The sequence below is a fragment of the Meleagris gallopavo genome, chromosome 1 (genome assembly GCF_905368555.1).
Source record: "Meleagris gallopavo chromosome 1, MGAL_WU_HG_1.1, whole genome shotgun sequence".
NCBI classification, from domain to species: Eukaryota; Metazoa; Chordata; class Aves; order Galliformes; family Phasianidae; genus Meleagris; species Meleagris gallopavo.
In genome coordinates, this window is record NC_139404.1 from 54688562 (window position 1) to 54821966 (window position 133405).

General features: G+C 36.7%; 4 protein-coding genes across 8 annotated transcripts; 3 read left to right on the forward strand and 1 right to left on the reverse strand.

Annotated features, from left to right (window-relative positions):
* Nucleotides 1-26175: 26175 nt before the first annotated feature.
* Nucleotides 26176-27280, forward strand: PMCH (pro-melanin concentrating hormone). Its single transcript, XM_085228172.1, has 2 exons — nt 26176-26415; nt 26757-27280. The coding sequence occupies exons 1-2, from the start codon at nt 26176-26178 to the stop codon at nt 27000-27002; spliced, it is 486 nt and encodes a 161-aa protein (XP_085084298.1). The 3' UTR covers nt 27003-27280.
* Nucleotides 27281-27285: 5 nt separating this feature from the next.
* PARPBP (PARP1 binding protein) lies at nt 27286-75355 on the reverse strand. Of its 2 annotated transcripts, none has more exons than XM_085228155.1 (11): nt 75206-75355; nt 73797-73949; nt 69820-70050; nt 66995-67099; nt 65125-65295; nt 62097-62251; nt 47009-47192; nt 42940-43118; nt 38416-38497; nt 28611-28746; nt 27286-27960 (listed from the first exon to the last, which is right to left on the reverse strand). In XM_085228155.1, exons 2-11 carry the CDS (start codon nt 73944-73946, stop codon nt 27626-27628), a joined length of 1728 nt encoding a protein of 575 aa, XP_085084281.1. In that variant the 5' UTR covers nt 73947-73949; nt 75206-75355; the 3' UTR covers nt 27286-27625. The 2 variants fall into 2 exon arrangements, with proteins under 2 accessions (XP_085084281.1, XP_010711786.2); XM_010713484.4 differs by having other exon boundaries at nt 28596-28746.
* On the forward strand, nt 75257-98871 carry NUP37 (nucleoporin 37). Of its 2 annotated transcripts, none has more exons than XM_010713141.3 (10): nt 75257-75406; nt 77236-77455; nt 78002-78126; nt 79065-79137; nt 84308-84402; nt 94953-95043; nt 96505-96686; nt 97179-97229; nt 97572-97665; nt 98513-98871. In XM_010713141.3, exons 2-10 carry the CDS (start codon nt 77300-77302, stop codon nt 98624-98626), a joined length of 981 nt encoding a protein of 326 aa, XP_010711443.2. In that variant the 5' UTR covers nt 75257-75406; nt 77236-77299; the 3' UTR covers nt 98627-98871. The 2 variants fall into 2 exon arrangements, with proteins under 2 accessions (XP_010711443.2, XP_085084294.1); XM_085228168.1 differs by having other exon boundaries at nt 75348-75482.
* Nucleotides 98872-106536: 7665 nt separating this feature from the next.
* Nucleotides 106537-121634, forward strand: WASHC3 (WASH complex subunit 3). Of its 3 annotated transcripts, none has more exons than XM_010713122.3 (7): nt 106537-106693; nt 107681-107779; nt 109987-110052; nt 110593-110721; nt 111572-111682; nt 116550-116614; nt 119914-121634. In XM_010713122.3, exons 1-7 carry the CDS (start codon nt 106643-106645, stop codon nt 119996-119998), a joined length of 606 nt encoding a protein of 201 aa, XP_010711424.2. In that variant the 5' UTR covers nt 106537-106642; the 3' UTR covers nt 119999-121634. The 3 variants fall into 3 exon arrangements, with proteins under 3 accessions (XP_010711424.2, XP_010711430.2, XP_085084314.1); XM_010713128.3 differs by having other exon boundaries at nt 111575-111682; XM_085228188.1 differs by lacking the exon at nt 119914-121634 and adding an exon at nt 119265-119313.
* The last annotated feature ends 11771 nt before the right edge of the window (nt 121635-133405 follow it).

Here is a 133405-nt window from a genome sequence, read left to right on the forward strand (position 1 = left end):
CCATAACAGAACCAAGAGCTGCACTAAAGAATTCCAACTGCTAAAAATAAGTATCTTGCAACATGCATTCTATTACTCTAGACTTGAAAAATGAAGTCTGAAACATGGGATAGCTCTGATGAGAAAACTACTGAAATCAATAGGAATTAATGTCAAGGCCTTTGAAGTGTTTATGACATCCCTTTCCAATTATAAATAGATTATTAGTCTTTCTGTATCATGAGATAATGAAAATTTATATATTTAGATTGGCTGCCTGTTTATGTTAATATATATATATATATATATATATAACTTCATAAACTTCATCTGTTCATGTGTGCATATGAACTTTTTGATAGTTCATAGCCACTGCTTCAAATTTTTTGGCAATAAAGAATTTAACATGTGTACCAAAATAGACAGTTAACCCAGACTTCTCAGAGTAACTCCAAAGAAAAATTAAGCCATAGCATTAATTTGACAAGTGTTATTTACACACATAATATGTTTATATATATATAAAAATATATAAATTAAATATATTTATATAGGAAATATATGTATGTTACTTCTAAAATGCCATCATAAAATTTAGGCATGAAGTCTCAGACATCAGTATCTATGAGATGCAGAAGGCAATAAACTGCTGTTCTGACATTAACTTAGAAGTCATACTGAAAACACCAGACAGTATGGTCTTCAGCTGTGACAGATTTCTAAAATGTTCTATAAACAAAAACAAACAGGCTTTTATCAACAGATAAACATTTACATTCTGCAGTCGGGACTATATATGTCCCCTGAACAGGTCCCCTGAACCTGTTCACTTTTGTTATTCTTCTGCCAAAACATAGCCTCATTGGTCTCCTGAAAAAAGGGTATTCAGCAACCATGAGATGGTGGAGGGTTTCAGTATCTCAATTTAATAATCTCTTGAGAAATCAACAGCTAGGTGGAATGAAATCAAGAACCTACAGCACATAAGCAGCCAAATTATATCGAATCAGAAGAAAAGGCAACTACCCCATATCTCTCAACAGTCATTCAGAGTTGCTATGATCAGGAAAGAAGAACAGTGATAGTAGGGAGAAAGCATATATGCAATGTGCAGTAGGTGACAGCAGCTCAGAATATTTCAAATGTACGCTACTTCTATTAGAACACTAAAAATAGCTCAACTATAAACCTGCAACAGAGCTGTGCAAAATCTACTATGATCAGTGAGAACCTCTCTTTTGATACTAATGAAAGTAAAGAATGTTCATATGTTGACTGGAGTTCAGTTTTGTTTTATTAGGACAGAAAGTACGACTATTCTGCCAAGCAACCATTTTTGCAGCCCTCTTAACATCATCCTCTTAATAGAGAAGTATAACCACAAATGTGGGAAAAATTCTCTTCAATAATTCTGAATGTATCCACATAATTCAGTTCCGAGTGTAAATTAAACATTTCAATTCTGGTGTCTTAATCTATTAAAAAGTTTCAAAACAAGTTATTGCTCTGAGTAGATTATCAACTAGAGGTTTATCTTCTCCGTGCAACAACTGATCAAGGTACTTGTTAAAAGAAAAATCCTGAGTCTGTGCAAAACAATGAACTGGAAACCCTTCCTGACACGGAAAACACACTCATGATATGGCACTGAGTTTTAGAGATCCATTCCAAAGTTCATGCACCAGGCAACGCTTGTGCGCAGCCAATTTTATGTGCCTTGAAGGAAATGGGAACCTGGAAAGGAGAATGAGTAGAAAAAAATAAAAAAAGAATACTATGCTTATTTTATGAAAACATGAATTTCTTTGTTATGAGCAAAACTGAAGGCCAAATTCTGCAGGTCTTAAATTAAGCAAAATTTAAACTAGTCATGAAATTTACTAATTAGAAATCACAGAATTTGACTCAGTGTGGTTGAAGGAAGACAGATCTGAGGTATTATCTTGTTGAGTAAAAAAATATATATATATGATTAACATGATTATCATATTCTCTTTATTAACAGAGCTCAAAAATATATTTGTTAAAGTAGTATTTAAAATTAAATATGAAGATGAACATCAGATGGCAGAAAACAAGAATTTTGATTGAAAAACACCACTACCACCATAGCTAGATCCTTTTCATTTAAGGTTATATTTCTTGTCACTTACTGACCTTGGCCTGTTGAATTACAGTACAGAGAGAAGAGCAGTTAAATGCTGCAAGTTTGCATTCCTAATATAATGAGGGAACATTTATCCTGAGAAGTTACAAATAATTCAGGGACCAGCAATTTTGAAGAAAAAAAGGCTAGTTAGAAATATAATACAGCATTATTGAAAATTGAAATTAGGGAAAAAAAATGTGTAGATCTTGTCAGTGATTTTGCCGGAATTTTAAAGCACTTAAATAAAAGAGCATTTCCATATCATACACTAGCCAACAGCAACGAATTAAAAGGGCTAAGAACTAGAGGTGATGTACTCACAGTCTTTTAATAAGAACCGGGAGTTCAATTCCTAGGGCTGTTCCAAATAGCCCTTGCTCTCGTCATCTACTGGACACCTTCAGTTCTCTGTATTCAACTGACCTTAAGCCATTTGAGTTTACAGAGATTAGGCTGATAACATGGAAAGGCTAGCTTGATGATTTTAATATTATTGTATTTAAGTCAAGCGGATTTGCTGGAAAAAGTGAAAGCAAAGACTGCTTTTAGGCCATTTTAAGGAAAGGAAGAGTATGTGATCAACGAAAAGGAAATGGTTGCGTGAACAGAGTGAGCCACAAACAATAAAGAATTATTAAATATTAAAGGAAAACCAAGCACATCCCATTCCTACTGTACAAAAAAAAAAAAAAGATGGTGGACGGGTAAAAAAAATGCACTGAGTAAGACAAGGTTTACAAGTGCTGATTATTTTGAAGAACCACTTTCACCTCCTAGATGCACTCATCAAAAGCAGAGTAGAAAATAAATAAACAAATATTCCACAATATTATTTCAATCACAAGACCTTAAATGCAGGCACATACTATAAACTCTCAATTTTTCAAACCACAATGAGAAATATTTGATAGTTAGATGTTTCTTTTCACGCTGAAGAGTGATTCAGCAAACATATGAGATACTTCATGCACGGGGAAATTGGAAGAATGTGATGTTGTTAAGATCAGGCATTCCATAACTGTTATAAAATTAAGAATTAGAAATATATCAATAAGGGAGTTAGGGAAAAAAATATTCCAAAAACTATTAGAAATGGTTTCCTCAATTATTTAGTAATTTCCATTCTCTGACATATGAACAGAGGTTGAATCAGGACTGTTCATTCTCCAGAACAAAAGTACAAGGGAGATTTCATCAAAGTGTATGAATACCAGATGCAAAGCAGGCAGTAAAGACTAAAGAGTCTCTCTTTGGTGGTATCTAGATAAAGGAAAAAAGACAAGCTGTACAACGTGGGGAAAAAAGAAAAAAAGGAATTTCCACTCCAAGGTAACAAAGATCACTTTACAGTTAGGGTAGTAAAACACTGGAACAGTGTTTACATGGTATGACTTCCTTCCAGGGAAGAAGTGAAGGCTTCACCCTTGGAGATAATCAAACCCAACTGGATGCAATCCTCAGCAAAGCGTGTATACGTGCTATAGTAGTTGGTCCCTTTCAACTCAGTGTTCCAAACAACCATAAAATGACAGAACATACTGAGTTGGAAGAGTCCTGCAAGGACCACTGAGTCCAACTTCTGGCTCTATACAGGAATGCAAAGAATTCAAGTCATGTGTCTGAGAGCACTGTCCAAACAGTTCTTAAACTTCCCAGTTTCTAACAGGATCATGACATCTATTACATGAACTGGATATCTTTGTCTTGAAATGCATGTAGGATGGAGTAATCATGACTGTAGGCTTATGTGCTGAAATTTCCCAAATGTCACTACTCTTTCTGAAACATGATTTTTATGCACTCACATTATAACAGCAAAGTTTTCTATGTGCTGGGTTTACACTGAGTCACAAGCAATGTGAACAATTCAGCAGAATTTCAGGTCCCTTCACCAGACACTTCTGTTTGCCTTCATCTCTTGCACAAACACCAGCGTTGAGACTGAAGCTGCATGGAAGACTTACCACAAGGGATAGCAGAGGGATTTGGGGTTCTGTGTGGGTACACACAGTGCCTTGTGCTGCATGCCTTCAGATAGAGCACAGCAGCATTGGTGCTGTCTAGCACAATGAGTTCTGGCCACATGCCTTGGCCTGCATCAGTACCTATTATGAGACCCTATGTCCAGGAGGTTGCCTTTGTCTGTGACAAAGGGGCAGCACGGTGACACGCTGCGATTCTGTTGGGATAACGGAGCCATACTGGATCCACTGAGGGTTGTACCTTATTGAGAAACAATTTTATCACCCTTCCGGTAGGTTGTGATGTGCCTAGTTTTGACAGGGGCATGGTGATGAGATCATCGTAGTACTTTATATACCACAGTGCCTGCGCCACCATTTCTTAAATTTAATCATTTTGGGCCTTCTGTTTCCTAAAGTTATGCTGAATCATAACTCAGAAGAAGTAGGGTAGCTACCTCTTCATGTTATGTTGGTTATTTACTGTAAAGAATGAATCTCATTTTATTACATGAGAAAAGTAAAAGACACTCCTATAGCATGACACCTTCTAAACTTAAACGTCCACTTTCTTGCTTTCAGTGCCACATTTCATACAAGTAAAATGCAGGCTGGTGGCTATCAGTTAAGTCCAATTTACCCATTTTTAATGTTGCTGACAGATTAGAGGCAGCTAGAATGACCCCAGATCCCTCTTTCAAGACTTCTTTTTGTGTTAAAAATGTAAAATCCAGGAGGTAAGTGCATTAAATGCAGGTGCTTTGTGTCAGACATGGACATTTAAAGGGACAAAACAGCAAAATAAAAGGAAATCACAAAGACAACAATCAAAACTATCAAAATAACAAAGAATCACAAAAATTATGAGAAGAATATCCTTCCTTTAAATATGTTTCATATTTTATCAACACATTCCCATGGTGGGCAAGCCTTCTCCAATATTTTTAATATCTTAATTGACCTACATTTGAAAACAAAACTGAAATACTCTATTTTTGTGATTTAAAATTAATAAATTCTCCTAGAAGTTTCTAGCTCAACGTCCTTGAAAGCACTTTGATAGTGAAGAAAGCAGTAACCAGCTGCTGCTTCACAGATGCTGAAAAAGCATGGAACAAATGATACTGATTGTAATGATATGTTTCAAAAGCAATAGCAGTGGAGCACTTCTGTTGAAGACAGCCTTCCTGTTAAACAGAAGACCAAGCAGAGACTCTTCCTCTTATTCTGTATAATATGACTAGTACAAATTGCAAATCTCTTTAAATGCCTACAGGGTTCCTGATATTGAAAAGAAATTAGAAGAAATCCATCTAAGGGCCAAACAATTTGAGTTGAGATTCATGCGTTATTGGAAATTACATAAAGCTTTCAGTTAACTAGTAGGAAATTGGAATTGCAATGAGACAACATTTAAGTGCAAATTTAAGTCAGTTTAGTAAATTTACTTTATTTCCTTAATATCTGCTTCTTGAGACAAACTTCCAGAGACAGCTAAGATCTCACTTTTAAATTAAAAGACCACTTTTTCAACATAGTCACTATCATTAGCTATCTATTTTCACTAGCAAAGAAGAATCTCCATGCCGCACTCAAAAATCTGCACCAGCAGAGATGACCCACTGTTTCACAGCTGCTATGACATTGTTGCTAGAAAGAAGTTAGCCACACAGTCCATCTTTCATCAGCTTAAACAGATAAAAGTCAGAAGGTGCCAGATCTCAACTATAGAGTAGGTGTGGTAGGACAGCCAGTCAATTCTGATAATGCACTCCACAGTCTTTCAAGCTGGTAATGCACCTGATACTACTGTGTTGCAAAACAGAAATTGTCATCTTCTCAGGCCCAACTCTTGAAATTGTCACCTTCAGCCTCATACTGGTCCAATACATCCTGATGAACTTGCATACGGTGCTCTGATTCTGTATGAGCATTTTTGATACTTGTCTGATACACACATGGAATATTCAAACATTGGAGCAATCATTTCCAATTCAAAACCAATATTCAGCTACATACACAGTAATTAGGTTATGACACCAATTTGCACATATGAGATGATCAAGATGCTCTTCACCTCATGGTATGACAGCTGTTCATGGCTATCTGGAAGATGGTTTGTTATTCAGATTGTTGTCAAAACAGCTGAGACACATCACCCACTGCCTCATTTCATTCACATCCACTGTTTGGTCTCCATAAACTTTCAGTAAGCATCAGTGAATGTTATCAGGTGCCATTTTTTCCACACGGAGAAATTCAATTCCACACCTTTGCTTTAAATGCACTTCCATATCAGATGCCATTTTGTCAGACTGCCTTACTACTGCCATCTGTCACACTGCAACATGTAATTTCAACAGGAAGATTCAGTCTCTAGTGCCATACCACCAACATCCACCTCCGACATCATGGAACAACATTATATAAAATAGGAGGCATTACTTGTAAAGCAGTCTTCATGTATACAGTGTTTGTAAACTGGATATTCCATGTAGCATAGTCTACTTCAGCATCAAAACAGATAACCAGTCAATAACTAGTCACGAATTCCTTTTTCCACTGGAGAAAAGAAAGCATTCTCTCCACAAGTGCCTGCTGGCCCTGACTAGAAATGTCATACTGCATGAACTTTTACTAATCTTGGAGAAATGGAAAATGTTGAGCCATCTAGGAGAAATAACTAATTCTGGGACTGAATCTTAGAGTCAAATTTTATCTGTATGGAAATCCTGACAGTGTTAGTAACACTTTTTTTTTTGGGGGGGGGGGGGGGGGGCGGGGGGAGGGTGAGAGGAAAGGAGTTTTAATGAATTAAACTGTCATATTGTCTCAAAATTATTTGCATCTGTATAATAATGATAACACGCAGATAGGTATTCATGCTGCTTTCTTTATGTTACAGTCCTCTGAAGAAATCTAGAACTTGTAAACTCAGTAAGATGAGGTGTTCACAAGCACAGTTAGAACAAAATAGAATTTTTCATTTTCATATATTTAACCTAATTAATATATAAATATTAGCTTATATTTAAGCTAATATTACTCAGAACTGACGTGATAAGCAGCATTACTAAACAATTTCATCACTTAGTGTAAAATTCTTAAGCAGAATCAAGCAGGCAAAAATGGAAAGGCAAGAGTTTTCCAACATTGTCAAAAATAACTGTTTGGAAGTTACTGATAATCTGAAAACAGACAGTCTTTAAAGCTTATTAAAGACCAAGAAGCAACAACTGTATTGTGTAATTGAGCCAAATAGCACATCTGTGCTGTGTGTGTCTGGTTTCTCATAGGTAGTATTACACAAGTTTCCCAAAATAAGATCATTTTTGCTGGGTCTGCAGGTATCCTTCCATTATCTCCAAGGTCAAAGGCACTGCCAGCCTTCATGCGAATTCTGCTAGACACAGGCAGATTTAAGGTCTTCATTTCACCTCTTGGTTGTAAGGACTGTACTTGATCATCAATTTATGCTAGAGTGCCTTTGATAGCACACTTGACCTTAAGTTCCAGTTCTCCTTACAATCTTTTTTTTCCCCGTCTGCTTGATGATATAAGAAACACAGTAAAACTTCAGTAATGTTACTGCACTCAAAAATTCTGTCTCAGTAATTAGAGATAGCAGCAGCTAAAGAGTTTCAAAGCATAACATCTCTTGCTAACTATCCTTCTACACTACCCAAGAAGTTGGCTACTTCCTGAGGTCCAAAAGTGAGATGCTGGCTAGCAGTTAAACCCAAATTTTTAAACCCTTCACCTGCTTTCTTTCCTCTACTTAGCTTCTCCATAGTATTCTTCCTTAAATGTAGTAAGAGTGAATAATTTGCCTTCCTCTTGCCCCATAACTCTCTACATGCCCCCAGACAAAACCAGATCACGTAGAAGCAGCTAGATAACTCTCAGCAGAAATACTGGGAAAAAAAACAAACATGATGTGATGCTGACAGTGTTCTACACAACAACTCTGGAAGTAAAATCAGTCAGACAGCTTTTCTGTCATGATGCTCTGCTTAAAAATGCTTTGAAGTGTTTCCCTATGTTTATTACCACATTTTCATAAGAGTCAAAACTTACATAGAAGACATTGATTCAAAACTCACTCTTACCATGTCAAGAATTGTTTATGCTTTAGATGATTTTTATGCTTTTAATGATTAGGAAAAGTGCTTAGTAAAGGTTATTATGTGACAGACAAGAGGTTAGACTTCTAGTGTATGCACTGTAAAACTAAATGAAGTGGCACATAATGTATCAGAATGATGAAATAATGCAAGAATCAGAGCTAGTTGTTGGTTCATGTTCTAAAATCTGTTATTCTAATCATTTTAAGCATGAAATATGACTAAATATATTATTTATTACTGAATTTCCAGACCTATACATTCATCCAGAAAAGATATCTCTTTTTCAAAAAAATTTAAGATTGTGGGATTAAAGCCTTATTTTCTTGATGAAATATCATGCAAAAATAAGATATGTTCATGTATATAACAATGAGAGATTGCTACTGACAGCAATTCTGTAGCCTTCCCTTTTCATCTTCCCCAGAAGATTACACTCAGAGATAAATCCAGAAAATACCAAAAACCCAACAAGGTTATCCTACTAACTCTAAAATAGCCAGACAGTTTATGCTTCTAATTGCCATGAGTTTAACAAACAAGACCCAAGACGTTTTTCTGCTATAATTATACACTCTTTAAGCAGGTTAGGAGCCCAATTTAGATCCAGTCTAAATTTGTTTAAGCCTTCAAATGTACACTGATTTAGTAAGGATTGAATTTTTTGTGGGTTTTGTGGATTTGCTTGCCTTTGGTGTTTCAAGCAATCAGAAATAATGTTTGGTTTCATTTAAAAATAAGTTCAAGTTTTTTTTTTTTTTTAACTTTCATTGAAGTGTTTATGCAAGTACAGCTTTTCCAGGTGATCAGATACTGCAGAAGTACATGCAGCAATCTTGTCATCTCCTTTTGGAATATGAACCAGTTGACCTTATGAGTTCTCATTTCTGAGCCTATGTGTTAGGTGTTACAATTTGTCTTCTACACATGTGCACACTCTGGCAAAAAAGATAAAGCCATCCAAATGTATGTTCTCCCTCCAAAAATGCTTGTAATCTTAGTTATGAAAATACATTAGTATTTTACACTGATAATTGACTAAGTAACATCATTAAAATTAGAACACTTGTACCACATGTTTATAAAAATAAAACAGCACCAACCAATATGTAGTCTCAACCATGTTAACACCACCAAATCTACAAAATCCAAACTACAGTGTTAGTTTCAGTAGACAAGGCCTCCCAGCATCAGCTGTTTATAGCAGCCTTTCCAATTGCTGTGTCTGTTCAAGGACAGAGAGGAATCATTTCAGTTTTCTTAGTCAGTACTTTTACTAAAATCACATTCTGAAAAACAAAACATAAAAATGCAATTTAAGTCCCTGATCATAATATACTAATTCAGATGCAACACGCTGAGCAAAATGGTACACATTTTTTTCTTTCCAGCTCTATGCCACTAAGCTTTTGGTGACTCACTCCACCCTGTTGTACCAACAATGCTCTCAAAAATGCAGATTGCTAATGACTTCTCTTAGATCAATATAAATCTGGTAGATGTTGCATTGAATTGCACGCATTTCCAGGAGTACCGTAAACATTCTTCCACATAAGGTTAAAATAATGGCAATCAAAGTTTTATTTCATGCCTAAAGCTACTCTCATACTGAATAGATATGATGTAACAGTTGGAAAATAGTTGTACTCTTGCATATGGTACAACTTCACAAAGTTAACATACTTTTAATGCTTTTGAATGAGTGTCAATAGAACAGTAAAGACTTTCTCCCTTCTTTCGTAGTACATTTTCAATTATTTTTTAAGACTTTACTGTTTCATAATACTTAACTATGAGCAACAGCAAGGTAATAATATGGAAGGTTGAAGCAAGGACAAATAGTCTGGGAGAACTACAAGGAAACTGTTCAAATGTGCACAGAGTTAAGAAAACCAAAGCCCTGCTGGAACTGAATTCGATGAGGTATGTCAAAACAACTAGAAAGAGCCTCTAGAGGTATTAAAGTTGCAGAAGTAAGACCAGGAAAAACATAACTGCTGAATGGAGCAGGTGCCCAGGTGACAAGATACAGAATAGGTTCCCTCAAAATACACAGAAATGTTCTTTAGTACGAACAACCATTTATCCCCAGGCAATCTATTCACAAAGATCCAACAGTTTGTTTGGCATCTGATAGATCTGTCACCCTGTTCCAGAACAACTCTTGTCTACAGAAAAACAGGAACACTCTCTCTCTCTCTCTCTCCTCTAACCCATACTTCCCTTCCCAAATTCAAATAAAAAGGAGTCTCTTGCTAAGACTAATGGCTATTAATTGTTCCAGCTGCAGGCTAGAGACTTCTTCCCAAGCCTTTTTTATTCCCTAAGAGCCAATTAATGCTTGTTTCTTTGCATGGTCTTTGCTCTCATTAAATAACTTTTATAACTCCTTAATTTTAATGGATCTTGGTATATTCAAGAAGGTCTACAGGAAAGAAAACATAGGCTGTAGTGGAGAAAAATCCTTGGGCCTGGGCAGCCCTGAACCCAACATAGGAACACACTCAATGTGTGAAATTTAATTTCCATGACAGGATTGAATCTCTACCTGTCAGCTGGGATAGAATGATTTTCTCCAGAGTGCCTGATATGACTCTGTTTTAGGTCTAGGAGAAAAAACAACATTGATAATACAAGAATATTTATAGTTAATTGCTAAGCAGTGTTTTATAGAGCCAAGACCATACACAGCAAAGGACCCAAGGATCTGGCACAGAACAAAATTAGAACAGCTGACTTAACTGGCCAAAGAGATATTCCATACCATATGATATCAAGCGAAGGGAGTTCTGAAGGAAGTGGAAATTCATCTGTTGCTATTCCGCTGCTTACAGGGCTAGCTAAGCATCAGCTGGGGAATGGTGAGCATTTGCTTGTGCATCACTTGTTATGTACATTCATACATAGGGAAAAGAAAAACAGTCATGATCATATTTTCACAAATAGTTTTATCTCAACCCTCAAGTTTTTTTTTTATTATTATTTATGCCACTAGGAGGAGAGAGACTGAGCAAACAGCTTTGTGGTGCTGAGCCATGTGCCAGATTAAGCCATGACAATCAGACACTACCTCACGGTCATTTTTTCCTAAACTCTGCTGCTTCAACTGGTACTCATTTTCTATTGGAACAAATGACATGTAGTTTGCTTCTAACTTATATCACTATAATGGTTTCAAGTTAAAGCTTTTCCTGTAGGTAGACCATCCAAATTCATTCCCTGCAGTTGGAATAAATCTGAACTCCTACAAAAACTTGTCATTCAGATGACAAACTTAGTGGGTCTCTTATTCTTGCAACTTACTTGATGAAACTGATGGGAAGTTTTTATCTGTAACATCTCTACCTCTTCTCTATTCTCCAAATAAATTCCATTGAAATTAGCAGGGGAGCAGAAACCAACAACACTTGCAAAATTTCACAAAGATATTTCTAAACAATCAGGTGTTCAGTAGAAATTTTAACATTTCATTTTTGGGTCAGCAGACAGTGAATTACTTGTGAAATATAGTTCTTATGCTCAGACAAGCCCAATTTTTTTTTTCACTTGGTGAAAACTAAATGATATTGTCAATAACAAGCTGCACACAAGTAATCAGATTATTGGCCATAGAGTAGAAGACTAGCATCATGATCTGTTAATTCCCTCTACAAACACTTGTTTCTTGATCAGACAGGGTGAGACAACAAATTCAGCTTCTATTCAGATGCACAAGTGTATTTCTCAGGGAATAATCTGCAAGAAGAAAGATTACTTAAGTCTTGAGAAACACACGCAAGTTGCATAGGTCAAACAGCCTTGCTTTCCATCAGTTCCTGGAACCAGTTAGATATAAAACTGAATGGTATGATGCATGTCAGAGCGAAGTACTTACTCCCCAGAATGATGTTAAAGAATTCATTTTCTCCTCTTCCCCCTCACACCCTAATTCAGTGTAGGTTTATATCACAGTTTTCTCATATAGAGTAAAATTTAATGCCAAAAATGAGAGTTGATACCATCATCTAGCAAATTTCTCTGATAACACATGATTTCATCTAACTGGAACTGAGAAAGAGCTGTTGTAATGTTACTGGTATTCCAACTATAGTGCGCTACCTGCCCAGTTGTACCTGCCCAGCAGTCACTGAACAGATGTAGTACATTTAAGCACTGTAGAAACACTGAAGGAGATAAAACAGTGTAACTATAACACAAGGATAGCCTTGCAAAATGCAAGTTTCCTGAGTTAATCACATCAAAATCCTTGGAGTTTGAAGGGACCTTTAGAGGTCATCTATTCCAAGTCCCCTGCAATGAACAGAGACATGCAGAGATCAGGTTGTCCAGGGCCTGGAAAAGCCTCACCTTGAAAGTCTCCAGGGAGGGAACATCCACCACATTTCCGGGCAACCTGTTTCAGTGCCTCACCACCCTCACTGTTAAAATTAGAAGTGAGGCTAAGTGCTATGATCATATCAATCCACTTTTTATTTTCTAGAAGTGTAGTTATTTACCAATTCTCACTTGCAACAGGGCTTTGTCACACCTTCCATGAATAGTGTTCCTGCTACCAGTAGTCTCACACTTTCAGAAGCACTTAGCAAAAATATACTTCCACAGAATAAATTCATAACAAAGTATTTTTTATAACTGTATGTGTTCCATGGGAGAGTCACACTTCAGGAACTACTCTAGTTTAAAATGTGGTAACTGTACACCAGTGAAAACATCAGACAGGCCTTATTCCAATGCTTGTATTATACGCCTGACTAAAGTTTCAGAAGAGAAAGTGATGATTGAAACCCATGAATAAATTACATAAATTCTGGTTATGTTGTTTACCTCACCCAGACACCAAATTGCCATTATACATCAGGTAAACTATGCTTAAAAGGATGAGGCTATAAGATTCTGCTCAAAGCTTGGCTGAAGTTCATCTAGTTCATAGAAGACTCAGGAAGGGCTGATCTTACCATTTTGTAACTGCCTAATGATCATTCAAAAAAACCATATATATCATACGGTCACATCGTATATGACCATAGTTCATGGTTTGCCTGATCTTCCCTGACACAGCTTAGGCCCTGCCGCTGTCACACAGAGCAGAGCTCAGCGCTGCCCTCCGCTCCCTGTGAGGAGCTGCAGCCGCCATCTGGCCTCCTCTCAGCTCCTCTGCTCTGCACTGAGCAAACCAGGACCCTGAGCTGCTCCTCTCAGTTTAGTGTTATCTGCAAACATAATACCTTCAAGTCCTGCATACAAGTAGTTTATGAAAACACTAAAAAGAACGGGCCCTAAAATGGAGTCCTACAGAACCTCACTAGTAGCTGGCCACCAGCCTGATATAACTCTATTTACTATAACTCTGAGTCCAGTGCCTCTGCCAGTTGTTCACCCATCACAATAAGGCTTTGCCAAGGTTTTCCATAGAACATTTTATATGGAAGAATACTGTGAGAAACAGCATCAAAAGCTTTACTGAAATCCAAAATGATTACAGTAAATGGCTTCCCTTGGTTAACTAATTGGAAAAACACGTCAAACATGCTTGATTTTAATATCCAGGCTGAACAAACATCTTAAGAGACAATTTAAAAATCAAATACATTTAAAGGAAGAGATTACAGGAAAACAAATGAAGTTTCCTGAAAGTGAAGAAAAGAGTTTTTTTTTCAACTGCAAGGATAGTGTAAGGATATCAAAGGTGCATTTTAACTGGCTAAGAAAAGAAAAATTCCCTTTCTCCAGCATTCAAGTGTGACATCGAGAAAGGACCATTAACCACAAATGAACATAAAAATTCAGTAGTAATGAAAGTAATTGCACACAGTCATACAAGCACAACATATAAGCAGTCTTCTCCAAGATATATCATATGATAAGCTTAAAAGGGCAAAAACTACCTTTAGCTCACTTACCTTAGCATAACCTTTTCTCATCAGCAAGACCTACAAACATCTCTAGATTGCAGGCCAGTTTTATAGTCTATTGACTTGACACTTTCCATCTTTGCCAGCTGGCTGTAGTGATCTTCTAGGCTTTTTCCTTGAAAGCCTCCAAGGACCTACTGCACAGTGTAGCATATATATCCTTTTGCTCTTCTACAAAGGAGAGTGCTTACAGTTAGTATTAATATTTACATCTATACCTGGCTCTCTTTTTTTTTTTTTTTTATATAAAAGTGGTTGTCTCCAAGCTAGAATATCACCCGATACTTAAAAGTGATTTCATATAACAATATTTATCACTGACTTCTGACTGTATTACCTGCCTTTTGTCACACTCTCACCAAGACTAAAGTTGCTAGGATTTCTGGATTTCAACAAGCTGCCTTTCATTTTTACTCTTATTAGTATTATAAACAATTTGACAGAGAAACCTTTACATTTCTCCATGAGACTTTCCCCCCAGAACACCAAATACTCAGACATAAAGCTGAGTTTTATTCAGTCTAATGCCAACATTTTCCTTTTTTTCTTTTTTCCAACTTGTGACATTTTAACATGTAAGATCAGATACTTCATTGTCTGGCCAAGCTAGAAATATTCAGCCATTGCAAAATTCTCTATGAAACCCATTTCCTAGTCCCAAAATGCTCCAAACTTTTGTTTGCATATATGCTTACATACTTGTTCATTAATAAAAAGCTTTTGCTAATCAATAGAAGTAGTATTTTGCATTTATAGTTTTTCTACTCTATGAAGAACTCCAGACTTATAGCAGCTAGAAGTTCTGGCATTTAGGGAGGCAGGAAGAAACGCAGAAGTTTCCATTCACACTTTTTAATTCTTAAAAGAATCATACTGTAGTAGGTGGTATACCCACAGTATATTCAGCTACACCACTTAAAAATGCCATTTGGCTCACAAATGTAATTTCCATGCAACAGAAATGCATTATGTTGCATATTTAGACATACACAGGGGTAACATAACATTTTCATTTGCAAGTCAAACCCAATATCTAATTCTTTGCAAATAACTAATGAAATGCATTATCAATATGAAGTGCTTGGTCTGTATTTAAAACTTTATATCAAAAGTAATTTTGAAGTATAAACAATCCATTTCCATTTTATTTTCAATGTTAAAGTTCATTACCTGGTGGCCAAATTCTGCTACTTCCTAAAATAGGTGCAAGTCTAAGACCAATTACAATTGTACTTCAGAAACCTCCTTAGGTTGATATATAAGTATCTCTTGATAATTAAAATGAATTTTTCATTAAGCAGTACAGCTCTTACAGAAATACATAACACTAATGACAATACCTAGCACAGCTTGACTTTTTCCAATTAAAATAAATATTTAAAGAACTGCAATTAAGTACGTCATCAGAAGCAGGATTTTGCACAATCATCATGTGGCAAATATTGCAAGGACAGTCTTATTCAATATAATCCATGTCATATGTAACTATTTAGCTTTTGTAGCCATTTTAGTGCACTGATGATAAACAATTTCCTTACCATTCTAGAAGCATTTGCCTGTTTATGAAAAGGAAATTCAACAACAGGAAAACATCCAGATGACTGTAATTGATACGTTTTTCTAACATCAAAACACTGTCAAGTTTTAAGATTATCTATGACTTCATCTACAAAAATATTCAAGAGATTATGCAATCAGAAACAATGCAGTTAAAAGAGAGCCAAAGAGAGGCGAAATCACCAATGCTTTTAAGCATTAGTTTACTATAAATATACGTAAGGAGGCAACCAGACATCTTACCATACAGTTCTTCACACATTAAACTATGTTTCCTGTTGTATAAACAGAGCTTGGGGCCCGTGTTACATATTACGCATCAATCAGAAATTCAGTCAGATTCAGAAGTCACATACCACAGAACTATACCACAAGTTGACTTCCCTGCATTTCCTCTCACTTCTGTTTTTCTCTGGATGTTGTTTTTTTTTTTACTGGATGTTGTGTTGAGGGACATGGTTTAGTAGGAGCTATTGGTAATAGGTGAACGGTTGGACTGGATGATCTTTTAGGTCTTTTCCAACCTTGGTGATCCTATGATTCTTACGATTCTCTCTTAGCTTAATGATTCTACAGAATGTACAGAATGTGTAATTGTTGCTCGTTCATTAGACATAAGAGAAATCACTCTCCATCACATATGTATTACACACCTCCAATAAGCATAAAGTAAGCTTTCATGTTTATACACCTAGCAATACATTCCCTGGAACTCTCTATAACCTCATATAAAGTAGAATACACCCATGTAGGTTCATTTTAAAATTAAGCATCACAATAAATATGTATGAAGTAGGCAACACAAATAGCAATGCTTAGAAAACTTGTTAACCATTAATAGTTGTTCTTGCAAAACAAAACAAAAACAGTGATACTGCACAAATATTTTTGACTTGCAAGACAAAGAGAACAAGCTCATCACTTCAGGTTAAAAATACTTATGCTATGTTAAATTCAGACATTCATTAAGCTAATGAACAAGACAATAAGTCTATTTGAAAAAAAAAAAAAAAAAATCAGAAAGAAAACAGCTTGCTACTTACTGTTGGTCCATGGAAGCAAGGATATTGCTTCTCATAAACTCTCTGTAATATCAGGGGAAGCATTGTCAGGAATATCAATAATCACATACTGGAAAAAAAATGACCCATCCAAGTGGTAATACAGTCACTAACTATGGAACACTCCTCCTCCAGAAGCAACCTTCATCCTGGAGACATTCTTCCTCTGGAGGCTAGCCCTTAAATTAGCCCAGGGAGGGGTGGACCTTCCAGTCAGGCAGGGAACACAGGTTAATTGCTTGCACCTGTGCTTTTTGGGCCAGCCACCCCCTTCACCAGGTGCTCAGTTATCAGTTCAGGCTGTGACATAATAGTTCCCATACACTACTATTACTTAAAGGCCACACTATTAAAATTGTTTTTACTCATTTTTATATTCTGAAGAAAGCATTTTTGTTGAATATTCCAGATTTTTTGTTAGCCAATCTAATAATTCAGATAGACAATTCAAGTTGGAGTTGGATAAATGAATTAATGCTGAAGAAGATGTAAATTTAGCAACCATAAGATTACACTGAGATGTAAAAATGAATTGGGAATTGCAAATCACAAAATGGTTGAGGTTGGATGGGACCTCAGGCAGTCTTTTAGTCCAGCCCTCATCAAAGCAGGATCAGCTGCGGCCCATTGCTCAGGGTTTTGTCCTTTCAGACGTGAATACCTCCAAGACTGGAGATTCCACCATCTCTTTGTCCAAGCTATTCCAACAGTTAGTCACCACTCTTACATTATTTTTTTGTCTTATGCTTAAGTGCAATTTCTAGTGCACTACCCTGTGCCCCTTGACTCCTTTCAATTCACTGAAAAGCGAAAAGAGTCTAGCTCTGTCTTATTTACTACCTACTATTTCAAAATCACTGCAGCCAAGATCACCTCGACCTTCAGATGCAATTCTTCATTAGCAGCACTATGTCCACCACAGTGCTTCCCCTCCTCAGCTCATCAGGCACCTATCAAGAAGTTATTGCCAGTGCACTCCGAATATCTCCTGGACATATATTGCTGTGCTGTATTGGCCATCCAGTTGGCAGAAATTTATAGATTTTGCAATCTAATTCTACCTTAAAATCTGACTGTTCCTTGTCAGGAATTGCTTATTATCTTTCTGTCAAATTAAGGTTAGTAATTACAGGCAGTATCCCCGAATGGACAGGTAGTGATAACCAATTCTTGCTCATGACTGTGTATTTTTTATATCTTAGAAACTGCAAATCATCTTCCAGTTGAACTAACTCCTATTTTAGCAGTTCAGAAAAATATTGCATGGCTAGAAGTTTACTAAAAGTTAACTTGTAAACACGAAGACTGTTAAATGATTTGTGATTTTAGATTGTAACAATTTCTACCAGAATTGGTATGTGTATATGGTATTTCAGAAGACGAAATAATTTCCAGTTTATCTACTTTATTATCAAATATGTATGGTGGCTTATTCAAAATCAGAAGTGTTACATTCTATGTAATGATAACAATACTATATTAATTTAAAAAACATTCAGGAAGATTTTCTCCAAATTAAAAATTCAGTCAAGTGTAGATGAACAGGAAAACTTTTAAAAAATTATTGACATGTGACAAATGTGTGACTTATCGTAGGGAACCTGCTTTAGCAAGAGGTTGGACTTGATCTCAAGAGATCCCTTCCAACCACATAGTTCTGTGGTTCCGTGTAATTATGTGATAGAATAAAGCACACCAAAGCTATATATTCAAGAAAAGAAACACATTACTTTAGAAGCTGTATTTACACATAAATCCTCAAATTTAATGGTTTTCTCTTCTCTTCTAACATTACCAATTGAATAGCAGAACTTTTGGTCAACTTGCCTTTATCAGGCAGCTGCTGAACTTATTAACTGTAGGAATTCACAGTAATTTTGATAAGGCTAGAAAAAGGACTCTTCCTTTATGCACAAAAAGCAAGATACGGAAAAAACACTCAATCACATTACTGACAAGAGTCAGTAATTTAGACCGAATATTTAGTTTCAGGCCTTTCTCACCAGCTCATCTTGGTTTACTTTATATAAAGTAATGCTTCCTATTTATTTCCATGGAAACTATAACACATACAAAGGATGATATAACACTATTTGATAGAGCAAATTCTCAGCTACAAAACACTATTTTGCAACACAGACACCACCATTAGCTGTGCATTTTTTTTTTTGCCAGAGATGAACAAGAGCATTATTTATATTATAAACATGGAATGTTTATAATAATATGTATCACTGTCTAGAAAGTGGCTTGGCTTTCATGTTGCCGTCACCACTGCTGAAATGCATTACTGACAATCTCACCATGTTTACATCCTCTGTTTGGCCTCCATAAATGTTCAGCAAGCATCAATGAATGTCACTGGGTGCCATTTCTTTTTGCATGAAGGAATTCGATTCCACACATTCTCTTCATACACACTTCCGTGTCACATGCCATTTTATCAGAAAGCTCTACTGCTGCCATCTGTCACATAGCAACAAAATGTAATAAAATGTTTGTGAGAAGCTTCAACTCTACTGCCATACCACCAACATCCACTTCTGATGTTGCAGGCCAACATCATAAAATGGGAGGCAGCAGCCTTTGCATATTTTTTATGTATGTGATTTTATAGTTTTTGTAATAGAAAGCTTGTTTTGAAGGTTAAGCTGGTTTAAAGTGCAATGCAGTAAACAAATGATTCAACAGGCTGCATAAAGTACAACCTATCACTGAGTTCAGATCCCAAATGGAAGAACACTTGCAAATCATTATATATCCAGTAAGAATCACTGTACAGGTGAAGCAGCACCAAGACTTCCAGCCGAAGCTGTAATCTATGCCAGTTCTATTCTTTGTGCCTCATGTATAGTATAAAGAGCATGGAACCCTTGCTCCCTTCAGTGTCACTTACAATTCAGTGTCCATGGCAGGCAATGCCAGCAAAAAAATAAAAGAAAACAGAGTATGCTGTAGGGTGCACATTGATAACATCTCAGAGAATCAAATGTAACATCAGCGAGTAATTATTTGAATGTGAAACAATGCAGATTCAACTATGAATGGCTGACTGCATCTCCCAAAATAGTGAAACAGAGTAGATTCAGTTGCAAACCATACTTTTATCCAAAATTCAGGATCAAGTTGAAATAGTAATGTTTAGCAAAGATAATTGCAACAGTACATTTCCCTAAGACAGCTGATGTCACTTGCCTTTGGACAAAATGACCCTTAGAGTTCAAACAAACACTTAACGCAGAGATGTATTGAGATAACTATATTTATTTCTTGCAGGAAAATTAACCAGGTCTTATAAAATATAACTCTAGCTGAGGAAAATCTTCCACAGTTCTTCATCAATATTTTTATATTTCAATGACAACAATTCCAAATTCCATGAAAAAAACCCTTGATTGAAACAGCAGTAGTTCATAACTAGAAGAATATAATTTAAAAATAGGTTGGTTTCACTTTTGTTTAATTAAAGCTTTGTGCAATTCCTTATCTTGTGTCAGGAATCTTTGCAAACCTTGATGCTCACCTGTCCCATTAATGGAATGATGCTGCACTTAACAATCCAGCACTAGTGTTTATGGACTTGTTCAAAGCTTGGTGATAGCACTGGATAACATCAATCCACTCACCTGTATCGTCAATAATAAGGGAGCAGACATCTGCCAGAGTAATTTGGCTGACTCCGAAAGGCCCACATTTATGGGAATTACAAGGCATGCTGGCATGGAGGCACCTAATATGGACAGAAACTTGTGATTTCTCCTGGACTGATTCCAGTGGAATCTCCAGTGTGTCTGCCATTCTATGCAGTAACTCTTGGAAACTTCTATTTGGCTCTACTTTTGAGTATCAGTGTTAGTACAGTCTCATCTGCAGACGAAGGTAATAAGGTGTAGAAACTACGTGACTGAGAGACTGTGAGACATGCTTCAATCAGTGTTCATGTTTGGGATGAAAAGGGCCTGACTGTAATTGAGATAACAGAAACTGGTACGATTTGATCCTGTCTGGAGCAATTCCTAGATCATAAAGTGAATCCTAGATTTTGGATAGTAGTCATTAACAGTGGAATAATAACCTACTGCAGTAATGAGGACGTTACAAGTATTGTAAGGTTCTGGTTACAGTAGAGCTAGTAGCACATGAATGGATAAGGAATAAACATTTCTATCATTAGTATACTGGACTGGAATGGAAAACAGCAGACAGAAAACCAAGTGGGACCTTTGTAGGTTTTGAATTTCACTTCACAATAACAACACGAAAAGATATCTGATTCCTAATATCAGGACCCATCAGGAGACTCCCAAAAGCATGCCTTAAGTATGTGACTCAGCCTAACACATGAAAATTTTGAATGCATTTCCATGATCTTTTTAGGCATCACAACTTCTTGTAAACACCTCTGACCTTTGTCAGGAATTACTTACAAAATAGCACATCTCAAGAATGTACCTTGCATCCAAAGCACTGTAAAAATACTTTGTGGACTTGTAATGTTATTGCTTCACAAGCACCAAGATTCTTAAAACCTCTGCTGTTAGAAAAAAAAGTATTATTTGAAAAAAACATTCAGACAAAAATGGAATTCTCTTTTAAAGGGGAATAAAATTAATAAACTTACAAAAAAATATATTTTATCAATAATTATCACAATTGATAAAATTTTCAGATAACGAACAGCCAAGTGTTTGGATTTATTTATTTTTTTAAATAAAGTGCTGATTTACTACATGCCTGGTCTGTGAAAAGGGATTGTGGCAGAACTGGACTCACTCATCTTATAGCACCCACATGAGCAGTATGTCATCTCTCATCATGCAAACAGACTCAGAAGATTCTTTCAGCTCTCTGAATCACATGCATGGAACATAAATATGCCTTTACTAAAATTTACGGATAAGTAGAAGACCTGTGATGATATCAGTAGTAAAATTCTTTTACCTTAACTAGATTGCTTTCATACAAAGTTGGAAATAGAGGAACTGCTGCTGCTCTCAAATCCAAGCTATGGTCAGTCCTAGGATCACTGTATATCTATAGTACTTGCCACCCTTTATAGGACTTGATCCACTAATGGTGGATCAGCATTTTCATGAGGAAAAACTTCTAAAGAAATTCTCCTGCCTCAGTGATAGTTACACAAAACAAATGACTCACTTCAGCACTGTCAATACTCCATCAATGACGAAGAGTAGAAATTGCAGGAATTCTATTAAACTTAAATAGAATGGCAGCCTCTTGGCGTCTCCAAGACTCCATATATTCAAAGGTGGTTCAGAATCTCAGTTGCATCTCCTCTTTTTTGTGGTTTTCCTTACCTAAAATCTATTCACCTCTGTAAAGAAAAGGGGCTCGGTCTTCTTTAGACTTTTTATTATGCTTATAAGGAAGCTCCTTCTGTTGGTTGCTCATCCGCAATAAATTTGTGCACCAGGGACTTCTATCAGAAATATGGATACCCTCCATCAAAAAAGACCACTTCAAACATTTTAATAAAATAAGAATGTAAGTGCAAACATGGATATATGATTTTGCTTTATGAGGTACAGTTGGCCAAAGAGAAAACAAATAGTTTAAAAGGCATGCACAAAGCATGTGACCTTTTGAAAAAAATAAAAAGCAGAATTTTGTTTTTTATTTCCATGTGTACTTTGTGCTAAAGGTTTAAGTAAATTATGTAAGAAGTAATAGAACTCTAGATGCTTCTGATTATAATGAAAGGCATATTGGTCATTGTGTCTTTTCTTCCAAATTTCAGGATGTGGAAACCACCACTGCGCACACTCTTGTCCTGGTGTACCTCTAAACAAATTTTAATTGAAAAAAATACTCATTCTCATAGTAAAGGTTTGTGAGAAAACCTAAAAATATACACACAGCATTGACTCCTAGTGGCACACCTGCTAAGTCCAGCAGAATGACTTTGAAAAGCCGAAGTTTGGTCATTGGACTCACTGAGACACAATTTAGGGGTTAAAATTGAAGTTATTTGCTATCATCAAATAAAATCATAGAATCATAGAATGGTTTGGGGTGGAAGGGACCTTTAAATCATGTAGTTCCAATCCCTCTGCTATAGGGAGGGACACATCCCTCTTGACCAGGTTGTCAAAGCCCCATCCAGCCTGGCTATGAATGCTTCCAGGGAGGGGCCATCCACTGCCAATCTGGGCAACCTGTTCCAGTGTCTCACCACCTGCACAGTAAAGAATTTTTTCCTGATATCTAGTCTAATAAATAAATAATAATAATAATAATAATAATAATAATAATAATTTAAAAAAGAAGAATCACAAACCTGAAGAATTTTGTACGATATATCAACTTAAACTTTAGTCATGGAGAGGCTGTATTTTACATCACTTTACTAAGATTGAAAGTTAAAAAACTCAAATCCATATCTTCTTGCTAAGGTAAAGATCACAGGATCAAATAGACTATAGCTAACATTTAGAAGATCAGAGCAACTGGAATTAGTTACGGGGAAAAAGCAACACAGAAAGCAGTCCTTTCTGCTGAAAGAAATTCTGAATAAAGTAAGCACCTATACAAAAACATGCTGATGAGCAATAGTTCATGTCGATTTGTCAACAAGTTGTCAACAACTCTGACATGCATATATGTTGTGAACATAGAAAAATAGGAGATACAATTCTTGATGTATGTGTTCATGTTGTTTCTTACAATATGGAACATAAAATAGCTAGTAAGTAATGGTTCATATGATCACTAGCAGCAACTCTGTGCATAGATATATCACTGCCAAAACAGGCATTTAATTTAAAATGTCACAGATACCAATTTGGTGTTGATTTTTTTTTAATTGTGTTTTGTTTTGTTTTGTTGTGGTTTATTTTATGGGCTTGTCTGGTTTTAAATCTAAAATATTTAGTTACTTATCATGATAAGAAAATTATTATGTTACTCAGAACTACCCAAATATTTCAATTACCTTAATTGGTCACATGAATATAAATACAAGTTTTGTCTTTGTTTTGTTTTTTTGTGGTTTCTTTCTTCTCCACTTCTGGAGGATCACACAAATGAACAAGTGCATTATGAAGGGTTTATGTTTTTAAACTCTCAGTTAAAATGATAGATATTTTCTAAATGCACTCAAAAGGGCTGCAAAACAACTAATTTTTTATTTTTTATTTTTTATTTTTCTGGTCTAAAATAAACATTACAAAGTCCAAATTAAAATAGAAAGCCACCTTTTAAACCGAAAGTAGTATCTTACTGGGCAAATCAACACTGACCTTGTATTTTTGTGCTATTCTAAAATTCAGTAAAATTATTTTTTAAGATTGTTTAAATACTATCTTGCATTACGAAGCTTTTCAGTTCTGATACTAGTTTAAAAAAAAAGAGATCTGACTTTATACCTATTATTTATTGCTCAATATTTAATACTAAGTATTAGGCTCAAAAGCTCAAACGTGACAATTATTCACATATGAGTATGGGACAAATTCCTTCTGATGACTCTTCATACACAAATCTTGCAAAAATGTGCTAGTTAGATGCTAGGTTAGTCTTCAGACCTTTAGTATTCAGTTAATTATCTTTGTATAAAAGGCTGATATTGCTTAATTCACTTTTTTTTTTTTTTAAATCCATTCACATAGTTCTTTCTATTCCATACTCCCTTATCGCTTCTTTTACTTGCAACAATGGAAAAAAGTTTCATGCAGACTTTGGTTTTAAGACATTAACAGGCAGGATTACTTAAGGGTAATCACAAAAAGCTAAAGGTTGGACAGAACTTCTGGAAGTCACTTATCTAACCTCCCTGCTCAAGTTACATTAGGCTGCCTTGGGCTCATTCAGGCAGTTTTGACAGTAAATAAGTGCTTCCTAATATTCAGATGGAACATCCTATGTTCTAGTTTGTGCCTCTGTCTCTTGTCCTGGCTCTGTCATCATTGCAACTCTCATTTCAGGTATTGATGCACAGTCCTTAGTCTTCTCCTCTCTAGGCCGAAGTGTCTCAGCTCTCTCAGCCTCTCCTCACAGGACAGGTGCATCAGTAACCTCATCTTGGTGGCCATTTGTTGGACCTTTTTCCAGTATGTCTATGTCTCTCTGGTACTTGTGGGAAGAGGTGGGGGGAGAACTGGGCACAGAACTTCAGATGCAGCCTTACAAATGCTGAGCAGAGCAGAAGGATAATCTCTTCTGACCTTCTGGCAATGCTCTCTAGCTGGGTGGCGTCCCAGCATGTATCAGTGCTTAGAGTTGCTCTAAACCTTGCAGGATTCTACACCCTTTTGACCTTCATGACACTCAACTTAGCCTACCTCCACAGGTCCCTCTAGGTAGCAGCAGGTGAGTCAGCCACTATCCCAGCCACAAATTTACCAAGTGCACTTCACCCATCATCCAGATCATTAAACAGGACTGCACCCATTATTGATCCTTGGGGTACTCCAGTCACTACCAGCCTCCAACTGGGAGACTTAGCACCAACTCTAACCCTAACCTTCTCATTTTTTTTTATCAATTTCCTATTAGTTTGCTTTACTTAGGATGATATTTGGTTCTATGCCCCACCCTAAAGGTTAAAATAAGCATGAATTTATGGGATGGCACATAGTCATTGAATAGATCTTTTCTGTCATTGACATTAAGAGATTACTTAAATCCACATTTGCTTTCCAGATGAAGTAAAAAATATTATACACAAATTCCTGCCTTTTTTTCCACAGAATAGTAGACAGACCTCAAATATATGTATTTGTTAATTTAAAAATGAAATTTCACTTTCTTTCTACTTTCCTAGCAAGTGTATCTGACTATTTTGTATTTGTTTGGGAAATGTTCATTTTCAAAAAGAAAATACAGAAAATCACTTAAGTATTAAAAATTATTTCTTACCTGAGTTCTTTGACTGATTAAAGATAACAGACAAATTAGTTACTTCAACATAAACACAGTAGCAGTCTAAGATATTGTTAAATTTCAAGTTTTTCAACTCTCTCGTAAGTCGCTTTTGATTAAAGACTATGATAAGTCACACCATCACAAAAGTCCTGCTTATTATGTAAATTAGTTCCTTTTCACAAGTCGCCTTAAATGAATGTGAAGCTTATTAAACACCACAAATGGACATCACTGTTTTGTTTGAGCTTTGCTATAATGATGCTCCAAAGGAGCTATCTTGCTGTTCTAAAAAGATTGAAAGAAAAAAATTATCCAAGCTAAAGAAATGTTTAAGTAGTTCTAAACAATAGATGGGATTAGAAGGCTTATACAAAGCCTTATCCTTAATGTGACTCATTTAAAAGACTGAACTCATCACTCACTGAAGTAGTTTCCATTCAGTCTGTAAAATATATAAAGTGGCACAGATAGAGAACATGTTAATTTACACCTGAAAAGCTTAGAGTTTGAAAACTGCTTACCTTACACGAAAGCATTAAGTAATTAAGAATGTGTTTCTCATCATATATGTTAATACTTTCTCTTTTTTCTCAAGGTTTTCTAATCTCAGTTTCAAAATCTCTGCAAAAAGCAGAAGATGAAGATATGTTGCTAACTGCATTCAACTTAGGAAAAACCCTTCGAAATGGAGATAGAACTGAAAAGAGAGGATCAATGCCTTTGCTGAAACGTTATAAGATTGAGGAAAGCTTCTTGGATGAAGACGATGACAGAAAATTAAAGTTTTTTGTGAGTTTTCAGTTTTGCATTTTTTTAATTGCTGAAGTGTTAAATTGAAATTCTTTTTATAGCCGTTTAGAAGACAAGGAATTTAAAGTAATGACTTGTTGGGTACAGGAAAAAAATCAGTTTAGGATTGAATGAAATTTTCTACCATAATTTCCTCTTTGAATTTTCTAATTTCCAGTTTTTAAATGTTTAATCTGGGCAGTTAAATTAAAAGAAAAAATGAAAAATAAAAAATAATTTAAATAGAAACAAAAATTGTGGGGGAAGAGCCTATGTTTCAGCATGTCTCTTGTTTTTTTTTTAAAGGTAAACTGATAGTCCTGTTTTTCTTCTTAAAACAGGACACTGATTCCAGACATGATTTCTTAAATCATGGTGTACCTATCAGTGCAGGCAGAAAGCAACTACCTTATCTTGCACTGAAGGGAGCCATTGCTTTTCCAGCTGACACTGAAATTCAGAATATTGAATCAGTACAGGAAAGAGAGACAGTGGAAGAAGAAAATTCAGCTAAATTCCCCATAGGAAGAAGAGATTTTGACAGTAAGTACATTTTATTTTTTTCTCTCTTCATTTTTTTAGATTAATTCTGATAAGGTATACTTCAGTGTCTCTGAAACTATTTCTTAAAAGCACAGTTAGAAACTCCAATATCTGGGATTTGTTAGTGCTATTTAAATCCTGCATTTCCAACTTGCCTCTACTGTAAACAGTCTGGGGGCTGGGGGTGTAGGCATTTGTAGGCCATACAGAATTCTAGTTCTTTGCTATTTTAAACTTGTGCTTTATATTCCTGTAGTGCTCAGATGCATGCTGGGAAGAGTCTATCGACCTTGTTGGCAAGTCTGAAAACTACTGGCTCACAGCACCTTCTTTGAAAAAGATTAAACATTTTATTATGAGTAATATGATTGGAAGATATTTGTGTCTTAGTATTGCTATACATATGCATCTAACATTATTTTCACATTGCAATGTTGAGAGAAGCATAATTCATTACCAAAACAGAGCATAGTTGTAAATACTGATGTATTCTTATCAAAAATAAAAGATACCTGCATAATCAGACTTGTAAGTATTTGTCTAATTATACACACAAGCTATTTTCATTTATTTGAGTATGAAGAAAAGCAAATCATGAATTTCACCTTTTTCTCACAAAATCTTACTTCTGAAGTACTCAACAGACAATGCAGGTAAAAATAAAAAGTTACAGTTTAAAAAATTGAGTTAATTTTGCCTGACCAACAATCAATTTATTCTTGCTTGCAGTTCTGTTGTTCTTTCTTTTTCCATCAATTTTGCTGTCCAATTCCTTCTGAAGGTTGTTTGAAGTCTTACGTTTCTTAGCATTTTTTGGCAAAGATGTTTCACTTTCCTCATCATAGATAACTTTGTCATTATTCAAATCCATCTGTTCATTCTTGGAGTTCTTGTTTCTTGGCTGACAACTCAATTTCCCCATTTCTCCATAATTTCTATTCTGATGAACATTTTCAGAAATAGTTCCAAGCACTGGTATGTCAAGACATGAATTCATACCTTCTGTCATGTGAGAATATCAAAAACATATGTGAAGAAATAGAAGTTACCTGGGTTTATTCATCTGTTTTCTATCAGGACTATCATGTGAATTTTTATCAAAACACTTGCTTTATAAAGCAGAACAAAACTATTCTGGTCACTGCATTTGCTACATATTAAGTATGCTGATATTTTAAAATTACATTGCTCAAAAATAAGTTAAGGAAACTAAATTAGGGAAATGAATTTAAAGCTTTGAAATATTAGAAAATATGCATAAAGGATTTAGAATATATATATATATGACATAGCTTATGGAGGAATAACCCAAACGATTATTTTCTTAATGATAAAGATATGAATTTCAGTTAGCTTGCTTATGTCAAATAAGAAGTAACATTACACAAAATTAATCACTTTTTTTTTTACCTTAAAATAACATCTATACATGTGTTTCAAACAAATTTGAGTTTTTAAAATATTAGCATTAAAATTTCAATGCAAAGGCATTTAGCTGGTCACAGTATATATAAAGCAATGAGACATCTATTTTTTTCATGAAAATGTATCTATACATGAATTTTACTAAAGCTTTCTTTGATAACACTTGAAAAATTAGATATCACATTCACATATTCAATTCTACTGTGGCTTACCTGTGAAATATTTACCTTGTAAATGTTGCTTTGGTGCAGGATGTATGCAGGCTGGCATTTGGCTACTGCTGAGGAAGTACTGATCCCTTATTTTACTCAGCTCATTTTTGTATGTACATGCAAACTGAGATTTGATTGAAGATTGCTCCATCTACCAATAATAATTTGTGTTAGCTTTACTTACAGAAGTAAAATACAACACCTGCAAGGCTAGTAAAATATTAAGTTTCCATTCTGTTATCTCAAAAGTTTTACTAAAAAATGAGAATACTCACATAAAAAAATTGATATGAAGTATTCAAAATATACAAAAGTATACAAAATATACAAGTTTTCAAGAATACTTACAGCAATAATAGCGAAACACTGAAAAAGTAATATAGTCTTCAACATATTTATGTCTATAACTTCTATATAAAATATTATTTCAGATCTCTCTATGTTAACCTTCAGATTTTGCAATTAATCTCAAAATATAGGCATACTGAACACTGATGTCAAGAGCCACATTTGTCAAAACATGCATAGCCTCCATTGCCAAAAAGCTACAATGGTGAAGAACACTACTGTATCTGGTTCTCTATGTTCATCGCCCTCTCCTAGTTTTGGAAGGAGATAATGTAGTCTTATAGCACAGACAAATCAAAATATGTAGTTCAACTACAAAAATTATGTGAAAATTTTAATATAGTCAATATAATTATATTTACTGGAGTTGGTGATTCCAGGTCAAGCTTCTTCAGTTTACCCTTAGGCTACAGTTTCTCTGACTATCACTTATTCTAATTCCAGGGTCAAACTTCATACGTGCTGACCAATTCATCAGAAATGGTATGGAGTCTGCAAGACAATTTGTGCCCTCACATCCTTTTGAAAGTCTATTAAATTATTTAAAATATATTGAAAGGTATAGCAGGGGTTGGGATTTCCTGCTAATAAATCTGTTAAAATGTCACAGGTGAATTCTAATAAATATGAGCTGAATGAGAAATGCTGTGCAAACATAAGCAAAAAGAAAATACAATAAACATTGTCACAAAATAAATACTGTTTTTTTTTTGTTTGTTTGTTTGTTTGTTTTAGTTGGTTTTGTTGAGTAAGAGGTTTGCAGACACTTTTAGGATTTAAAAGTTTGCATTATACTTTCTTTCTATGCACAAGCAAGTTTAAATATTATATTTCCAGGATTTCACTTCTATAGATTATTTTGTTCCAATTCAAACTTTCAAATTCAAACAGAATAACAGAAAAGAATACATGGCTGGAAACCTCATTTCACAGGGGTTGCAAAATTCAGTCACAGTTTATACCACTTTCATCACACGCTGCTTTCATCCACATAAACTAATACACTCCAGCTTTTAGAGGTAGCCTAAGTATCTGCATGATATTGCAATTGATCAGGTGAATATATTTGCTATCTTTTATTTACATAAACATGGGTAATTCTTACTTAATGTGCCCATATCCATATAGTCTCACTTAAAGATTCATTATAGTCTTCTCCATGTGCTACAGGGGAATTTCTGCTCCAGCATCCAGAGCACCTCATACCCCTCTTCACTGACTTTGGTGTTTGCAGAGATGTTTCTCTCATTTTTCTCATTCACTTCTTACAGCTACCACACTTATCCTTTCTTAAATATGTTACCACAGAACTATCACCAGCATCACTGATGAGGTCAGTATTGACCAGTGTTGGTCTCTTTTAGAATTGACTCTGCCCAGCATGCGGGCAGCTCCTGATCTCTTCTCATAGAGGTTACCTGTAGCCCAGCTGCTACACAAAACTTGCCATACAAACCCAGTAGAGAAGGATGAAACTATAGCCAAAGACTCAGAATAAGTATTTGAAACTGCAGAAAATGCATGACTAATCTTGTTTAACTAAATGTAACATCCTATTTATATAATGTTCAGAACATACATGGCTTAATTTTTTTTAGTTTAGTATTACTGTATTATTATGCTTCCTGGTTTTGATGTTTTTGCAATGCTTCATCATAGTCCTTTAAAATTCACTTGATCCTCAACTTTTTATTGATATGATACACATTATGCTGCAATAACCTGCACACAAAATGCTATCACATTCATATTGCAAGAGGCGAATAAGATGCATTTTGTACTGAGCTAATGAAGATATAATAAATACAGCACCAAAAAAGCCCATCAAGCAGTCAAGAAAGCTTGATAGTTAACATTCTATAAACAATGAATTATTTTTTGGACATTAGGGTTTTTTTTTTACCACACCCGCAAGACATTTAATGAACCTAATTTTGAGGGATAGAATATGCGGAATCAAAGGACCAAATACTGAAAAAAATTCACAAATTCATCTGTCTGTATTTCAACTGCACTGAAGCATTAAATATGCCTTAAAATTTTGTGCCACATCACATGCTACTTAGCCATTTAAAAGCAGTACATAAAACTCTACCAAATAGAACTGTTTCAGTTGATCCTATTACTAAGCTAGAAGGTATATATGAATCAAGATTGCAAAACTAGACTTCTTGAAGTAAACTTCCCCGCTTGTGTAGGAATATAAACTTGCTAGTACAACAACTGTACTACACTGAGTTAGCAACAAGAAAATTTTAATAACCCAAAGGCAGAACAAAACAGTGAGTTTACAGTTGAATCAAAAAGAAAAGGTCTTCCGGAATGTTCCTTTAAAAAAAAAGACTAATTTCAAATTTGATTGAGTAACACATAATAAAGGCTTCAACAAATGGAATACTCTTCGAAATGAGCGGTTTTGTACATTAAATTCCCCAAACTCCGCTGCTTTGAGGGAATCCACATCACCAATCCAATAACCAACCACTCTCTGAAAGCGAAAAGACGTTGGGAATTCAACTTCCTAAGCAAGTATCTGCGCATAAGTAGTGTGAAATGAATTCAGGCTTGCTGTCCCTGTTCCTCTTCACAAGCAAGAGGGATATTGCTGTTACGCCTATACGTAGAAAAAAATTCTGCTGAATTTCAGATATAGGGGTTTACTGTTACTATTGTTTAGCTGGAAGAAACTACAACAGCATATAAGACATCCCGTATTTAGCACATGTAGATCAGATAGTACAAACAGAATATGTAGAATATTCTCCCACCTTAACTTCTGTACTTAAAGATTTTCAGTTCATTGAGATGCCAATATAAAACATTCACAGTTATGCAAAAAATTAATGGTGCGTGGTCTATTTATTTCTAAAAGTTAGTTGATAATCTATTCCAGACCTCCTTCCACCATATGCAGTCAGTACTGCCAATACTTAGTCAGTAAGAATGTTGAGATTTGGGTTTTATACGCTGGAATAGCTTAATAGAATTTGAAAACCTACATCAGTAACAACAAACATATGTTTTTATTTTCCAGCCAAACAATTAGAATACTATTTGGAAAAGGAAGAGAGAGATAAAAAGTAGAGAAAAATGTATTCTCTGCATCTTTACTTGTTTTCTTTCAGAAAATGTAGTAAAGGTAAGTTGAAAGAAAGGAAGTGTTAAGGGAAGAGAAAGAAAATATTAAAAAAAAACAGTAAACACCATCATCAAAATAAGGCATCATGTTATTCAACCACAAAAAAACCATCTTGACTAATAGCTCAGGTAACAGCAAGCGTTTATTTTACCAAATCTGACCATTTTTTTTTAGCATGACATTGTACCAATCTTTGCTACCCTAAATTAACTTACGACTATTTTGAAGATATTCAGCTACAAATTATCACATAATGATTTCAAGAGTGCTCATAATTCACAGCTAGGGATCCTCATAAAGTTTTTCAGGGGTCTTGTAGTAATTATAATGGTATTTCCCCCAGAAGTATAGTTTATCAAGTATCTGATTAAGAAAAATAGCCTGTCTTTAGATCTTTTATTGGACATAATCTATATCTCCCCTTCCTTTTTCTCCTTCAGGTATTCATTTTTTAACACATTTCATAACCTAAACTACTAATCAATTTACATTCCATAATTACATTCCAGTCAGAAATTTTATTTTTACAATAGATAATACGTCTGCCTGAGGTGGATTATTTTCTCTATTGCTATGCCTTTTCTACCCATAGTTACAATGGGCATGCAGAAAACTCTTGATAACTTCCTGTTGACAGTTTTCCAAGTTACAATTTATTTGTACTGGAATCACAAACAGGCAAAACAATTTTCTCAAGTAACAGCATTTAGGGAACTAAGCAGTGAAAAATAACATTAGTGCTTGAATCTAAAAATTAAATCACTTTGTATAGGCATGAACAAATCACATGAGAAAGGCAGCCTGGAATTGTTTGCTTTGTAGAGTTTTTTTCCTTGGGAGGATTTCTATACACAGTGAAATTACAATGAATATCAAACATGCCAACATTTGTTAGAGTTTTATTCAGCCACAGATTGTTTTAAAACTAAAACTACAGTTATGTTCCCAATTGGAGGAAAACAGCGTTTCAGATAGGAAAGGTTCTCTCCTGTTACATTAAAAAAAAAAAAATAAGATGCCAAACTACTGAAAGTTCTTGCAGCTGTCATGGAGTAAATGTGTTAAAAATGTAGCAGGATTTTTAACACAATGCATTAAAGGCTGAAACAATCTTTACTTTCCAAAATAATATAAAAATATGCTACTCTTTCACATACTGTATGCTTATGGCCTAATAACTTTTGTTCCTTCCTTCATAATTGCTAATGTTCACACCCAAAGTCATTAGTTCCATCCAGTAAAATGTTTTACTTACAACTTGAAACATCAGTTTATCTTTTGAGGTGCAGAGGAAAAATTAAATCTTTATTATGCAATCTGTTTATTACCCTAAATAGATCTTTAACCTAATCAAAGGAGGTGATCACTACAATCACTCCATTCCTCTCACACAAAAGTAATTACTACTTAAATAATCCCATTGCATTCAACAAAATTAATTGTTAAATAGTGGGATTTAAAATTAATGTAAGTATAATCCAAAGTACCAGACATAAGGTTGGAATAACTTGTTTTAGATAAAGTAACTCTCTCTTGTCTAGTTAAATGGTCTATTTTCTTTTATGAAGCAGAAACTGAATGAAAGAAAAACTGGCTGCAAGAGACATAATTGAATAGATATTCTGTGGACCTTTCTGAATTAAGGATTTTTTCCATAAAATACCACTTGCCATTAAGATACTTCCCTTTAACATTGGATAGAAAATTTGAAACACAGCTCATTTCTTAATCACCGCCCATTGGAAGATGAAATTGAATTTCTCATTATTATTATGACTTGTTTCTGCTGGAGAGAACGAAAAGGTGCAACATACTAGATCTCCAAACTTCTTCCTCTTCAAGGAACTGAGCACTAGCATTGCTTTCTAACAAATGCCTTAATAGTTAGGGAATATTTTTGCATCTATTCTAGTATCTAATGAGGATTGCAAGAGAAAATATTTCCTCTTCACTGTTGCCAGGAACTGATTTTGGGAAAACGGAAATACTCATTGAGTTACCTTATTTTTAAACATATTACAATTCATAGCTACCTGCTTACTTTTCCCACTTTCTTTATTCTTAGATACAAAACACATGTGCATCACATTGTGCTCCAGGTTTAAATACTGATCTGTTGTTCTTTGCAATTCTGCAGATACAAAAAGTCAATTCCTATTATGGAAGGAGGGGATATCATTTTTATTTTTATTGTTGCTACTTTTAATTTAGTGAAATGTCCCTTTTTCCCATTGCTTACTGGATTTTCCCAAAATTCCTTATTCAACATACAATTAATGATGGGGCTCAGCATATAACTAAGCTACTCGTCACTTTCCCTCTCAAATATCACAGTAAAGAAAACTTTTATTGCAAACTATTACAAATCCAAATGGCTGATGGTGAGTTAACACTGCAGGTTAACAATCTAACCATGTCAAAAGAGGCAGTGTGAAACAGAGCCCTCACGACAATTTTATGGAAATAATGCTACCATCACATATGAAATTTCTCAGAAGAATCAGTGACATTGAAAAGGACCATCGTATTTCTACTGTATAATTCAGAATATATGCACATTATTTCTTGTGAGTCAATTTTGAAATCTGTGCATTATGCATAGCAAAATTTACAAGTACAGATTTTAGAGGCAACCTGTAAATTATTATTTCATATGACAATTTTGTAATGTGAAAACTGATATTCAGTATAAGAAGGTGATAAACACTAATACAGCACTTGAGATCTATGGTCAGGGACAAGGAATTCATTGTACTATATGTTGCACAGTAAGGACAGAACAAAAAATATTTCTATCAAGGGACATTACAATCTGAGACAAGAAATATATGGATTCATAGGGAAAGGAATCCAAATTAGTCATTGTAATGGGCATCCACCTCAATACATAAAAATGCTAAATTTTGAGGAGAGATTGATTTAAAGGTACTGAAAAAGCTTTTAAAAAAGGATAACGAGTTCTGCAGATACCCATAGGAAATATCTTCAGCTATAAGAAATAGTATAAAGCAAAAAAATTGAAAGAACTAGACTGAAAATTAGCAAAACAACAATGAAAATTGGTATTGTAGGCTGAATGTAACTAAGAACGTGTATCTCAGAGCAGTAAATTAGAAATAATCAATGTGGCTAAACATAGGTTAAAACAAGTAGTTTGTATCTACTACAACTTCAAGGAGTAGATTGATATGCAAACAGAAGAATGGCATTTACCTTCTAAACGCTTTGCTGTTCAATAGCTGTCAGTCTCGGTGAAGATAGGCTAAATCTGCATATATATCATCTACCAAGTCCATGAAAAATATACCACTGTGATCGAAAAGCAAGCTGAATCTTTCAAGATTTATAGTCAAGTTGACATACGGCTAAAGAAGAATATATTCTACAGTTGCTATGATGCAAAAAAGTAGCAGATAGTGTACTATCCTTAAAGGTAAATATATTAAGACAGACAGACATATACTTAAAAGAAGTTTCTTATAGAAGAAGTTACAAAAATTGCTAGTTTTGACAAAAGAGATACTTAGGTTACATATAGATTTATAAATTATTCATACATGGCTGATAGCTGAACTTGTTTGTAGATGTATTCCTCCACAAAGAAGGTACAGAAAAAGAAGGAAAGATACGATCCCAAATGTCTTCTAAGTACGAAAAGAAAGGGGGGAAAAAACACAAAAGAAACACTGTAGAAATTGTAAGAAAGGCTACCGAGAACAGACAAAAGAAGAATAAAAAAGAAAATCTAGATCTTCTGTGAGAGAATGAAGATCAAAGATGAAGGTTGAAGAATTATCTCTGAGTTTCAGTTGGAAAAGTCATTAGCTGTTTTGGCAACAGCAATTTTGCTTAACTGAAGGGAGAAGCAAGACTAAAGTAAGCATAGGGGTATCAAAAGAAGAATTTCAGACTTTACAAGCATATGGTATAGTTTGGATGGTAAATGGCTAATACACAGAAAACAGAATTGCAAGCAATGTGAAACATTCGGGCAATGTAAAACACTCTGAGTAAGAAGACTCTGTACTGATACATATTTGCAGTCCATTTACATTTTGAACACTATTATTTTGTATTTATGCTTTTTCAATATGGAAAAACATCTTGAGATAGTTGGTCTCTGTTCCACGCAGTGCTTTTTTCTCGCTGATACGATAGGATACACTGGAAGAAAGCTGTGAAGAAGGCTGTTTATGATTACAAAAGACAGTTCAGCAGCCCCAGTATTCCTTTAAGACATGAGCTGTGTGTTCCAAGTGGGCTTTTAGTTAAAAATTAATCACATTCAACTTAGCATCCATTCTGCTGAAGTAGAAGTGAGTCAAATTTTACTGGTTTAATCTACAAAACACTATAAGTAATCTTTACAATTGAATGTTGTACTAAGGAACATGGTGGGTAAGTATTGGTGGTAGATGGATGGTTGGATTAGATGATCTCAGAGATCTTTTCCAACCTTGGTGATTCTATGATTGTTCTATGATTGCTCTAAGGATAAACCACAGACTTTATACCTGTTGTTTGTTCCTCTTGTATTTTGATTTTCTTAAGATAAAAGGTAATTTACATTTCAACATAGTCATCCTCATTTATAATGAGGGCACACTGTGAGTGTCAGTATCTTTCAGTAGACTGAAAGACTGGCTAAAAATAATAGATATTTCATTTATTTTGCTACAGACACATTCTCTGTCATCAATCACAGTGAAAAGAAGGCTGAGACAAAAGTTACAGAGAAATAGTCACTCCTTGTACTGTATTAACAGGGGATATAGGAATCACAATATCCTTCTTAGGCAATATGGAATCAACTCAGGAAGCTGTCATGAGCTGTCATGATACCTTTGGTGAGAACTACAATTTACATAGAAATTCTCAATAGTAGCTAATCTCATTTTTTGATTAGCAAAAAAACTATTTTCAAAAAAAAACAAAAAACAAAAAAACAAAAAAAAGAGAATGATTAATTATTTCTTAACAGGAATCAATCTCAGGTTTCATATTTTTGATAGTTTCTGTGAGAAACTTTGCATGTTCCTGGTAGAGATCCAAAATCTGACAGGCAATTAATTTTAGAATTTCTTTTGTACTTTAACACTGAACATAACTTCATGAACCCAATTACAAAACCTCGGATTAGTCAGAAAACTGTCTATTTCAATGTATTATGTAAACGGTATATTACATTTTTGCTATTTGATGAATAAAGCTGCAATTTAAATACGTTTTTTATACTAAAATTATCATGAAGATCATTTATCAGCTTCAATCTTTTCAAATGTTTTCCCATAAGTTTCAAGGAAGATTTCACCTTAATTAGTGCATGCATCTAAAACAACACCCTCACTCCTCAGCTTCTCTATAAAGCATACTCTGCGTGGAATCAAAGTATATTTAAAGCACTTGTTGGAAATACTGACAGTAATTTTCATTCTAATTCCTTTCAATAACTTTCTATTTCTCATACATGTAATATGTGAAAATTCCCTTCATCTTCACTGGCAGAGGTATATTTTCCATTGTGCTCTACCAAAACTAATTCTGATGGCCTATAAAAACTTCTGTTTCCTTTTTCACATGCTAATTATATTTATGTTTTCATCTGTTGTCATAGCTAAGTTTGTAAAAAATAGTCAATACTTTCATTTAATTCTCTGTTGAAATGCCATGGAAGATACATAGTCTGTCTCTGTCCATAGTCCCAACACTAAAATTTGACAATTTTGAGAAAAACAGACGATGTAAAATGCAATTTTACAAAGGTTGTAATTTTCAGAAACACTGAAGTTGTTCTATTAAACAGAGCTGCTTACAATACCAGTATATTGTAATGTTTGATTTCCTCTACAAAATAGCAAGCATTACTGCACTTACTGTATGCATTTTAATGTATACAATAAGAGAAACGTCGATGAAATGTTACAAATAAAAAGCACTCTGAAAAAAAACAACTAACCATTATTATTTTAGAATTGAAATCTGGTCCCTCTTTTCAATGTTATTTTTGCTTTCACATAACTTCAGATTTAATCCTATAGTCCTGGGATGCACAGAGAGCTAAACTAGGAGATATAGATTTATGCAATATATTTTCATTATGAGATCTTCACTAGTATTCAAAAGTATTTTTAGTAAGCTTAAAGACTTTTCTGGAGTGTTGCATGTTCTCATTCAATACGGTTTGAGTTAGGTCATTAAGCACATGGTAACTAATTGTTTAAGTATGGAATACCCTTCAGACAAATATTTGAAAATTGTATCACTATTATTTTCATTTTAGCATTACTATATCAGTAGTATATGCATCCATGGATAGCACATCCTGTACAGTACCTTACTTCTTTTTTCACCCACAGATTTCTGAATACGCCGTCTAAGAGGTTTTGGAGAAGATTCTTTGGACTGTGCTGGAGATCTATGTTCAAAAGAGATATGAAGTATTCAGAACAAATAAATTCAATCAGTTACGAAAAATAATTATCATATGCTGTACCTCGAAACAGGAAACCAAACATTTTCTCTTTCCAAATCTTACTTTGTTTCTACCTTTCTTAAGTATCTACATGTATTGTGAGTACTGAAGGCGCCATAATGAAATCAGACTTAAAGTTTCAATTTCTACTCTCCTTTTACAGTGTATTTACAGTATTGCAGCTCTGTATTTCTACCTTTTTGAATGTGATTGACATCCAGAAAAAATTTTCCTCCTCCTTACATAGTTTTCATTAGAAGAACTCAATCAAAATGCTTCCACTATGTGAACACTTACATAAATGAATGACAAATTTAGATGTTTAAAATGCATAAATAAATAAATAAATAAATAAATTCTCTGTATCAAAGAGAGGTATTTTTGCACTTGATCAGAAAATTATAACAATTAATCTGTTCATATGTTAATAATTACTTCTCAGCTTATGTACATGATAGGCCTATGCATGGAAAGACAGTTGTTTATTTCCAAAAGAACTCATGCTTTATTTCATTTATTTTGCTCATTCTATTCAATGACTCTCTTATTTAATTATTCCATAAATAAAATTTATTTTATTTAGCTCATTTTTTCTTTTAGTTCCATTTTTATGCGGCACTAAATTTCTGCCTGCCTTTTCAATGTATTTAAATTGCCAAAATACATAGTTTCTACATGCTCCCATCTACTCCATTTTTACGGCTCATGTGTTCTCCTTGTAACCCATAGTGACGAAATCCTCAGTGTCCCACTTTTCCAACACCAGGTGCTTCCTCAGGATAAGCAATCAGTTAAATCATTACTGCCTCTCCACTGTATGGATATATTATCTTATTTTTCCAACAAAAATTGCTTTGAAAGAGATTTATTGCTTTGTGGATCACATCAACTTGCATATACTTCATACATGTTTAACATTTAAATAAAAAAAAAAAAAAAGAAAAAGAAATTAGCAAGGAGTAAATCACAGAACTGCAAGGATTTGAAGAGATCTCAAGAGATCATGGAGTCCAAACCTCCCGCTTTTAAAGCAGATACCCTATAATAGGATGCACAGGTGGGCATCCTGACACATCTTGAATATCTCTGTAAAGGAGACTTCTCAACCTCACTGGGCAACCTGTTCCAGTGCTCTGTCACACATACTTTAAAGAAAGACTTCTGTTAGCAGTAATGTGATAGGAAGATGACAGGCATTACATGAAAAACAACAGCAAATATAAAATTGCCGTTAACCATATAGACTTGGTGAACCAGCAGAACCAGAAAAACAAAGAAACAAACCAAAAACTTCATTGTGAAGAGTTATGAAAATACTCAATTCATATTTACGCAAAATTCAATTTTGAATGTAAACAATATAATAAATTGCATCAGAATCACCTTACCTCGATTTCAATATGATCACTACATTCTTGTTTAATTACAAGTTTTAGTAATTCTGAGAGGAAATCAGCACGCTTGCATTGTATAAAGGTTCAAAATAAAATTTAAAACTGAAGAAAATTAGAAAGAAGTACGGGAACTTTATTCACTCTTCTATAATGCATATTCAAAAGGATGATTCTCAAGAAAACTAAAATGAGGTTCTTACGGATGGAAAATATTTGAGGTGCATACTGAAGGTCCCATTAAACTGAGAAAAACTTCAGCTTGTTTTGGATGTTCAAAAATAATGAGACTATATCATCACTGCTTACATTTTCTGTCTGAAAATATGTATGCATTTTACAAGTTACAGAAATATAATTTTAAATTAAAGAAAACTAACAAAAATTTGAACATCACACAATAACTGCTTTTCAGCAGCAGCTTTCTTACAGGATTTCAAAGGTGACAGATAAATATAGCCAATTAATTTAATCTCAAAGTTTATTAAAACACGAATAAATCAAAGAAAGTAAAATTCCAAGAATGCTGAAATTATGAAAAGGAGATGCTTTCATTTATCTTCAGCATTCAACTGAAAAGTAACAGTGCTCTTTTAACATTATTAGATCCTAGACAAATACACCCAAAAGTTTTAAACATATCTTGGGATTATTCAGTAGTAAAATCACTAGAGATTACAAAAAATATTGTGAAAATCCTCAAAATAAAAACTACCATTTGATCTAAAACCATAAAGTTACCATATGAGATGACAACCTGTTACATAGAATCAGATTAGCAAAAATAATTTTCACTACAGTGAAGTTTACTGTCAAACCTACTGCCATTTATTCTGTAAATTATTTCAGACTTACTTTTAACTACATGGATCAGCAAAAGACTGTAAACACTGTTGATCAAATGTTTGAGAAGTGTTAACAAAAAAGGCTTGTACTGTATAGGTGCCTGTATGTTGATGAAATACAGATACCTTAGTTACTATCCTAGGTGATATTGAAATGTTCAGCATTTGCAAGGCAATTGGAGGATTACAGTATAAATTGTTATAGAAAGGTAGAACACGAAGATTTAAATAAAAATTGAGAACAGGCGCTGTTTGCAAGTTCACATATTTCTTCTTAGGCTTTGCAAAGTTTTGTACTCCTGAATCAATTATTTAAGATTAATTCAATATTTTGTGTGCTTTCACAGTTATTTTTATTTAAATGTTATGTAAAAAATAGGATCTTAAATTTGATATAATGAAAAATAAAATCTAAAACAAGATCATCATCAGAAAATATTAAAAAAAACCACAAGAATTTTGTGTAGATTACCATATACATTTCTAAATAGCAGCACCTCCTTGCACCTACAAGGAGAAGATTTCAAGTCAAATGAATGCTTTACATCTTTACTCAGTGGACACTTATCCAGAAATAAGAGGTTTTTATTCCATTTTAAAAGAGTTGCTTAAGAAAGGAAATAAAGATTTCTAGCTATGAATACAGCAATGCTTAATTCAGAAAACTTCAGTTGAGCTTTGATGACATTCACATTGAGCACTAATCTAAGTCTGATTAAGCTCCTATTCATTTTAACAAAACGCATCCTGACTGATGTTTATTAATTTAACGAAACAATTTTAAAAGCAACATGCATTAATTTGCCTGAATCAAAAATAATGGAAAAATATTTTTTTCTGAACTTTATTGGAATGTGATAGTTTGGTTGGTTTCATAAAAGAGGTTGAACTATAAATCTGGAGGAACCACCAAATTCTCCTTATTTTATGTCTATCTCCTTATGTCTTCCAGTTTAGGACTCAAAGAAGGTGAGGAAGTTCTTACACTAAAAATCAATAAATAAAGTCAGTAACCAACAGCTTCACAGTATTATAGGCGCCTTTGTCTCCTGTATTGCTATGGAACACATATCTGAAACTGAGATTTCTACTCACATCCCTGCATCCTTTTCTCCAGGTTTTTATCTTGTTCTTTTCCTATTCTGTTATTCTCGGAGTCTTGCACCAATACGCTCTGACAATGTTGTACTGGTGGGTTCCCATGTAAAACAACTGCCACCAGCATAAGAAACATCTCTAATTCCCCACTTTTCACAGTCTTTCATTGTAGCTCTCCTTTTATATTTGAGAACCCAAAAATGTGCAGGCAAAAACCTTAAGAAACAACTAGCCATGCAGTCCTGGCCTTAATGAACAGATGTTCAAACCACCTCTACTGGCATCAAAAAAGCAAGGACAACCAGCAGTGGGTTTTAGCAGGTCCTTATGAAAACACTATAGTTATCATGGGAATAATATTATTGTGGAACTGATTGCTGTACTGCAGATGATGCGTGTCTGGAAACCCAGGCTGCTTTACTTCCCAGCTGAGCACTGAGAAATTTTTCTATTTCCTTTCCTCTTCTTCTTTCTCTCAATTTCACCATCAGAGTCAGTGTATGCCATGAACTACAGACACTACCAATAAATATTCATACACATGAATTTGTTTCAACATCCTCTGTATAATACCGATTGGTGTATCACAATATGAAAATCTATTTAACCATTTAGAAAAGTCTTTACAAAATAATTACAACGTAGGAAGAAAACAGATTGTCATCCCCAAATATTTTATACTAAATTTAGATGAAGGAGGAATTTTCAAACTGAATATAAATGCAGTCAGCTACTGAATACACATTATTTGAACTTAAGAATATAGAAGAGTATTTGGAAGACTAGTTGCAAAGGATACTCTCTTCGTAGGTCTCATGCAGCCCAGAAATACACTAGCCCAGAAAGTCTGTCTTCCAAAAGCATGTTGAAAATAACAGTAAATGAAGATGAGGAGGTAGAATACTTTTGAGAACTTGGCACTGTCCTAAGAATGCTTTCCTTTTACACCTATGCTCCCAATAGGCTGCAAATTTAGCGTACAAAGTATCAGTGCTTTAAATCAGTTAGTATAAAATCTTTATAAACGAACAAAAACTTTTTTAGTACTCACCTGAAGAGTGTCAAAACAGAGGTGCTTCCAAACATAATTAAGTTTACATCATCATATAATAATTCCGCTTTGTTCTGGGTAGGAGCACTGACTGCTTCTTCATCAAGAAGAACTAGTAAGACCTTTATGGTATCTCTGCCACAATATGCAGTGCCATGGTTTATTGAATGCAATTTTGGCTGAAAGCAAATAAAAATTAAAGAGAACATACTGCAGGAAAGGTCAAAAAGTGAAATCAATAGCTCACCTCCAAAAGCAACTAATAACAGCAAAAGATGCAAGAACCCCCTCCTCTCCTTTCCCAGTAAGCATCTATCAAGTAACATGAGTACGTGGAAGATTCCTTTTCATACCAAAGAATGAGGAGAATTTAGATCATTGCCAACTAGAGGCATACACTGAAAAGCAAGTCACACAAATATTCAAATCTGTGATGAAACCACATTAGCTGCTGAAACTAACATTATTTCCTTACAACCTGCTTGAGTGCCACACAAACATTCTAATGAAGTCCAACTCCTGTAACCAAATCTGCAAAAGCAGCTGACTAAGAGAGATTTTTTCCACCAAGATATGGCAAGAGGTACAATCCCCTCTTGTTTGTAACACGATAAATTCCTCAGTTTTCCACAAGAATTAAAAAGTACTTAAAGAAAATAACAATTCACATCTGGAAGAGTTCAATGCTATAGCCAGCAGATGAAGAATTTCATAGGATTGCTAGAGTAGCAAGTTTATAGCATTTCTCTGTAAAGTTCTAGGGGTTTTCTAAACAAATGTAGTGCTACATACACAGTATTAAGGTTTAAAAACTACAGTCTTTCTTATTTACTGATACAGAGAAACATACAATAGCCTAACTTTGTTTAGAACAGGGCAGGCAACAAACTGCATTTCTTTAATCAGTTAACAGTTTTCAACACAGCCTTGAAAAGATCAAATTCTATTTCTCTCCCTATTTGATTATATCAATTAGTGTATACAGCTTTCAAGAAGCCATAGCAACACGTCAGTCAGTTGCTATAAGTTATAATCAATAGCTAGAAATAGCAATTACAGAAATGGTTGTTATACTTGATTTTACAAAATTGGTCTATTTCAGTAACATCTAATTTCCTCAAAATTTATTCTGGACTTCTTCAGTCATTACATCACCACATCACCCACATCATGGAATTTTATAAAACGCCATGTGGGTCACGGTAAATTTATCTTAATGAAAAAAGTACGAGTTTGACAACAGCTTGACTGATTATATACAAAGAAAATGTAATAATAATAACGTGTAGAATATAGCATAACTTCCTAGCTGCCAAAAGATGACCTTCAGAAATCTCACGTACTACTACAACAGTAGCTTGGTGTACTAAATACTATTGTCCAAAAAACAATAGGAACTTCAGGCAAGATAAAAATCCCTGCCACAAAAATCTTGTTCATTATTAAAATAATGACTCTAAATATTTTTTCAAGTAAACTATTTATTAATCTTTCAAGGGAAGTAACCATTAACTACTCCAGGCTATTCAAGCCAGTTCCAGAAATGCCAACTGTATTCAATTTACAGCAGTAAATTTCTAAGGAAGAAATTAATCACAATTGCTATTATTCACTCATGAAGTCTTCAGTGAAAAGTTGTGCTTCCTTCTGTATAAAATATTGATTTTTTATACAGCTTTAGACTTTAATAAAACAGATATTTACAGGAAAACTAAGCAAAGATGTAAGAAAACTAATACGAAAAAAAGCGAATATTTTTCCAACAAAATGTCTCTTTTCAGGTATATTCTATACAACCTGAAGAGAAACCAAAGTATATTTTATGTAGTGCCAGTTTTTCTAAGAGCTGCTGGAGGCATCCTTTTCAGATCTACAGTTAATTTCAGATTTACAATTTGTACTTAAAGTAACAAGTCAATTACTTCCATGTGAAAAGCCATACCATACCATCAAAGGCAGAACTTACTTTGAATACAGATCTTTTTTTCTGAAAAATTACAGCATTATTTAAAAAAAAATAAAAAATACAGCATTCTTTTTAAAGAAAACAAAACAAAATGAGATATATGTGAAACTCAGCAGAGATTTAACCTTTGCTGTTCTAAGATCTTAATGGAGCAATACAGACACTCCAATTTTTCTTCACAGTTCAAATTCATTTGGAAAATGCATGGAAATCTTTCATTATCAAAATCCATAATCAAAACCTGCCCGTCTATGTGTGTTTAGTATAATGTCTTTCTACTGAAAGCTCCACTGAAATCTGCAGTATCACTGCTTAACATTTGCCCATGCTTTCTTAGTGAGCACTAGATTTCTCAAGCCAACCAGCATATCAGCCACATTCACACCACAGTCATCCCTCATGGCTGTTAGCTATATCTGTACCTATACTATGCATATGGATGTCCTGTGGTGCGTATGGTGAAAAGGATTAGCTTAAAACCCATCATTCTCTGACATATACTCAAGTTTTCTCACAAAGAAACTATAATAGAATCTTCCCACTCAAAAGCAGATTGGTTCTTCCAACAGAGAGATTAAATTCAAAAGCGTAATTGGGAAAACCTTCAACATAGAACCACTGACTCACAGTAATATAGTTAAGCAGATAAGCTGCCCACAGATGCCCATTTTAACAAAACTTCATGCTGTTCTTAACAGAATTAAGTACTTCCATGTTTCTTGACAATCATCCCACTATCTTCTCCCTCAACAAGAAAACTAGAAAACGTTTCTATAGACTGTTAGACTACAGTCTCAACCTATAGAAAACAATAAGAAACATAAGCTACGTTAGAAAAGCATTGCTTGGTAAATCAGAAGAATCTTACCTACCTGATAAAAAATCTAAGACTTTAAATTTATTTTTTTTTAGGAATCCAGGTAGCCAGATAAAGACAGAAATAATAGGGCTGCTAACTTTTCAGATGGAGCAGAGAAAGAAAAAACAAAGACAAGAAAGGGAAACGGAAATACAAAGTAATGGAAGCCTCAGGAGATGCAGTAAAATGAGGATGCTAATCCATGGAAACATGTATTTAAATCAGTTTGCCCACTAAGATCTAGAGGATCCTACTTCTTATTGAAAAGCAAAAGGACATTGGAAGTTTTATAAAAATCTGATAGAAATCTTGTTACTATGGGCTAATTCCAGAGATTTGGCAATACCAAGCACTCTAAGAATAGACACAAAAAGTGGTCAGCAGTTTTTAGACGTTTCCTAGACAAAAACACATGATATAAGACATTGTTTTATATATGTCAACAATGTAAAATAAGGTTGGTTGATGTTTTCATTAGAAAAATATCATAATAGAAAACTGTGTAGATTCAAAGTACAGAAATCACAAATAAAAACATGTATTCAGGTTACTCTCCACATCTATCTTTTTAAACATTAAATGTTTTGAATCCCTCCAAGAAAAAAACCACACACACACACACACAAAAAGCATTAGTAACTGTGTTAGTGTCTTGAAACACTGAAAGAGAAAAACATACACAGAGTATTTGGGTTTTCATTCGTTATTCCTGCCAAGGTTTCACCATATTCCGGATTTCTTTCATATTCAGCCATATTTTGAGCTTCTTACCCTTAATAATACTTGACTCAGAGCTAATTAAAATTTGTGTTCTTTAATCAAAAAGCAGATATATGTTCTCAAATCTTAACTCCACTTTCAACAGGGTTTTTTTCTGCTTGGAAATGTTATAGGTCTACTGCTTTGAAATTACTGGCAATCTAACAGTTACAAGTATTTACATTTAGAACTGTTGCAAGAACAAAATAAATTTTGAAGAGCATTTAATTCACTATTTCAAGTAAGAAGTTTAAATAAAACATCTTTTTGAAATCCACACTGTAATCCTAAAGTATAAGTCTTTCAGCAAGTTTAAAACCACAGTGTAGAGGAAATGACACTGCTCTATTAGTAGGAAAAGATTATACTCTATATAAAAGTCTTTAGAAAAAACAAAACCAAACCACAGAACAACAACAAAACCAGAAGGACATTTACTTTCTTGTAAAGCTAAATAGTAAAAAGAACAAAAGAAGTCCCATTACCCGTGTTGGACTGACTCCAGTGGTGCTAACAGTCAAGACTTCATGTTGTGAATCGATAATATTTTTAATCCTCAAATCCAAATCTTGTACAACTTCCTCTACTGCCTGATAGAAAGGATCCCCATTGCTTCGGCCTTTCATCAAATGCATCTTCACTGTTGACAGAATTTGCCCCCCTGCAACTCTGAAAATAGGCAGAGGGTCATCTCCACATTAATCTTGGCAGCACTTTAGTATACCTATTAGTGTTGAACATAGCTAGTCTTCACAGTTAATCAAAACTCTTCAGAGAACAGCTTTGATCTTTCAAATCAAAGAGCAGTGTGGAAGCATTGTCCAACATAATAGCCTGCTTAAGAAAAACAGAGATTATAAGAAAAGGTAATGAATTCAGCATTTAGTACTACTCTGACCTGCAACACAAAACTAACTTTTCCATAAAGTTCAAAGAAAAGCACTTTCTTTAAACCAGTAGTTACTGTTTCGCTTGTAAGCTGCTAAGTGAACAAACATGGATCCTAATTTAACATCCGATTCAGATTTTGAACATTGTGTGTTTCATGAAGGTTCTTTAAAATATCAGTCTGCTTTCAATTTTGTTTCAGTAGTTAGTAATTAGACTAAACGAACATTATTTTTTTACATAAAGATACACAGTACTAATCTTCTTTATCATCAAGAGAAAACACAGAGTATATTTATGCTAAGTCCAGAAACATCCATGAAGTTAGACATAAAAAATATAAATAATTCATGCCAAAACATTTGTTTTGCCATAGCCAAGAGCAAGGCCAACTTTTCAACTTCCTCCACACTTAATAGCTCCTACCTAGTTTTCCTAAAAGGATACCTTGCAAATACAGAGACAGTCATATTTTGCACACATTAAATCCTAAAGAGAAATCTCAGAATTCCTGCTAGGAATACCTCCATCTAGTAGAATTCTAGCTGTCTAGATTCATAATCCAAAATATAAAATAACTGTGTGGGGCTAAGGAAGAACAAGGAGTGAGCTAGAGGAAAACAAGTTTGTTTATATTGTTTTCTGTTAAAATACATGGAAGGAATGGGGCCAGGCATCTTGCTATTCTGGCTGAACAAAACTCCTGGTAAATAACTTAGAAGCCCTGAAGTTAATATGAAATATTTTTGGCTTTGTTCCAGGTCAGAAACAACTATTTCCATGCAGTTCTCAGTTTTAACTTTTACAGATTAAAGATTATTCAATTCACATTAGAATTTGCAGGCTTGTTTAAACAGATAAACGTTAGCTTTCCAGAAGCTTAAGCACAATGCATGAACTCAGCCAAAAGGAAAGTCACCAGGTGAAGTCCCTCAGCACAAAGCTCAAGAACCATACCAGATCTTAAAGAGAGGAAAAAAACAATGCTTGAGTACCCCTGCTCCAAAAAACACAGTTCAGTCTAACCACACAAGAATGAAAAGTTCAAGGGGAGAAAAAAATAAAAATCATTCAGTGCAAGTCGTCAAGAGGTAAGAGAGTATTGTTGAAGAAAATTCTGTCTCAGAGATACGTATAGGAACTCTAGCCAAGCCTCCTGATACTTCTTGCCAAACTGTTTTATTTCCTCAGGACTAAAGTGATATTTTCCAAAACAATACCCTCAAATGAGAAAAGCATTGTATTAACTGAGTAGTATCTGCTCCATAAATACTGTATGAAATCTATAACTCTAGAACAAACAAGCAGGTGAAGTGATTGGCTGAAGCTGTGTTTCAAAGTATAGACTTTCCCTATATGCCTAGGGATATATATATACGTAATGTGCGTATTTGCTGGAAGAAGAAGGATTATTCTATATATAACAATGGACACGCAGTAAAAAGATAATTGTATCCTCAGTTAAAATGCTACGTGTTGTCTGTAATTCTTGATTACCTTGCAGTTTTTCTCCAAGGAAGAAAAAATACGATAAAAAAATTTTCTATTTGTTCATTTGGTATTTTTTTGCTTCTACTACTCAATGCCAACTAAGGATCTTAGCTGTTATAAATAAAGTTAATTTAATCTATTTTTCTCCCCATATTCCCTCCTCTTTTCCAGGAAAGAGTTCCAGTTCCCAATCTGATATGCAGTATTAATTGGAGCAAAGAAAAGTTTATTCATACTTTAATGAGATATTATATAAATAAGACATAAAATATTCATCTAATTTGTGTGGAACACTGAAACACTGTGCCACAGCTTATGCATTTTACAATAGGAAATGAAATTGAATAAAGTTATGCTGTGAATTTTATTTTATTAAAGTATTGAATAAATTTATGAAATGCTGTATACACCTCTCATTGGTGCTATTCATAAACTTACTACAAAAAGCCCTAATTGACCAAGTCTTATAGTTTCATAATGTACAATCAGACTAGTCTGAGTTGGAAAAGCAAGGCATTCTTTTGGCAGTTACTTATGTTATCTATAGCATCAATTGAGATGGTTAGGCCACTGTTCAAATTTAAGCAGTCCATTAGTAGTAGTAGTAGGTACTAGGTAGTAGTAGATCATCTGTCCATCAGAAAACTCACTGGATCAAAAATGTTTCAAAAAGCAATAATCTTGAAGGTGGATTTATAAATTAAATAACAAATGTAATACTTAGAATTCAAGTAATAAAATAAGTGACCTGAGAATCTCTAGATCCACTAGGAAGATTTCACGCTACTGACATTCAAGCAAAGTTTACCTAAAAGCATGAAAATAAAAGGAAAATGCTGTAAAAATGCAGCTTTTGGGGGTTGTGCTGGTGGTTTTTGTTTTGTTCATTGGAAAAGGAGTCTGAATGCCAGATTACTCTCATTCATATTTCCTAGAAAAACCATTTGAATGTAAATGGAGTGTAAAATATCTGGCATAGTACTAGATAGTAAATGTTTATATGAATTAAATGAGGTAGAAAACTGCTACCCACCTTGCAATTCCTAACAGCTAGAATGCCAGTAAAAGTTTGTTTTTAATATGGAATTATATCAAACAAGTTATCTGTCTTAAAATCATTTTTTGCATCAGCAGACGTTAAGAATTATAATTCTTCTTAATGCTGAAAGAGAAGAGCAAAATCCAAGTGAATTCAAGAATAAACATTAAACCAAGTAATGCCATTTGTCTAAGGTAATACTGAACTTGGGAAACCTTGTCTTTCCAGTCAGGGTGCCTGCTAACAGTTCTCAGATCTCAGGCTGCTGACATGAAATTTTCTAAAACAAGGTGCGTAAGTCTCACATCCTTGGTCTTTGAAGTCATATTATGTGAGGACTCTTTTCAAATCCAATTAACAGCAAATATCTCTCAGTTATCATTGTAACAGATATCCTAAGATAGCAATTTTTTTTAAGATCTCTAATAATATGATTTTCTCATCAGAGTCACATGCAACAAGATTTCTCTGTTCTATATGGAGGAAACAGATCTGGGGGTTTTGGTCGATGCTTGGCTGAACATGAGCCAGCAGAATGCCCAGGTAGCCAAGAAGGCCAATCGCATCCTAGCTTGTATCAGAAAGAGTGCTGCCAGCAGGAGCAGGGAAGTGATTACCCCTCTGCACTCAGCACTGGTGAGGCTACACCTCTAGTGCTGCATTCAGTTTCAGGCCCCTCTACAAAAAAGACACTGAGGAAGTGGAGCACTTTCAGAGAAGGGCAATGAAGCTGTGAAGGATCTGGAGCATAAGTCTTAGAAGGAGCAGCTGAAAGAACTGGGATTACTTAGTCTGGAGGAGGCTCAGGGGAGGTGTTATCACTCTCTACAACAACACGAAGGGAGGTAGTGGTGAGGAAGGGGTCGGCCTCTTTTTCCCATGTAGCTAGCAATAGGACAAGAGGGAATGGCCTCAAGTTGCGCCAGCGAAGATTCTTTGATGGGCTGCATCATCCTAGCTGCTGAAACATGAAGTAAGGCTCTCACAAATACCGCCATCTTTCATAACACAGTCCCACTTAATTCTTTTATTTCCTGCCCAAAATAGTTTAGACTGCTGTGCAAGTGAGTGAGGGAAAGCATGCAATCGCACAACTCAGGGCTATGTTAATATGAGGGAATTCTGAAAGTAATGCCTCCTATTTTATTACATTGGTCCTTGACATCAGAGGCAGATTGTGTTGGTATGGCAGTAGAGTTTGAACCTTCCCACCAACATTTCATTACATTTTACTGTCGTGTGTCAGACGGCAGCAGAGGCGCAGTCTGATAAAATGGCATCTGATATGGAATTGCATGAAGAAAAGGCGTGAAATTAAACTCTTTAATGTGGAAAAAATGGTATCCATTGACATTCATTGATGCTTGCTGAATGTTTATGAAGATCAGGCAGTGGATATGAGCAGAGTGAGGTGCTGGGTGATGCATTTCAGCAATGGTGACAGCAACATGAAAGACAAGCGACATTCCAGATGGCCACACACAATTATCACACCACGAAGTGAGGGGTACCTCCATCAGCTCATCAGTGCATTGTGACCAATGAACTGTGGACAGAGCTGAATATCGGCTTCAATGCATTGGAAACATTGTGGCAACTTTGGACTGTAGCAAAATGTGTGCCACAAGGGATAAGCAAATGCTCACATAGGAACAGAAAGAGCACTGAAAGCAAGTTTGCCAGGACCCATTGAACAAATACAAGGCTGAAGGTGACAGTTCCCTCGATTACATCATCACTGGAGACAAGACATGGTGTCACCACTATGAAACAGAGTCAAAACAGCAGTCCATAGAGTGGCAACATGTGACTCCTCCATAGAAGAAAGAGTTCAGGACATAGCCCTCAGCAGGTAAAGTACACTGATTTTTTTGGGATAGGTAAGGGTGATCCTTCTGGATTTCGTGAACAGGGACAAACCATCAACTCTGATTGCTACATCAAGAATGCATCTCAGGTGATTGAACTTAAGACTTCACAGGCAGACTCTGCTTAATTTTAGAATTAATGCCTTGTTAATGTTTTTTTGAATTAACAAGTCCCCAGATATTTGAGATCAGTTGATCACTGTCACCTATTGGCCACTTTTTACCCTTGATTATCCATACCATCAAATGTCTAACTAGAAAGACTTATGAAAACAATCTAAAAAATAAATTTGGTTTGTTATCATGAACAGCTCAAGATCATAATTTCAGAATAATAATAATAAATTAACACCCTTCTGTAGTTTCTGACAGCAGCGAGTAAAACATAAACCAGAAACATAGTATTCCCTTATAAATTTCCCATCTTCCTTCTTAGAGTGGTTCTCTGTGAGTTCCCTCAGTCTAGGAGGCAGCCATCCCGTTACAATTCTATCATGCTAAGATGACTGTTTGGTAAATCTGCTTAGGAAAAACTACCCAAGAAGTGAACAAGGCTCTGATATAGGACTGTTCTTATCTTCTAAATTCTACCTTCTAGAACATTTCAGGTTGGAACTCTGGAGAAGGCTGAGAGGGGATCTCATCACTGTTAACAAACATCTAAAGTGTAGGAAACCAGTTGATGGAGGTGGACTCTTTTTGGTGGTGAGCAACAGTAGAACAAGAGGCAACGGGCAGAAACTGGTACAAGGACGTTCCATACTAATACAAGGAATAACTTCTTCACTGTCAGAGTGATGGAGCACTGAAACAAGCTGCCCAGAGAGGCTGCGGAGTCTCCTTCTCTGGTAATATTTAAGACCTGCCTGGACGCTTTCCTGTGCAACGTGCTGTACAGAACCAGGGGGGTTGGACTCAATGATCCCTAGAGGTTCCTTCCAAGGAGGTCACCTACAATTCTGTGGTTCTGTGTGATCTTTATTCAGTATCCTCCTTTTCAGTGAAGTTTAATACAAAAGACCTATGACATTTAAGATTTTATAAGAATTGACAGAAGAAACAGCTTACTATTGTCAGCATGAACCAGCACTAAAAGAAGAGTATACTATTCACGTAGGATTTCTCTCATTTTCCCTGTAGCTATAAAGAAAAACCAGATGTCTAAATTAAGACAGGAATGCCTGACTGAAGAAAAAAAGAGATGACAAATGTAATTTATGTACTCAGACAAAACATACTTCAATAGGTTACAAAGACATAGTCATGCATCAAGAGCTAGAAATCACAGCCTTATTGATTGATACAGATTTAGGAAAATATTTCAGAATTTAAGAAATGAACAGATATCCATTTTTAAAACTCGAAATTACGCAAAGAGCGTAGCAATGTAGTTCTATTCTCAAGTGTAAAAACAAACCAAAAAAAACAGGATTTCAACTAGTTTCATCCTATGAGAGGAGAAAAACTAGAGAAAATAGAAGTAAGAAACAATACAAAGTAAAACTTCTCCTAACAGAGGAGTAACTGTGTCCTTAAAGCAAACCTACTTTTAGTAGCTAAATTTGCATAAAAATGAAAAAAAAAAGCTGTTCATCTTCAATAACATTTTATCAATGAAATTTTATCAGTGAACTTATCCATATTTTTAAAATATGTGGGAAAGAAATAATTATATCAAAATCCAGTACTCAAAAATTTCATCCCAAACAATGAACTTAAGCATTTGTCCCTTGTTGCTGACTTCTTTAAAATCACAGAGAACAATATATATGGTGAAGACACTACTTTGAACCCTTTGGAGTTCTGCAGTTCAGTAGATCCACAATAGAAGCACAGCAAAAAAATTACTAAGTATTTTTCCACGTTCCTACCAACACTTATGCTGCACTGTCAAAAATGTTTACCTTTTACCTCTGCTTTCTTCCACTAAGCTAAAAATGACCCTCCCTCAGGAGATGCTACCATCTCAAACATCTGGAATCTTCTTAAGAACTTACTAGCAGAAACATAGTTGGTGTTCTGTCAGTGTGTTCATGCACCAAGATTAATACATGTTATTCTCCATACCAAACAACACTCCTCAAATCCTGCAACGATGCTATAAGACTCAATAAATATACTAGAAGAGCATGCATGCTTTTCCAGGGAAGGCAGCTTATCCACTAGGTGGATAAGGAATTGGTTGAAAGGCCCAAAGAGTGGTGATTAATGGTTCTACGTACAGGTGGAGGCCAGTAACGAATGGTGTTCCCCAGGAGTCTGTCTTGGGACCAGTGCTCTTTAACATTTTTATCAATGACATCAACGATGGAATCAAGTGTACCCTCAGCAAGTTTGCTGATGACACCAAGCTGAGTGGTGCAGATGACACGGTGGAAGGAAGTGATGCCATTCAGAGGAACTTCAACAGGCTTGAAAGGTGGGCCTGGGAAAATCTAATGAGGTTCAACACAACAAAGTGCAAGGTTTTTGTACTTGGGCAGAAGTAATCCGCAGCATATATAGAGACTGGAAGGAGCAGCCCTTGAGAGCAGCCCTGCAGAGAAGGACCAGGAGGTCCTGGTGGATGAAAAGCTTAACATTAACCAGCAGTGTGGTCTTGCAGCTTGGAAAGCAAATGGTATCCTGGGCTCCATCAGAAGAGAGGTGGCCAGCAGGGACAGGAAGGTGATTGTCCCTCCCTGCTCTGCCCCTGTGAGGCCCCATCTGGAGTACTGCGTCCAGATCTGGGGCCCCCAATACAAGAAAGACAGGGAGCTGTTGGAGAGGGTCCAGAGGAGAGCCACAAAGATTATCAGAGGGCTGGAGCACCCCCCCCTATGAAGACAGGCTGAGCGAACTGGGCTTGTTCAGCCTGGAGAAGAGAAGGCTGTGGGGTAATCTCATTGCAGCCTTTCAGTACCTGAACCTATAAACAGCCTATAAACAGGAAGGGAGTCAACTCTTTACAAGGGTAGATAATAACAGGACAAGAGGAAATGATTTTTAAGTTGGAGGAGGGAAGATTTAGGTTGGATATCAGGGGAAGTTCTTCACCAGGAGAGTGATGAAGGGCTGAAACTGGCTGTCCAGAGAGGTTGTGGATGCCCCATCCCTGGAGGTATTCAAGGCCATCTTGGACAGGGCCCCAGGAAGCCTGGTCTAATATCCAATGTGGAGGTTGGTGGCTCTGCCTGTGGCAGAAGGGGTGGAGCTTGATGATCCTTCAGGTCCCTTCCAATCCAAGCCATTCTATGATTCTATGTGTACGTATGTATACCTCTGTTGGTGAACTAGAAGTGGTGATAAAGTATATGCTTATCACATTTGCAGATGACACCAAACTGGGTAGAACAGTCAATACATTCTGGGGAAGTGCTTCCATGCAATGCAGTACCTAGACAGACTGGAGAAAAGGGCTGACAGGAACCATAAAAAATTCAACAGGAAATGCAAATTCTTGGAAAGAGATATGCCCTTGCAAAGTTACTGGCTGGGCAGAAAATCTGTGGAAAAAAACTTGGGAGTCTTGGTGCATGTTCAGCAAGCTAAACAAGCCACGAGTGTGCCTTGGCAACAAAGAAGGTCAACAGTATCTTTGGCTGCATCTACAGTAGCGTAGCCAGTAGTCTAAGGAATGTGATTATCCTTCTCTGATCAGCAGTTGTTGGACTGAACTTAGAATGCTGCATCGAGTTTTTGGCCCCCCAGTCCAGAATGGATACTGATAAACTGAAGCAAGATTAGTAAAGGAATGCCAAGATGGTCAGGGAGACATGTCATCTGAGAAGTTAAAGGAACAGATTGTTCAAACTGGAGAAGAGAAGGCTTCTGGGAGATCCACTAGCAGCCTTCTGATACCCACAAGGAAGTGATCAAGAAGAAGACGACAGGCTGCTGGCAGATAATGGACAGAAGAGAGACAATAGACATAAACTGAAATAAGATAGGTCCTAACTAAAATCCTTATTGTCATGAGGACACTCAAGCAGTGGAACAAGTTGCCAAGATGCTGCAGTCTCCATCCTTGAAGGTTTTCAAAACTTAACTGGACAAAGACCTAACGATCCTAGGCTGACCTCATAATTGACCTGTTTTGAGTAGGATGTTGAATCAAAAGCTTTCTGAAGCTACTTTCACAAGAATTATTTCATGATCTTAAGTTCATTGTGCCCAAAAACAAGCAACAAAGCTGATAAAGGGTCTGGAGAACAAGTCTCATGAGAAGTGACTGAGGGAACTGATTCTTCAGTCTGGAGAAGAAGCCCAGGAGAGACTTATCACTCTTTACAGTGGCCTGAAAGGAGATTGTATCAAAGTTGGGGGTCAGCATTTTCTCCCAGGTAACTAGTGGGACGGCAAGAGGTAATGGCCTTAAGCTGCACCAGGGAAGGTTCAGGTTAGATATTAGGAAAAAATTCTTAAGAGTGGTACTGCACTGGCACAGGCTGCCCAAGAAAGTGTTTGAATCACCGTCCCCAGAGGTGTTCAAGAAATGTGTGGATGCAGCACTGAAGGACACAGTAGAGACAGGTTGACCACTGGACTAGATGATCTTAGAATCACTGTGGTTGGGAAAGACCTCTACAATTCCAAAGACTCTGCTTTGTACATGCTTGCACAACTTTCCCACAAATTTAGAACACAAAACTCCAGAGCTGCATGAAAGCTATCCAAACATTCAGGACAAGATCAAATAAAGCTTCATACGCATTCTCTCCTAAATACTACTATATTTTAAGATGCAATCACAGCTTTACAAAGGCAACATGAGAAGCAGTATTTTCCCTACCCTCTGAAAGCTCAGTACACTAATACACATGTATGATCAAGTCAAATCGTAAATTAAATGTAAGAAGACTGCTCATGGACTTGATATGAAGATCCAGCCCAAAGCATCACACTCGCTCAAAGGTAATGAACAGAACACCTACTACAGCTGTTCAGTTCAAACTGCTACTACTTTGAGCTGTGCAATAGTGTCACCTAGTGGACAGTAGTTACAACAAAGCGAGGGCCAATTCAAGAAGAAAAATCTACCATCTCCCATCTTTGCTACTCTATGAAACCAGTTGGGACTTCTAAATTTTATACATGCACATGAAGCAAAAAATAGCAGCAATGAATAATACAAATACTTTTCCATTACTTAGTTTTGAGCCATACAAAGCTTTCATAAAGTTGAAAAATGTCATTCAAGAAATAGAAGAAATGCTCTATCTGGATGCAGGAAGCATTTTACCGTTTGGTCTAAACAAGGAGGATTTCAAAAATAATAGATGAGTACTGCAGGCTTTAATTTATATCATAAAAGAGCCTCCAGTTCACCAAGTGTATAATAATCATCCACTTCACTGGCAAATGCAACACTTATATTTTTCTGTCTCTTGACAGAAAACAAGTAGATCATGCAAGTTCTCCATTTACTTCACGAACATTGTCCAAGATGTACAGAATCGGTAAATAGTTTGAGGGTTATAAGCTTTACAGCATCCTCAAACATTAAGGAATGTTCATGCTACTACTGATTCCTGAAAGTTCAGCGATGTCTTCTAATGTTGCGCAGCTAGAGAATGAGAAGAAAATTTCAGAGATTCATAAGAATGTTTATTCTGCTCAGCAAATTCTCCTTGAAAATACTGTTTTGGTGGGGTTTTGTTTGTTTTTCAGTTAGTTTAAAAAAAAAAAAAAAAATCAAACAATCTCTTGCTATCAGATCTCCTTAAAGTTTGTGTCTCATCTGAATCAAACCATCACAGTTTCATCAGGAGTTTGCTGTTCTACTCATCTCATCTGCTGTTCAGTTTCTTTCTTAACAGAATGACTTGAAGATGAGAAAAACATTTTGTGTGCCTTGTAGCACAGAAAATACTAAGATCTTTACAGCAGAGAAAGAGCAATGCCACAGATAGATTGCTCATTATCCTCCAGATTTCTGAGAAGGTTCCTAAGGAATACACAACTAAAAACTTTTTCTGCACTCTTGCTCAGTTCTTCGTTTTGTTTACTTTTCTCCCATTCTTCATTTTGCAGTAATGACAGAATTAGAGAAATTTCTTTTGTTAAACTGCTTCTTTCGCAATTCAGAATAAATGTAAAATCACAGGCAGGATATGCAAACTGTCCCCACTCACATGGCTTACTAAACACTTGCAAAAGGAAAATGGAGTAGTTTTCTTTTTGTTCATAAATCTTGTGATCCTTAAGTTTGAGAACTTCAGAATTCTAATGAATATTCCTTTGAAGACAGTCAACAAATTGTATAAGTTGTCCTACAAATATTTAGGTACTTAGATATAGAAACATATAAACATGATAGTAGTATTTTATTTTTTTTTTTAATATATCTTGCAGTTATAAAACCCATTCAGAGTGCAAGAAGAGATAACAGGAAAAAAAAAATACAGCACAGATAGCTTTTGTTCTTGGCAAGTGATACAAACAAGGACAACTACATATATACATGTAATCTACTGAACATGCCAGAATCTGCTATTAACGAGATTTACGTCCTAAAATAGTATAGGTTCTCATACCATCTATACAGAATTATAATAGGAACTAGAATCACAGAATCGTAGGGGTTGGAAGGGACCTCCAGAGATCATCGAGTCCAACCCCCCTGCCAAAGCAGGCTCCCTACCCCAGGTCGCACAGGTAGGTGTCCAGGCAGGTCTTGAGTATCTCCAGAGAAGGAGACTCCACGACCTGCCTGGGCAGCCTGTTCCAGTGCTCCGTCACCCTCACCGTAAACAAGTTCTTACGCACATTTGTGCGGGACTTCTTCCTATGCTCCAGTTCCTGGCCGTTTCCCCCTGTCCTGTCTCCACACACTGCTGAAAAGAGTCTGGCCTCGCCACTCTGCCCCCCACACCTTAGATATTTATAGACCTGGATCAGGTCCCCTTTCAGTCTTCTGACTAAGCAGACCCAGTTCACTTAGCCTGTCTCCATAGGGGAGATGCTCCAGGCCCTTCACCATCTTTGTGGCCCTCCGCTGGACTCTCTCCAAGAGATCCCTGTCTTTTTTGTAGTAGGGAGCCCAGAACTGAACACAGTATTCCAGATGAGGCCTTACCAGGGCAGAGTAGAGGGGGAGGATCACCTCCCTCGACCTGCTGGCCACACTCTTTAATGCACCCCAGAATGCCATTGGCCTTTTTGGCCACAAGGGCAAACTGCTGGCTCACAGCCAACCTGTCGTCCACCAGGACACCCAGGTCCCTCTCTGCACAGCTCCTCTCCAGCAGGTCATTCCCCAACCTGTACTGCACACCATTATTTCTCCCTAGATGCAAGACTCTACACTTGCTTTTGTTGAACCTCATCTGGTTTCTTACTGCCCAGCTCTCCAGCCTGTCCAGGTCTCGCTGAATGGCAGCACAGCCTTCAGGCGTGTCAGCCAATCCTCCCAACTTCGTATCATCAGCAAACTTGCTGAGGGTGACCACTATCCCCTCATCAAGGTCATTGATGAAGTTGTTGAACAAGACCGGACCCAGCACAGACCCCTGGGGGACACTGCTAGTTACAGGTCTCCAACCGGATTCTGCACTGCCAACGACGACCCTCTGCGCTCTGCCAGTCAGCCAGTTCGCAACCCACCTCACTGTCTACTCATCTATCCCACACTTCCTCAGCTTTGTTATAAGGATGTCGTGGGAGACAGTATCAAATGTCTTGCCGAAATCGAGGTAGACTACATCCACTGTTCTCTCCCCATCCACCCAGCCAGTGACAACATCCTAGAACACTACCACGTTGGTCAAGCACGACCTCCCCCTGGTGAACCCATGCTGACTACTCCTGATAACCTCCTTTTCTTCCAGTTGTCTGGAGATGGCATCCAGCACAAGCTGTTCCACCACCTTTCCAGGGACTGAGGTGCAGCTGACTGGCCTGTAACTACCTGGATCTTCCTTCTTGCCCTTTTTGAAGACCAGAGTGACATTTGCTATCCTCCAGTCTTCAGGCACCTCCCCCATTCTCCAAGACCTCCCAAAAATGATAGAGAGCGGTTCAGCAATCACCTCTGCCAGCTCCCTCAGCACCCGTGGATGCATTCCATTGGGTCCCATGGATTTATCAAAATTGGTGTTGCCTAGGCGCTCTCAGACCGCCTCTTCCCTGACTAAAGGGAAGTCTTCCGTTTCCCAGAGCCTCTCACTAACCTCCGGGGTCTGGGATTCCTGAGGGAGAGCTTTTTCACCAAAAACAGAAGCAAAGAAGGCATTCAGTATCTCCGCCTTCTCAGCATCCCCCGTTACCAGAACATCCCCTCCCTTAGTAGGGGAGCCACATTCTCTCTAGTCTTCCTGTTACTGTTAACATACTTAAAAAAGCCTTTTTTATTATCCTTTATCACCTTTGCCAGATTCAATTCCAGGCGGGCCTTAGCCTTCTTCGTCGCATTCCTGCAGTCCCTGACAACATTTCTATATTCTTCGCAAGTGGTCAGACCCTTTTGCCACATTTCATGGGCCTTCTTCTTCCCTTTGAGTTTGTGCATGGGCTCTTTGCTCATTCACACAGGTCTCCTGCCACCCTTTCCTGATTTCTTGCTCACAGGGATGCACTGATCCTGAGCTTGGAAGAAGAGCTGTTTGAATGCTGACCAGCTCTCACAGGCTCCCTTACCTTCTAACACCCTTGCCCACGGGACGGTTCCAAGTAGGTCCCAGAAGATATCAAAGTTGGCTCTACTAAAGTCCAGGGTAGCGATCCTACTTCTTGTTTTGCTTCTTCCACTCAGGATCTTGAACTCCACCCTCTCATGGTCACTACAACCCAAGTTGCCCCTGACCTTTACTTCCTTGACAAGCCCTTCCTTATTAGTGAGAATAAGGTCCAGCAACAGCCCTCCCCTTGTCGGTTCCTCCACCACCTGCATCAGAAAGTTGTCTTCAACACATTGCAGGAACCGTCTGGACCGTGCAATGCTGAATGCTGAAAAGGGCAGCAGCTACAGCAACAAGAAGAAAAGAGAAAGCAATAGAATAAACAGATGAATGTTGAAAATGATTTCCAGGCTCAAGATAATTCTCCCAATTAGAAATTCCGATTTTCCAAAGCAACTACTGATTTTTCTCACATTTTAAACAGAAGGGTAATTAACAAGAGATAGCATTTTATGTTACAATTTGCTGAATCACACATAATCAGAAAGTAATCTTTTAGGGTGGAAAGACAAGTTGCTACACTTGTCTACTACAGTGTTTTTTTCTTTCCTTATTTTTATGAATGTATAATGCCAGACATAACTTAAACAAGGAAAAGAGCGTATGTTAGAAGTTGAGTCAGAAGTTTTCTTTAATGATTACAGACATAGACGGATTGTGTCTAGTATCTAGAATGTTCAAATGAAAAAACCAAGAAGCAGCATTGAGAAGTAAAACAAAAACTGGAAGGGGAAAAAAAAAAAAAAAAAAAAAAAACAACTTCAGAAGTACTTCCAACTTCAATGGAACATGAATAGTAATTTAAATAAGGCTTATTGTTGTCCTATAACATTTTCTTTTCACAACTACATAAATCAGATTATTAAAACTAAAACAGATTTTTGAGCATAGAACTATAATAGGTAATGGGCTAGAACTTCGTACAAAAAAAAATTACTGATTATAAATGAAAAATGTTGCTAACTTCTATTATTTGAAAAGAATGTTCCACCCTAACACCAGTACTGTCCTAATGCTAGCACCTAGTTTAATTAACTGTTATACTGATGCTTGTCTGTAATTCATCTTACATTTATACCTCTGCTCAAAAGATTAACTTCAAGTCTTCAGAAACATCTAAACCCAAAAAACTTCACAAGAGCCTTCCCAAGAAGTAACTAATACAACTAGCTTCTGTTGTTAAAAATAAGAGAGCAGAAAAGCTAAATAGCCTGTCATTATTTATCAACTCTTAATACGAACGAAATGAGTCCTTTATAGAAAAGTAAATAAAGTGCTATAACATAATAGGAGTAATAAATGAGGAAGAAAAATTAAAAGATCTTTGTCTTCATCAGACCCACGTGATTTAAATTTTTTGGAAATCCATTTACAATTAAGGAACTAATCAAATATACATACATGCACCAACGTGATAAAAATTTAATACAAATATTAGCCTCAAAACCTAAAAGCTTATCCAAGCTGTTTTCCAAACATTTGTATTTTTCTAGCTAAAAATTAAAGATTTAGACATTTATTATGAAATAAGTGATTAGAACTTCTTTTGTTCCCCCCTCCTCAAGCCAGACAAACAAGAAAAATAAGAAGTTACTCAAAAGAGACAGAAATGCAATAGAAATTCTATTACCTTGGATCTGGAATTTCACCAACAATTTCTCCCAGCTTGTCAATAAAATTAATGAAGTTAGAAAGCCCCTTTATATGGGCTCTTAGAGGATCAAATAATGAAGCTGCACAGCCTTTTCCTCCATGTTCTACTGTTCGGATAAAAGATGTTGCCATCTATTAGGAGAAATATTTAGAAAATGAACATATTTTGAAGTGACTTCCTACAGATACGTAAACTGCATAATAGCTGGATAATAATAGAAATCTAATGGAAATCAAGAGAATACCTTTTAATTGCAAGCTGTTTACATCTCTCCATATATTTGCAAGCCGAATACCTAAAGTTGGGCTTTAAAGTACTTACAAGTTAAATGAAAATGATCCAGCTGATTTGATACTTACATTGATGCCTTGGAAAAAAACATCTACTTTATTAAAATTGCATAGTTTTGTTTTTGTTGTTGCTCTTTAAATGCTTGTACTTACATAACAAAAACAAATCTTACATTTAGAGGGTTGTTTACAACCTAGGAACATTTAATACAAGCACATAAAGATTGACTTGAGAATTATATTTATTTTTAGGGGTAGAAATAAATACTATGAATATTCAAAGTTTCTATATATATATATTATGATAGCCAAAGGTTCTAGCATCACAGATACTCCATTCTGAAAGTTTCCCTATATTTTATATACAGTAGAGACTCTGGAAATAAGAGATGCCCCATCAGCAGTTGTCCTGGTTTCAATTGGGATGGAGCTGATTTTCTTTACAGCATCTAGTAGATGCATGCGACATCCAACAACCCTCCTGTCCTGAAGAACTGTTACAATAGATGGAGTCCAAAGTCACAAATTAAGTCAACTCCACAGACAGTATAGAGAAATGGCCTAAAGACTATGGGAACAATATCTGTGTGTATATATCAGAAGGCAGAAAAGGTGATGGTAATTAATTGGGATGTATTGGAAAGTGTGGGACTTGAGTATTATGTAAACAATACAGAATAAGAAGCGGATATTGACCTAGTTTCAACTGAGACAGAATAGATTTTCTTCATATTGTCTGCTATGATGTTATGTTTTAGCTTTAGCAAAAAAACAACATTGATAACATACTTATGTTTAAGTTGCTGCTCAGTAGTGCTACACAGCGTCAAGGATATTTCAGCTTTTCATGCTGTCCTGCCAGCGAGAGGGTGGGGGGTGCACAAGAAGCTGTGAAGGGACAGAACCACGACTGCTGACCGAAACTGGCCAAAGGGATATTCCATACCATATGACATCATACAAATATAAAACTGGGGGAATTTGGGGTGGGGGAGCTGCTGCTGCTCAGGGTCTGGCTGAACATTAGTCAATGGGTGGTGAACAATTTATGTATGCATGTGATGCACAGTGAAATGTTCTTATCGTTACTATTATTTCTCTCATCCTTTTCCATCTTTGTAATATTTATAATTTCAACCAATTATATCTATTTTTTTTTCCTGATTCTCTCCTTCATCCTACTGGAATGCAAAGAGAGTGAGCAAACAGCTGTGTGGTGCTGAGCTGTCTGCCAGGTTAAATCACAACAGCAGCACACTTCACAGTGTAACCCCTTACACTTTAAGCCAACAGTTAAATAAAATAAATCTCTCCATAAGAAGCTGAAGATAAGAACCTAAAATACTTTACAGATACAGTAAAATTAATTCTACCTGTACAATTTAATTTCATACTACACAATTAAATCATAAAGCTCTTGGGACTGTAAAGAATACAACTGGAATTACTCTAGCAAAGGGAATAAACCTGCCAGTATTCCTGCTTTTGCACTAAAGATTTCTTCTGGATAAATATGGTTCATAGGACCTTGCCTTCCAATGGAAAATATTCTGGCTTTGCAGGACTTCTACAAGACACAGATGCCAGAAAAGACAACTTCTTTACACAGTAGAGAAGTTTCCCCTCTGGCAGCTGGGAGGAAGAAGCAATAAATCCAGTCCAAACACAACTTTTTTTTTTTCATATACAATTTTAACAGAGCGTTAGGAGTTCAAATAATTAATCCTGGAACTGAGATTTCACAAATTTTCCGTATTTTTCAACTGTAAAATCTGAAGCAATAGTGCAGCTGCTTCAGTGACTTTTATATACCCATACTATTTTTCCTTGGTCTACTGCACAGATCCCACTGTGTATGCAAAATTTGATTATTTGAATATGAGGGACTACAGTGATTCTCTGGAGAAAGAAATCTTACTCATCTATTTTTGAGATGGCTCTGTGCTGGCTATAACTGCTCTAATTATAAATATAAATTTACCTCACATACAAAACTAGATTCTTTAGCTCCAAACCTCTCTGAGTACTATATACTGATGCTGTAATTTTTTCTTGTTCCTGTGTAAGGGAGAACACCATCCTTTTCTCTCCAGCCCTGTGCCTTTGAGAATAACATGAGCAAGAATATCCCATATCAATCACATCTTGAAGAATGTTTCAAGACTGATCAAGCTGTAAATGAATGGCAAGTATTACACTCCAAAAATTCTGAGTCAGAGCTGAAAAAACAGCAGTACTGTTCCTTCAAATCTTAGTCTTTTATCTACATATCAAGCACTGGATTTTATTTCTTCAGATTGCTCTCCAAAAGGCATTTTGTGCAAAGAAATGTTAGGTTACAGTTTAACAAATGCACAGAAAAATTGTGTTTTTTCCATTTAACCAAAGTATGTACTTGCAACACTCTAAATATATTATTAATAGATTCTTTTTGTCAAGAGATTCTTGTTTTTACCACATCATATTTTAGCGGTTCACAGGCAGAGATATTTTTTGGGGGGGTATCTTCAGATCTCATGACCAATCATCTATTTTATCAGATGAAATCTCTTGTGCTGGTTTTCTTGGTTTTTAAGCCTTGAAACACTCTTTATGATGGTGTTTGACTTGGTTTGCAAATGTTAGTCTCGCAGATGAGACTAAAGCAACATTTCATGTTTATAAATCTATTTCATCATCTCTGATCTACAACAAGTTTCATTGGATTCACATACCAGGAAAATTGACATTTTTCTCTCCTGTGAGGCATGTTTTAGTTTAGTGAAGGCTTCTCTATCAAGTCCTCTGTCAGGAACGTTTAGAATACGAGCTAGAGCCAGATCATCCTTAGAATTCACCAACAGGCTTAAATATGAATAAAAACACTTCTTGGCAAAGACCATCACCTGTATAAGAAAGCATCAACATTAATTGGTCACCCTGCTGCTAAATTACATGTGTGCTAGTAATAAGACTTTTATAAAAGTGTCTCACTTTGCATAATTTCAAATTATTATTTCATATATGGGAATTCTGGAAGTTTGACAAAAGCAAGCATGATTAATATGCGTTCAAATTATGTGTATTATACTTGAATAATCACACTGACACAGGATGCCCAGAAAAGCTGTGGATGCTCCATCACTGAAGGCATTCAAGGTCAGGTTGGATGGGGCCCTGGGCAGTCTGATGTGGTGGGTGGCAGTCCTCCTCATGGAAGGGGTTGGAACGAGATGATCTTTAATTTTCTTTCCATATTAAGACATTCTATGATTCTATGACATCTAGCTATTACAATTGGATATCTATTTCTGCTTAGAGATCTCCTAACAGATAATCCTTTTATATCCCAAAGTAAAATTGTAATACCGTGAAACCACATAAAGGATTTACATTAATTTCAAGTAGGCTAAAATTTTCATCACCTCACCAGCTCCAGCTCAGATTCACTGATTTTCCCCTTGACTCCCAGGGATATCAATCATAGAAGCCTCACTGATTGAAGAATTAAAATTTTATATCCAACTTCACCCACATAATCAAATTATATCAATATAATTACTTATATTGCAGCACTGTTCAGGATCCTGTAAGAACAACAGTCCCAGAACTGAAAAAAAATTTACATTTATCATAAGAAAAAAAGAAAAAAGACTATTGATGAAAAGAAAGTTAATGAGGAAAGTTTTATTTGCTACATATTTTTTTCTTATTCAATAGGAATTCAAAAATATGTAGTTGTAGCAGCTTAAGAGGACAGATTCAAGAGAAAGAAAAAAAGGGCAAGGAATATTTTTTTTCTACACATGCCTATGTCAAGCAAGCCATTATCTTAGTGGTAGAAGTGCTATCTAGGGAAGAACTAGTGAAAAAACAGAAAAGCACCAAACTGCATTTCACTGAAGCACTTTTTCAGCCTGATATATTGCTGGGACAAAGTTTGCTCACATGTTGAGAATTATTTTTTAAGGTGTGTCTACACACTGCATTGAAATTGCTACTTCTGATGAGGAAAGTAAGCCTGGAAATGGCAAAAGCTCTGGCACTTCAAGTACTGCAATACAGTATTTTCAGATTCTTATTTGGGGGGTTGAATCAAGTGTTCCCCAAAAGTCTCCAGTCATCCACTGGGATAAACAAGACTTGCTTTGCTACAGCTACCACTACAGTTGCTATCCAGATTTCTTCCATAAAGAAGTAAATACGAGCTAACGAAAACAAGGTGATGAAACCTAATAAGTTTACACCACTTAGCACTTCATTTGGCAACATCAGGCAAACCATTTAATTCTCAGTTAATAAGACTATGTTTCAATGATAGTATATTTGAAAAACAATGTTTAAAGGCACTTAAAGGCAGATTACATCTACATATCAAGTGCCTGCCATAAGAGGATTGTTTTTCGGAGTATAAGTTCATGTACTTACCCCATACACGCACACACTGATGAGATACAATTTGAAAACACTTGTTTATTATTTTTAAACTAGCAATATTTTGATAACAATAATTGCAAAAAGGAAACAACGTAACATATCAATTGTGTTGGGTAGACGTGGGAAACTTAACATTACAAAAAAAAAAAAAAAAGAAATAATTTTTACCTTCACAGTGTTCTGATCCTGTCTGTAGACTGATGTAGAAGGAAGAACAGAACCATTACTTCCTGATACATTCATTCCACCAGAAATAAATTCTAGCAGTTGAACCTTCAATAAAACAAATTGAATCTGTTAAAATATGAAGGTGACTAAAAAGCAGAAATACTATTAAAACCAAGTGAAACCATGGTTTCTTACAGTTTGCTAATTTTCTGAGATCCAAAACTTACTTTTTCTTTAATCTTCAGAAGTCTAAATGTTTATAGAGAAATCAGGTGTAAAGATTCAAATTAACTTACAGATCTTGTACACTTCTATAAGACACTTGCACTGAAAGCAGCTTCTTGTCTTTCAGAAAAAAAAGCTAACATTGCACCACGGATATGAAAAGCCCATTAATCTTCTCAAGTTTTTTACACTGAAAAAAGAAATTAGAAAATGAGACCTTCCTGAACTTCAATCCTGCCTGTAACTTCTTTTGTATCCAGGAATTGGAATGTTTGTGTGGAGGTTCTCTCCGTTTAAGGAAGCGGCAAACTTGTTACAAGCATACCTGTCATTGAATCTTATAACAGAATTTCTATATTTCAGTATTTCTGAAGATGAGATTCCATATCTTCTCATAAGAGCCTGTTCCAGTATTTGACTATTTTTTCCACAGACACAGCTTTATTCCTGACTCAATAGGAAGAGTTCCTCAAAGCAATTGAAATATTTTATTTTTTATTTCCTAGTTTTTATCTAATAATTCAGTTTACCTTCCTGCAAGCAGACAGTTAACTCTTCTCTGTAATTTTTCATACAAGGCAGAAATAGTTGAATCTAAACCCAAAGTTTATTTTATTTTAATATTTTTTTTATCAAAATCCTTTGCCTTTGATCTTTCCGTGCTCTAGAGAGCACAAAAATCAAACTCATATAGCATGCTTATATTTCAAAGTTTTTTAGTTGCTGCTAACACAACCCAATCATCAGCCCAGCCCACAAGAGCTCAAGATAAGAAAGCCTCATCTCACTAATTTGATATCCTTCCATGATAAGATCTCCCTGTGGACAAAAGGAAGACAGTAGAAGTAGTTTTTCTGTATTTTACAGTGCTTTTGATACTGTCCCTCACAGTCTTTCTGGAGAAACTGTCCAAGTTTGAGACAAACAGGCACACTGTATGCTGGGTGAAAAACTGGCTGAACAATAAGGCTTGAAGTGTTGTAGTAAAGACAAGACTACATCTGGTTGGTGACAAGTCACTAGCAACATTCTCCAAGGCTCAGTCTTGACACCAGTTCTATTCAACATTTTCATCAATGATTTCTATGGAGTTAAATGCATCTTTCCAAAATTTACTGATGATACTAAACTGGTATGTGTTATTGACTCTCTGAAGATACAAAAGGCTTTTAGAAAAGGGACCTACATTGATCAGAACCATTGGGCTATTAGCAACAGTATGAAATTTATCAAGAACAAATGTTGGATTCTGCTTTTGGAATTGAGTAATGTCAGACATACGTACAGCCTACAACACAAGTGGCTGGAGAGGAGTCCTGCAGAAAGGGGTGTGGGGACTCTGGTTGACAGCTGGCTCAACATAAGTCAGCAACATTCCCTGGCAGCCAAGAAAGAAATCAGCATTTTGGAGTACATTAAACACGGCATAGCCAAACAATCAAAAGAGGTCATTCTCCAACTATAGTTAGCATTGGTGCTGTCTCACCTCAAATATTCTGTTCTGGACTCCACATTCTAAAAAGGACATTAAGATACTTGACTGTGTGTAGAGAAGGCAACAAAATTGGTTAAAAGAGCTGGAAGGCATATCCTGTGAGGAACAACTGTGAATATTGTGTTCATTAAACTTGGTGAAAAGGAGGTTGAGGAATGATCTTATTGCTCTTATTGCTGAGGAGGGGAAGTGGAGAGGGAATTGTTCACCTTTTCTCCTTGGTATCTAGTGACAGGACACATGAGAGCATTTCAAAGCTGCATCAGTCAGAAACTTACTAGACATTATGAAAAATTTAATTACAGAGGGATTAGTTAGACATTGGAACAGGAATCCTAAAGAGGTGGCTGACATTCCATGCCTGTTTGTGTTTAAGAGGCATTTAGATAACGTTCTTAATGACATGTTTTAACTTTGGATCAGTCCTAAAATAGTCTAACAGTTGGACTCAATTTTTTTTTTGTACCTTCCAGCAGCTAATATATTATTCAATATATTTTGATCTGGTAAAGATTAATCAAATTTGTGCTATTTTCATAGTCAGATTGGACTACACACTACAACTTCTCTAGCCTACAGCATGGCCTTACATGCAGAGTTACAATAACTGAATTGCAATAAACTGCAACAGATGCTTGACTGAGTAGCTGAAGAGGAATCTCTTCTGGTTTCCCAAAAAAACATCAAATGAAGCTATGTGTAGAATATGGAGAACTTTTTTGTTTACAAGTGTGTTTTTTTTAATAACAAAAACAATATTGGGGCTGCATAGCAACATATATCCAAAATTCCGTAGCATGTTAATCATTAAGATTTGATCCAGTCATATCAAATTTCTACAGTCGGCTTTTCTTTTTCTGGCAGAAAAACTTCTGGAGAGGAGATCTAGACATCCAGCAGAATGACAGAAAGAAGTAATTTTTGAATAGTCTTACGAGTCTTTAAAAGATTTAATAGTTTAAACACACCTGTTTCCCACACAGAAAAAGCAAGTAACTTGTGAATAATTCAGGACTTCTGCACATATTTTAGAAGGATTGTAAATCCATAATCATTATCGGAAGTGTCAAAATAATATCAGAGATTAATCAAACAAAATACTTACGGGGGCAATGCTTTCATCTTCAGAGACAAGTGCAAGAGCACAGCACTTTTGATATATGTCTATTATATCTAGCATATTGCTGCTTGCTAGGAAGGTATGATAGGCCTTTTTAAAGTCAGCATAATTTTCAGGTTCTTCCATGTTCTCATACAATAATCCTAGTTTGTCATGTAACAAATATTTCCAAGTTTCCATCACATCACTGAGTGATACTGCAAAATCTCCATGGTGCTAATAAAACAACAATAAAAAAAATATTTTATATTTAGTAGTTTTAAAAATTACTTTAAAACACGTTGCATATATGTCTTCAAAGAAAAACTATTATAATCTAAATATTTGCATTTGTAATGAATGAAACATTACTTATAACTGAAGTTCTTTCAATGGTTTTGCCTTACAGTTGACTTTTTGGAATTTGCAGTCCTCATTCCTGGTCTTTAAAATACCAGGCATATATTTTGAACTTCGCTGACAGAAACAGACATTGACTTTCACAGGAGTATTACATGCAAAATCAATTCCTCCCCCCCCCCGCCCCCCCCAATGCTAATACACTTCTACTCTTAGATAATATTGATAGTGTTGCCACAGACCTAATGAATGCATTAAAGGAAGACACACCTAAGCACACAGACAGGTCCAAAAGTAATGCCTCCTATTTTATTTTGTTGGCCCACAACATCATAGGCAGATGTCGGTGGTAAGGCAGTAGAGGTTGAACCTTCCTGCCAGTATTCCATTACATTTTGTTGCTGTGTGACATGGTAGCAGAGGAGCAGTCTGACAAATTTGCATCTGACACAGAAGTGCAGATGAAGCAGAGGTCTGTAATTGAATTATTCCATGTGGAGAAAACTGCACTCTTTGACTTTCAATGCATGTGAGCATAATGAAGCAATAGAAGTGTTTCAGTAATGGCAACAGTGGGTCACCTCGGCTTGTGAAGATTTTTACCAGAGCAGCATGCAGGCTCTTGTACTTGCTGCATGTAAGTGAAATTACACAGTAGCAGAGACATTTGCTACTAGTTAGACTGAGCTATGGTAACGGAAACAAAAGATAAGGCTTGGGGTGCAGGACTATGTACACACTTCTAACCTCTGCAATTCAGAAATTGGCCCTATAGCCATCTTCAAGTTGGCATGTGGTTTTTAGCATAATTCAGTATTATGAACATGCCTGCTATTCCAGAGATTGCAAGAAAATTAATGTCATACATTTTCTATAGAGCATGTTTTCCACTCCAACTTCTCCAAAACCTAAATTTGTAACCACATTGTAAACACCTTCAAGAAAATCAAAACAATAGTAGGTTGAAGAAAAAAAAAAGAAAAAAAAAAGGTTGTCTCACTATTTTCTTACTTCTGAAAGAATTTTTCAAGCTAAACTATAGTACAGTTTAAATATGGTACCTAGTAAATCAAAACCTTTCCTTGCAAGACCAAGGACCTGCAGAGATTAGCGAAGTTTATATTAGCACTGGAAGAATATTTGAAATTCAAGTAGAATTTCACTCCAGGTGCTAACTTGTACCATCAGGCACTCACTGTGACAGTGCACTCTATTGCTTACACAGTCAGTTGTCAAGAGTATCTGGTTTTAAAGGGAATGTTAATAAAAATATGATGTTTTGCAATAAGCATATGCCAGCTGACTAATACCCAAAGGAAGTTCAAAAAGTTCTGGACTTTCATTGCATGATAGACATTGCAGTGTTATGTTTCATAGTGCCTTAGTTTCAGCTGGGACATAGTTGTTTTCTTCAGAACGTCTGGTATGAGACTATTTTTTGGTCCTCAAGAGAAAAACAATGTTGATAACACAGCAAAGTTGCTGCTAAGCAGTGCTGTTCAGAGCCAAAGACATTCACAGCAAAGGGATCAAGCAGTTGGGAAGAAACAAAAAAGTCAGGACAGCTCTTTGCAACCTATCAATTTCTTAACGCAAAGGGCAACACTCACTCCCCTCATTCTCTGCTTATCCCTTCTACAAAGATTGCACTCCCTGACTACAGTATTCCAATTGCATTATACTTCCCACCATGTTTCTGAGATAACAATTAAGTCATAGGTTTTTAATTGCTCCATTGTTTCTAATCCCTCTTGTTTATTTCCCACGCCACGTGCATTGGTATAGAGGCACTTCAGGTGGGCTAATCAGCAGTGTTATCTTTTTTGAAAAGCCTTCCTCAATTCCTTTAGAGCAATTCTGAGTTTTTTTCCTACTGCTTCATAAAGTGATGGTGTCTCCTGGCTTTTCTGCTCAGGGAGATGGTGGAGTCATCAACCCTGGAGGCGTTCAAGAGATGTTTCTATGTTGTACTGAGGGACATGGTTTAGCGGGAAATATTGGTGATAGGTGGATGGTTGCACTGGATGATCTTTTCCAACCTTGGTAATTCTATGATTCTCTGTCATTCAAAACAACTCCCCTTCCTCCATCAAATCTAGCTTAAAGCTCTGCTAATCAGTCCAGCCGGCCAACATGCCAGACAAAACAGGCTTGCTCCATCTGATCACTTGTGTTCCATCTAACATCAGTATACTCACTCTCTTGAAGGTGCAACTGAGATCACAACACAAAACCCTGAAAGCAGTACCATCTACAAAGCCAATGATTCACCTGATCCCTTCACTGCTTTCTTCCTGTGTCCCAGCCTCCAAGTAGGAGGATAGAGAACATTATCTGCACTCTAGACCCTGCAACATCTTTCTGAGTGATAAAGTTGCTTTTGAGACTTTGTTTTCTTTTTTCAGCCTCATGCAACCAGTCTCAAAAGAGCAGGACAATAGCACTCCAGCTTTACTGTGCACAGTAAAGTTTCTTATTGATATCACAAATGAAGACCTGTAGGTAGGTGGCAAACCTCCCTAGAGACGTTATCCAAACAGCAAATGGATAATTCATTGTCTCTCATCAAGGAATCCCCAGTCACTAACACCCTTCTTCTTTAGAAGCTTTGGTGGCACTGGTTCTAATGCAGGTGGTTGGTTCGAACAACTTTATGGGGTAGTCCCTTCCTGAGTCTGAATCATTACCCACACCCTCTCCTTTTCCAGACCAGAAAGCTAGCTTAAATCCCTGCAAGGGGAGGAAGCTAAGTCAAGGCAGTCTTTCAGCTTGTGTCAGAACAAAACACCATACATAACTCTCCAACTCCAGGATTCAGTGCTGCCTGGCAATTTCCTCTTTCAACCCAGCCATTTGCTGGAAAAGTTTGTTGAGATGGACACACTTGTATCTATGACATCCACTTCTGCCCTCAGCCCCTGTGCGGACTTGCAGATTCTGGAGATCCCTGCAACAAAAGATCAGGGCAGCAATTTCACCCCTCAGGAAGCCTGTTTAGGTGCATGCATCTGCACGTGAAGGTTGTGGCCACCCTCCCTAGGTTACAACCTCAGCTCAGCCGTTGCAGTATACTGTCACCAAGTTTCTTTCAACAGAGTACTGTCCCAGAAGAGAGAGAACAGGTACCCTCCAGCCTTAAACCAGCTTTCCTGTTTGCTCACACTCCCTGTGGTCACCTTTGTGCATAAATGGGTGGCTGCTGCTGCTCCTGGCCCACCCATGTCTCTCCGGCCACTTTCACAAAGGCTGGGGACTCCTAGCAGCTTTCTCCTCACCCTGGGGACTCCTTGATTGGAGGACAACCCCTCAACCGACACACCTCAACCCCCAACTCTGCTGCAGAATTGAAGTTAGGCAATCAGACAAAATACACTAGTGTTTACTATTACAGTTGAGGATTTACATTAAAAGAACTTAAAACACTTCTCCCATCTTTCTGTAAGCTCTGATTTGACAAAGTACTTAATCATTATTTTATAACATCTTGCTGCATCTAACCCTCAGATCAAAAACAACACTGAAATGACCAAAACAACTGTTTTAAATAGATAAACTGAAAGTTTAGTAAGCAAATCAAGTTTAAGTCACACTAAGCCCCAAGAGCGTACAGAAAGAATGCTAACCTGTTTATTGACTTCAGCCATGGACAGTTGTAATGCTGTCAGCATGCAGTCGGCTCCACATACAGTAGTCCTTTCAGAGTTTGAAAACAAGGGCCATTGTCTTCTGAAATATTTGATCAAATTTAAAATCTTTTGCTGGAAAGAAATCATTGCCTAGAGTAGAACACAGAATTAAGAGAAATAATTGTAAATATAAATATATGAGAGGCCTATACACGTCACCTTAAGCTGTGTGCTATCGTTTGTTCTTCCATATCAAATCCACAAAATAAACTCATCCCACAAACCCATAGTCTAGTAAGATTTACCTCACTAACAATGGAATAACTATCAGGAGAAAGGGTTGAGAGTGCTTATGAATGACATGTTCATAAAGACCTCTTGTCCTCCTTGCATATTTACTAACTTGAAAGAATATCAGAGGGCTGGAGCACCTCTCCTATGAGAAAAGGTTGAGGGAACAGGGCTTGTTTAGCTTGGAGAAGAGAAGGCTCCAGGGAGACCGCATTGTGGCCTTCGAATATCTGAAGGGACCATTGAACAGGAGGGGGTACAACTGTTTAAGAAGGTGGATAGTGATAGGACAAGGGGGAATGGTCTTAAACTGAGACAGGGGAGGTTTAGGTTAGATATTAGGAGGAAGTTTTTCACACAAAGGATGGTGAGGCACTGGAACAGGTTGCCCAAGGTAGTTGTGGATACCCCATCCCTGGAGGCATTCGAGGCCAGGCTGGATGTGGCTCTGGGCAGACTGGTCTGGTGGTTGGCGACCCTGCACACAGCAGGGGGGTTGAAACTAGGTGATCATTGTGGTCCTTTTCAACCCAGGCCATTCAATTTTCTATGATAATATCAGTAATTTGACAGGACAGTTTTTTGCCTCTACGGAGACAGCCTGAATGCCTCCAGAGAGCATCTTTCATATTCACCACATCATATTCAGACCAGCATCTATTAGTATGGAATCTGTTAAACAAGAGATTCATTATTGTTGCCACAACTTATTATTCAGAGGTGTCTTTGATATTTTTGTTGCCTACACACAAAGCTCCGTTGTTTTAATGCTCCGTTCCTTAAGTCATCATATTTGCTATTCACTTTGTCAGTGAGTTTCTGTACCAGTCTCAGTTGCCACCCAGCAGCTCAGGTTGCCCAGAGCCCCATCCAACCCAGCTTTGAGCACCTGAAGGGCCAGGACAGCCACAGCTTCTCTGGGCTATGTCTCACCACCCTCAGAGTGAAAAACTTTCCTCTACCATCTAACCCAAACCTCCCCTCTCTCGATTTAAAATCACTCTATTGCTACACTTCGCTAGAGTTCCTCCCCTTTTAAGTAAGTTAAGCTGTTTACTTCGCACCCAAGCCCCTCTCAGTCGGCTGACGCACTCCCGCTCGCCTATAGCCACTACCTGCACAGCCAGGAAAACGAGACCAAGCACTCCACCAGCGGCTCAGAAAACCCAGCAGCCTCTATCGGCGGTTTTCATTCAAACCCTCGGCAGATGCCCAATAGAAAGCGCGAGCCCTGACCCGGAAGCATACGGCGGCCCTTGGGCGGGAGGTGCTGGCTGGTGGGAGTAGCGTGTGTATGGCCGGCTGGGGCTGAGGAGGTGTGTGTGGGGCGGCGCGGTCGGAGGGTTTGCTGTGGGAGAGGGAGAAGAAGCGCAGTGCTCGGATCGGCCTTGGGTATGAGCGGGTTCTGGAGAGGAAGTTGGGCCGTCTCCTGAGCATGTGGGGCTACACGTTCTCAGCGAGCCATGCTGAGCTCTGAAGGGAAAAGCAGGGAGGTGTGTGTGTGAGGGGGTGCTCAACGAGCACCTGCGCGGCGCAGTTGTCCGTGTGGTGATTCTTTAAAGAATGCAGCTAGGAGTATTTTTAGCAGGTGTTTTTTTTTTTTTTTTTTTTTTTAGTTAAAGTTAGCCTAAAGTTGGTTTTCACTGAGGCTGAGGGAGCTGGAGCCGTGCAGCCTAGAGGATACGAGGCTCTGGGGAGACCTGGCAGGGTCTCTATCTGGAGGAAGCTGTGGGAAAAGGGGACAGACTCATTAGCAGGGTCTGTTGTGACAGGACGAGGGGAAATGGTTTCAGACTAAAAGAGAGGAGACCTAGATTGGATGTAAGGGAAGAAGTTTTTTACAGCAAGAGCAGTGAGGCAATGGCACAGGTTGCACAGAGAGGGGGTGGATGCCCCATCCCTGAAGATGCTCCAGGTCAGACTGGAGGGGCTCTGAGCACTCTGTTGTAGCTGTGGGTATCCCTGATCATTGCAGGAGAGTTCAACTAGATGGCCCTTAAATGCCCCTTCCAACTCACACCATTCTCCTATTTTATGTTGTTAGGAAGGCTTTAAGGATGACTATTACAGATTGGATTAAAAGTTGTGTTTGGCCTTAGGAGCATATCTCTGCAAGTTGCAACCTAATCTAGGTGTTCCTGCTCAGGCAGGGGGATTAGACTAGATTATCTTTTGAGATCCTTTCCAATCCCTGTGATTCTGTGGCTGAAGTATATATATTAATGGAGTAACATATCATGCTAATTAATAAACAAACATGGCAGATATGGGGAGCCACTTTGTCTCTGGTGTCCACATCAAACCGTGGTAGCACCCAAGCATGTTCTGACTTGGATTCTGAGACCATCAAGTCATTAACACAGCAAAATACATCAAGAAATTTAAAGCTATTTTTCCATGTTGCATACAGGAAAAAAAAAAAAAAAGCATTTTTCCAGAGGGCATAAGTTTATATAAAATGTGCACTGGGATTAAGGGGGATGGTTTCAGAATCAGTTGTGTATCTAAGCTGCTTTGGTGCCAACACAGGAGCCTGATTGTCTTGAAAAGCGCCTGAATACAGCAAAGCACTAATTCTGAAGTATACTTAGGTCCAGATAAAAGCTAACTACTTTTGTTCAAATACAGAGGCATAGGGGCTCTGCTTTGTGTGCAGGTGGGTTGACTTCAGCCATGAAACTACGCTTAAGTATTCTACAGGACAGTGTTTGTTCTCATTTGCAGCTTTTCAGCCTTAATTCTGTTTTTAATTAGATACCCAGTGTCCTTTAAAAATGGTACAACAGAGTAGAGAATTTGAAGGTAACAATACATCATTTTTTGTCATTTGGTTGAAAACTTAAGAATTCTGAATGTGACTTTTCTGGTATGTATAGTTAATCTTGGTTTTATGTTGCCAGTAGCACAAAGTCTGTAGTTATTAAGTCTCTAGAAGCGGTTTTGAATATATGCTACTTATTTAGGTTAATTGGTTTAGTTAATTCCTTGATAGTTGGAATTATGTGCTAAATCTATAAATAGTGAGCATAATTTGACCTTTTGTGTCCATTAATACAGCATTATAGGAAATTTTGATTTGTTGTGCCACAAATGCCTTTTTTCTTATATGAATGTGTAATACACGTTCTTTAATATTTCTCTATAGGAATGTAGACCGTCATCCTGGAAAAGACATCACTTCTGTGATAGCTTGATATAGTTCCCTGAAAATGAAGCAGGATTCTCTTAGAAATGCTGCTTACACTGTGGACTGTGAAGACTATGTGCACGTGATAAAATTCAATCCATTTGATAGTGGAGATGCATGCTCTCTCATTGCATATGGTGGCAACAATTACGTGGTTGTTGGAACATGCAGATTTCAGGTTGGTTTGTGTTAGTTTGTTGGTATTATTAATTTCTTTCTAAAACTCTGCCAGCATTTCTGCTGGTAAAGTCCAAAGCCGACTAAAGTTGCTTTCCTGTCTTTTTTTTTTTTTTTCTTTAACCAGGAAACACTGTACTTGTTTACTAGATTAATTAATTACTATATTAATGAATCTGGGATATTTCCCAAGAAATACAAATTAGTATAAAATACTGTCCTGCTGGTATGCTTTCTAAATTGGCTGCAATGAAAGCAGGAGTGCTCTTCTGGAAGATATCCGAGTTTTAGCAATTGCCAACATTTGCAAGTGATACTATCTGGGAACTTAAGCAGTAGCTTCATATTTGTAGCACAAACCTCTGATTTTTGTGCTTAGTATTGGACTCTGACTTGAGACTGCAATCACTATATGGATTTTTCACATATTTCTAGTAAATTCCTTATTGCAGCAGATACATCAAACTTTGAAAGCCTTTCTGTTTCATATAAATCCAAATTGTTTGAAGATGTTATTCTGGATAAGTTAACTGTTGTATCTTTATAGGAAGAGGATGCAGAAGTGGAGGGCATTCAGTATAAGACGCTAAGAACATTTCATCATGGAATTCGAGTTGATGCCATAGCATGGAGTCCAGAAACTAGACTTGATGCTTTACCTCCCCAGATAAGGTATGTAGAATAATTGAGTACAGCAAATCTTTGTCACTTGTCTGTTTTCTCTAACTCCTTAATATTGAACTAAGTTAAAAGTGTATAAGTGAAATCTAACTCTGAAGAATTTGCTAGTAAAGTCTCTGAACATCATTAGAACAGTAGTTTCATTCTTACTTATCCTTGATTTGTTCTGCTTCGGGAGCTCCTTTCCTGAGCAACTTGCCCTTCTCTCCCTGCAGTGGATTACTGGTAAATAGTACAATTTTTTCCTTATTCATCAACCTAATGAACCTAAAATGTAGTTTGTCCTTTTGTTGTATGTCTTTGAAGAAAGAATTTTAAGAATACCTTGTAAGAATGAGATTATTATGATGGTCTACAGTATAAAATTAAGTGTAGTATTCTCTATGGAACTGTGTTTAGGCATAAGTCAGATGCTGTTTATGAGACTTGGCATGCTGTAAGTCTAGGAAGATGTCTGATTAAATACACGCTCAACAAGATCTAAAAAGTTCTCAGTAGCTTGTAAGTCTCTTTGAAGCTATGTTGATTGCCTGGTGCTGCATATTTTTACAGTCTTTTGTTTAAAATGAGTTGGAAACTGGTTAATAATTTAATGCTTAAATATTTAAAACACTGGTGATAAGTTTTTTTACCATCAGACCCTTAATTGACATTGAAGCTTAGCTTGGAGGAAATTATAAGAGAGATTTCAGGTAATTCACAGTTGATTCAGATTTAGATTTGTAAAATATTTTACATTTCTTTGCAGTAAAAAAATATTTTTTGTACTTGATATGATGGGTTTTTTTTACAGGTAAGTTCCAATTATATGTCTCCAAATTTCTTTCTGCATGTTGTTTTACAGGTTTAAACTGGAGTGCAACATTTGTTTGTTTGAAGTCAACTATTGGGGTGTTGATTGGGCTTTTTTTTTTGTCTGTTGGGTGTAGGTTTTGTACAGCGGCTTCTGATAGGAAGTTAAGACTATTTACTTCAGACCTGCAGGACAAGAATGAATATAAGGTAAGGGCAACACAGTTCATTTTAAATATTTCTTTATTCTCTAGTGGAATCTAAGCTTTAATTATCCTTCCGCCTCACTTCATTTAATGTCCTGTGTGAATTAGAGCACTAAACTGTGGCAGATCCATCATCTTTAAGGGGCCTACGTGTAGTCTAAAATATACTTGTGATCAGAATATTGTACAGGTGAATTTCAAGTACTGCCTTACAAAAGGTTCCTTTAGATAGAGACGTGTAAAGTGTTACATTGTTTTGGTTATTGGACTCCTCTATTACGGAAAGTGACTTTACTGATCTCTCTCTTTAACTGGGAACTGGAAAGTTGTAATGATACTATTTAATACAGTAGAAAACTTTAAGAATACTGAATTAAGTACATAACTGCAGACACCTCACAAAACATGCATGTGGACCATCATTTGCTTTAAGGAAATGTTGTCTTGAGATATATTTTCACTTCCTGTTCTTAAATCAGTTTTGTAAGAGATGTCAGATCTACAGACTGAGATTTCTCTTATTCGTAAGGCATCTATAGACATAGATGACTGAGTGACTCCTACATCACTTGGATGTCTACTTTAAAATTTTGCACTTGAAACGTGAGTAAAGAATTTCACCTTAACATCGACCCTAAAACTTCTCTCTTTTAGTTTAAAGCCATTGTCCCTGGTCCTATCACTATCAGGGTGTAAAGAGTCATTCTGCATCTTGTTTATAAATTCCCTTTAAATACCGGAAGGCTGCAATGAGAGGCTCCCCGAAACCTAACCTTCTTCACGTTGAACAAACCCAACTCCTGCCGCCTTTCTTGGTAGGAACGGTGCTCCAGCTCTCTTATCATCTTTGTGGCCCTTCTCTGGACCGTCTCCGACAGCTCCACGTCTTTCACGTGCTGGGGATGCCACGTGGGGCCTCATGAGGACAGAGTAAAGGGAGACGACCACCTCGCTTGCCCTGCTGTCCACCCCTCTTTTGATGCAACTGAGGATACGGTTCTGACCTTTCAGGTTGCAAACGCACACTGCTGGCTCATATCCAGCTTTTCGTTCACTGGAACCTCTGAGTCCTTCTCTGCAGGGCTACTCTGAATGTTGAATATCACTCAGCTCAGCTGTTGTGTATTATCTAGTCTTTAGCAAAAGGATCTTCCAGACCAGACTTCATGACTCAACTAGCTTTCAGTTTGCAACAGTCTAACCCAAGCCAACACTAGGAATTCTCAGTGGGATATGCTGTTTTGCTGAGTAGGAACACATTGCTTCCAGAGAAATAATCAGTAATGTATCTTCACATAAACACACCTTTGGTAATTCATTAGTTTAAGCTTCTAAACTACAAGTTCAAAGAAGCAAGTTTATTCTAAAGAAGAATTCTATTAAGCTATTCATTACTGATTAGAATGAGATTATAAACAGCACACTTCTAAAATAATTATTTTGAATATGCTTGACACAATTATTTTCTAGCTTACTATCAATATTAAAACTAGAGAAGCAAAGAATACAAGTCAGTAGCACAGTCTGATGAATGGTGGGTGGTTTTTTTCAGAATAGAATTTCTGTCATGGGTTACAGTTTTCCTAATTCTGACAAGACTTTTTTTCTGGTGGCTGACCAACACAAATGAAACTTTAAAACATGCTCTTCTGATTTAGGGAAATTTGTTACACAGTAGCTTTGACTAGGTGCCTACAAATAAATCAAAGTGCCATGCTTACCTTTCTATTAAGGCAACAATTATTTTTTTATACAAAAAGATTATTTCAGAATCTCTCATCCTTAGGACTTCTTTGTGATACAAACTGCACAGCTTGCAGTTACAAGCTTTTACTGCAAAAGTATGTCCATTTCCTCACACATCAGAATATTTTTTTAAGGCATAATGAGTGTCAAACACAGAGGATGTATTAGTACAACGGGAGTTTGGTATGAAAGTATGATATAAAGACCAAAAGACCCCACCTATAAATTCTAGAATCATAGGGCTTATTTTTACCCAAAAGAAAACAGTCACAGTAATTTAACTGAACTCCAGTTGATATAAATGAGCTACTCCAGTGTCCAATGCAGACAGAAGGATCATAAAGTTTGATATATTTTATATTATTTTTTTGACACAACATAATACTTGAGACCTTTTAGGGCTTACGCAATACAAATAAATTCTGTTGACTAGAATTTAGCAATAAACGTATTAGTTCTGTTCATGACAATTTCATCACTTGAACTTAGTACTTCCTTAGTGAAGTTTTTAGTCTAAGGCTGAAGAAGTGAAAATCTGTGCTGCTACTGAATCAGGCTTGATCTAATGTTTAAAGAAATTAGCAAACAACTAAAAATGTAGATTCTTGCCTAAACAGTTAGGATCTCATTAGTGAAAAAGAAAATTCATTGTGGTGTGTTTGTATTGGTAAAAATGAGAGTAGGTCCTGTTTTTGTTTTTTTGTTTTTTTTTTTTTTGATTGATTGATTAAAAAGTGGGGAAAATACTTTCTCTGGATAATCATCTTAATTTGTTTAACCTGGATGACCACTGAACTGTGTACTTCATTTTAAGAAGTAACACCTAAATCCTTATGTACAGTATTCTCAAATTTCGGATGTTCACAAATATTCTGTGAGCTGTGCTGAGTTAATTCTAAATAGTTTGATTCAATTATTTCTTAGCGTTAGTCAATTGAAACTTCAGAAAAGCTATTTCATAAGCCTAAGTCTGCGTGCTTTATGAACATGTGCAAGACTTTGATCTGTTGTGCAATGCACACTTTACACAAGAGATTTTCAAGACAGGTACAGAATGTGCACAAAAGCTGAAGGAATTATACGGTTGCAGTCAAAATGTAATCTCTGAACATTTTTTCTTCTATAGTAAACAATTAGCATATGTTGCTTCTGGAGGGGTAAACAGGGTAATCTTACTCTTTTTGCCCAGTGGAAAAACTGTCTTGATGTAATTATCAACAAAGAACTTCAAGCGTACTGAGTTTTCCATTACTTTGTCAACACTACTAATCCAAAATTTATGGGTTGGGTCAGTCCCAGAACAACAAACAAAAGGTAAAATACGACGATGGATCTTTGTGAAATCTTTTCTTGTTCTGAGGTTTTCATTTGGAAATGAATTGTGGCTTCCTTCTGCTTCAAATTTTGTTTAATAAAAAGCATATTTCATCAGAACTGTGGATGTAAAACGAGGTAGGAATATTTGAATTTGGAATGCTGAAATTTTTAGAAGACTTGCATATCTGTCTAAATAGTTTAACATCATCTAAGGATGTATACTTGTAAAATCCACAAGGTTTTATAGAATTTATGACCTATTGGGGGGAAAAAAAAAAAGTTGACTTCTGAAAATGGATGAGGCATTCATAACTTTTTAGAGGGGGAGCTTAGTTATTGTGCATGGTTTACAGATGTATTAATTCTCTTTTTTTATTGATCAGTTGTGTAGCTCATTCTGAATAATGAACACGTATAAGAGACTGCATATTTTCCCTTTAGAAAACTGCAGGGATGATTGTTTTCATTTGACATTGTTTTTCTTTGGAACCTCTTCATGTCGTGCCATAATGTAGTAGGTCTTTTTTTAATGATACTTTGCTGGGTAAAACAAAAGCAGCCGTGCCTAGTGATGTACTCATTGGGAGTGAAGAGGATGGAACAGGCTGACCTCAAATGTAAGCGAGACCATAATGAGAGAAAGCATATATAAGTCCACAGGCTGACCAAACTGATCTTTATTAGCTACAGGTTTTTGAAGTGAGAAAAGAGATGAATTATTCATACCGAGCAACCATGTGAATGAATTTGAAAGTACTTCAAATTTTGACTAATCCCTAGGTGTGATGAGTCTTGAATGCCTACTGCTGCATGTATGTTCTTTAATATAGGTTTTAAAGATACTGTAAAACTTAAAAGTTTCTGGTGTCTGTAGATAAGCACAAAATGATTAATAAAATGGAGAAGGAAAAGGCATCTTGGTATTATGGGAAAACACTGAAAAGCTGAAAACTCTTTGAAGTATATTTAAAAAAAAAAATTACCAACTTTTACTAGAAACTGACATTCTGCTTTTCATTCAGAGAAGTTAAATTGCTACATTGGTTTTCATTAAAGATAAACAATTCTTGGTACTTTGAAATAAATATGTCGTGATTAAGAATTTCATCTGGGAACAATTACACAGCAATAGTTTCCTTTGAAATGGCTTTGTTTTTTTGTTTTTGTTTTTTGTTTTTTTGTTTTTGATACAACTATAAATGTTTGGTTTTGAGTGTCAGTTTACCTTTACATTCACACCATGGATGCTCATATCCTATTATTTGAGAATGGCTGAACTACTAGTTTTACAGTAAGACCGCACTATACCTGGTTTTCCTTATTCTTCAGCACAAGAGTAGAAAGAAAAGAACACCAGGCACTATCTGTTCCTCTCAAATGTTTAAAAGAAATTGTGATTAATTACTACAGTGTTGTGTGGCTTGCTTATTTTTCATGTGTTGTTCTTCATTTTTGGTTCTTTTAGAATCATAAGCATGCTTTATCCTCTGTTACATGTTCTATTATTGAGACTTTTTCATGTTTTTATTCCTTTATCTTTCATCCTTTGATCCTTTGCCATCTGCTCTTTTTGTGCTAACTGCTTGGGAAATGGATTATACTGAACAAATGATTGGTTTATTGCTCCCTCAGGATAAAGAAACCTCTTGTTACTTGCAGGACTTCATATTAAGAACTCTTATTCAGAGATGAGAGTTATCTACAAGTACAGTTCTTCAAGATACACGTTCATGTGTATGTTTACTTCTTGCTTATTTTCCTCTATCTGAGATTATCTTCTGCCTTCAAAATTCAGTGGTTGAAAGAGGATAAAACAGTTCTGGTGCAGTTCACTTACCTCTGTCAAACAAGAGCATCAAACTGACCTTTGTTATAACTTAATGATTAAGTAGTAGAGATCTGTCCATCTGCAGTGTGATTGCACACTAGTTAGAACTTTTAAAGATCTCCAGTTCTTCTAATGAGTATTTTTGTTCCTTCCATGTACAGTGATATCTTTATTTTACACTCACACATTTTCCTGACGGAATTGTGTGTCTATTTTATGCATGGTTGATGGATGGGGCAGTCAGCTCTAAAGTAAAAATGTATCTATTTTTTCTGATTGACAGACATTTGATGGCCACTCAGATTATGTTAATGACCTGGTGTTTGCTCCGAAAGAAGGTCAAGAAGTTGCAAGTGTAAGTGATGATCACACCTGCAGGTATGTATTTTGTTCAAGGCATCACTGAAATAGTAGCATTGGCTTTTTATGTATGTATTTACATTCTTGGTTAATTTTTTTATTACATGCTTTTTACACTCATTTAATTTTTATTGAGCCTTCATTTTGAAGGGGAAAATTAGTCTTGTTAACCACATTATGAGGGTTTTTGTTTGATTTTTTGTGTTTTAGTTTCTTTTTTACTTGTTTGTTTTCAAAGCAGTATTTTGAACTTAATAGATGAATGAGGAGAAAACTGTTCTATCTTGGAATTATGGAGAAAATTATTTTGAGGATTATTGAAAAACACCTAAAAGACAATGCAGTCATTGAACACAGCCAGCATGGGTTCACGAGGGGAAGTATTTTGTTTAATTTTGTGACAAAGCTATCCACCTAACTTACCAGGGGAAGCCAATTGCCCTAATCATTTTGGATTCTTGCAAAGCTTTGGCAATTGTTTCTCACATTATCCTTCTGGACAAAATGTCTAGCATGCAGCTACACAAAAATGTAATGCAGTTGATGAACAATTGGCTGAGGGATTAAACTCAAAGGGTTAAGGTAAATGAGGTTACATTTTGTGGGTTACAATAAGTGGCCGGTTTTGCATGGCTCCACTTTAGGACTTGTTCTCTTTAATGTTATCATAAGTGATCTGAATGCAAGACTTAGTGTACGTGATATGTGCAGATAATATTAAATTGGAAGGAGCTGTTAACTCCCTTGGTAGAGAGGCATTGCAGAGAAATGTTGAATTGCAGGGCTGGGCAATCACCAACCACGGGCAGTTTAACAAGAGCAAGTGCTGAACTCAGTAGCTGGGATAGGGAAATTCTAGGTATGGGGATGAGAGGCTGGCGAGCAGTCCCATGAAGATGAATCTGGGGTTTCTGATTGACAACATGAATGAATATGTTGAACATGAGCCAACAGTGCGTCCTGGCAGCCAAAAAGTCTAAGCGTAACCTGGGGTGCTCCAGGCCCAGCACTGCCAGCTGAGTGAGGGAAGGGCTTGCTCTGCACTGTGCAGCCTCACCTCAAGCACTGGATAAAGTTTTTGGGCACCACAATATGTCGTATAACTATTAGAGGGCTATTTGGAGGAGCGCTTTATAGATGGAAAGAGATCTAGAGGGCAAGATAAATGAGGAGCAGCTGAGGTCTTTTGGATTGTTTAGGCTGGAGAACAGGAGGTGGAGGGGAGGTCTCATGGTGGCCTGCAGCTGAGCCCTTCTTTCTGGTGACAGCGACAGGACCTGAGGGAATTGGCATGGAGCTGTGTCAGGAGAGGAGCAGGTTTGGGAGGTGGGAGAAGGTTCTTCACCAGAAGATGGTAACCCCACAACTGGCTCCCAAGGGTGGCGATCACAGCACCAAGCTGCCAGAGTTCAAGAAACATTTGGACACCACTCTCAGGCGTACAGTTTAATTTTGAGGTTGTCCTGTGTGGAGCCAGGAGTTGGGCTTGATGATCTATGTGGGTGTCTTCCATCTATGTGGGTGTTGTTCTGTGATTATGCGTGCTGTCAATTTTACCTGTTGGGACAAGAATAAAAAAGTCTGAACAGAAGACGTAAGGCATGCGTAGCTCAGCACTGAACCATGCAGACTCTATCCATCCATTCTGTCATCAGCTAAGTCAAATTTAAAACCAGTATACCCCTGTGAACTTGTCCACATATACAAACCTATTAGCCTTACTGGGAATTGCAAATAAGTCACCTAAGGGCAGTGTCCTACTAGTACAGTGATTATAGTTATTCCAAACCCATTGATTTCCAAATTGTAAATAATGGAAGACAAGAGAAACCTGGTTAAATACTCCGAAAAATACTGTCCAAGGTTTTGTAGTGCAAGTTTTTCCTTGTTGAAACATCCCTTGTCCTGCATTTCTGGTGGTGCTCAAAAATCTATAATGCTGCTACTCTACAACTATACAGTTCAGCTCAGATTTCAGGAGAGTAGGTTGGCAGCTGTGCAGGCTTAACAAGTCATTGCAGTAGTGAAAGAGGCTTAAGCATCATCATCTTTGACTTTTCTTGATATAGCTGTGAGAATACGGAAGTTGTCTCAATTAAGGAGCTATTTTAGTTTTTCTCTGATTATGTGAAGTTATCGCCATATTGATCGCTATGGAAATAACTTGGAGGGAAAAAAGGTCATTTATTAATTGAACTTTAAAAAAAAAAAAAAGAAGGAAAGATCTGTGTCTGAAGCAACCTGCTACCTGCTAAGAGAAAAGGCAGTAGGTGCTAGGATTATTCTGCGTAGATTTGGTAAAGGGCAAGTCATCAGCTGGTATAAATCATGGTCTATTAGCTTTAGTTGAGTTACTCTGTTCTCAAATTTAAAATCTAAAAGGCTTGTGAGTTTTAGATGCCCCTAGAGAATTCAGAAATAGTACTCAGACCAGTGAAAGGATTTTTAAGAGCTCTTCTGTCCATATTTCCAAGAAAATCATTAGGAATGAATAGTAGCAATGTGTATGACTTTATATTCCTAGCTTGTTTTGATTTATTCTCTATTCCTCATTTTTTCACTGAGTCTAAACTAGTGTTGGGTTTATTCAGTGAAGACCTATTTGAAAATGTGGCACGTTCTGTTTGTTTTATGAAATGATTGGTCTTCCTGGTATGACAGAGAACTGTTTTGAAGGCAGTAGGCTAATCGATACTAAGTATAAAAGGAAATAGGCTGATTTAATTAATGTATACTGTCAGGAGTTGAGCTTGGTAACCTTGAAAGACAGTTATGCAGTAAGCCATAAAGTCTATAGTTAAAAGCCATGGGAAGTATGTAAGATTTTTGTTTTTTTTCTGGATACTTGAGTTCTTATTTTTTTCCATTCATGCATGTGGAGCATGAAGACATTTTTTATTGAATTTAAAGGTTACATTTTCAAAACTAATGGAAAATGCATTCCCTCAGACTTACCAAAATCATTCCTTACTTACTGTGTAATCTGCTTCAGCAGTAGTGTAAGAAGACAAATAGTTTTTCTGTCTGTGTTTAGTTTCTACCCTGAATTTTTTCTCAGGATACATCATCTGTTCATACCTTTGGAATGAAGTACTAGAACAATTAGCACAAGAACATGGAGTTTCAAGTATTTCAGTACTATTCTGTCAGAGTTCCACTTGAAATAATAAGACTTGTGTCTTGAAATAATTAACACTACATTTCAGTAGGGACATTATGTAGAGGGACTCATTGAGATTTTCCCTTGTTTTAACTCAGCAGTAAGTTTAACAATATGTAGTGGATATGAGTTTTCATGTGTTTAAACCATCTTGCCACAAGCTACTGCAACCATGTTGTCTTGTAGCTGAGTTTGATTTTTTTTTTTTTTTTTCCTCCTTGTTGTTGGAGAACAGCTTAAGTCAGATGACTGTTGAAAAGAGGGTGTGATATTATATTCAGGGTTTTTACTTTACACTGATATCATGTGATTCAGGAATTCTTGTTGCTTCTTTTAAGTCATTTTGTTGGTCTTGTAACACAAGACCAGCTGCAAAGGAGAACTGATTATGAAACAGTACTGAAAATACTGTTGCATACAAGTAATTGCAGTAGCCATCTATGCTATCTGGTTATGAATAGAAGTGTGCTCAGAGAAAAGAAGAGGGGTCTGTTTGTAAATTTAAGGTTAAAAAAGAAGAATTAAACATCTCATATTTCTCTACACTGGCAATCTCAAAACTAATACAGCGTTAGAAAATATTTCTTTTCGGAAAGAAGACACCTATGAAAGATTGATAAACCCCCACCATGTTGTGGGTACTCAATACTGTATTTATATTAGAGATCAAAATTCCCTTAGCTGCAAAAATTACACGTGCAATGTTGCTTGAAAAATTAAGAGCCCAAGTTCTGTATGTTATTTGTTACCTCCTTGATTGTGTCCCAAGGATGGCTGTATTCCAGTAAGTATGAAGCTGTGCACAAGAGTGTAGTTAAGATGTATTTTTGGCAAAATAGTGTAATTTCAAATTTTGCTTGTATTGAATGTAAACTAACATTGAAGAATTTGCAGAATAGTTTCCTCTCTTTCACTTTAAACATTTCATAATTGCTTTACTCTTCCATTAAAAATAGAAAAAAAATATTTTTGAAGTGTGACTGCAGAGTTTTAATTTGAATACCACCGGCAGAGAAAATATCTAAAATAACTACTGTAAAATTATTAATTTAGTATTAAACAAAACTAAAAATTTGACTTACAACTCAAATGTTTTAACATTGAGCACAGTTAAAGTAAAAGTAAATATGTGTAAATAAATATCTTTGCATTTTTTTTATACATTTCTTCTGAAAGCCACGTGTCTAGTAATCTCATTATTTTCCTTTAGATCTTGTTGATTTCTTGGTGTCATAAGAGCTTGTTCAGGGAATAAGAAAAGAAATCTTTCATGGTAGCTTTAGGGAATGTAATGCCTTAAAATTTGAAAGCATCATACACTGTTATAGACTGAACATTTGCATTAAGTGTAGGAGCAGCTGCATCCCCCCTTAGCTAGGAAGGACTGGATGAGCAGAGCCCTCTGTTCACCATTTTAAAAAATATATATGTGTAGGAACTCGAAATATTTTCACAGTTATCATTCTGCAGGGATTCGTACGTGCAAATCATTTTTTTCTGATACTTAATAAAGCTCCTGTAAAATGTACACAGGATATGTTTGGAAACACAAAGAGCTTGACGCCACTTAGCTGTTGGTTGATTCTTGACACTATCTAATACTTCTGGAATTATTTCATGTCAAATGTCATCCTGTTAAAAATCACTAATCTGATCTGTATCCTGACAATGAAACAAATGTTAAGCTGCTGGGCCAGACTGCAGAGGTAGCTCTTGAATCTAATTGGTAACTACCTCATACTCCTTTCTCACTGAACAGAAAGATTGACTGTTGGTTTCAGGACTTTAATAATGACAGCATGGCAATTTCTCATGGTCACTTTTCATGGAAAGGGTCATAGCCCCATGCCTGCTGGAGTTCAAAAACAGCGCTCTCAAAAATATGGTTTGAATTTTGGTCGGTCCTGTGTGGAGCCTGGAGTTGACTCGATGATCCATGTGGATCCCTTCTAATGGGATGTTCTGTGTCTATATAGTTCCTATATAGACATTCATGGGGGAAGGTTTGGTACCACTGAAAAGTAGATTAACTATAGAATCACAAAACTTTTTGTTTTTTTTTGTTTGTTTGTTTGTTTGACCTGTAATGTGTTTGTTTATATGGTACTCTTATGTCTTAGTTATATTACATGAGTAATTCACTAGACAGTAGTCAGATAAAACAGTGATAACTCTTCTTTGTTTTTTGTTGTGTGATTTTTTTTTTTTTAATATGTTGTCAGTGCGTGTTGCTCCTATCTTACCTTGTTTCAGTCAGTTACCATTCTCACTTAATTCTTTCACCAAATTGTTATTTGTATCTCCCTATTGTTAATGAACTGAGTTATGGGTTACAAAAAAAAAAAAGAGTATTTTATTCCTTGTTATTCTATCTTCATGTATTTGTTGTGGCAGAGTTCCCCAGTGTCCCATCATATTATAAATGTCGTACCAAAACGTTAATCTTTTTTAAAGTATGCTGATCACATTTATCGAGCTAGTTATGCATTATAATGGATGAAAATAAATGAAAGTTTGGATTATTTTTAGCACTTCAGTCTTTTGCTTTCCATGCTTTTTGTATGTATCCCTGTATGTTCCCTATTTGAAGGCTTTCATATAATTTCTGGATATACTTAGGATATCCATAGGATATACATAGGATTTCTGTTATACTTTAGAGTTCTGACCCAACTATTAACCAACAATTTTGGTTGTACTTACCAATCACTACACAAGTATTAACCAGTCTCCTACTATTGTATCCAGTCAGCATAAAAAAAGAAAAGAAAAAGAAATCTCTTTCCAAATCAAATGTTGGAATGTTATTTCAGTCTGATCTTAAGTATGGATGAATAAGCCTTTAGTTACAAAGTCTTAAAAATATTCAGAGAAATTTTATGAAATGGTAGCAATTTCCTGTATGACGTGTTGTGACTTATGTTAACAGTCACACAGTTCTAGAATGTAGTGTAGCATATAAATTGTTTTAAAATAAATCATTGCATTTGATTTGTTTGGCAGTTACTTTATGTTCTAGAAGCTCACTGACAAAATTATAGTTGAATTTCCAGTAATGGTCAGCCCTCAGAAGCATTTAGTTTTAGGTGGTCTACTTTTACAACTCAGTAAATGTAGATCAGAACAGCTAATTTTTTTAGTTGAAAAAATACAACTGAAGTTTCATATTAATGCAAAGATAGTGCTTAGTCTTTCTGCTTTTGCTTTAGGTAACTGTAAGGGTATTGCAGGAGTAATACTGGCATTTACTGGTTTTACTTTCTCTTAATCTGAGCATGCGCATTAGTGAAGAACTGTTGGCCAAGATGGCTGAGATGGTGCGTGTGCAGTTCCCAGAGCTCTCACACTTCTCACAGCACTGCAGGGCAGAATCAGGATTCCATCCCACCGTTACCAGTGGAAAAATTGATCGATGCTTGCATAACCAAGTAAGTACTACAAGAAACTAGAGAAACCATAGATTGTAATGCTGAATTTGAATCTAAAAGATTCAAATATCTACTTCTTCAATAACATTGATGGCTCCTTTGGCCACTGAAAGAAAACCATGAACCTGAGTCGGCTTTCTGACAAACTATTTACACATTTATTTCATAGATCAAAAATAATTGAAGGAAATGCCCTACTAGGATTTTGCATGCTGAGTCAGGAGATGGTTAGGACAGTTCTGCCTGGAAGACTAGTGTTAAGCAACGCAGATAAATTTCCTCTTCTCCCAGTGCAACCATTTTTGTGGCATATTTGGCACTATTTACTAAGTAGGTTGTTCTGCTACCTAATTCTGCTACAGATCACTTAGTTGAGCAGTGCATTACTTCATTTACAGAAACTTTATCAGTAAGAGAAAATGAATTACTTGAAGCTACCCGTTACACCTTTGTCTTACAAATGAGTGGGAATTTTTATGATTCCTCTTGAGCCTTCTCTTCTTTCATGTCCTACCCAGAATTTTCTTTCAATCTTTGGTAACCACGTCCATACAGAGTCGACAAGAAACCTTAGGCAAGGCCATCGTTGGCTGTATTCCCCACAGTGTTAGCCAATTTCTGCACTTCCATTTTCCTTTGCTGAGGTCTTCTCGCTCCTGCTGCACAATGAGGAATGACTTAGCTCTCTTTACCTTTTTTGTGTGATCTCTGGAAGAGGAATCTTCCCTCTTCCTCATTCTGAAGGCTGTTCAGTAGTGACAAGACTTGGCTCGCACACGGAATATGTCTGCTGGAGATACAAAGAAACTTCAGCAAAGGATATCTAAGAAAGCTGTTATTTTAAATTAAAAAAAAAAAATTAAAACTTCTTGTTGGTCATTTTTAAGAGTAGGTCAAGAAGTAATCACTGAGTTGAAGGATAGCTGATGCATCTTTGAGGCAAGGAGTCACTGAATGATACTAAATATTCTATGATTCCTCCTTGTTCACTGAGATTGTAGGAAACCTTATGTTGAAAGAAATTGGGTGAGTGTTTTTTTTAATTTTTAACTTCTATCTTTTAGGGATTTTTGAAATGCCTTAAAGTTACAGTATGTTTTTGCTCTTACACTATTCCTTATGATGACTTTTATTCACTTAGAACTTGGTTTTGCTTTCTAGTTAAAATTATTCTGAATTTCAAAATTAGAATACAGAATAAGGGTAATATTCAGTGCCATGAAGCAGGTTTTCAGATGCTCTGATGAATACCTTCCTGACTTAACAGACCTTTTTTTTTTTTTTTTTTTTTTTTGTGGTAAAACTGCCACACATATGCAGCTTGTCTATTACTATTATCTATATTCATTCATACTACATAAAATAGTGTCGTTTCAAAGTAGTTTGGATAGCTCCATGCTTTGAGATAACTACAGTTATCATCTGTTTACCCATAGAATGCAAGTGGTAAGAGAAATAGACCAGTGTTCCAAGAGTTCTCTTGAACGGCATGTGTAGCTATCTCTAATTTTGTATTAGTTTAAAACTGCATACGCTACAGAATATAATTTCTCAATTCTTAGTTGTTTAAAAATAAATGAATTTACTGAGCAGATGTATAGGTAATTTTTGAGGCTTTCCTTTATTCCAGCTTTGGCCTTTATTTCAACTGCGGTTATTCAGATTTCTCTTCTTTAAGATATTCTGGATTTTTTTTAACTATTAAAAACAAACAAACAAACCCAATAAGTCTGTTCAGTAATATTCAATGGAGGGAGTAGGATCAATACAAGGATGATGTAATGCAGAGGTACAAAAAATAAAAATATTTGAGGAAAATTAGACATAGTTTGTTTTAGTATAAAACAAGGTAATATTAGTGAGGTTTCATGGGGTTTGAATGTAAACCAAGAGGTTCAGTCTTTACAGATTGATTTATGTGATAGGAATGTGGAGAAAACTGGAGGGTTTTTATAGCATCTGTAGCTGATTTGGTTATTACCGAGCAACCGAAAACTCAGTTTGGCTAACATTTTGATCTTTGCACATTTGTAACTTGTGTTAGTCACTAGGAAATATTTTGAGGTGTTAATTAAATGTAATTGTAATTTTCCGTAACAACATGGACTTCATGAATTCAGTCAAGGATCTATTTGGATACGTACTGTCTGTTTCTTTCCAAAACTAAGTGATATCATATTTTTTTTATCAATAAATAAAGAAGGAAATATATGAGGGGTATTTATCCTTTTCTCCTTTCTTTCTCTAGTGTTTGTTACTAAAAATCTCAACATTCTGACAAAAAGAGATACTAGTTTAGCATTTTATAAATAACAAAGTTACAGAGGTAGAAAGCATAAATTTCTGTCTTAGCACCTAATAACCTCAATCACTTCAGGGAAGGAAGCATGATGGCATTCTCCTTTGGCCAAAATGATTCACCATCTTCTGTTATATCATAATTTTCTCCCTGCACAGTAAATACACAGACAAAGTGTTGATTTGACTTGGACAAATCTACAAGGCAAAATTTCTGGCAATAGAAGAAAGTATTGTATGTTTCTAAATTACCTAATCAAGTAGATATTTCACTTTTTTAAACAGTTGTCAGGTTTTTGTTTTGACTTTTTTTTTTTTTTTTTTTAAATAAGGACACTTATCCTTCAAGATTAGAGACTGTATTTTCTACAGAGAAAACAAATATTTGATCTGTTGTGGTTTGGCATAAGAAAATAACATCATTCATTAAACATACTTACTTTGTTCCCATATATTTTGTCTAGACTTACGGTGTATTATGTAAGCTTCTTTGTAATCTCTAAAATGTAGTTCTCTGAGCACCCTGGTGAGATATAAACTGAAAAAGTCTGGAGGAAGTCAGCAAAAATCCTCTAGAATCAACAGTCATAGTACACAGCCACTCATCTTACAGTGAAGACTGAGCAGGACACTGTGCATAAAAATTAGATGGTTTCTATGGTCTGTGTGTTAGTGAGGAAGGACAGATATATGTATTTGCGTGTGAAAATGCATTTAATAGTGTACAGCCCTATGCTTGAAATTGATTTAGACTACTTTATTCTGATTTAATAGGAAAAGAGGCAGTTGAGCAGTAGCTGCGAGTCTCTGTTTTGATTTTGTTACATTTTATAAACCCAGTAGCTTCATGGCTCAGTGACGCTCATATGGAATGCATCCAAAGAAAATCCAATCATCATCTAACCTAGCTTTGGTGTTTCGATATACACTTCCCTGTCAATCCATATTACTGCTGTCTGTTTTAATTTTTCTTAATATTATATATTTCTGCCTGATACATACTGTAGGTACTTCTGAAGAAAAAGATTAAACTGACTTGCATGATTTATTTGTTGAAAGCTTGCCAAGATCCTTGGTAAGCTACTGTATGTCTGCTTCATTTTTAGTTTCTTGTATTTCCATTATTCAGTCTTACCTACCAGGAAAGAAATGAAAATGCATGTACTATATAAGCAAAATACTTCAGTGCATCGTCTTAACTTTTTCATGATAATGTGGATGATTTAAGTACTTGGTACTTAATTCTAGATTGCTTGTATCAGCTAGACCAACAGTGATCTTTCCACTTTGTGGTGCTGTCTGTTAATTGTGCCATAGTACAAAGGCTGCAATATTGAATTATGAATAAAGAGAGAAAGTGCATCTAGATGTCATGCCTAGACAACTAAGCTTGTCAAATTATTTGAATGTTGTCTTTTCATATAGAGTGTGTGTGTCCTGTTCATCATTTTCAGAATACATTATCTTCAACACTGGCAGCTTTTACTGACTCTTATGCACAAGTATTAAGCATCTGCACATTTCATTCTACATTTCTATCTTTTCTTTTCTTCTTGAAGTGATTAAGCACAAACTGTTTTTCTTTTGGGTCTCTTCTTTTGTTGAATGTTTTGAAGCACAAATTTTAATGTATTAGCAGTCTAATACATAGTTCAATTCTTTTTTTTCTTTTTTTTCTTTAGGGTCTGGGATTTAGAAGGAAATGAGAAGGCCCGTTTTGTTTTACGTTCTCCTGGAATGAGTGTTTGCTGGCATCCTGAAGAGGCTTTTAAGGTTGTGCTTTGCAGCTCTTCATCACTGCCTCCTTTAAAACAGCAGGAGGATGTACTCCTCGAAACTATGAATTTTGATGCTATGCTAAGGCTTAAGTTTGGGGAGACTGTGCACACTATAATTGGGTATTGGTAGAATCCACAAAGATGAAGTCACTGTAAATAACTTCATGCTTATTCTTCTCTTTTTACTCTGAGTCCCTCATTTCTCCCATCAGAAATGCTCTTTCTTGATTACATACATCAGTTATTGTTGATTACTATTCTGCTGTTTACGTGTTAACATACAGTTATCAGAGGAAAGTTTCCATTAATCATGGTAACAAAACTCACCAATAACAGACTCGTATAAGGCAAGCCAAATATCTGCTTGAAATTACCAAGAGATTTTGGTTTTGTTTTTCTTGCTTAGAATATATGAAACATGCTGAAAAATCAAATAAAAAATGATGATTTTGTACTTATCCATTTATTGTACCAGATAAGGATTAGTCTATTGATATATACCAAATTATTCAGCTTGATTAATGCCCCAGTCCTTGCAATTTAAGATTTATTATTTCTTTTGCGTTAATAACTGCCTTAAGTAGCTACACACGGTTTTTCAGATTACCACAAAATTGCACACTTTGAACAAAAAAAGCAGTCAAATCAGGTATCAAAATAGTTAAATAGCAGCAGGGAACAAGGTTGGTCTCTTCTCACTGGTGACAGAATGAGGGGAAATGGCCTTAAGTTGTGCCAGGGTAAGTTTAGGTTGGATATCAGGAAACACTTTATAGAAAGGGTTGTTAAGTGCTGGGATAGGCTCCCCAGGGAGGTCGTTGAGTCACCATTCCTGGATGTCTTTAAAAACCATTTGGATGTGGTGCTCAGGGACATGATTTAGCGGAGGGTTGTTAGAGTTAGGGTAGTATGGTTAGGCTGTGGTTGGACTCAATGATCTTCAAGATCTTTTCCAACCTGAGCAATTCTATCATTCTATGATTCTATGATCTGAATTCTCCTTATGCTTCTTACCAATATATGGTCCTTACTAAGAAAACCAGGAGAACTGTTGATTCAGGTGGCATCAAAATTGAATGTCTGCTGTTGTTTGCTACTAGCCAGTGTTGGTATACAAAATCAGTAAGTGTGAATGCAGATATTACAGTTACATATATTGATATCGTTGTTTCCTGAATAGCTCTGTTAGTCAGTTCCTTGTATTCAAAACAGTAAGTTGTTGAGAACTTGTGCTGCTAAGCACCAAAACATACGTACATATATGTATGTATGTATATGTATATATAGATGAAATCATGTAATCACTATGTACAGTGTGATTGGAGTATAATTAAAAGTGCCTAAGTCCAAACATTAGTGTATCCTTGAAAGGAATCTAGGTTTGCTTTAGAGTAGAAAAGCTTTAAAAGATTCTCTACATGTTAAGTTTATAAGGTTTTATTACTTCCTCTTCCAGCTGATGGTAGCAGAGAAAAATGGAACAATACGATTCTATGATCTAATTACACACCAAGCCATTCTCTCCCTGGAGTGTGAACAAAGACCGCTGATGTCAGCAGACTGGTGTTTAAAGAATACTCTCAGAATTGGAGCAGTTGCTGGAAGTGATTGGCTAATCTGGGATATCACTCGTTCCAGGTATGTTTTATGTGTAGGAGAGTATTTGCTCCTTAAAGAGCACATGAAGTCATGTGGCCACTTTGCTAATATAGCATTTAGTTGCAGTATGTATTGCATCACCTATTCAGTTAATAGTAAGTATTCATCAGAGATTATAAAAGAAGTACAGGTCATTTCCCAACGTATGCCTACTTCTATCTGTTAAAAAACATGATGTTTCTTTTTGTCCATTTGAGAGAGAGCATCTCTCCTGTTTGTGAAGCTTGTTTATTATCATGTCATTCTAAGTCATAAATATGTAACTGTTGAAACATGATAAAGTTACTAATTACTTCATTTTTCCTACTCCAAATTGAGATAGAGGCTGCAGGAAGCTCATGTTTTCTGTCAGCTGCTTCAGAAAGAGTAGACAATGTTTCCCATTCGGTGTTTAAAATAATTGTTTTGATACTTACAGTATGATCTGTAGTTGTTTGCAGAAAGGTTTTTTACATGGAATGTCTGTTTTAGTTATCCACAGGATAAGAGACCCGTCCACGTTGATCGAGCCAGATTATTCAGGTATAAGTGTTGTCTCTATTGTGTGGTTTTCTTTCTAATATAAATCTACTATATCAATAGTTGTGAGTTAGGGAACAGTTGTCTCCTAAATCATTTTTTAGTGGGACCTGGTCTATAAGCTTTGTGAAATTTGTGAACGACCATGATTTTTTCTCTGTTACACAATAACATGCGCACAGGGGTTTTGATGGTAAATAATTTACAAGCCATTTCTCTGAATTTCTTTGGTGTCAGTGGAATATCTGATGGCTTCACACAATTAATCGCAAGTGAAAAATCTCCAGTTTGTGTATGCTTCTGATAGTCTGATAGGGATATTTGAAAGGCACATTTTATTCATAGGTGGTCCCGAGTGAATGAAAATCTGTTTGCAACCATTGGATATCCAGGAAAGGCGACTACTCAACTGCTTGTTCATCACTTAGGACATCCCCAGGTAAACTTTTGAATTCAGCTTTTGCATAGGATTGCATCTATGCCTTTCGATTCAAACTCATAACTAGCTGAAAGCTAGAACTGAAAAATAGCCAAAGCCATCCAGAAATGCTGCTTGGCCTATTTGTTTTATTTATTATTTCATCTATGCTGTAGAAAAATCACACACCATACACCATGTTACTTAAACGGCTGCTTGATCTACCCATTTGCTATGTCTCATTTATGCAAAAAGGAGGAAGAAAGCTATGGTTTAGTGGCTTATGGTAACAAGGGTAATGGAGGACGGTTGGAATAGAAGATCTTGTAGGTCCTTTCCAACCTTGCAATTCTATGATTCTATGAAAAAAAAAGCCACGTTTAGCCTGTTACTTAATAAATTTTTCAGTATTTTTATTTCTAAAGATACAAAAATCAGATCTTTGTGTATTTTTCAGCTTTGAATTAACTATATTATTAACAAGAATTAACAAGAATTATTAACAGTGCATGTCAAGTACAAGGAGTATTTTTGTTTAGTAAGTATAGTCAAGTTAGTATACATTTGCAGAGCTTACAGTAAAAGATATCTCAAAACATACCAGTTAGTTGTGATTATGCTTAAATAGCAGGAAGTAATTTCATTTAACATGAAAGATGTTGCTGCATCTTACTTAAATACAGTAAGGAACACATAAAAAGATGATCAGTTTTTTCAGTTCCATTTCTGATGTATTTTAATTGTTTTTTGTTCTTTTTTCTTTTAAAGAGTATTACATAAGTGAGAATTTGTTCATGCAACTTGGTATATGTAGTGTACGTGGTAAGCTGTACTGATATTTCTCTTTTTTTTTCTCTCTCTCTTTAAGCCCATTCTTACTGGTACTGCAGCTGTAGGATCTGGATTGACATGGCACAGAACCCTTCCATTATGTGCAGTTGGAGGAGACCATAAAATTTTCTTTTGGGTAACAGAAATGTAAAAATTGCCATATGCTTTCAGTGTTCAACTTCACAGTATGACATCTTTTTCATAGTAAAGCAACGAATTTACTCTTTGGATTGGTGTTTATTCATTTGCAGGACATAAGAAAAAACAAAATAAGAAACCTTTTGTTTCATTTTCAGCTTGCAAATGCAATAACTATGATAAAATCAGATACCATAAATCTGACCCTGTGTAAATTCCCTTAAAATATACACATTTTTCAACAAGGTTGAAAACGTGGTTCGGTGTGGCGTTCATTTTTTTTAATGGTAACTTTGATTTGTTTATTTGAAGAGATTGTGTATCTATCAATCTCAGTTGTCTCTCAGTTAACACAGCACAGATACTTTGAAATTCTCAGAGTGTCTACAGCATAAACACCTGTTTTTGTCTTAACTTTCCTGATTCACTGCTATCTTTTAAGAAAGAAATACAGTAACATACTGTCATAAAATATTGTCTGTGAATGTGTTTGCTGATTAAAAAGTTACCACACTGAAGAAGCTGATGGTGTAATCACAATAATTTTAATACCTATAGATAAAAAATCAAATTGAACTCTACAAAAAATGTGTGTGTTTGTTGATTTATTTGGTTTGCCAGCAAACTAAGAGCCATTTACTATCTATTCCAAGATACTCTAATTATTGATTTTTATTAAGCAGTATAAAATGTTTTTTAGAAAAAATGTTCAGTAACTAAATTGATACTGTTATAATTTGTAAGGTCTCCTTAACATTTTAGGGTTTTCATATGTACTCTAAATTGAATTTGTTTGCCATCTTCTAAACAAGGTAGATGTGTTACCGCCATCTTCTTCTGTGTGCTACAAAACAAGCAAAAACCAATGATTAACATACATCAAGAACTTCATTTGTGTAGTTGGTAATACCTCTGTCTCCACACACTGTTATAGAATTGGACAATTCCAAATGATCTGGAAAACCTCTTTTTAATTTTATTTTTTTTTTAATCCTTAGAACAAAACAAAACCTGCAATTCTAACATACTTAACTTCTGCTGATTTTGTTGGAACTTTATTCCAGATCTCAAATTTAAGTAGCTTCTGTAGATAGAAGGATAGAGGAATCCAAAATAGTGAAATCTGAAAGACTGTTCGCTTTTGTAGGCTTTCTCGGAAGGAGGTGGTAATTAAAACAGTATTTATGATCCTTAAACAGAAAGCAAGAAAATTTTAAAATCCAACATTTGGATGCCACAAACAAAGGGCTGATAGAATTGGTGTGAGAGTATCCGACAGATTTAAACATTTTGGTGTTCTGTGGTGTCCAGTCAGAATCAGCTGCATGCAACATTTTGGCCCTTTCTTTTCCAAGTTATTCACTCGACCACATACAATACAACCAAAACAGATTCATTAATAAAAATAAGTATTCAGATAACCTTATAAAGCCATTTGGGGTATCTTAGTTCTTTGTAAGAAAGCACCAAAAGCTTAGAACAAGCAAAGTAGCATTGAGAAGCAAATAAAAGTGGAAATGGATCTGAGAAGCGTGTAACTATTTAGCATGCAACAAGGAAATCTTATAGCAGTGTTCTCAAAGAATTTGACCTGTACTCTTTGGACAGTCTTTGGTCATACAGGATCAGACTGAGTGGTTTGCATTTGTTTATTCCATTTCACTGAGCATCTCATTGCTTGTCTTAATGTTGGAGTTAGCTGGAGCCTGTTGGCTTTGAATTGGGATAGTTCATGAGAGATAAGGTCAGGCAATGGAGCTAGACCTAAGAGCTGCATGTTCCCGAGTAGCATCATCATGCCTTTGGTATTACCTTCTCAAGTCACCTTTGGCCATGTTCCAGCATACAGCGTTTCTCCAGATCCTCTCCCTCTTTATTTTCTGTTTTTCCTTTTATCTGTATCTAGTTATTCTTTTAATTTCTAGTCAAAATACTACACTGCAGTTTACCTGGGTTCTTCAAATGATGCACCAGAATATAGATGGAATTTTTAGAGATACAAGGACTTTCACCATTTTCCCTTGTAGCAAATGGACTTAATGCATCTAATATACTTCCCGCAGTGAGTAGCATTCTGATTCATCCCCTCCTTTGTCACCATCCAGATGATCTTTTCTAGGAAAGTGCAAGTAGCTGATGCTACTATAAGACTTGAATCCCTGGAGTCCATAGAATATAGAGCTCTTTTGTGTTAATTTTGCCAGAGACACAGTTTTCCATTTGGGCTCCACTGACTAACAGCCATAAAAATTTACCCTTTTTGATTTTGGACAGTAGAGAATTAAAAGCAACTGGCTGGAAAAAAAAAAAAAGTAACCAAAAGAAAATCTCCATGCACAAGAAACTAGAAAATGCTGGACTAGAATTTACACAATTTGTTACCATTAGCCTAGTTTTGGAAGACTGTCCAATCTTGACTAGTGCTTGCTTAATTTGCAAAGTAAGCAGAGGATGTTTCGAGATACAACACTTAATCTACCTCTTAGCCCCAACTTTTGACCAGAAAGTGAAAGATAAGGTAAAGTAAAAACAGGAGATGTAGTTGGCTCATAGACAGCTAAAATTTTTGTGGGTCTGAAAGAAAAATTTGGAATTTGGCCATACCACTACTATAGTGAAAGTGAAACAGCTTTTTTTTTTTTTTTTTTTTTTTGTCCTTCAGAGCAAAATTTAACATAGCATCTTGGTATGCCAAATATACATTATACTCAGTACACAGTACATATTAACAAAGGCAGTTTACATTAGATATATACAGGTACACTTTGAGTCAGGTGTTTTGTTTGTTTATTATTTGGAGCTGCTTAAACTGTGAGGAGACAAGACAGAAATTCCTTTATGGTCTAATTATGAAGCCAAGATCCTTGGTTTTCAGTACTCGTGTTTTTAAGGACTATTTAAAACTATTTATCTAGAACTAGAATGATGTTGTCAAGCTCAGGGCTTTTCTTATCATTTCTTTCCTGTGTAAGAGAGCATTTAAAAAAAAAAAAAAAAGCAGTTAGTATTTTTAGCATGCTCCCCAAGTTCTTCCCTGCAGAACAAATAAATTAGTTAAATCTCTGATGTTGCCGTAGCATTGTACCAGGAAAAGTGAAAATCAAAGAGCTGCTTTCAGAGAATTGTAACCTAAGTATCACTTAATTTTCATTTTGTTTTTTAAACTGAACCTACATAACACCTGAAATTTGCATTATTCGGTCTGCCTAACAATCATGGGGTTGGTAATTCTCTGGCCCTTCTCTTGACTTGCTGCATACGAATTCTGACGTACCTAAATTATTATTGAGATAGATATTTTTTTTTTTCTATTGCTTCAGTTGGGGGAAAATCACTGAGGCTATACAAGTTTTGTATGGAAAGTTTTGTCAGAATTCCATTTGTAAGCATGGATTTAGAAGACTCCATGGGAAATAAAATATGTTAATCTACACTTTGACCTTTTCAGCTGTTCATTGAACCACCTTAGTAAAAACAACTATTGCCCCTATGGAGGATCAGGTGACACCATGTCTGGAAATTTTTTTTGGACCAACTTTTTGTATCTGCTTAACTTACCTCTCAATTGTATAGCTATTAGAGTTTGATGCTGATTCTAAGAGAATTTTATGTCCTGGGACCTGTAACAGTATATAAGCATATAAAATGTGTATGAACATTATAAGGTACAGTAGCACTTGCCAGTTTTTTCAGCCTTTGCAGTTCTGTTTTGCAATTGACTAAAGGCTCTGATTTTGGGTAATATAAAAATATATATGTAGCAAATCACTTTCAGTGCTTTGAAGCTTGTGCTGTTCTCCTTACTTTCAAGTGCATGCTAATCATGTGGCAAAATATCTTCATTAATGAGGACAAAGTCTTGATCTGTACACTCAGCTTTCACTTACACTCAAAAGTTATCTTCTGCTAACTTGCACTCCAGCTTGCCGTGCAAGTTATTCTCAGCATCTCTAGGCTTAACATCTTCACAATACTAATGTTCTACTGAAATATATTTTAGTAGCTGTTAATCAGTCTTTAATCTTTCCTTCATGTCTCCGCCTTTAAGCACGTGTATGCATGTACATATACATAAATAGGGTATGAACTGCCAGCAATTATGTACTGTGCAGTATTTATTCCTTAATGTGGTATTCATCATCCAGTATAGGTACTGATACGAAGGACATGTTTGAGTGATATCCATAAAAAGGATATTATCGCTCAATTATATATATGTGGTTGATGCCCCATCTCTGAAGACTTTCAAGGTGAGGCTGGATCAGGCCCTGGGCAGCCTGATGTAGCTGTGGTGTCCCTGTTCATTGCAAGAGAGTTGGACTAGATGGCCTTTAAAGATCCCTTCTAACTCTAAGAATTCTATGATTCTATGATACTTCTTTTTATAAATACTCCCACTGAAGGTTCAAGTATTAATAGTTTTGGTTTAACAGATCAATTAAAACATTTCCAGGAGGTTCTGGGGGAAAAAAAAGAAAAAAAAAGTTAAGAAAAAAAGATCATTTTCCAGTACTCTGTTTTTCACTTTTCATACCCTGCACTTCCTAATTCCAGCTGGGAAAAAAAAGTGCTGTGTTGCAGTTTTTTCTATGCAGCATTTTTTTGCCAAATTAAAAGCAGGAAGTACCAGAAAGTTCACAGAAGATCATATTCTTGTGAGATTTTTTTTGTCCAACTTATCTGAATCTCTTTGTCTGTAAAAATTTAACTAAGCATTTACATTATTAAATTGCTCTAACATTGCTTGGAAAACATTACAGACATTTTATGGTAAATGAGATTAATGCTTCTTGCATATAACTGAGGGATTTTTCGAGGTAATTAAAGTAGAAGCATTCGCTTGGATCATTTAGCAGTTCCTTTCCCCAAAAATAATTCACACAATTCCTCTAAGTAGATTAAACCTATTGAATTTTACAGAGTAACCCCTGCTCTGCCTTTGGGAGATTAAGAAGTTGCCAACTACATGCCCTTACACCACAGCATAATAGGAAATACAGTTTGTTCAACAATTCAAACAGTATGGGTGAGCAGATTTTGTTATGTAATGTTTTACTAAAAGGTAACAAGGCTGTGAGTGTGACAGCAGGTTACTTAAAGAAAGTGATGAAATAAAAAACATGAAATAAAAGAAAAGCTGTTTCCTATGTGAATTAGGGTTTTATGTAAGCTTGGAGTAACAGATCTAGGTGCTGTATCTGCAGCTTTCTAGCTGTCATAGATTCTGAATGCGGAGTTTGTAAAATGCTTGGCAAAATGAAATCATTTGGAAGTAAACTGATTTTTCTTTTTAACATTTTAAAATTAGCAGGGCAGTTTTGGGTTATAATCTTCAGAGTATTAAAGTAAATAGTGTTATTTTGTTTCTTCATCACATGAGAAGCTTCCTACTGACAGCTTCCAACTATGGTACTCTTAACTGCTCTAAATTTAGATAGCTTTTTATTAGATTTAGCAGTATTCAGATGTAGCCAGGAAGAACTTTCATCAAGAATTTCCTCTGCTACATACTAGTTGAATTAAGTGCTATAAACAAGGGCTCCATATCACCCTGATTTTTCTTGCCTTCCCAAAGTACACAATCTTAGAATTGAAATGAAGCTTTACTTAGTGAGTTGGGCTGCATCTTGTTCCACTGGAAGAAATATTACCAGTGTAGCACATATCATCGCTCTAGGACCTTTAGTTGCTTAGCCTAGATTCTCCAAAACTTACCCCTGATAGGAAGTCTAAGAATTCAGTGTTCCCATCTCTTTTCCAAAGGATAGATTCTTTCTGAACTCATTATTCCTTGCTAACATAAGTTTTAAGTCCCATAGGGTTTTCATAGAATTTGACAGTGGATGCAGTTTGCATATAGTGTTCAAGCTGAGGTTTACTTACAAGTGCAAGCGTGCCTAATGCTCTGTCTGGAGCTGTGTTTTTGGGGATTTAAAACTAGTTTCTCATCTGTCATTTGTAGTTAATCAGCCTAGGGATTAGATGCATGATGTATTGGCAATTTCTGACTTTTAATAGAGACAACATGTTCTCTTGTTTCATGACTTGTTCTTTTACAACTTTGGTCTCAAACAGTTGTCTGGCAGATGAGTTCCAGAGAACAGATGGCTTAAACCAGAAAGGACCTGTTAGGATGCAGAAATTAATTATTTAATATCGAACAACATGGAGTCAAATATACTTTCTGTTTAGCTTTCATTTTTAATTCTCTAACTGTAGGTAGCATATTCAAAGTGTTATTAGCATGAATAGCAGATGTGGGTGGCAGTGCCAGGAGATCAGATCCCCTTTTGAAGCTTTTACAGGGAGCATCAGTTAGAGTCAAGCATGATATAGCTTTGCTGCAAAGTAACAATCTCGGTCTTTGTTCACAGTTTGTAATACATGTCAGCTGCAACAGCTGACTGACATACAGGAGTCTGTCAAAAGGCTGCGTACTATCAGGGAGGCAGAAATAGCCAGATTCACATGCAGCCTGTATTGAATCTACAGTATGGGGCCAAGCAGCCCCAAACTCCTCCACTTGCACACCCATTTGGAGAGAAAGACAACAGTGATGAGAAATGGCAAGTAGCCACGAGAAGGACTAAGAAGAAGAAGCCTGCCCCAAAGCCTGATGTGCCTCTGTGAAACTGCTTCAAGTTTCTGCAGACAGAGAAGGAAAGAGAAACACTAACAGGTACGTTGTCTGAAGTGAATAAGGCGGCCAGACCTGTTGCAGAACAACTAAGAAAAATTGACAGGTGATTGTGGTGGGTGATTCTTTTCTGAGGTTTACAGAGGCATCCATTTGTCATTCTGACCTGCTACCTCAAGAGGTCTGCTGCTCGCCAGGGGCCCACATCAGGTACATGACACAGAGGCTGCCGGACCTTGTACATCCCACGGACTACAGCCTGCTGCTGCTGTTTCACATGGGCCCCAGTAACACAGCTGTTAGCAACCTGAAGAATATCAAGAGAGTCTACAAAGAGCTGGGAGCATAGATAATCTCATCAATTCTCCGGGTTAGGGAAGTGGGGAGGGAAAGGGTTGATAGAATTAAGAAAGTCAATAAATAGTTAAGGGTGCAGTGTCATGAACAGGATTTTGGCTGCTTATGTGATGGAACTAGTTTTGAGAAATCTGGTCTTCTAGGGGAGGATGGGGTTCATCTCTCAGAGAAGGGGAAGACCATCTTTGGCAGCAAGCTTTCCAATTTAATCTTTAAACTAGGACTTAAACTAGGGTTGCAGGTGTAGGTGATCCTCAAAGCGTCCCACTTAGAGGCTGATGATTGTAATGGATGCTCTGGGCCTGGAGTTGGATCACAGGAGAGAAAGACAGCACTTAAGGTGCAGGATAAGAGAACTCCAACTGGTAAATCAGCCTCAATGGGAGCCCAACTCAAATGCCTGTACACTAATGCACGGAGCACGGGGAGCAAGGAGCAGCTTCATGTTACATAGTCTTCATGGAGGACTTCAGTGGCTTTAAACTGGAAGAGGGCAGGTTTAGAGTAGATAACAGGAATAAATTCTTTACTGTGAGGGTGGTGAGACTGGAACAGGTTTCTCAGAGATGTTGTGGATGCCCCCAGCCTTGAGGCATTCAAGGCCAGCCTGCGTGGGGCTTTGAGCAGCCTGCTCTAGAGGGAGGTGTCCCTGTCTATAGCTGGGGGGTTGGACCTACATCATCTTCAAGGTCTCTTCCAACCCAAGCCATTCTATAATTCTCTTATTTCATTCTGTGATCTTAGTGGTCTTTTCCGTCCTTAATGATTCTCTGGTTAAGCCGAAAAGGGAGAAGCGTAACCTTAACCCTTCAGCAGCGCCTGGCCGCGGTGCTGCGGAGCAGCGGGAAGGGACGCGCCTACAGTCCGTTCCCCCTTCTGAACTACACTTCCCATGGTGCACCGTGCGGGCAGCGCACATGTGCAGACCGGTCAGCCCAGTCCTGGAGGGCGGGCAGGGGGGTTTCGTTTCCGGGCTGAGGACGCCTGAGAACGCGGGGGGTTTCCGGGGTGCGGGCAGTCTATCGGCCCGCGGGTATGGATGAGGACGGGTTGCCCATCGTGGGCTCCGGCATCGACCTCACTAAGGTACGGCCGCTCCTCGCCTCGCCTGGCGCCTCATCCCTCGGCCCCAGCGGAGCTGCTTCACGTGCAGCGCTTTTGGTTGTCAAAGCTTCTCTCTAGCAAACATAATATTCAGCCTTTTCGTTTGAAAAGCATGCGCGGGTCAGATCTGACGTGGAGGATTTGTTTTCCTTCTGCGTCAGAAGGAACAGCTCTGCTTTGCCCTCTGTGTTTTATTTCTTAAAGCTAACTTTGAGGAGAGTTCGCTACTCCATCTAAAAGCTTCTGAAATAAGATAACATTCCTTCATTTGGATATTATTCTTTTTTTCTGTGCATCCTGCCACTTTTCAAGTGCGTTCGTAGTATGTTGGTGGTGGAAAAGGATTTTTACGTAGGTTGCTTTGAAAGTAGTGCCTCCTATTTATTTCCATGGAAACTACAACAAAGAGCAGAATAATGCTGTTTGGTAAATTCTCGGCTACAAAGTACGATTTTTCAACAGTTACCACCATTAGCTATGTTTTTTCACCAGCAGGAGCAACAGCCTGCATGCTGTGCTCATAGCAGTCTACACCAGCAGAGGCGACCCACCCTTGCTGTCAACGCTGCTGAAACACACCACCACAGCCTCACTGTGCTCACATCCACTGTTTGGTCTCCAGAAACATTCAGCAAGCCTCCACGAATATCAACAGGTGCCACTTTTCCCTCGTGGAAACAACATCGCACAAAACGTAACAGAATATCAGTGGGAAGGTTCAGCCTCTGCTGCCGTACCACCAACATCCGCCTCTGATGTCATGGGCCAGCATCATAACATAGGAGGCATTCTGGAGCAATCCTCATATATGTTACGTAAATTTAGATTTTACGCATCCATAGCAAACACACCTAAGGCTGATCTCTAAATATTTTTCCTGAATTTTTGCATTTTATACTATGTATTTCAGTCCAAACGTGAGGATTAACACCTACAAATTGTCTCATTTTCTTGTATTGTTTACTGCAGGTTCCTGCTATTCAGCAGAAAAGAACTGTAGCGTTTCTAAACCAATTTGTTGTTCACACAGTGCAGTTTCTGAACCGCTTTTCTACTGTTTGTGAAGAGGTATGTTTGCTATTTTCCATCCCTCACTTTATTCCATGAGAAAGATTCCTAGAAATGAGAACCATTCGCATCACTATTTTTGCTGCATTTGTATCAGTAGCTTTAGAATTTAGTCTGCTCATCAGTCTTTCTGCTCATCTTGAATGCATTACTAAGACAGATATTTTTTTACTCCAATATATCCGCTGCTGATTATGCCTCGCTTAACCTTATTTTGTTGAACTTTCATATTTGGCATAGCTTTTGAACTTTGATTCTCTTTCTTAGAGCTTCCTACTGTGAATATAGTCTTGTTTTGGAAAGAGGCTGCTCTGTTAGTGTTGACACCATTTTGACAGTCCCTATTCCCCTCATCTGTGTCAGAGGGCACTGCATCAAAACTTGCTTTCAGATTTCTCTGCCTTTACTTTAAAAGGATGGTATACAAATCTCTGGAGACGAACAATTTTTGATGTGAAAAAGGGATGTTTTTGGCAAGTGATTACTCTAGAACATGAAGCAATTGATTTGTGAAGGAAAAAAAAGTTCTTAAAAATCAGTAGTAAGTTTTTGTCTTGAATTTAATGTCATTGGAAGTTTACTAAGACTAAAATTCTCCACAGGACAGGAAAAAAATGCTTCTTCCCTTATAGAAAATGATGTTTTCTGATGTGGCTCTAAGCTTTACCTTTCTGTCATTAGTGTTTTTTTTTTTTGTAGCTGTGCACTAGGTTATTCAACAAAAGCCACTGTACAGCCTTAGCTAACAGCAATTGTCAGATCCAGACTAAGCAATGTAACCTAGAAATTCTTGTATTAGTAAAGGTTAGAGCCAGACTCTTGGCAAGTATAAATTTTGACTACTATATTAACATATAGGTTTCAAAATTGGAAAAAAAAAATCAAAAATTCTGGATTTTCTTGACTCAGTATATGGGATACTGTCACTGCCCAGTGATGCTGTCAGTTGTCCGGAACTGGATTTTCATGTGATCTCAATATTACTTATTATATAAGGCACTACAGAAATCAAGGTGTATATACATAAAGCCATTTTGAGCATGGAGCAACACTATGAAGTCTAGTTAATAAAGCAGTTATTAGTTAACCTAAATGTGTTGTTGCTGAACACACTTAGTAGTTACTCTACAAACTTTAAAAGATTTTGCATTTATGAAGTATAGAAGTGTTTTTTAATGTAAATGGTCCCAGTGTAAATCAGCAGAAGTCAGGAAATTCAGAATTCAGGCTGCCAGCAGCCTATCTCTAAATTCTTGTCAAGCTGATATGTCTTTAGAACTGTCTTTTTTGCATCTTTCCTCCCCTTTTGTCCACTGCTTGCAGAGCGTATAGTTCCTTTCAAGGGAGCCGACTTCTCTTTGTGAACAAAGAGCCATCTGTAAACAAGTCAGTGTACTATCCAGAAAGACTAACTTTTGTCACTCTCTTTTTACTTTTTCAGCATATTGGCAGAACTGCCATTTTCTTAGGGTGTTAAAGCTCTGCTTAAGAGCCAGGCAAAATCTTGCCCATGTGCCAGAGAGCTGTCAGATTGGTACATATCTGCCAGCCTGCGTGCTAAGCCAACTTCACTTGGACAGGTCTGGTGAAGTATGGTAACGATTAGTTAACAGAGTGACTGTGCTTATAGAGTAATTTAGAAAAACTTAAGTTGTTTGTAAGAAAAATATATCAAAATTTTATTGAGGTATACTTGGAAAATATAAACCTTCTGGTTAGTTTCAGATTCGCTATGACTATCTAAGACTTTCATTCACCTGCTATGGTCTTTATCAAATATTTCAGTTTGTACGTGCTCAGTTATATATGCACACATCACATCTTTTCTCCCTTCACATTTGGAAAAAGCTTTGAAGAAAGTTATTTTGGTCAACTGTGAGAGTACAGCGTGTCTGCCATTAGTCTGTCATTTGGTTGCCCAAAGTAATACCCTATTTACTTTGGCTGCCATTTGTACATAATCTGTCTTCATTTCTATCTGTCAAATAATGTGTAGTAAAATTAGTTACAATTTGAACCACTCTAGCTACTGTACTAAAAAGGAGTGATGGCATTGCTTCATTTATTTCATGTACATTCATCTCATTTATACTCTACTGTCTTTTGCAGGTTGAAACCAAAAGAGATTTTATTTAAGATGTTAACGCTTTTATGTGTACTAGTGGGCCAGAAGAGTGTTTTCATATCTTAATTGTTTTCTATTCTAGAAATTGTCAGCACTTTCTCTCCGTATCCAGCAAATTGAAACAACACTCAATATATTGGATGCAAAGGTTTGTATGTATACAGACTGTAACTTTGAGCAGTGACAGATGTGTCTGATGTATGTTCTTTAGATAAGGTGACGTAAGGATATAACCAGTAGTCATGAATTATCATTTAATTAGCTGCAAGAAAAAAAATAGCCAAAATTTTAAACAATTCTTTTATTAATGACAGAAGGAATTTCTGTTGGCAGTAGCAAAATGCCAGGAAGGTGTTGAAACCTTTGTTGCCCTGCAGCTCAGTGTAACCAGTAAAGGCTTCAAATGAGCATTTTGGGATTTGGGATTTTCTTATAGAAGCCACCTGAACAGGGAAGTCCCTTTTTTTTTTTTTTTTTTGGGGGGGGAGAGGGAGGGAGGGGGGAAGCTGGAGGGTGAAGAAGTGTGGGAAGAGAGGCAATTGGAACACCAAAACTAGTGATAAAATATTGCAGTTTCGTTAATGTGAAACTCACCTGTGAAATAGCAAGTGACGTACCGCAGACTTTCTTCTATGTATAGACTTAGAATATGCTCACTGCTTATTTTGATTATGTTTTGTCCGATCAGTTATCCTCTATTCCTGGCTTAGAGGATGTCAAATTTGAAGTGTCCAGTGCAAATCTGAATAATGTTACAAGTAGTCCCATGGCACCAGGTACTACGGATCAACAGGCAGCTGTGTCACCTCAGTCTGGAGTAAGTAATAAAGATAAATAGTGTATTGAAGGAACATACTTCTCTATATCAAATTTCTAATCTCAATTAAAGCAAATGGAAGAAGTAAGTTTACTTAAAGAGGGCAGTCACACCAGCTGTAAAGATCTAAAGTTACATTTTTCATCAATGAAACTAAACAAGTGACTTCTAAAGCAAGGCCGTACCCTTTCATAAATATGTGGATTAAATAACTAGAACTAACTCAAATCAAATAGTAAATGATTTCATCCTCTTTGGTCAGTCACACTAAAATATAAACATGAATTACATAAGAGATTGGAAAGGTCATGAATAAAAGGAGCAGGTCAACTCACATAATTCCAGTTCTTTTCTCGTGTTTTAGAATGTGAGCTTCTAGGTCAACTTGAAGTTTCTAGCATACTTTTTTAATAGAGTTTATTACAGTGAGGACAAAATGCATTGGACCACTTGGGAGAGAGCTATAGTATAAACATAATAAATATGACCTTAACAAAATCTTTCATATAAAGAATGCGTTTAAATTAGTTCTGTTTTATTTATTAAATACAGTTGATGGCTGCTTTAGGCTGCATGGATGTCTTGTGGTATTGACTGTTGAATTTTTTTTCCATGTGTTGTACAATAAATTGTTGCTTAAAGTATTTGGGGGTTGGATTCGATGATCTCTTAAGATCCCTTCTAATCCATGCAATTCTATAATTCTGTAGTATAAATCAGAATAATCATGATGTAAGAAGAGTTGTACTTTACTCTTCGGGTTCAAACTTCATGGATTGAATTGAATTGTCAGTGCTTCTGGTCTGTGTACCTAACCTAACCACTGAAGTCTTATCTTCTTTATGTACAGCAGAACAATAAACATGAAGAAGCACTACAGAAAACGGAGATAGTAACAGAAAATATGACAACTGTGGCCAAAGACCCAAGATATGCTAGATATCTCAAAATGGTACAAGTGGTAAGTCAGTTGTCATACCATTCTTTGGGTAGCCGGTTATTTTTAGGTGAAACTTCACACACAGCTGTAAGTGAACGTGGAAGGCATACATTGTGTCAATAATCTTTAAGCTAGAGTAACGTTAACATGTAAGGATTGCTCTGAAAGTAATGCCTCCTATTTTATAGTGTTGTCCCACAGTGTCACAAGCAGATGTTAGTGGTATGGCAGTAGAGTTTGAACCTTCCCATCAATATTCTGTTACACTGTGTTGTGCAACAGATGGCAGCAGAGGGACAGTCTGACAAGATGGTGTCTGATACAAGAGTGTGTATGAAGCAAAGATGTGTAGCTGAATTCCTCTGTGTGGAAAAATGGTACCCATTTACATTTATCAACACTAGCTGAATGTTTATGGAGACCAAACAGTGGATGTGAGCACAGTGAGGCAGTGAGTGGTGCATTTCAACAGAGGTAACAGTGACGTGAAGGACAAGTCATGTTCTGGACAGCCGTGTAATTTTTATGAGCACAGCATGTAGACTCTTGTTCATTTCTGGAAAAAAAAAAAAAAAAGAAAAAGAAAAATGCACAGCTAATGGTGTTGAAAAATAATGTTTTGTAGCTGAGAATTTGGTCAATAAAATTAGTGTTATTATGTTCTTTGTACTTATTGATTTCATGGAAATAAATAGGAGGCATTACTTTTGGATCCAAATGCATACTTGTAGCATGTCTTCTCTAAGAAATGGTTTGATGTAATGTATTCCTGCAGACAGCCTCAGGCGAGTTCTTTCTACAGAATTCTGCCAATTTAGTTGTGAGGTGAAGGTACGAAGATGTGTAAAAGCAGAGTGATATTAGTTGAAGTTATAGAAGATTCCACTGGAAGTGTAGTTGCTCGGGCAGAATTGGTGTCATTCCGTGCACACAGAGATGCTTGCTGCAGGGTACAAAACAAAGCTTTGCCAGTATTCTCTAGAGCAGGAGAGTTTATTATTCCCATAGGGCTCAAAATAGAGATAGAAGAATTGTTTAACTAATTACTTTCACTTCAGTTCCCTGCTATTGATGATGCACGTTTAATTTCCCTCTTCATCTGTCTTCTTTCTGTAGATAAACAGAAAATGAGTATAATCTCAATATTTACATTCATGAAAATGAAGGAGAGAAAACATTGGTAGGAGATTCTTTGTGACCTTTTTTTTTTTTTTAAGAGCTCTTTTTTTCACATCCACAAAACTAAAAACAGCATTGGAAACAAAGAAAAAAGATCTGTCTTTATTTTCCAGCAATCATTGGAAATTTTCCTCTCAAATATATATGATAATCCTGGAAAACATTACTAACTCACAGTATAGTAAAATGTTGCTTATGTGAAAAGTAACTGCATGTTTTTTTTCCCTCTTCAGAGCAATTATTACAATTGGTGAGCTTAGTGCTTTGGATGATGTTCCAGAGCTTAGTTTTCATTTGAATCCCAAATTGGCTTATTAAAATCATATGGAAAGCCAAGCGGTGGGATAGTGGCAAAGGGCGGAATACTTTGTTAGTGTATTGATTTGATGCCAGATTTCAAAGTGGATGTGAAAGTGCTGGATGGTCTAATTACTTTGACTTTTTTTTTTTTTTTTGGTGACTGCTGGAGGAGTAAGATCTCACTTTCCACATTTATCCTTCGTACTGGCAGTTTCTGATGACTCTTCTGCCAGTTGTAAACAGTGTGGTAGGAAAGTCAAGCTAACATACTACATATTAATGTGTGTTTTTCTATTTGCCAACCTAGTCTTCTCACCGAGTCAAGTAGTTCAGTTAGTGTCATTTATTTGCTGAAATTAAGTTTCTAGGTGAAGATTTATTTGAACTGATCACTTATTTATGGCCCACAATATATCTAGTATTGGAGAATTAGTGCTGGAAGTGATATTTCTTTTACGCTGAGGATAACTGTTCTGAGGAACTGTAACAAACTCATTTTGATGGAGTGCCGTTGCACAAAAGTTCTTTTTTTTTTTTTCTTAAATATGCAGCAGTAGTATTCAAGCAAACATTACAAAAAGAGTATCATGTTTGCTACAGTAAATGTTCAGAATTCTTGTATTGACAGAGTAAGTGGAGTACTGCAGGGCTTCAGATACATGGTATGTTTAAAGTAAATGTACTTCTGGGGATTCTAAACACCAGATGTGACTGTGTAGAGGCCAAGATACTGATTGGGCTAACACAGATTGATTCTTGCTTTAAATAACTCAAATAAAAGTGAAATTTGATTGCTACACTAATCCTAAGTAGTTGCCAGCAGTAATGATATTTAACCTCTTTCTGAACTGAGGAGGACCAAAACCTCTTTTACAATGAGATTGCCACTTGCAGTGTAGGTTCTCCAGGATCTGCACACTTCTTAAGCCACCGGACCAGCCTGAATGTAGGCTGGGGTACAGTGTGTTGAATTTAGACTATGTCAAACTTTAGTTGGACAGAGACAGGGATAAGAGTTCAGTGTTGGCTCGTGTTAAAAAAGTACACATGCCGTTTAAGTTGACCTGTATGCTCAGTGTAATTACAGTTTATAGTTAATGTTTAGATTTAAAATAATTGTTTTATTTTAGTACGCAGCACTATTAGACTCTGATTTTCCAGTTTAAACTTAAGAAAATATGAAGGATAAAGTATTTGTAGTACCTTAATTGTATTATAAACAGTTATAGATATAAACTTATTTGTTCTCCCTTGATGGAAAAGGTGTACAGCACTCAGGGGAATTTTGATTAAACTTACGATAAATTTGGTAAATCTGATTCATGAAGGTACTAAAATCTTTTTTCCAGTCTTCAGATGTATTGTCTTTCAGATTAAATTTAATTTTTATTTGGACTGGGACTACAAATGTTAAAATAACTTAATAGGGCAGAATTTACCAATAGGGAAAAATGTTATTTGAGGAACATAAAGTTTCTGTTTATAAGCAGAAGATACCTAAAAGGTGTTTAAGAAGTTAAGATGGCTGTGACTTCTCACAAGAACAGTCTTAAAAGTAATGAGTTAGCTTGTGCTAGTATATGAATGATCACAATGTTTCTGATGCTACAACAATGAGAAAGCTAGTTAGTACTGCATGAATTCCTCTATTTTATAATTGGTGCAAAGTCTATTTCTGTTAACAACTGTTGAAGAGAATTCTACGAAGTCTCTGAGTTACGAGTCTGCAAGTATTGAAGAGTCTTCTCCAGTAGCTGTGACCTTAAATGTCTTCCACTAGCTACAAAGCAAACTTGTTAGTTTATGAATCTAGTGGTTGGCATACTGATTTAAAAAAAAAAAAATCTTTATCAGATAATAGATTTTGTGTTTTAAAATGATTCCTGCATATGTTGATGCGTACAGTTTTGGAATAAAACACTTCTCCAAGTGAGAACATAATGATATAACAGTCTCTGCTCCACTGTTATTAGTTCATATACTAAGCTCCCTTTCATTGTGAGCAAAGAAGAGTATCTTGTTTTCAGTTGGCTTGAACTGATGCATAAACAATTCAATGCTGATGAAGGACCCTATGAGTGTCCGATCTTGGGGGAAAAAAGCATTTACTAATACAGTATTGTGTGTGGTGTCCAAATCCCTAGTGTCTAAGAATAAGTGAATGCATTAAGCAGTCATAAAATACTCAACTGTTTCCCCTTTGTGATGTGCATGAAATGTTATTTACTGAGAAATTCTGTTTCATAATCTAATACCTCACAACTGTTTGAGTCAGATTTTTGTTTAGTCCTAGTAGACTGCTAACTATATGCAACTGGCTTAGCTCTCACTTTGCCAGGTTAGCTACTGCAGTTGTCACTAGTACCGTGTGCTTCTCTAGAACATTAGTCATCATTGTTCACTATTTTATCACTATTTTACTTACTTTAGACAAAAGTTGTTTGCCCTGTTCCAAAAGAATCCTGCAGTACTCTTCATTTAGTTCTCTAGGCTCCTCCTGCCTTTCCTAGAGCACTAGTATCTTCGTCCCTTGGGATCAGAGATTCAATTCTCTTCCCCACCACCCCCCCTGCATTGGCATGCTGTGGTTCAGATGGTGTTTCTGATCATTTGCAACAGGAGATGGCAAAGGAACATATTTTCTTTGAGCAACTCTAGTGGAAGCATAGGAACAGTTTGTTGGAATGCATCTTGTAAGACTGCATGGGTCATAGTGTGTCTCAGCATGTGATCTAAGATGAGGGGTTGAATAAAACAAAGTGTAGAAGCTGTGGAAGGACTTAAAGTAAAAAGAATTTTTTCTTAGCTGGCTGAAATCTGTCTGCACATCATCGAAGATTCAACCCTGCTTCGCAAGCACTTGTATTCAAAGGATTCACTTTTAAATTGTCATTCTGTTCTCAAGTCCAGTTTGCCTTTTTCCTGCATGCTTTACAAAGACTTTTCCAGTTTTTAGCAGTACTATGAGTTACCTTTCCAGAGCAATAGGAGATGCATTTCGCACTGAAGCTGTACCTTAAGTGTTTTGAGTTCTCTTGTCTTTCCAGCACAGCTGCTCTCTGGTGTCTTTGTGCTACTTTGTGCTTTCTTCATATTCTCATCCAGAGATATAACTTCATCATACTGGGTTTATCTGTGTGAATTGCAAATAAATCTGTCCGTTGCTGATTCCTTTCCCTCAAGTTTTTTGAGATATTTTGCCATAAAGATAAGAAGGATTAAAAAGGGCTTTGATCTCAGACATTACTTGCTTCTAGGTTCATACTGATGGCAAGTGAGATTATCAATCCATGTTCTTGTTCATTGTGTGATTGTGCATATTTTTTTTCTGAAAATGAGTTCAAAAGAACCTGTGGAGTTCACTAATTTGTGTCCAGTAGTTTTATATTATACTTCTCCTCCTACACAGGGTGTTCCTGTTATGGCCATACGAAACAAAATGATTTCTGAGGGGCTAAATCCAGATCTTCTTGAGTAAGTAATGTTTCCTTTTCAAATTGTAACTTTCAGTAGGGCTGGAATGCAATCATTTGTTGAGAAAAGATGGTCTGAGAAGGGCATCATAGGATGAAGGATGCGATCTCAAGTATGAGATGCCTTTTCAATGTTGTCTAGTCCGAGGCATAGCCCAAGAAACGCCGAGCTTGGAATGTAGGTGGACCCTGCATTGCACCCTCCCAAACAGAAAGTTGCAGAACATTACCTACCAAACTTGAGAGGAAGTGGAATCACTTCTTCCAAGCCAAGCACAGGTTCAATTAAAAGGATATAGCAGTGACAAGGTGACATCTGTCAATGTGCATCTAGCAAAAGGGAATCAAATAATATGTCAGTTGCCATTTTGACTGTACTGTTTTCAATATGAGATATGTCCCAGAGATTTTCTTCCAACACTTCGGTAGCCAGATGTCATCGTTGTAGAGTAATAAAAACAAGCTCTATTTTATTTTGCTTTATGTATGAGAAATAACAGGCTTATTATCAGATTCTCTCAGTAGAGTGTTCTAATACAGTGTATATGCTCAGCATAGATGGAGCGTGCTGAAGTCAACATTTCAATGTTGTAACTGGATTGAGCCTAACTAACATAAGGACTACTAAGAACAGATAATCGTTTTCAGTACTGATTTATCTAAAGCACGGATTTTAGAATCTTACATTTTGAGACGTAGTTTAGTTTTATTGCACTGTTTCACAAAATGTATTAAACTGAGAATGATGAAATAATAAACAGTAAGTTTCGTTCTTACGCTGTAGCCGCCAAACCATTTGAAATATTTGCATCCTCTGCAGAAACTCTGATGTATGATGATATAAAGTCCTCTTTTCCTTCTGGTGAAGCCTTTCTTACAGTATGTTTACTAAAATGAAAATACTGGGAAACTGAGTTACTGTCATATGTTGAGTCATTTTATCTCCCAGCTGCTTCCTGGTATCTGAATAAGCCTGAAGTAGTTATTCCTCATTTGATATTTTTACTGATCAAACAAGAAATAAGAATGCAAGTAAGAATCTATACAGGTCTGAGAAAGGATTATCAAACGTGTGTTTACTATATGTTTGTTAAATCTGTTCTGTTTCTTACTCTGTATTCCTGGTACATACTTTTGTGTAAATGCTATTTGCTCATACTTTGATGGATTTTTAATTGCAAATTAAAAAAAAAAAAAAAGAAAAATAATCAGCTGTGTTTTTAAGTATCTGCTTTTGGATTTCCTGATTTGAGTTAAGATGGAGTTAAGACAGAAATGTTATTACTGTTACTTGAGGCTCACAGAATATGACTGGGGTTTGGTCTCAGTCCATCTTCAAGTATTCTTTGAAACACTGAAGTTAAGGCAGATTGTCTTTAAGTTGTTACCAATTTGAGAATTTTACTGCCTATCTGCCTAGTTAAAGAAAGCTAATTATTTTTGGCAAGATATCTAATGCTTCCTCTGTGTGTGTGTGTGTGTGTGTGTGTGTGTGTGTGTGTGTGTGTGTAAATTAGCAGTATTACTGAGGTGTTTTTTTTTTTTTTCAAGCATATCTTAAGAAACCATGGCAAACTTTCTTTTTTTTTTTTTTAAATCTTCTTGCTTTCTTCTGTATCATACAGACTTTATATATATATATATATATCTTGCCATTCGTGCAACATTTCGTGGGCCTTCAGGTGGCTCAGTCCCAGTGAAATTTAGGAACATTTACATTTTGCTGTATGCTGAGTCACTTGCTACAGACTGTCCCAGCTGCCTGTTGGTGACTGTGTGTTTTTTCTGTGGCCTCAGGGAGGCTGACTAATAATGAGATGTTTATGGTCTCTTCTTTTGGCTGTTTTACCTCTACTTCTGTTATCACTCCCTTCTCAGACTTTCTACAAGCTTTTTTTGAAAACTGCCTATTTTGTTAAGCTAGTTTATCTAATTTTCAACTTCTGTTTCTTATCCTTTTTCTCTTGCCTGTCTACAATTCCAGGAGATTTTGTCCTGCTCTCCTGAAGTAAAGGAATTCATTGCCATTTTCTCCTTACTGAAGGAGAGTTTTTGCACTGCTCTCTCCAGATCACATGTCTTTGCACAGCTCTTCTGTTTTGTCATTACCGTGGCAACAAGGAATAATATTGTGAAGTGGTATTTGCATGAGAAAGAAAACCCTTTCTTAATTTATTTTGGAGGTGTGCTGGGGGGTGGGAGAAGACTCTTACGGTTCTTTAATGCACTTCTTACTTTTGTCCCAGATGCTTATAAACACTTTAAGTGTACCTTAGGGATTTCCAACAGAGACATCAAAATAAACAATTGAAGTTGGGTAAGAAATACTCTGGCATGACACAGAGTGATAACCCAAAGACAACAACAGGAAAAAAGAGTGCAATTATTACCTTACTTTAAATTTTATGTTTTATCAAAAAGAGCATTTAACGATAAGAAGCTATTTTCTGTAAAGATGATTCTTTCCCTTTTGCCAAGTATAGCTGCATGTATACTTTGTACCCTGGTTTCAGAACTTAGCAGGGGCAATCTTGCTTTTATTGTCAAACTCATTACATAGAAGAGAGTCTCAAAGGAGAAGCAGCATCTGTGAGTCAGTAGTGCTGGTTGTTCTGTAGATGACTTGCTTCTCTGTCCTCCATTCCCACTAGATTTCTCCAAGCAAATGTTTTGACACGATGTTGAGGTCCATCTTAAATATTCTTCTCAAAACTAAATACTAGAAGTCTGATCATTTATAGTCAATAAAAATCCCATGGCTGCTCTTGCATGTCAAATTTAACCCAGTGTTCTAGCCAAATTCCGCTCTGAGTAATTCTTCTTTGCTTCTCTAAATTATCCCTGCAGTTTTAGTTGGATACAATATTGTTCATTTCCTGTCTTATTTTTTTTTCATGTACTATTTACACTGCTTAATGGTGTACAGCATGTTCCTTTCAGCCCTATAACCTCTGATTAAAAAAAAAAAAAAAAAAAGAATTAATCAGTATTGCCTGCTTTCAACTCTCTTCAAGTGTTTGCTGCTTCTTAGTGAACTATCGTAATTTCCAATAGTCTTGAAGGTGTGCATTCGAACTGATGTCCACAGAATTTTGATGTCCAGTGAGTTACAGTTTCTAGTATTAATCTTTCAGTTTTAGGTGAAACAACACCAATAAGGTGTGCATTTGTAAAGCTAACAATTAATGTGTTAAGTGCTGTGGATATAAATTGCATGTAAATATAGTAAAAGGCATGGCCTACTGAGTTACTCAACCACCTTCTAGGATTTACAACATGAATACTTTTTCTTGCCTGCAGGACTCCAGATGCCCCTGTGCCTGCCTGGGGAGATGATGGGAATGCAGAAGACAGTTCTGATAGTGAATCTTCCTTTAGTGACTAAAAAGACTGATTTCAGCCTTTGGAAACCTCCATTAAGTGCTAATGTGTTTGGAACTTTTGCAAATAATGATTTTGTGTGCATCACATGGGTGACATGATTTATCTGACAGCTTTTCTTAGCACTGAGATCTTCTGCGTTCTCTCCCAAGAAGTCTGGGCAGGCAGTGTGTTTGACCTGAGCCTTTCCATTATGAAAATTGATTGCAATATCCTTGTGATGTTTATCCTTCTTTACTTAAGATTCTTTCTGGTTCTTCTGGAGTTACCTAAAAAAAACTCAAAAAATTTTGTTCCTTTAAACCTCCAGGTCTGTTCACTCCTGGGTTTCTGTGTGAGACTTCTAACCTAAGTTGCCTTCTGTTCCACAGCATTTAGCTAAAGTAACTTATCAAAATTTATTTGTAAACTTATAAACTGCCTTTTCTTTTTTTCTCTCAAATATGCTATATTTTTGAAGTGGTATAAAAAGAATTACACTGAAGCCACCTATCTTGCAGTGTTTGCATATCAGTGATATTCTGTTTTGAAAGAGCCTAGACTACACATTTAAAATACCTATTTTTAAAGTATATACTGCTATTTGATTGCATGCTAGAAGTTATACAAAGCTGTTAAATAAACTCCTGCTCTTCAGTGTAATTATTTAACAAATTCAGGTTATAGTGGTGAAGGAAACTACAGAAACTGCAAGGTGTTTTTTAAAGTACACTGAGAGAAGCAGGTGACTGGGACATTGTTAACAGAATACCAGATTCTCACTTTTTACTCTCGCATGGGTCAATTAAAACCATTTTATGAGCGCTTTTGGCTCATTTGAAAGGAGTTATTGCTGTGCAGTTCACATAGGATAAAAAATCACCTCCACGTTAGTGCCCTGACTGATATTTTCAGCTAAGTTGTCAAAATTCAGTTTATGTAATGGTGAAACTACCTTGCTACCTTTTGAGGATGCATTGGGTAACAGTATGAAAAAATCAACTTGGAGCCACGCTGGCCCTGAAGACTTCCCTCCAAAGTAGTTAATCTGCGTGAGTCAAAAATGACATTTCATTGAAGAATCTTCTTTAATATAATTTGTTCCACATTAAATTCTTCAAAATCTATTTGAATTCCCCAGACTATTGTGATTATACCAGAATAGTGTGGCCAGGCAATCAATCACTTTTTGGTATTTCACATTCTTCCCAAGACCAAGAAAATACTAAAACTGAATTTCTGAGTATGTAAATTTGTTAGCTTTTATGGCTGAGTCACTATCTCCTGTCTTAGTTATTTATGTCACTTCAATAGGCTAGCTGATCTTTTTTTCCTGTAACTTAAGCATGGCTCCCATTTGAGTCAAGCTCTTCATAACATGTAAATCAGAATATAATTTGAATCCCTTGGAGGAAGGCATATAGGCGCTAGAAAGTGTCTGGAGGTGACACTTCAATGATGAGTTAATTGTTATTGAACACAAACAAAAATATTCAATAGCTAACACTTGTCAAAACTTGAGAAATATTAACATATTAGCAATAAATATTTCAGAAGTAAATGTTATAATGTTATTTCGGAAACATTAAAACTTTTTGAAATCTATATTTGAAAGCTTATTTAAGTGATCTGTATAATAAAAGCGATGTTTTGTAAACCGATGTTGCAGTGCCATTTTACTCCTTTGTGTTTTCAACAAAATTGGGAAAATTCTTTTGAAGTCTCTTTAGTTTATGTTTCTTTATAATCAGCTATACTGAAGTTGTGACAATCTGCTAGCTGAAGGAGGGAGTTTTCAGAGTAGCAGTATGGAGTATTACCTAAGCTATATTACCTGACTTAACATTTTGTTTATCATTTTGAAGAAGCTTTTTCTGTGAAGTAATTTCAGTCTGAAGAAAATAAAATAGGTTGTCTTTTAAAGCTCTGTAAAAGATACCTTTTAAGTGTAGTATAAGATGCCCCTAACCTACAGTCCATTTTTATGTGAGAGGGAATTAATCAGTTGTTACCTATGCATATATTTGTCACTAAACAGTAATTTTGTTCATATAAGCATGCGGAATTTAATTGCTTAAGATATTTTTTTTCAGGGTAGCTGTATTCTTTGGCACAGTTTGATCACGTTAGGCTTTTGGGAACCTAAAGAAAAATGTTGCCACTTTGTTTTCTCTGCTGTGTAGGTGATGGTATACATTACAGTAAAAATCCAAATAATTGAACTATGGGAAAACAAGAGAAGAAGATAAAACCTTCTCTTTTACCTTCAGTTCATCAGCAGCCATATTTCTTCCACTGCCTTTAGACCCTCTGAACACATTGAACTCCTCTCTTTCCATTAGCCTCATCTGCAAAACTCATCCCTGTGCTCTTAGGTTGGAGCCAAGTTCAGTCTGAGATGTTTCAGTGTAGGACACATGCTGACACAAGAATCTGTTCAGTTTGGGAAGGTTGGTTTGAGTCTGTATTATGTCAGCTGTGTTAGTCCCTCTTGATCTATAGCAGTTTTCTAGTGAGCTGGTACTAACCCAGAAAGTTGGAAAATCCTTAACCACAAGCTAAATACTATAAGCAGGGAATATTCCAATTTGCTTGTTATTTGCCATCTATTTTGGAATAGGAGGTGGATGGAGTATTTCAGCTTGGCTGTGTGGTGATCAGATATACATAGTCTGTTCAAGGGAAGAAGTCTTTCTAAGTTATCTTAATTTTCAGAAAGCTTTCAACAGCAATGATCTGTTAAAAATACTGTGTGCAACGAAATGTACCAGTCATATACATCTAACGTACCCAAAATTTACATGGATTTACAACCATCATGAAAGGCAGTACTGCGGTTTGCAGGCCTGAGAACTGCTTCAGCTTGTTGCTGGAATAACTGTTGGACGCACCTGTTAGTACAGACCATGTACTGCAATTGTACTGCTAGTAAATTATGTAGCTCGTTTTTGAACAAATGATCACATTGCTGTCTTTCTCATTTTGCAGGTAAACTGGAATGCAGAGTGCATAGAGGTTAGTTTTTAAAGACAGGCATTTTAAATGCACGTAGGTGCTTGAAGGCTTGATACATACCTGTATTTATGTTATGGTTAAACCTCAAACAAATGTCAAAGGCAAAAGCAACATTTGGGCATGATAATTTTATCCTGAAGCCCCAGTTCAGCACCTTAATTGTCGATCTGTTTCATCTCAGTTGCCCTGCTGCATTTGAAAAGAAAGTAGATTGTCTTTTTTGAAAGTGAGTCTTGTCCTCTTACTTGTTTTTCTTTCTGATGCATCTTGTTTACACCAGTGATGAAGTCTAGAGTGTTTTGTGAAAAAAATACCATAAGAAGGCATGGGCTGCATTTTGAAAAGGAGAACATCACAAAGATCATCAGTTTGAGTCACGTGTGCTTTGCATGATGATATTTAGCAAGAAACTGAAGTTCATCACTGTCTTAATTTTGGAAGAAATACAGCTTTATCCCTGAGTAACTGATAAAAGGATCGTAGAATATCCCATGTTGGAAGGGACTCATAAGGGTCATCAAGTCCAGTGTTGCAGTGCATTTGCCTGCAAAACAGAACATGTATTTTTATGCTCCCCAGAAAATTTGGCAACTTCTTGTCTGACAATTGCAAATCAAATGTTGGCACTACTGCCCGAAATGTTATCCTCATGATACTTCATGTTATGTTGTCTCCATTTGGACACTTTGTAGGTGAGATAGGAGCTACCACACAGCTCAGACCTGTGACTCACTTTGCCTTGCAGTTCTGTCTCTTGTAAAAGTCAATACTGAGTGCTTTAACAGAAGATGTAAGAAGTACCACAGTGCTCCTGTAGTCCCGTTGTCTGCCACCAGCTGTGAGCAGAAATTGATGCTTGGTGCTAGATTACAAGTTTGTTAGTGCTTCCAAAAACATTTGCATTAGTGCTGGAAGCTCTGGATATTCCTGCCTTGTGTTTGGCTGTCTAGCTTTGCTAATGTTTTAAGGCAGTTTCAGGGATTGGTTCATTTTGAAGGAAACGAAGCAGAAAGTTAAAATTGTGTACTCTGTGCCATACTGAAAATGAGTGACAGAAACAAGCTTAGCATTGGCTTAGCATTAGAGCACATACTCTTATTTTGGGGTAACTTGAGTTGAGGACAGATATAGCATAACAAACTTCTCCATCTCTATTTGGTCCAAACAGATTATTTTAGGGGAAGAAGAGGCTGAGGGGAGATGCTGCTGCTCAAATACCTGAAAGATGGTTGCAGCGAGAGCGGGGCTGATCTCTTCTCACTGGTGACTGGTGACAGGACAAGGGGAAATGGCCTCAAATTGCACCTGGGGAGGTTTAGGTTGGATATCAGGAAAAACTTCTTTACAGAAAGGGTTGTTAAGCACTGGAATAGGCTCCCCAGGGAGGTGGTTGAGTCACCATCCCTGGATGTGTTTAAAAACCATTTGGATGTGGTGTTCAGGGACATGATTTAGCGGAGGGTTGTTAGAGTTAGGGTAGTACGGTTAGGTCATGGTTGGACTTGATGATCTTTAAGGTCTTTTCCAACCTGAGCAATTCTATGATTCTATGATTCCTTTTCAGTGTATTTCTCATTTTCAGGAAGTTTTGCTAATCAAGCTCTTGTATGATCCATTGTCTCAGATTGCATTTGAGCACTGGCGGCTGTGACTGAGGATATGTTTTTCTCTGTGAACTAGAAATCCCTTTCTGTACTTCATTATCATTTTCTATCCCAATCTGTGGGATCAGAAGCTGTAGGAAAGTGGATGCTAGGCTTGGGACCTACTGGAAGGAGCATGTATCTGAGTGCTAAGAAGGGTTTATCAGAAGAAGGGGATGTGGGAGAAGTTTCTACATGTATGTGAACAGTGCTTTATGTGCCATCAACTCTTTAACAAACCTTACCCTTCATGTTACTTATAGATGTGAGAATTACTTCAGTTACCCTGCTGTTACGAGTTCAACAGCAGAAAAGGCCTGTTATAATTGATAAATCTACCAATTGGGTTTATCATTTTTGCTTTCAAATTATTTCTGATATTCAGTTGTCTTTCTCAACAGTGTTCATAATCTGTGTTTGATTTCTTGTATCACAGTTTACATAATATTTCAGGGACATGGAGAATCTCCCCTGGTGAGGGCTAAACTGTTCAAATGAATGTGTTGAAGTGTTGATTTCTCCATATTGATTTCCAACAGCTCTTTGAAAACAAATAGTTTTGCATGCTGAGATGATCCCTTGATTTTCTGGGCCAGTTTTAGGGTAGAGTAGAAGTAGGAAGGAGGATGGGCAGAGAAAATGAGTGTCTGTTTGTCTGAGTGTTATCGTTTGCTATTTCCTCAGTACAGTGTTATTAGAGACTGCCAAATGGTAACAATGGAGACTTTTTCCGAGAAACCTTGAACAACATTGTATCATTTACCCAGCGTGGTGCCTGGCATCATCAAATGCAAAAAGAGAAATAGGCGGCAGCCAATGTTTTTGTAATAATTGATTAAGTGAAAAATGGTTCATAGTGCTTTATGATGTGTTTGGTGAATTTTAGAGAACTGGTGTTAAAAGCTTGCCTATCCGCACAAAAGCGTCTGGTATATCACAAAGTTCATAGCAACTTAATGCAGTTAAGAATGCAGTTAAAATATCTTCGTTGGGGCTGGTTATTAACACTTTTCTTACGGTGACTTCTCTTGGCTTCTGACTTGGCTTTCACATCGACTTCCTTTTCTGTTGTAAATGTTAAGGTTTGCTATTATTCTTCCAGCTTCCTGCCATACTTGCTCTTCAAATGTTGAGTTGGCTTGTTGTGGTAGGGGAGAGAGCAAGAATTCTCAAAATTGATGTGTCTGAGGACTTGATGTAATAAGTAACTGAGTAGGAGAGAGTGAAAGTGTATTGGCGTTTGAGCTGAGGAAAGTCTGCATCCCTAGCTCCTAGGGACCCCATGCAGTCATAGAATCATAGAATGAATCATAGAACGGCTTGAGTTGGAAGGGACCTCAAAGGTAATATAGTTCCAGCCCCTCTGCCGTGAGCCTGGCCTTGAATGCCTCCAGGGAGGAGCATTCACAACTTCTTTGGGCAGCCTGTGCCAGTGCCTCACTACCCTCTGAGTGAAGAATTTCTTCCTAACATCTAACCTAAGCCTCCCCTCATTCACTTCAAATCCTTTCCTCTTGTCTTCTCACAATCTGTGTGTGTAAAAATTTGGTCCCATGTAAGCTCCTTTCAAGCATTAGAAGTTTGCAGTGAGGTCTCATCTGAGTCTTCTCTTCCCCAAGCTAAACAATCCCAACTCTCTCAGGCTGTCTTCATAGGGGAGTTGCTCCAGCCCTCTGATCTTCTTTGTGGCCCTCCTCCGGACTCGCTCCAGCAACTCCTCATCCTTCCTGTGCTAGGGGTCCCAGGCCTGAATGCAGTACGCCCAATGGAGCCCCACAAGGGCAGAGTGGAGAGAGACAATCACCTCTCGATCCCTGCTGGCCACCCCTCTGCTGATGCAGCCCAGGATACCATTGGCATTGCACACTGCTGGCTCGTCCAGCTTTTCATCCATCTGGACCCCCAGGTCCTTCTTGGCAAGGCTGCTCTCTAGGAGTTCATCGCTTGGTCAGTACTCCTACCTAGGATTGCCACACTCCAAGTGCAACACACTTCGCTTGGCCTTATTGAACCTGGTTAGATTTTTGTGGGCTCACTTTTCATGCCTGTCCAAGTTTCTCTGGATGGCATCCCTTCTTTCTATTGTATTGACTGCACCACTCAGCTTAGTGTTATCAGCAGACTTGCTGTGAGGGTACACTGAATCCTACATTCTAAGTTATTGATAAAGATGTTGAAGAGCATCAGTCCCAAAACAGACTCCTGGAGAGCATCACTCATGACTGACCTCCAGTGACCTCCTGTGAGACCATGTCAAAAGCCTTGCACAAGTCCAGATAGATGACATTACTTGCCCTTCGTTGATCATCAATGCAGTCACTGTATCCCAGAAGGCCTCACTCCATCTTGGAAGACCAGTCAGTGTCAGAAAGAGGTGTTATAAAGTACCATGTATGCTCTTCCTCTAAGGCGAGACCCTCTTATCAGCCAGAAACCTTTATGTCTCGTTAGGTGTATAGCCTTAGTTCTATTCTAGGGTTGCCTCATGCATTTTCTTTATTCTGTCCATATTGATTAACAGAACCTCAGAGCACTGAATGAACCATTCAAGAGAGATTATGACCAGTGGCAGCCAATCTGTCTCACTGCTAGAATCTGAGGTTTTCTGAGCTGGGTTTCCATGAGTGTAGGGCCATGATTTGTTACTCTGGTGTAAGAAATATACCCTTAAAGAGCTTGCATCTTAGAAATCAAAACCAGTTGGGCATGTATTAGAGCCCCCTAGGAAGTCAAACTGTGTTAATTTCCCTTCGTGCTCGCTGTTAGTGTTCAGTTACCAGAAAACATTTCAAAATGTGACCAGTGTGGATGAAGAGATATTGCCATGGTTTTGTGGAGACTGAAGCTTTGGCAGAGAGGTCAGAAACAATAGGACGGTTCTCTTTGGGAATTATTTATACTGTGGGCCACAGAGTGCTAGTATTGTGTAAGGCAGTCCTCAGTAAATCAGGTGGGAGTAAAAACTTATTTTGCCATGTAAACAGAGTGGGTTGCATAACACAACTTGTCTTTCTCCTATTCTGGATGTTTTTTTTTCCATCTGAATACTGTGTCTATATCATCATACATACTAGCACACATTGCTCTAGCTGTTTTTTCCAGGACCTGCCCTCCTGGGCATCCGTCTCTTTGCTCCATGATGTGCTGTTGCCCTCCACAGGATTTTCAGGCATTACAAGGAGCCTCAGCACCAACAGCAGAAAGTACAGCTACCCATTGTCAGGCCCCAGCTGGCAATTGCACACAGTGTTTCTAATCTCACCTCTCCCAGGGACTGAATTGCTCAATCTTACCCAAGTGTTTGTCTCTGGATTCTTTCATCAGATGCCTTCACAAGGGCAGTGTGATAAGTAATGGACGCACTGTCAGTCCAGTGGGATTTCGCGTATTATATATAATGGGGTTCTGCTGACCCAATAACCTAACTTCAGGATCCTCAAGCCCCACCTTCCCTCAGAGGACTTCCCTTATCCTTTCTTTAAATACATTCTGACACGTTCTTGGCTATTATCTTCTAGTATGTCTCTATTGGGCATCTTAACTACCATTTTATTTACTTAGTGAGCACGTAGTCAAGCTATATCACTTAATATCATACAATCTGTTTTGAATGCCACGTTTCCATTTCTCAATATGCATTGTCATTGTGTAAGATTCCTTATCACGGAGGAGTCAGGATTATCATGTTCAGCACTGGCCATCGCTTTGTTCATCCCTGTCAGGTTCCACATCTAGTGGTTGCAAGCAATTGTTTCCCCATGTAGTCTATGTCCTTTCCCTGATAACACATGTGCTTTTTACAGCTAGGAGACAGATAGGATTTCTCATTTTAAGTCTACATAGCAGATTCACTTCAGTGTCAGTCTTTATTTAATAGCTTGGCTTGATCTTTTTCTCTAGCCTATATATGAAAACACAGTGAAGAGAAAAGAGCACTCATGGATAATTTATTTGATTATGGACAATCTTTTTCCTTCAGTTTCGATAGTTTTTTATTATGTAAATTCTTTCACTTCACAAAAATGCATCTCAATGTACACTCTTCTCGCATGCACACTTCTTCCTTCCCAACATGTTTACATATTTTATTCCCATTTGCAACACTTCCATCTGTTCCTGAGCAGAGTGTGCTTTTTTTATGTCCAAGATCCAAGCAAACAAAAATCCTTCAAACATTTTTCTGAATTAGTGGAGAGATGACAGTGAAAAAAAAAAAAAAAAAAAAAAAAGAAAAACAATTAAATTCTCTCCCACTTAAATGAGAATTTTACTGAGGCTTGTTTTGTTACATCGTGTTATAGTGAAAACAGATGATATTTGAAACTTGGCTTTGAAGCAGTCCTCCCTTAGGCCTCCAAAGGCAGCCCGACGTATCCCCTCTGCACATCACTTCCAACAGCTCTTCAGTGCATTCCATGTCTATCCTCCAGACAAATTATAATTGCTGATCTTAAGTCAGCTGTGTACAGATAAAATGATGCGCTGTCAATCCCAAATCCCATTACTCTCTATAAATTCCTTCTTTCATAAAGAATTAAATGAAATGGAGAATTTGTTGCATTTCTCCCTTTCCTTTTAAAATACAAGGATGGCTTTGGTGGAATCAGCTCCTCAGTGCATCAGTGAGCAGCATACCCAGTCAGCCCAGTTGAGTTCAGTGCTGCTGACAATGAGAGAGCAGATGTGGGATATACTTCCCTAATCTGCGTTCTGTACAAAATGACTGGGAAACATTTATCAAAATGTTTAGCTTGTTTTGATAGCTGGACTGAATTGTAAACAAATGGTAACCACATGTTATTTACGGCAGAGTAAGTTTGATTTGTTTGCTTTTATGACAGTATTTACACAGTATTTTATGCAACCCTAGTGACCTACATAAGGTTTTGGCCTACAAGTTATACTCTTTTTCTGAAAAATGGAAGAATTAGTAAAATAGATTATGACAGGGCTTGTTTTCAGCCATAGCAGCTGGTAACTTGGTGAGAAAAAAAAAGAAATTAAAAGACTTCCTCGGTGTTTTCAGAGATCATAAATTCTCTTTTCTGCTGTCGCCTTTAAAAATAACCGTGCTTCTTGATGAAGTTCATTAAGTCATGAGCGGATAGTATTACACATTACATCAAGTAAGTGCCCCTACTTCCCACCATCACAAACCACACCCTGGCTTCAATGCACCTTGGTCTGAAATGGTTTTTCTTTCTTTTTTGTTTGTTTGTTTCTCAGGATTTGGAAAGGAGGGGGAATCTTATGATGAAACCTCCTTCTGCAGAATCTTTGAAACTGTTACACCGTGGTTATTACACCATGGTCTATTGGTCTTCAGCTGCAAGCCAAGATCAGACGGGTCTAGATCAGAAAAGAAACATGGAAGGGAAAAGCCACAAAAGTTTTTCTCTTCCCTCACACTTCCATTCAGAAGTCCTGGAGAGAATTCACAAATATGTTAGCTCACCCTTGCAAAAATCCTTCCATAACAAAACAAATGTGGAAGAAAAAACAAAAATCTCAAAGCGAAACAGTGGGACATGTAATACCTGAGTTATTTCATAGTCATGTTGGAAAAGTTTTAGCTGAATAGATTTGTGGCTCAGTGATTGTTTTCAAGACTGTTCCGTGAAGTTGCATGAGACAGTACAGAAACCTCTTGAATGGGATTTGTAAATAGAAGGCATCCTGAGGCTTCTGCCTCTCTGCTCTTCTGGATGATGGCACTCAGGAAGCCACTTGTAATTCCCTGTGTAAACGATGTGTGCTGTGTGTGAAAGAAGGAAGAAAGAAAGAAAACAATAACCGCAGAAAAGAGCACAGAAGATAAGTGTTTTTTAAGTGTTTAATTTTTCAGGAAGGAGGGCTCCAGATTCTGGTTCTCTGGTATATGAGAAGGGACAGTTACTGCTGCTTTGAGCCCTAGTAGCTCCATTTTTTCTTACCAGGATGACGTATTTATACATGAACTGGAAATAAAATCACTCTATGATTTTTCTGTGTTGCGTGCACAGGAGTTTTCAATGAAAGGCAAAGGATTAAATCTCGGAGCAAAGTCTTTTCCCCATCGTTAAATCTCTCACTCAGCTTAAACAAGGACTGAGCTTTGGAGCCCATCATAGGAGTGTCCTTTTCATTCCAGCTGCCTAGTTTATTTTCTTGATTCACAGGCTGTCACAGTCTTCCTTTCTTCTAAGCCTCTACTGTTTGTGATTCATTTACATAAACAGTCCCATGGTGATCATAGTAATGATGTTCAGCTCTTTCAGCCGAGGCATACAGCTCTATTTCTCAGAAGTACGTCAGCTCTGTAATTAACCACATGCCACTTGAAGCTTCTGCCTCTTCTGTTACACTGTAATGGTGAACCTGTGTTTGTTGCAGCAACTTGAGTCAATTTTCAGCTCATGTTTCTCTGACAGGAGAGTCTGGATCTCCCAGGGAAGGAAAGCCTGACCAGCTGACTCCTTTTGCTTCCTCGAGTTCCTTCGTGATGCCTCGCTGCCTTTCCCAGTTGCCTCTTTCCTTCTTCTCTTTGTTCTATGGTCCCATTTCCTGCAAAATGGCACTAAAGCATTTATAGAAATTTCAGAGCCACTCAACCTAATCTGGTGCTTGATGATGAGGTGGTGGAATGGTGATGCACTGATGATGGTGAGCGCTGTAGTGGGCTGCCCAGGGAGTTACTGACCCTGAAGGTGTTCAAGGAACATTTGTATTTTGTGTTGAGAGACATGGTCTAGTGAGTAATATTGGTGATAGGTGGATGGTTGGACTGGATGATCTTGACGGTCTTTTCCAGGTTCTGTGAGGTATTGGAACAGGCTGCCCAGGGAGGTGGTGGAGTCACCGTCCCTGGAGGAGCTGAAGAATTGTGTGGATGTGGCACTGAGGGACATGGTCAGTGGGCATGGGGGGGTGTGCTGGTGATTGGACTGGGTGATGTAGACTAATCTTTTTCAACATGAATGATACTGTGATCTAGAGGGAAGCAAGCCTGACCAATGCAAGGGGTTGGAACAAGATGATCTTTGAGGTCCCGTCCAATCCAAACCATTTTGTGATTAAAGCAGAGTTTTAAAGCTGCCACATTTCAGCTGCTGGGGTGAAATATTCTTGGGATCATTTATTTCTGACAACTTTTATTCAAAATGGATTCTCTGGAAAGTTAGGGAGAAAAGTTGGTTTAGACCGTATTTTTTAAAAATACATGTTTTGGAGAAGATTGAGTCTTCATTTTTAGGTCAGGGAAGAAACCTTTGTCAGGGAGCAGCAGAAGAATGTTTCCTTCCGAGAGGATGACAAGGAGCAGAGGCGAGGGACAAAACAGGAGCAGAGCATGGAGCTGATCACACAGTACCAGCAACTGATGTTGACCGAGAATCTGAAACACTCAGCAGGTCCATGGAGACAAAACAGATCTGAAGCCAAACTGAATTTGCAAGTCAGGACCACCTTGCCACAGCTGAAGGGCGTCATAGTGGCAAGTACAAAAACCACAAAGCAGTGGCTGCCCATTCTAGTGTCCAGGATGGAGAATGAATTTCTATGGAGTGTAGGCTCCCAATGGAAATACAGAGTGTAAGTATAAAATTCAGACCCAAATCTCAGTGTCTTTGCAGAGGAGTTTCAGACTGTATTCTCATACAGGTAGCTTTAAAACTGGCAAATCGCAACTTGACGTTTATGGGAAAAAATGCATGATGGTTGCAAAGCCCAGTTTTGGCTTGAAATTTTAATACGTATGAGCAGTGGAGACCAAGAGAAAAGGATTGACTCATTCTTCTTGTGTGGGGAAGGATAGTGTGGAAAAGATACCAAATAACACCTAATAAAAAATAGGCAGCAGTGCATATAAATTAGATGTTGGGAAGAGGGCTGGTAAAGCTTTATTTTTTGGCAGTAATAGCTTACATCAAAAGGCTCTCTGAGTATTGGAGGGGTTTCTTGAAAGAAAACTGAAAACTTCAATTGAAATAAAAAGAAATAGTTTTCTGACAGAGCCATAAAAATGTGCAACAGCAAATGCCCTGATAAACATACCTAGTTGCCACAGGCACCTATAATGCATCCTCTAAATACATTTTGGCTGAAGAAGTGGAAAAAAAGGCAAATCTAGGATTGAAGAATATTGCATCCCACTTTGCATGTCTGGAGGATGCCTGAACAGTATAAATTGTGTATCTTGGCCATCTCCAAGTGTATAGGCAGGCACTTGAGGAAATGAGTTAGAGCTGCATTTCCTCATCATCAAAACTCAGTTGTAGTCTTCAGTAAACTTGTATTTTTCCATCTAGGACGGTTAGTGACTTGCATTCCTAATGAAAAAAAAAAAAGATATTAGCAAGTAATGGAAGACAGGAGTGGTGACGTCCAACCCATACAGTTGCACATTTTCTGTAATTACTTAGGTAGAACCACAGATATATTAAAGTTAGTTTTGCCCTAAAAACACAGCATAAAGACAAACAAACAAGCAACCTAGTAAAACAGCAGCCAGCACAATTCTGTGTCATTCATCTGAGGAGATTTAACTGATTCATATGAAACATTAAAAGAGTAATTATTGTCACATTTCCTTTGGAATATAATGAATTTTTATGGTCAGTCAGAAATAGTTGTGTAAAGATTGTCTTAATGAGGATATGATTATTTTATTCTTTTTATATTTACACTGTGAGATCTTTTGGCTTTCTTCTTCATCCCACCTGTCTTAAATTAAAAATAGGAGTCCAGAGACCTGTATTTGTTTTACATACGTCACATTTTAGATGTATTCATACTTA

What these genes read in the sequence shown, in the direction of transcription:
- PMCH (XM_085228172.1), top strand. Translation starts at nt 26,176, where the DNA reads ATGTGTTTCTCATCATATATGTTAATACTTTCTCTTTTTTCTCAAGGT. An exon ending in ACAGAAAATTAAAGTTTTTT is followed by an intron (nt 26,416 to 26,756) that starts GTGAGTTTTCAG and finishes TTCTTAAAACAG; the next exon opens with GACACTGATTCCAGACATGA.
- NUP37 (XM_010713141.3), top strand. Translation starts at nt 77,300, where the DNA reads ATGAAGCAGGATTCTCTTAGAAATGCTGCTTACACTGTGGACTGTGAA. An exon ending in AGTGATGATCACACCTGCAG is followed by an intron (nt 84,403 to 94,952) that starts GTATGTATTTTG and finishes TTTTTTCTTTAG; the next exon opens with GGTCTGGGATTTAGAAGGAA. An exon ending in GATCGAGCCAGATTATTCAG is followed by an intron (nt 97,230 to 97,571) that starts GTATAAGTGTTG and finishes TTTTATTCATAG; the next exon opens with GTGGTCCCGAGTGAATGAAA.
- WASHC3 (XM_010713122.3), top strand. Translation starts at nt 106,643, where the DNA reads ATGGATGAGGACGGGTTGCCCATCGTGGGCTCCGGCATCGACCTCACT. An exon ending in CCGGCATCGACCTCACTAAG is followed by an intron (nt 106,694 to 107,680) that starts GTACGGCCGCTC and finishes TGTTTACTGCAG; the next exon opens with GTTCCTGCTATTCAGCAGAA. An exon ending in ATCTCAAAATGGTACAAGTG is followed by an intron (nt 111,683 to 116,549) that starts GTAAGTCAGTTG and finishes CCTCCTACACAG; the next exon opens with GGTGTTCCTGTTATGGCCAT.
- PARPBP (XM_010713484.4), bottom strand. Translation starts at nt 73,946, where the DNA reads ATGATTTCTTTCCAGCAAAAGATTTTAAATTTGATCAAATATTTCAGA. An exon ending in AAGATGAAAGCATTGCCCCC is followed by an intron (nt 67,100 to 69,819) that starts GTAAGTATTTTG and finishes GTTTTATTGAAG; the next exon opens with GTTCAACTGCTAGAATTTAT. An exon ending in TCTGTTTTGACACTCTTCAG is followed by an intron (nt 38,498 to 42,939) that starts GTGAGTACTAAA and finishes TTTTGAACATAG; the next exon opens with ATCTCCAGCACAGTCCAAAG.